Source organism: Hermetia illucens, chromosome 5 (assembly GCF_905115235.1).
Source record: "Hermetia illucens chromosome 5, iHerIll2.2.curated.20191125, whole genome shotgun sequence".
Lineage (NCBI taxonomy): Eukaryota > Metazoa > Arthropoda > Insecta > Diptera > Stratiomyidae > Hermetia > Hermetia illucens.
Window position 1 is genome coordinate 10,516,445 of NC_051853.1, and position 136,755 is coordinate 10,653,199.

Genomic DNA, 136,755 nt, shown 5'->3' on the forward strand with positions numbered 1-136,755 from the left:
AATGTCTAGACATCTTTGCACCTGGCAGATGGGGACACTTACGATGAACTCGTAAACGTTATGGGTATACCCGAAATTAAAACAAAAGCAGCAATCATATTTTTTAATTAGCTTAATTAATTTTTTTGCTTGTATCTGAAGCTTTTACGGTCGTAACTACGAATATACTACTCAATGATAGTTGATGAACCAATGATTGCGCTTTTTGCGTACAGAGGTTGAAAACTTTTGAACATGAATTCGGTTTCAGATTATGGTATCATAATTTGGTTGTGCAAAAGTAGATTTTGCAGCTTCAAACATTATTCCATCACTTTCCATGTGTTCCCACAAATATCTTTTATTACTAGTCCTACATAAACATATGATAGCAAACTTCAAACATTATTTCTACAAGAACTTAATTGCGTCGACCCCACTTTAGTTTTCTCACCTAAGTGGAATGCTTGCGATGACGCGGGAGGGTTGGCTTGACAAATTTCTTTTATTTCTGTCTTTTTCAGTTCAGTCAATTCGTCATATAATTATATTTGGTTTGTGTTTAAGCACCCTATTTACTACAAAAGTGGCGAGCAACGTATGATCAGATATTGGATACATTAACAAAGAATCTGAGGAAGATACCAATTTCAATACCAAGTTTCGTATTGGGTTATCAATTAAAGAAGACAATAGTCTGTGAAAGCGTTTTCTGGTAAGACTCTTCGAACCATTGGCTGACACCTCTTCCTTAGAAGCAAGTGTTCCTTTGCCCCACTCTGATTCTACCCTTTTAATAGTGGACCAGAGGAAGTTTGTTATTTGTGTGCTTCTTCTCTGCAATAGTTGCTTTCGGGGAGAATCATTAGGCTTTAATCACACAGCGGGTCCTTGAATCGAACCGTCGAATTCTGGTCCAGCTCACCCAAGTGACAGCGTTGAGTTGGAGGAATTGTCAATTTAAGTTCAGTTCAAGGATCTCCTGGCAATACAACAGCCACCAAACAATCACTACTGGGAAGTAGAGTATGTTGCATTGGGTAACTGGAAGTAGAACCCGTCGAAGCAAGCAACGTCCCCCGAGATACATTCCAACCGCTCAACATAGTATTGGGCCGTTCCAAGAATTTGCGAAATTTTCTGACAGTCGGATTTGATGGCAAACTAAATTCAATGTCTGGAAATAAGGCCGTTCGAACACGGTAAAGGAAATGGGGCTGCTCAGGATAGTCTGGATGGAGGGGCTCCGTCATAGTCAACGTCCACGTCACGGTGTGACAGTGTAATGGTGGTCCATCCCTTACTTCTGTTGGAAATAGAAAGTTAGATGGGAATGATCCTTTACAGTACTTTTGTTAATTTTGACGGCTTCAGTATCCGAATCGATTGTGCGTCCTGCATGCCATCGTTTGAATATAGCCTAATATTTCGCATCCAAATTTGCAAATTTTGATGTTTCTTTTTTTCTATGAAGTTTTCTTGGCAACTAGGACAGATCATCGGTGTTGACTGCCTTGATTGGGCACCTTCACTATGCAGAAGGAAGAGAAACAAGGAACAAGTGCATGCTGTGCTAAGACTAGCGCATTCAGTAGGCATACTGTCGGAAACGATAAGTGTGAATATGAGGTTGATTCATGATTCATGATGGACCACAGAATGGGGAAGTTCACTGACGAATGCAGGTGACTAATGTTGGTCAGGTTGATAATTACCGCAAAGGAGAGTCTGATTTTGTTATGAACCTAATTTATGTTAGCCTTTCACTAGTACCTGATGTGTTCTGGAAGATTAGTGAACACTGTACTGAAGCATAAGCCAAGCTGTTTGGAATCTGCACGTCCAAGAATGAGCATATTGTTAGATCGGTTTGGTAAAGCAATTAACGAGCAAAAAATTTATGGATGTGTGTTTGGACTAGGGCATTATAGCATACACCCACGCACATTCTCAAGGAGAGCCTACTATATCGCGGAATGCTTTGCGGCGGCATATGACACCTTGATGCCGAACTGTCATATTTCTAGAGTAGAAGGCTTAACTGCTGGTGCAACAGTATACTCTTTGATCTTTGGTTGGCGTGTCATCAGGCCAGACGCATGAGGAGCATGAGGAACTGGCTACAGAGTCGTAATGGGGAGATTCAACGGTCCACGGTCCCGCAAATTACACATCTCGATCTCTTTCTGGGAATTGTTCGAGGTTTATTTGGTCAAGAGGGCAGACGCAAAGAAAGTCTCCAGAGACCTGCAGATGATTTTGCAATAGCTTCAGTAATGGCGAAGGAAGTAGGTTGGAAGACAACAAAGCACCGAGTCTCGATGGTATACCAAACGCAATCCTTAAACTGGCTGTTAAATCTAGGCCGGATATACATATATGCAGAGTTGTTTTAAGTATGTCTGGTGGACTGGATCTTTCCACAGGAATGGAAGCATTAAAGACTAGTGTTGTTGCCAAAAGCTGGCTCCTGGTGAACCAATCTCCTACAGACCTATATGTTTATTGGACACTATGGGGAGTTTGAGTGCTTTGATCTATCACATGTCATTAGAACCAAATTAACGTGTCTATACCGATGCTTGGGTCCGCACCGGATTTAAAAATAAAACACAAGCAAAGAAATTCGCGACGGTCTAACGATGAAAATCAGAACGCGAGCTAAAATTGGAAAATAAAAAAAAACTGCTTTAAGTCCCCGGACCCGAGAGGCGCGATGAAGAGGGAAGGTCCACGACGGAACACAACCCCTTTCGATCGCGGCAGGCAGTGGCCTCTGTCGCTTCGCTGGTTCTTGTGGTTTCTTTTGATATTGACAATGGGGCTAGAGTGTTCTGCTTTGAGGTAAGTTCCGCTTCAGTCGTGATGCTCTTGGGGTTTCCGCTCCGGCCACATTTCCGCTCGTTGTGGGGATCGGAGGATTCTTTGCTGGGGTCCTCGTAAATTCAACTTCAATTCGCAGTGCCATAGAATAACAACGGTGCAGGCGCCTCTAGCACCTCCGCACCCCCGTGGCGGTATTGGGGCCACCATTTTGGCGGCGTAACCTGGAGGCTTGATTCCGCCAATCGGAGGCGCAGTTCCCGCTCGTAGGCATTACTACGCATCACGTCAATCTGGACGAGGAGTCGATTGGGCTGGTCGCCGATGTTTTCGAAGAGTGCTCTTACTTAAAGTTAAAGGGCATTCTCATCAAGCTACTGTCGGTAAGCGAGTCTGACGGAGCTCACCTTAGATGGCAGGGAGCCAACTGCTTCGTGAGATGAAGCAGTTGGGTGAAGACAAGGTCGAAGTTCAGCTTCTGAAGTCGCAGTGGTTGCAGCGACTACCGGAGAGAACTCAAGCCATCTTGGTCTGTGCGTACTCCGATCTTTGGAAGTGTTAGCGAACACTGTTGATAAGATCCACGAGGTGTATACACGGCCCGTGGTCAGTGAAATGTCACGGGAGGTCACGTGCCGAATTGCCGATGTTCCGGCAGACGGTGACCACCCTCGCGGCTACCGTCTCTAAACTAGCGGCAACAACTTGGCGTTCGGGAGATAGATCCCAAACTCATTCGCGGTCCCTCAACCGAAATGGGCCATGGAGCAGTCGCATGTCGGTGACTTCAACCAATCCTGTAGTTTGCTGGTACTACCAGGTTGAAGTGCATCAGCCTGTGCACGTGCACAGCATAAAAAAAAATAAACTCGTTAGGAGCTCCGAGGACGGATACCCAGAATGCGCCATTACCTAATTATCACAAACGCAGACGTCTCAGTCCTCCCGGTATCGCGAAATCACAAATCGATCCCGCAACAACTCAAACTAGCGACGGTAATTTCCTTCACTATACACACTTTCGGTCACAGGAAAGTGGGCGTAAGTCTGGGATTTCGATGATTGTTTTGATGGCGTTTTGTTATAGCGGACATCAGCAGTCCCATATTAGGGGCAGACTTCATAGGGCACTTTGGATTGCCGGTAGACCTGCAGAACATCTCTTATAGACCCCAAAGCTTGGTTCAGGTCTTCAGGGAAACTTGCGACCTCCTTAACCTTCAACCGGCCTATGGAGGCCGTCTAGACATTTGAGTTAGCCAAAGGATAGCTGGCGGACTCTACATTCCTGGCCTTCCCTTAACGAGATGCACTCCAAGCCATATTCGTTGATGATTCAGATATCGCAGTACGTGCTGCCCTCCACCAAAACGTGAACCAAAATTGGCAGCCGCGTTGAGTTTCTTTTCCAAGCAATTGCCAAGAGCTCAACGAAACTACAGCACCTACGATCGTGAACCATTAGTCGCGTACATGGCAATCAAATACTTCTAATATTCCCTAGAAGGTAGGCCGTTCGTGGTGTTCACGGATCATAACCCTCTTACTTTCGCTTTTAAGCAACTTCCACACCTGAACTTCATAGGCCAGTTTACTTCCGACATCCGGCATGTGTCCGGCAAGGATAATGTAGACGCTTTGTCATACATTTGTGAGGTCAAAATCCCTGCCACGGTCGATTTTTCGACAATCGACGGACAGAAGGATAATGTGGTGCTTCAGGGTCTCAGGAACAACCCTTTGAGAGTTTCCCTTTTTTGGTTCAACCTCTGAAATACTCTGCGAGACCTCTGAAACCGGGGCGTAGGCCATAAATTCATTCAGGCCACTTTTCGCAAGGAAGTATTCCATACAGTACATGATCTTGCATATCCAGGCATTCGTAAAACGTATCGGCTGGTCACTAGCGAATGTTTTTGACCCTCAATGAATAAGGATGTTAATGAATGGGCCAGACAGTGCATCGCATGCCGGAAGAGTAAAGTTACCAAGCACCTACAGTAAGAGGCAGGCTCATTCCCTAGGTTTACAAAGCGTTTTCACACAATCCACATCGTGAGACTCCCTAGCGACCCTGTGCTCGCTGCTAAGTCAGTCCTTTCCACCGCTGGACTTTTGCGCTTGCTCCGGGATACCGTGGCCAAGCTAAAATTACCTCCGCCATCTCATCATTCTTACACGAAGGCTAACACCTGAAAAAACGTCTCGGTTCGCTTCCCAGAATCCTTTGCAACCACCGTATGAAGGCCCATATGAAGTGTTAAACAGAGGGGAGGACTTCTTTAGGCTCGACGTCCTCTTTCTTTCTTTTTCTTTTTCTTCAATCGTGATCGGTTTCGCCATTTGGCTCTATCGAATGCCGAATCTGGGTGCAATCTGGAAGCTTTTAAATCCCCATCTAGCGTATCAAGCCACCGTTGTTTAGGTCTGCCTTTTGGTCGTTTACCATCGACTTCGATGTTCAGACCAATCTTGGCTCTCTCGCAACTTTTCCACGATCGGTGCAATCCCATAACGATCGCGGATATCCTCATTCCGGATGTGATCTAAGCGTGTGACGCCACTAGTCCAACGTAGCATCTTCGTCTCCATTACCGCAAGACGCCGTTCATTGTCTTTTATGGTCGGCCAACACTCAGAACGATAGAGAGCGACTGGACGGACGACATTGCTGTAAATTCTAGATTTGAGACGTTCGTTGATAAGTCGATCACAAAGAACACCAGTTGTGGAACGCCACTTCATCCAGGTTGCGTTAATGCGTGAAGCAATTTGATAACGCAGTTCTCCGTTGGCTAATAGCATTAACCCGAAATATTTAAATCGCTTAGTTCTGGACAGGTCACTTTCACTGGCAGTGATTGTGTCTTCTTCATGTTGATCGGTCGTCAAAAATTCAGTTTTGTTTAGATTCAATCTGAGACCGTGTTTCATGAGGCGATCATTCCATTTTTGAACAAGTTGTTCGAGATCATTTTTGCTATTAGATGCTAGGAAATCATCTGCATAAAGCAGTGTGTAGGGCGCTGGACGTTGTATATCCCGTGGAAGTCACTAAGTTTGCGATCGAACGTATATTAAGTTGAGGGTATTCAGCTTTGAGATATGACAGAATATCCGTTGGGCCTGTTTCCTGGTGGAAGCCTCGAATGATTAAGGACTGTGTCCTTAATGAGGGAGTGGTGCTTCTTGTTGCGTTCAGGTGTAGCTCTTTAAGAAAAATGAATGGCGAAGTAACTGGTCCTCGACGAACTGCACGAATATGAGGGTCCCATCTGTCCTCGTGTTTTAATGGTGTCTTTTGACCCCTTTTTCCCGGTGATGCAAGGGATCTTTTTCTTTTAGCTTTTCGGAACAGCAGGTAAGTTCGATTTGGACTGGTAAGGGGATGTCTGCGGAGCACTTACATGCTTAGCACTAACCTGCTTCTAAGTTGTCTTTCTGCGAACTGGTACAAAGTTGAAGGGGTCCTTATTTGATGTTTCATCCCCTAACTAATTCCAGGGACATATCTTCAGTTGCTGCTTTTTTAACGTCAATGTTGGATGGTGCTGGTTGCTGCTGTTGTTCTGGTTGCTGATGTTCTTCATGTTGGTGGTACTGGTGATGCGGTTGAATCCTCTCATCTCTGACGACTTGCAACTCCTCCTGAAGTTGAAGGATGAGCGCCTGCTGGTACTCAAGCTGGCGCGCTGTCTAATTTGGCTTAGGAGGTCCGAGTTTCCTCCAACTGTTCTGCGGGGCCCGAAATCCTTTCCTCCCCCGATGACTCCAGTAGGGACTTATTTTCTGTCCATTGGAGGACATGCTGTCCTCCACCTTCTCAAATTCTCTAAGTCAGACCAAGGGAAGGGTTCTTGACATGATATTGTCCTCCATATGAATGAAATGAAACAAATTCGCTTCGTCAAATTCTAGTTTGTATTTTTTTACGCTCACATTTGACACAAATTTGCTACATACACTACATCTTAATCAGGGTTAAACCTTAATACAAAGTCTATTCATACATATAACAATATTACAACAGCATTTCATATAAAAATACTCTCATACAAAACAGGCAAAAACTGAGTAAAACGTTAAACTGTGTCTTGTATAATATAAAGTAAATACTAAAGTCCGGAGCATCCCCCGTCAAAAACAGATGCCCCGCCTCAATCAGTTGGGAGTTATCAAATATTCTCTAGTCAATACAATGATAGTTATGTCAATAGTTGTCACAAAATAAAAGTAATGTACACATTTGTAAATCTAAAAATACTTTTTCGTCAGAGTCTCTACTTGATAATGCGTCCTACCCTAGAAGGAATTGCAGTACTTCTGCAAGCACGTCGATATCGGGTGCATCCTGTTTCAGTTCTCCCGGAATCGTGGGTATTGACTCGTAGCAAGGACACGATTTTGAATTCAATTGAAGTTTAAAGTCACTTTGAAATGTGATCCCGAAGCAACTGAAACAGGATACCCACCCTCGGTTACAATAATTATGAGGTCATTTTAACTACATACAAGGAAGGCAGCCGAGCGGGCTGTGAACCACGGTCCGCACCAGCGTTTTGTTAATGTTTCATTATCTAATTCAGTAAAAGTCCTACCAGTACATGAAACAGTGTTGAAACTTCTTTTTTTAATTTGTCTTTTGCTTTTGTATAGTTTCTTATCACACATTTAAGTATTTTTGGTGGTTTATGTCCTAAATCTAAGAGAATTACGCGACGTCCACCTGCTTCTTTGCCTTTAAGTACTTCCATAGATATTCAATGGACCATGCAATGGCACATATGTAGATACACACGCTCTGCGCGTGAATGCAGATGGGATAACTTCCTGTCCAATCACGGATGGCACCTGGAAAGATAAAAGAAGGATTAAAATAGGACATTTTGGAAAATTGACTGTATAGTGTGGAAAGCATTAAGAGACTCATTGTGGCCAGGCAATCTCCAGGGGTCAAAAGAAGAAGGCGATGAGGGACAACAAGGAACAACATGCAGCAACCCTCTGCCAAAAACCAAAAAAAAGGCGGAGACGAATGGTGGAGCACCAAAGAAGGAAGAAGAAGGAAAAGGTGGGGAGACAAGGGATTATAGACCAGAATAGAAGGAATGATCTTTGCGGAAGTCCTCAGCGAGGATCAAGCCCGAAGACAGCGGAGCAGAATTGTCTTCTATTCGGAAAACGAAGGGCGATGGAGTCCTTGCCGAATTGGGTCTTAAAATAACAAACGAAGGTGAGTTCTGTGAAGCGGCCAAAGGGCTACTGGGAGAGAACGCTCTGGTTTCTAGCCAAGAATCCACGTGTTCACCGCAAATCCGAGATCTTCTCTGCCTCACAGAAAAGACTCACGTAAAAGAGGACATCAAGCGCGAACTTCGGCAGGTAATCAGTCCCTGGATTGGTATCACCCCGCGAATTCTCGAAGCTGAAAACTTGCTGTCGTGGAAGTTGCCGAGGGATAACCCAGCAAACTTTTTAAAAGCAGAAAAATCAGAATTAATTGTGTAATATGTAGGAATTCAGTCCGCCTCCACCAAATGTAACAAATGCTTAGATTATGAGCATTCGTCTGCAATCTAACGGGGACTTGACAAGAGGGCAACATGCCATAGATGCGGCCAGGTAGGTCATAAAGCGAGAGTTGTTAACATGATCCGCATCTGACAGATCAATATGCCAATGAACGCTCACGAATTGCTAGCACAGGTCGCTGTGGAGATAAAAGCTGATGTAGGGCTCATCAGTGAAGAGAGATGCTTCAGATGCCTCGATTTTGGCTATTTTGCGGCGGCATGCACTAGCCAGTATGATAGGTCGAGGAGTTGCAGGAAGTGTGGGGAAGAGGGCCACCTCATCAAAGATTGCACTGGAGATCCACGGTGTATGCTATGTAGTGGGAAAGAGGGCGTGGACGACCGGCGTGTTGCGGGAAGCAGCAGATGTCCGGTATATAGGAGGGAGCTGAACCGCACAGGCAAATGAGATTGATACAAATCAATCTCAATCACTGTGAGGCAGCTCAGGACCTGTTCTCGCAAACCATTCGAGAGTCGAATGTCGATGTCGCGGTTATTTGCGAGCCGTACAGAAACCACGGCGGTGCGACTTGGGCGGTGGATGAGTCTGGTAACGCCGCAATCTGGGCGTGCGGAAGACAGTCCATTCAGGAAGTTATGGCCCCTCCGGCAGCCGGTTTTATAAGATCGAAGGTCAACGGTGTCCATATTTACAGCTGCTTCGCTCCTCCTAGTGCAACCTTAGCACAATATGAGGAGATGTTAGACAGTCTGGTGTTGGACACTAGAGACCGCAGCCCTAAAATCATTGCGTGGGCCCTGGAGTGGGGAAGCCGATCGACGAACACCAGAGGTCAAATTCTGTTGGAGTCATTTGCGGAGCTGGACATCGTGCTGGCCAACGTTGGATGCGTGCCCACCTTTCGAGGAAGAGGGTCGAGTTCGATCGTTGACCTGACATTTGTTAGCACTTCACTGGTGAGGGAGATGGCTTGGCAAGTGAGTGAGCACTACACCCACAGTGACCATCAGGCCATCTTCCTCCGCATTGGGAACCGGGGAACCAGTCAACGACGCCCTGGAGGTGGAAAGGCTAAAGCGGTTGGCTGGTCTATCGGAGCTTTCGACGAGGAAACATTCCTGGCGACATTGGAGGGAACCCATGATCCGGATGGAACAGCGGTGGAAAGGGTCACACAGCTGTCTCAGCGTGTAACCGAAGCATGCGACGCTATGATGCCACGACGACGTTTGCACCACGGCAAGAGGCCAAATTACTGGTGGAACACGGAGATCGCTGCCTTGAGATCCTCTTGTCTCCGAGTGAGGAGACTTTCCCACAGGACAAGGGGAAGGCCGGAGCACCAGGAGCGTGAGGAGGAATACAGGGACCTGCGAAGCAACCTTAAGAAGGCCATTCGGAGAAGCAAGCGGGAATGCTACCAGAAGCTCTGCATGGAGGCTAATACGAATCCGTGGGGTACAGCCTACCAAGTTGTAATGAAGAAGATCCGCGGGCGAAAATCACCTCAGGTGACATGCCCACGGCTCTTGTTGCAAATAATTACAACTCTTTTCCCGCAGCAGGAGCAGGACGAAAGAGAACTCCAACTGGCAGCTCAGCAGGACGTCTGCTCGATCCCTGATGTTACCGAAGAGGAACTTTGGGAAATCTGCAGACGTATTGGGGACAGCAAGCCTCCGGGATTGGACGGAATTCCGAACAGGGCTTTGAAGGTGGCGGTCGAGGCCAGACCAAGGTGGTTCGCAAGCACATTCGAATCGTGCATGGCGGAAGGAGTGTTTCCCGCCCAGTGGAAGAGGCAGAAGCTGGTGTTGCTACCGAAGCCCCGAAAACCACCCGGCGTGCCCTCTTCATATCGCCCTATTTGTCTCTTAGACACCATGGGGAAGATGTTGGAGAGGGTGATTACAACAGGCTGCTCCCGTTCATCGAGCTTGCGGGTGGTCTTTCGGAGCGGCAATCTGGGTTTCGGCGAGCCTGTTCTACGGTCGATGTAGTAGCAAAGGTCGTGGAATTGGCTCGAAATGCAATGGCCATGGGCAAATGCTGTGCTCTGGTGACGCTGGACGTCAAAAATGCTTTTAACTTAGCCAATTGGGCCTGGATTAAGGGCGCTTTGGCCAAAGTGGGTGTTCCTAGCTACTTGGCTCGGCTCATCGAGAGTTAATTTTCGGGCAGACTCCTCTGGTACGAGACGGACGACGGGCCGAAGGAGTACATTGTGACAGCAGGTGTACTTCAAGGTTCTGTATTGGGACCGCTGCTGTGGAACATAATGTACGACGGGGTGCTTGGCCTTCGCGTGCCGGAGGAGACAACGCTGATTGGTTTTGCGGACGACCTGGCGGTAGTCGCAATTGCAAAGCATCCCGAGGACGTGGAGCTTTATGCAAATGAAGCCATTCATACCATCAGGTCATGGTTACGAATGGCCAAGCTGGACCTAGCGGACAAAAAGACGGAGGCGGTCCTCATTACCAACCGTAGGAAGAACAACACGGTTACCATCCAGGTTGGTAATCGTGAGGTCGTCTCAAAATCGGTTGTCAAATACCTGGGGGTGATGATCGATGCCAAGCTGAGTTTCAAGGGACACTTGGATTATGCGCGAGAGAAGGCAGCAAATGCCAGCTCATCCCTTGCAAGGATGATGCCTAACGTGGGAGGGCCGAAGTATAGTCGCAGGCTACTCATCGCGGGAGTGGTGAGGTCGATCCTGCTATACGCGGCCCCTGTCTGGGCGGGAGCGTTGAACCACGCTGTCAACCGGAGGAAGATAAGTTCGGCATACCGGCCAATTGCGCTAAGGGTGTGCAGCGCATTTAGGACGGCGTTGACGGAGGCAGTGTGTATCATCGCAGGAATGATCCCTATAGATCTTCTAGCGGGCGAGGCACACTGGCTCTATGAAAAACGGAAGGCAAATCCAGTCGAGGTGAATGCGGATTTCCGAAAAGCCATCAGGAGAGAGTTGTGTGACAAGTGGCAACAACGATGGGATAACTCCGACAAGGGCAGGTGGACCCATACATTGATCCCGTGTATCGAGAAATGGGTCAACCGAAAGCACGGAGAATTGAATTACCACCTGACACAGTTCCTTACGGGACACGGTGGCTATAGGAAGTACTTGCATCGCTTCGAGTTGGACGAGTCTCCCAACTGTCCTGAATGCGGTGCTACACTCGAGGACCCGGAGGCACGTTATGTTCCATTGTCCCAGATTTGTGCAGCAGAAAAGGAGGTTGAACAGCATCTTAGGGGCGGACATCGAGCCCTCCAACCTGGTGGAAGAGATGCTAAAGTCGGAGGAAAACTGGATGCCGGTAAATGAGGCAGTAGCCGTGGTGCAGACAAAACTTCTGGAGTTGGATCGGGCTCGGAAGGCGGCGAGACGTGACATGGACGAGATGGTATAGCGAACCAGAGCCTCCCCCGCGAAGTAATACTTCACGGTGGTCCCGCGGGGAGGGGCGGAAGAGTGGGGGTGGTTTTAGTGAGTGCGAATCCCACACACTGCTGCAACCTGGCGCAGCAGCGTTTTTCTAAGATTTCCACCTCCATCCATAAAAAAAAAAAAATCAGTGAATAGTGACGAAACAATCACCCAGCTTCATGGCACCCTGATTTATCTGGGGACTGAGGGATTATCTGAAAAACCGCTGCCTGCTCTATGAAACGCTAGAAGTTCAGAGGAGGATGGTGGTTACGTCGGGAGTAGGGCAGGGATTCATCCTAAGGCTGGGCCTCTGGAGCGCTTCATGTGATGTTCTGCTAAATCTCAACATTTCAGAAAAGTCGCGCCTGGTCGGTTATGTAGATGATGTTGCGGAATTTGTTTCTGGACACACAGTCGCCAAGCAGACTTGGCATATTGATTGGAGCTCCCACGCCTTCTAATGAGTCCAGCGCAGTCTATCCTGTTCTATGACGCAAAGGTATGGGCTGATGTGAAAGTGCAATTTCGTCTCTTTGGTCTTACGTGAGTACCTGTCGAGTTGACTTAACCACATGGTCCTCTTTGGATACAGATTGATTTTGTGACTACAATGAGGGCCTGAGAGCACAACAATACCAGTATATCCTGAGTGCGTGGTTCAGTTTATTCATACCAGTGGATGCAAAACCTACCTAAATCTCTATTGAACTATAAAGTACGGTACCCGTGTTGAAACGCAACACCACGTCAAGGGTCGAGGGCCTCTGTTCGCTTGAACGTATCCATAATCCCCATGAAATACCCACTAGAAGGTCAATCGCTATAACTGAACTAAACGCAAATGAGATAGGAACTCTGCCGGGACATGTGAATCCGCGGTCCATCCCGCTTCCCATGGTACCAGTATACCTCTGGTAAGATTTCGTGACCTATTGCTACTTCAAAATGATTCCCCGTGCAGACTCGGGTCTGATCGCCCTAATTAAATCTTTGGAGCATTCGCTAACTGCATCACGGCCAGTACAGCGTACCGCGATGACACCCGCGAATGTTCTCCTCGGCCACTTAATTTTGGTCCCAGCGATAGGGTTGCTGCCCCGCCTTCCTCGTCACCATCAACACTGGAAGTAAAAACATGGGGAATTTTGAGGGAGGCTTCTGCCTATCGTATTGTCTCTGAACCGGTGATAGTAATGGCGGGAATGATTCTCGCTCCCCTTCTTGCTTAGGAGCGTAGAGCTATATACAACTTCAAGGGAGGTGCTTGTTGAAAAGAAAATAGAGCTCGACCGGTAAAGGGGACGTACGGCGGGAGTTTCTTCAACTGATCGTTTTCATTCTGCTCTCCCTTCCCGTTGATAAAAGAAATTCCCTAACTTAAAGGCTCATCAAGGCGGGTGAGCTTGATGGCTAGCCTCAAGTAAGGGGACAAACGGGTCTAGGCTAGCTCTCTGACGACAGGGAGGTGATTAGTTGGTAGTCCGAAGGCGTACCGTTGTAGGAATCGAACACACGCATTAACACACGCAGAACCGTAAAGAATCATTAAAAGACGGGGCTCCCGAGCACGGGATTTGGGACAATCAGCCAGCTAATTAGAAACATTTCGTTTGCAGTTATTTCGGTGGTGCTCAGGTATTTCGATGTTGGCTTCACAGCAGTGAAACCAACTGAGACAACGACGAACACAAACATCCATGACGACTGCGGTTCGAAGTTAGTGTAACGAGATTGACTGGTTTGCGCATTGTCCCTATCATGGGTTGAGCTTATTCGAGCGAGCCTATGTCGACTGGTGCTGTGGCGTCCATCATCCATATCTGACCAGGTGTGATTCTTTGTGAATTTTAAGTCGGTGCAAACCATCATATGACACGTTTCAGAGATTCCGATCAAGCATAGAACTTTGAACCCCATCTCATATGAACTCAATTTTCTGAGGAGAATCACTCGTCGATAGTAACGGCTGCGTGTTTTAGCTCATCTGACCGTTTGCACTCTCCCTCAATCGTATTAATTTCATATTACCCCGCTCTCAAACCGTAATGTTTTTGCGGTAGGTCTTCCACAGTATGAATGATGTATTTGCTGGTTGAGCGTTTCAAACATTTTTTCAGTCGCCTCCAACACGCTTAAAGGATGGCACGTTGATGGCAACTAAGTATCACCTTTACCTTTCTCCATCACAGCAGCTTTTATTGAACATGGTGTTCAATGAGCTGCGAGTATTTGGGTGATCAAGAGGAGGCGGCGGTCAAAGGGTGATATAGGTCCCAGGGCGAAACGTGGATTGGTACCCACGATGAAGCATAAAACCTGGAAGCGCCTGCTAAACCAACACCAACAGCTCTACTACCAAACTCTATCTCCAGCTCCACGTGGTGGCAGCTGGGAGTTCTTTCTTAATGAGAAGCTGCAAACGGAGAAGGTTGAAGGCGAGTCTCCCGCGCCTAAACATGGGAAAAAAATGCACCAACTGGTCCTCCAGGTTGAGGGTTGGATAGGACTGACAACCCCACATGGAAAAACAAAGTTACGAAGCCATGGGCTGAGCCTCGGACAGGCTGAATTTTACAACGACGAACCCGGCAACGACAACGGAATAACGATTTGCGCATTTCCTTTGCGCTGATGCAACAGCATTGCAAGAGATGCGCTGGACTGGTTTCCTGAAGAAGAGCCGCTTCGCCATATATTTTAGTGGCCATCCAGCAAACCATCTGCTCGGTGTAGATTCCTTAGTCAGCCAAAAAATTAAACCTACTGTTATCGGCTTTGAAAATATAAGCGAAAGGCTATGTACTCTGGGTTTGCGAGGCAAATTTAGAAATATAAGCCACATAAACGTTCACACCCCTACAGAGGAGACTGCAGAGTCGGAGAAGGATACCTTCTACGAGGCAGTTGAGTGGACCCTTGAAGCTTGTCTCTAGTGTGATATCAAATTCATACTTGAAGATTTCAACAGTCAAGTAGGGACGGAGCCCGTATTCAATCGATACGTCGGCTCCCATAGCTTACATAGGGATACCAATGACAACGCACTGCGGATTATTCAGTTAACAGTATCGCACGAAATGGTTGTTGGAAGTACCTGGTTTGCGCGGAAAGCGGTCCACAAACATACGTGAGCATCTCCAGACGGGACCACTTTCAATCAGATTGACCACGTGCTGGTCGAATGCCGCCACCTCTCAGCCTTGATGAACGTAAGAACATACCGGGGGCCAATATAGACTCGGGTCTTGTTGGCATAGTGCTTTGAACTTGAATTACGATGCCAACTACAATCCTCTCTGACAATCAGGTGAGAATGAGTACCGAAGCCATTCACAACACAGCCCCCACAGCGTAGAGACTATCGCGAACTCTGTCGAGCGGAGAAGCGACTTGACAAGCGGAAAAAGGGAACCTGGGAGAACCAACAAGTCTGTGAACTAGAAAAGTACAGGGAGCAACCGCACCAGGCGTGGAAGTTTTACCAATAAGTCAGCAGAATGAAGCCTTGTACACTTCCATGCTCATCCTGCCGAGACAAAGAGGGAAATCTGACGACGTGCAGCAATTATAGAGGTATCACGTTGCTGAGTACCAGCTATAAGATATTCTCAGTTATCTTGCTAGGCCAGATAGCCCCATACGCTCAGAACATCATTGACCCGTACCAAAGAGGCTTCACTGTTAAACACTTTAAAGTCACCTATGACAGCATAGGCAGGGTAAAATTGTACACGGCCATGCGAGAATTCGATATCTCAACGAAATTGATAAGACTCACTGGGCCGACCCTGCCCAATGTACGGGGTCAGATAAAAGCTGCAGGATCACTCTCGAGACCATTCAACATTAACAAAGGTCTAAGACAAGGGCATGCCTTATCATGGCCTTGGAGAAAGTGATTCGCGAAGCAGACGTAAATGCAAGAGGCACCATCCTCTTCAAGTCCACCCAACTACTGGCCTATGTTGCCAATATTGACATCATGGGAAGAACAACTTGAAAGTACAGTCCACCTCCATTCAGATCGAGCAGATGGCGCGAGAACTCGGGCTGCACATTAATGAGGGCAAGACGAGTACATGATGGCAACGTCAGCGCCAAAACCGAAAGAACGAACAATATCGAATCGCACTGGTCAAACGAACGCAATGAAGATAGGAGACGACGACTTTGAGACCGTTGAAAATCTTTCCTATCTAGGGTCGAAAATCATAACCGCCAGACAGAAAAACCGGGTTGCCTGGAGTTCCTTATTAAGGCAGCCTTGGTCCGGATACCGATTGTGGCGCCGTTGATGATGAAGAGGAGATTTGATTGGTCCTATGACTAGTTCCTTCCACCCAGCAATATATTTTACGGATCTGAGGATCACATTGTCCTTGCACTAAAGCATACTTAAGATAATTGGTTTTATCCTGATCGCCACCTCTAAGTCTCGCTTTACACGTAAAAAGCCTTTATTTGAGACTGCAGGGTGATGAAACATTGAGTCAAAATCGCCGTATCCTGCAGATGGTCTACCAGAAGAGCCATAAGGAGGGGGAACCAGGCAATAGGAAAGATCCTGCAGGATTCCGGGCCTTGAGAAACCTTGGGGCAATGGGGACTTCCCTCCTTTCTGCCTCCGTCTCGGCGGGCCTGTCCACTGGTCCTTATTTTCTCTTCATCGAGAAGTTGCTTTGCTGTCTTTTGAGGATGGTGGTTATGAACAATTTTTACCCTTTGGATTCCCAAAGTGTGACTCCTACCTAATGACTAGTCACATGTTTCTAGCATTGTCTAATTACTTCCTCTAGTTCCGTTTTGTCCACACGGCAGTCCAGGTCCATTATTTCAAGGTTGAACGTCGTTTCCAAGCAAGAATCGTAGATTTCGACTGCAGTCTACTCCAGCATCTTTTGGCGTCATGCTGGGTGGTCATGGTAGCCCTTCGCGTTAGTTCACTACTGGGATAGCTTATAGCTGTCGAGAGCCACTAACTGAGAGATGCGAGTCGACTTGGTTTAAAAATTAGTAAGTAACCTTATCAACCAGCAACTTTATCTCGGTACATGACGCCATGGACAATTGGTTGAGTGAGAGGTCTGAAGAGGAAGCGCAATAGTTACTGAGGACTTAGGCTCAAGTGGCAGAAACTTTGAAGAATTCAAGGGAACACTTATACAAACAGCAAATTATCCCGGGTGGTTCACATAAAATCTTAAAAAGGAGGAGTTTTCAAATTTCACTAGGAATTGTAAACGACAAATAAGCTCCAATAAGCCATCCCATTCTGCTATTGTCATTGGAAGCACTCAAAGATTGCAATGATTAACCGCTCCTAGTAGCTGCCAGCCAATAATTCCGCTGTCATTTATCTCTAGCTAAGGACAGCTGTTCCCTTCAGCACTAGCTGATGTCGGTCACCAACACAAATGGTGATCATAAAAGCAAATTTAGGTAAGGACGCCAGACAGCTTTTAAGGATATCGAATTGGTAGACCTCGGCGCAAAACCGGGATGTCTGGAATTCCTTATAAAGGCAGGCCTAGACCGGATATCGGTTGTTGCGCCATTGATAATGATGATGATGAAGGAACAGAAAAACAACTTACCGATTAGCGGTCCAAATGCAGAGACAAAAATTGCCTTTCCAATAAGGTGCCAGCCAAAAGCTGATGGCAGCTGTTCCAGTGAACAGTACTCTGAAACAGTCAACGTAAAATTACTGAGCGCCGATCCCCTGAAGAATCCACAAATCGATAGCCAAACCATCAACATCGTCCAATCAGTCTGCTCAGCCATAACTGTAACGGATACAAATATAAGTAAAATTTCAAACCAATAAATCTTTCTTAACTCACTTGATCGTGTGATACCCACGAAAACAATTGACACCAAGAAAACACTCCTCTTCTTCACATTCAAACGGTCGAAAATCGGTGGGAAAACAATACGAGCCGCAATATCGGTAATGGCTGTTACTGACAAACAGAAAGCGACATCGAGTTTACTATAACCCAAGTTAGCGAAGAAGAAGGGTGTGACCATTTTGAAGTTCATCTCTGCCACGTAGAAAATTGACAGCCCAAACAAAAGATTCAAAAAGGACAAGTCCTTGAGTAGTCCAATGTCCATCAGATCTGCAAAGCGTTTCCAAAAGCTAGGCTTTGCCGGTGGATCCTCCGGTGGTGCTGGAGTTCCTATGATGCTTTCAGTTCGACCAAAAACTGGTTTCAATTTGGCGAAAGAGTCTCGGTGAAAGGTAGACATTCCAAGGTGAGTGTTAACCCGCCGAATCGCCTGATCGTGTCTTTCCAATTCTTCATCTCCGACATTCATGTGAATGTGAACTGTGCTTCCGGTGAAATCCAAATGCGAAAGATTCGACATGACTGACATTTTTCGTTGTCTGATTTTAGCATTCAGTTCTGTGTTGGACAACGCTTCTAATTCAGGCACTCCTAACAGTCCATTGTTTGACATAATTCTAGGGAACGTTGGTCGTTTGGGCATACCATTCTTTGCGCCATTCAAGGTGCTCATTGCCGCTTCGGAGAAATTCTTCCTGATTTGATTATCCTTATTGAACAGTAGAGTGTTCATTTCAGGCAAGGAATCCTCGTCGTCCTCCTTTATAGTTTTCATTTCAGGCACGGATATAAGTTCAACATCAACTTGCTCTTCCTTCATATGCCATTTAGCTGGTTGCAGCAGTACCGAACCCAAAGCGGCATGCAGCGCAACACCAGCCAGGATCAGAACAGCACCACGAAATCCATATTCTTCCAAGAATATTCGCACTAATTGGGGCATGATCAACATTCCTATGCCTGTACCAGCCATTGAAAGCCCAACGGCCTGTCCACGTTTATTTTTGAAGTAATGATTCAATGCTACGAAAGCTGCTGACGTGGCAAGACCAACACCGATTCCTGGAATGAGAAAAATTTGGTGAGATTTTTTTTGATATTGAACCAAAGGGAAAATTTGGCGAAAAATCAATTTATTGTGTATTTATATGTAAGGAGGGGAATGAGCTTCATATTAAGGACACAAATAGGGTTAACCTTTTAGTCGAACAATGAGACGTGCCGGCTTAGTGGAATTGGGAGATTTCCGCTTCTTCCTCCAAGATCCAGAACTTGCTATAATTTGCGGAGAAGGGCGCATCAATTCTAACCTCTGAGAGGACCGAGCTGCGTTGTCAGCAATAGCGTGCAGGGACCCAGACCGGTGCATCCACTGTAAAGCGTATTGGGGCGATCCAGTTTGGTCCCTTAGGTCGCCTTGTTGTGCCCATTTTATCCGCATTCAGGAGGTTCAAAGAAGAAAAACGTTCTGGATGATGCTGATGCTTTACCTCACGCCATTCATGGGACATCTGCTCATTAACTTGGCCGTATCTACCAGAAGAGCATCTTACCGAGCAAGGTTTGATCAAGGACACCTCCAGAGTGATTGGAATCTTTTGTATCCGATCTATTACGTGTTCCTCTTACAACGGCGCGAGTCTATGCTTTTGGTAGCTCTGGCCACGTTTGGTTCAACTTTTCTAAGACTCAGGATCTCAGGCAAGCTTCATCTCTCTTCGTTTGATTTTGCGTTAGCTGCAGAGAAGTCCGGCTGAGTTGATAAGAGTAGGTATCCAAGTACCTCTGTTCACTCATCGTAGACACGCTTCTTTGTTTTCAATAGATACCACTTTCATCCTGAAGGTGAATGCTGTAATTCTCCCAAGGATATCTACGGTGACACTGACAGTACGGGTAGTCGGATCTTAGTGACTTCATTAACAAAAACTTCAACTGCTGGATCTAGCCCTCGGAATCCTTGCAGGTATCGACATTTTCACAGCAGGAAACATGACTAACTTTTATACAGGCCACTTGGTTTAGCTGACGTTTCTACGTGCGATTTATTTGATGCATCTATCGTAGTTTGGCCAATCAACACATCTGGCTGCAAAACAGCGTCCCGCCGGCTATCGCTGGAATCTTCGTTGACATGCATTTTCACACTAGGATGGCAGTAATATCTTTCAGATCTTGTTATTGTGGTCTCAATCCTGGACGACTTCAGGATTACTCCAAGGCCCCGAAATGTGCCTACTTTCCAACCCAGATTTCTGAAACACAAGAAATTCGTACGAGCCATACGTTTCTCTCCTGGGTAGGCCCTTGTCTAGTACGTTTCATACTACTGTCCTACAGAAGTTCCGAATCGGTCCCCTAAACAATATACAGTGGAATAGACATACGGTCCCGCTTCGGCTGCTGCATGTCCTTCTCTGTTTTAGATAGTTCCGAGTTGCATTATCCGCTGGCAGTAAGAAAATGTCCTGGCAAATGTAAACAGCAGCAGGCGACGTAGATAAGTTGCGGTGTTGGCCACAACTTCATTTTCAATTGCAGAAATGAAACTCCAATGAATCCCTGGTGACGCAGGGAATTTGGGACGTATCGTATCCATTCTCTAAACCCGCCATGGACTAAAATGTCAGTGTGGGAACTCGGTAGCTCGTCTGTCAAAACTTGAACAGCATTTTTGACATGCCCCTGACCAAATTATGAGTACTTAGTGAAGTCTACACTTTTCGATCTCGATTGCATCGCCGTGTACGTGACAGTTTGGGACCGGATTTTTATCCAACCTTTCTGAGTCGTTGGTTTTAATGGAAACACATCTACCTTGACGATCCACAACGTGCGTTCAGCAATTTCCTTGACGAACGTTTTATCCAGACTTTGGTTTGGGGGCGAAACTCCCAGTTCTTACCTCGCCTTGAAATTGACATTATGTAAGTTCAGCTGAGAAGCCCATTGGTTGTACTAGCCATAGCCCATCAGTCGTGGAGTTTTTCGAACTCAGTGTGTAGTGGCAAGACCCAATTTGGCGTACCTCTCCCTGCCCAAAAGGACTTTTCGATGGTGCTAGGACGTCACCATCACCAGTGTAGTCGGACTAAGCTTAACTCATTCGAGGAGAAGGCTTCAATTGTCGTGATGATGACGGCTACTATTCACCCCACACCCTACATAGTTGTAACATACAGAGTTGTCGACAAGGTCAGAACCTCCTTCACCGATCACTTCAGCGTTTTTCGGATGCCATGGCTTTTATTCAGCACTAGACACCTTATTGTCGTCGTACTTGGCAGGCTAATTTTCACGGCTCGAGAGTTGAATTAGGATATCTACCTGTGGAGAGTAAGGTTAGTGTCTTTTGACAGAAATCTAAGTTTATTTTCCAGCATTTTGAAACACTGCTAAGATTGTTTTGTTCCTGACATTACCAAATTATTATTATTCTGTTGAAGGAAAGTCGCACCGCGTCCTTAAAGTACTATTGTGCCCTGTTGCTGGTTAAAGTGTACCTATTAATCATAGTATCTCAAGCAAGCCTGTAACCGTCAGGAACTTTAGTATATTCCCTACTTCCAGATCTTTCAATTTTGCATCTGGTATTAAGTGTTATCCCAGGTGCCTCGACCTACTTTGCGCAAGTGCTGGACACTGTCCCTGGACGTCATCGCACTTCGCACAAAACCTGCAGGCAGTGTCCGTAGATATCCCTAGCTTCCTAGGTGATAGTTTAGCGGACAGTGACCACTATGCTGCCCACTATGATTGGTAGGTTTTTTTGGTGCGGTTTAAGCAATCCTTTGTACGCATGGGTTCGTGTCCCCCAGTAAGCACCCTAGACTGCTCCATTCCTGGTAGGCCCGCTCAGTATAGTTCCCTCAACCGTTCTTCTTCATTTCTTAATGTCATAGCCATGGAACCGTTTCCGATTCTACAGAAGAGTTCTAGCCCGTGTAAAGGCGTCCCTGCACCCTTCTTGGCTACTTCGTCCACTGCCTCGTTGCCTTTCTACCCAGCATGGCCTGGAACCCAGAGTATCCACACCTTTGTGGAACGAGCCGATCGTATTCAATCTCTCAAGGCCTTCCCATACCAGTTTAGACTTCACCTGGTTGCACCTAAATACCTTGATCGCTGCTTGGCTGTCGGTGAGAATAGCGCTCTTCTGCCCCCTGTATTCCTTTGGAGATTAAAGGAGACACATCTGTCTATGGCGAATATTTCCGCCTGGAAGATGCTAGTATACCTACCCATTGGCTCGGAGTACATTTTCCTTGGACCAATGACACCGGCACGCGCTCCCTCTGCTGTGAGGGATCCGTAATTGTACCAAGCAATCAGTTGCTGGTTTAAGCCGTATGTCCCAACCACGCTCTCCTAATTTCCTTATTACTCCAACGTGTTTCAAACTTTTTATCAAAGTGAAACTTCGTTGTCATCTTATCCCATGGTATCAGTAACTGGGGATACCGCCTAGAAAAAATATCAATCTTCCTTCGGTTTAGGCAGCTCCTCGCCTCACTGATACTCCCGACCATCCTGAATATTGCCTTCCTTGCCTGCATCTGTAGGTGCAGATGGAGAGGGGTTAATCTCAGAAGGACCTCCAGGGATGCCGTTGACCAACGATGTTAGGAAAATTGGTCTGAAAAATTTAGGGTGAAAGGGATCCTTGTTACCCACTTTCGGAATAAAGACCACTTTTGCCTGTCTCCATGCCTTTGTTATATATCTCAGTGCTATGCTCCCTCTTACTACTCTCAGAAGAGACTCTAAGATGATTCCTAGCCCTCTCTGGATTTTCAATTTTCACTTGAACTACTGGAATTTTACCCGGATCAAGTTCATAACCGAGGAAAATCACAAACTATACCTAGACAAGCCGAACCTCAAAGACAAAGACTAAGAAGATCTTTCATCTAAATTCTCAACTTTCATCTAAATTCTCTGCCCTTATACAACGAATGTCTCCTCGTGGTTATAGAGATGAAGAGATTGCGGGAGGGGGGGGGGGGGGGGTGGGAGCACCATAACTAACGCAAAGATGCTTATGGCAAATTGGAAAGGAAGCATAAGCTTCACTAAACTCGGAGCATGATCTACGATAGTCTATGAAATGAAGATAGCCAAACTGCGTCTTTTTCGAATGTTGAGTTTTGGTTTTTGTGGTTGAATCACTCTAAAATCGCGAGTATCCTTGTTACTAGAAATGGATTACGAAGGTGAGCTGTTCTGTCGTCTTTCTAGTCTTCCCAAACGACACTAGAACGAGCCTTGGCACAACCATGGGGTATACTCTTCATAAGTTCGCTTCTCTTCACGCTCCCCTCCTCGAGCTTACGATTAAGTTTTGTTAAGGGTTGGGCTTCCGAATCTGGTAGTCTAGTCCAACTCTGCGTTGAATTAAATTGATATTATATACTTTGGATCAGCTAATCGCGATGGTCTGCAGGGTCTCTGCAAACTTGAATGAAACCGCATCCATAGTGCAGTAATCTAGTTCGATGAGTGTTAGAGAAAATGTTACACGTTATTGGAATCCAATGGGCTTGGCCCTTTAAATATGACCCCGTTATAGGATATACTTTCCATTGACCCGCGGCTTGAACGTACACCAGCTGTGCAAAATTTTACGTTCCTGTCCAATTTCATTGGTGCTCTGAGGTGGCGGGGAGGAAGACGGGGCGGCAACCCTGTCGGCTGAACCAAAACCAAGTGGTCGAGGAGAACCTCCACGTGGTGGCACCGGGAACCGCTGTATCGCATTGGCTTGCCGGCCGTGATGCAGTAGGCGAATGCTCCAAGGCCTAGCAAGGGCGATCAGACCCGAGTCTGCACGGGGACTCATCTGAAGTGGCTTCGGTCACGAAACCTTACCAGGGGTATATTGGTACCATGGGAACCGGGGTAGCCCCTGGACTCTTATACTTCGGGAGAATTCTTGCGTTCAGCTCGGTTGTTTGCGGTTGGCCCCTTAGTGTGAGCTTCATGGGAGCTGTTGGTGATGCTCAAGCGAGAAGAGTCCTTCGGGACTCGGCGTGGTGTTGCGTTTCAACACGGGTGCCGTACTCCTTAGTTCGGTAGAGATTTAGGTAGGGCTTGCATCCACCAGTATGAATGTTAAGCCATGTAATTGCATAGACTGGTACCGTTGTTGCTTGTCACAGCGGGGCTCTGATTGTGGTCCCAAAATCAATCCGTGTCTTAAGAAGACCATAGGATTAAGTCTCCACGACAGGTACCTACGTTAAAACCCCAAGGACTTAACTGTCCAATTTCATTGATACACGCAGTCTCAGATCGTATCAGCTTTGCCTCTGACAAGCGCGGGGTGATCCCAGTACCAATTTCCTCAAAGAAGAAATTATCCCTCTGAGGCACTGCAAACCTGTGGAAGGGCACCGCTAACCTCAGATCTCAAGCATAGTTTTTTGTATCAATAGTTGCGATGAGTGCCACATGTCTGAATTTCTCTTTGTAGGCGATGAAGACTAGTTCATTCTGGAGCCATGACGCTGTCAGCTGTGCCTTGAATATTGGTTCATGATCGTCCAGTTTTGGCAAAGCTATCCCAGAGACCTCAGTTCCAAGACCAGATCTACCAACCAGGAAACCAAGGAGACTAGGAAAGGGCACAAACAGAGCAAAGTAGCTATCACGCAACTATGGTTCTCGCCTGGATCTTCTTCGCATTCGCAGTGGGGTACCTGATGGAGATGTACCAGTCTTTGTTGGGTTATCAAAGGTCTACTTCTCCTCAATTGCTCATTTTCCTTTTCTGAAAGATGGAGAATGAGCTGATATTCACTTGAGGCACTGCATCCCTAGAGTCTTGATAAATATCTAGTAATCGCGCTGTCTTCCATCTAAACGTGTTGCAACCTTTCCCTTTATCAGCACTAACTCTCCCTCAGCCAACTATCTTCCGTGATTTATCTATCTATATCGCTTTTTGGAGATAGTTCAAAGTAGTGTTCCTCAAACGTTGTCAAAAAATGCCTTTGTATCTCCTCGAATTGAAGCCATTCCTTATTCGTCGGAAGATATTCATGTAGTCCTTCGGCCAAAGAAGCGAGTAAAGGCTGTTCTATGAAGTGAGCTGAAAGTTTTGGCTGTTATAGGCTAAAGGGTATAGTAACTGGCGGTTCACTTTTGCCTCCCACGTGCAGCTGAAGCTTTCACACCAAGAGCTGCCTGAAAACGGCTTGCCCTTGGAGCGTTTAAAAAAAGCATTTGTTAACTTGATCAGGAAAACAGGAGTGGACCTGCAGCTAGAAAAGGATGAGAGAAATGCGGAAAATATTTGTCCTAGAAGAATGAAAGATCGCAGTTGAGGCATTCTCTCTGGGACCTTTCAATCAAACAAATAAAGGTAGGTTCTTATATCGGTGAGTTAAGAAAAGGAACTGGGGGGAGGGGGGGTGGATAGCTTAGTGGTTAGAGCACAAGGCTATCATACGGAAGGTCACGGTTTAAATCTCACTGGTGGCAGTGTATCCTGATTTAAGGTCCGATACCAGTCGACTCAGCTGTGAATAAGTACCTGAGTCAAATCAGGGTAATAATCTCGGGCTAACGCTAGAAAAAATACTTACCATTAAGTACACTATAAGTTGCCAGTATGTGAGCCATACTAGCGGCAGGTGAGGTTAGCGCCAAGCCAATTGAACACAGTATTGAACCGGCTACTGCAACTTTCCTGTAGGAGAACTCCTTTAATAATGGTCCCACGAAAAGTCCCGAAAAGTTCATTGAGACGTCCATTGCACTCATGATAATTGCAGCACCTGTGGTCCCGACTTCTAGTGAATTGAGCAAATCTCCAAACAAAAGACCAAATGAAGGTTCTATCGATCGTGTCGCCAGCTGCAAAGAGAGAACAACAGAAAAGAAAATGAGTCACAAATTCCATTATCCATCCAGACGGATACACACAAAATATCCTTGGAAGAGAAGTATCACGCCATCAACATCATTTCAATAGAATCGAATCATGGGGATATTTTCCTCAATGCGTATTATTCTGTGAGTAATAATCCATTTTCCTGAACACTTCACTATAATTTCGTCCTTCGCCCACATGATTCGAATTCGATTGGAATGGTTTGTATCAAATTGTAAGGACTAATATCAGCATGACATCAATGGACCTATTTTCAAGACCGGAGTCAACAAAGCGTGGCCCATGTGTATGGTCTGCAGGCTCATTAAAGGCTTTGTTCCAATTCCACGGAATGGATTCCGAGAATATTTGTTCATTTAGGTAATCGAAACAAGAAGGTAATAAACATGGGAGCGTTACATTGGCTTTCTGGCGCTAGGTTACATGGGAGCCATCAATTATACATTTCACCAGACACTGAATGCCAAAGCAAGAAATCACGTGTAGTTCCCACTCTATATTCCTAACTATTTCAGGACTAATTTACCAATGTTTCATAGGTCCTATGGGGATTTAAATTATTTGTTTTCTTAATCACATATATTTTGACTATGCCTAAACATACTCATTCCTTTGACATCATGTATCTAAAGATACACAAGTACATACGTCAAATGAGCGACAATATCATCACAAATTAATCATTTCGTTTTTCAAATTTGAAAATCAAATAGTAAACAATTCTCAAGGTCCTTTTCGACATGAATGGCTAGATTCATTTTACGTTCCGGTCATATACTTGGCGACGGGTTCAGCCGGGACCATGGGCGAAGATTTCGGCACATGCCGGTACTCCGAGGGTACGGCTAGGGGTCGATCAACAGAAGCCAACTATCAACAAGCTTCCTTCAGAAAACCAAAGCTTGAGGATGCCCTAAATAAGAATAATTTCCTGAAGGACTTAATCATCATCATCATCAACGGCGCAACAACCGGTATCTGGCCTTAATAAGGAACACCAGACATCCCGGTTTTGCGCCGAGGTCCACCAATTCAATATCCCTAAAAGCTGTCTGGCGTCCTGGCCTACGTCATCGCTCCATCTTAGGCATGGTCTGCCTCGTCTTCTTTTTCTACCATAGATATTGTCCTTATAGACTTTCCGGGTGGGATCATCCTCATCCATATGGATTAAGTGACCCGCCCACCGTAACCTATTGAGCCGGATTTTATCCACAACCGGACGGTCATAGTATCGCTCATAGATTTCGTCATTGTGTAGGCTACGGAATCGTCCATCCTCATGTAGGGGGTCAAAAATTCTTCGGAGGATTCTTCTCTCGAACGCGGCCAAGAGTTCGCAATTTTTCTTGCTAAGAACCCAAATTTCCGAGGAATACATGAGGACTGGCAAGATCATAGTCTTGTAAAGTAAGAGCTTTGACCCTATGGTGAGACGTTTTGAGCGGAACAGTTTTTGTAAGCTGAAATAGGCTGTGTTGGCTGACAACAACCGTGCGCGGATTTCATCATCGTAGCTAGTAGAAGGACTTAATCCGAAACCTAAAGTCGACGATTGCTTCGCCAGAGGCGACAATTAAAACAACTTACTGTAGACGTAGCCTCAAGGAAACCGATTACTTCATATTTATGCTGCAGAAATGGACACCATGCGCCACAACTGCAGCCAAACCTGGCAGTAAGCAGTCGACCCTAGTGCCCTCCAGACATCGCCAACCGCAGGTATCTCGGATGAAACAGTTGGGCATAAAAACTCCTTCTATTGTTATTGTTGAGCTTGTGTAGAATTTCAAGTACTTCCTGGTAAAGAAATTAGGAGGTTCAATTGCATTGCTAAAAAGAACCTATTCCGTGGGAGAAAAACGTTAAAACCTTCTTTACATCAAAGTTGAAGCAAGAGGGCCGTAATGTGAACCTGTGGCTAGTCACCTTTGAGACAGAGAACCTAACCCCAGTGATGGCGATAGACCGCACTTTGAGCAGATTATGAATAAGCAGATATTACAGTGCAAAAATTGCCAGCGGGTCGGTCTCGCGGCACCAAGCCGCTATACGGGCCAAGTCAGTCTCCTAAGACACCAAACGAAGACCCTAAATTTGTCAATCTTGGGGCAAGCAACTGCCCTAAAATGCCGGCAAAATGATGACGAGGTGGATCGACTAAAAGTGGACCTCTTCTCCCCGGAAAACCCCGATCCCAATCACTAGACCATAGTTTTTTTGCAGTCGGCTACCATTGTTTTTCGTCGAAGCATTACGCTCTGGCAATTCAAGCCCTCCAGTGCCACATGAACTTCCTAACCAAATCATACCAAATTTCCAGCAGTTCGTTCAACAATTTCGGCAGTTTATTATGGTGCTCAATACGATACTCAACCTTATGACATCCAACCATGGATGTGAGGGTCATTGGATTGAACATCAACTCTTTCTCTCTGAGTGCGTAGGCCCAAACTCGAATTGTTTTTAAGCGAACACAAGCCACACATAGTGCTCTTGTGAGAAACCAAATCCCAACCTTTTCCGCACAGACAGACATCATCCTAACCAAACTGTCTCATTCCTTGGCGGAGATACTGCAATACTGATCTCCGACAAATTCCTGGCAAAACAACTCGTACTCCCCACCAAGGCCCTTAAATCCCTAGAGGTTACCACCGCCTCCATCGAAACCACCTTAGGTTACGTATACGCCGTATGCCTTTGTTGTACCAACCAATTCTTTGATCTGAACAAAATAAGCACTATCAAATCCTTTCCACGGACCAACCGCATCCAACTGGCAAATCTTGGTCTCTGAGTCTTGGGGGCAATTTCGTTCACAAGCGGGGTCGGCTCGACGTGATCGGTTTCGCCATTTGGTTCTATCGAATGCCTGATCTGGGTGCAATCTCAAAGCTTTTAAATCCCCATCAAGCGTATCAAGCCACCGTTGTTTAGGCCTGCCTTTTGGTCGTTTACCATCGACTTCGATGTTCAGACCAATCTTGGCAAGTGAATTCTCGTTAGCACGAATTGCGTGACCATACCATCCAAGACGCCTCTCTCGCAACTTTTCCACGATCGGTGCAACCCCATAACTTTTCGCGGATATCCTCATTTCGGATGTGATCAAAACTAGTCCAACGTAACATTTTCGTCTCCATTACCGCAAGACGTCGTTCATTGTCTTTTATAGTCGGCCAACACTCAGAACCAAAGAGAGCGACAGGACGGATGACATTGCGGTAAATTTTAGGTTTCAGACGTTCGTTGATACGTCGATCACAAAGAAAACCAGTTGTGGAACGCCAATTCATCCAGGTTGCGTTAATGCGTGAAGCAATTTCATAACGCAGTTCTCCATTGGTTGATAGCGTTGACCCGAGGTATTTAAATCGCTTAGTTTTGGGCAGATCACTGCCGCTGACAGTGATTGTGCCTGTTTCATGGGGATCGGCCGTCAAAAATTCAGTTTTCTTTAGATTCAATGTGAGACCGTGTTGCATGAGGCGATCATTCAATTTTTGGACAAGTTGGTCGAGATCATTTTTGCTATCAGATGCTAGGAAAACGTCATCTGCATAAAGCAGTGTGTAGGGCGCTGGACGTTGGATATCCCGTGTGATGGTGTCCATAACAAGAACAAAGAGGAGTGGTGAGACGGCGCTAACAATCAGCATTAATTTAATTCCGGTATCAGTAACCGTGATGCACACATGTTCGATATCCACGATCGAGCTATTCGCTCACCGCTCCCAATTTTAGTATTACCATCTGCGGACTCATAAACCAACTCTAGAAGCCATGACTGCCCCAGCTTCAGAGCCAGAAAGGCTCTAACGATGCAATTGATAGTATGGTTTGTCAATATACTGAGGCAATTCAGGAAGTATGTGATGAATTCGTGCCAGCACGCTCCCTCAATTTTCATAATGGACAAAGTGCTGCAAGATATTCGCTACAAGAACACCTCTGCAGTACTCCTTCCTAAAGAACGACATCGATGATCTTGATACCTCAATCTGTAAAAGGATTTTGACTCTGTATACTAACCACCAGGATGAAGCCTTATACACCTCAATGTTCATCCTGCCGAGACAAAGAGGCAAATCTGATTTCCGACAGAATGGGCATATTGGAGCGATGGGTTGAGTACTTTGATGAACTACTGAACAACCAGAACATCGGCAAGTTGGAGGTCCCGCCAACGGAAGACGACGAACAAATGCTGTCACCACCAAGCATACAAGAAACATATCGTGCAATCCACCGGGTTAAAAACCATAAGTCGCCAGGAGCCGTTGGATTTATAGGCGAAGTGGACAAATATGGAGGCGACCAACTACACCAAGTGGTTCATCAACTAATGCTCAAGGTGTGGGACAGCGAATCAATGCCTGACGACTGGTAACGAGGCATTATCTGTCCCATACCCAAAGAGGGATGCCACACAGTGCAGCAATTATAGAGGTATCACGTTGCTGAGTACCATCTATAAGATATTCCCCGCTATCTTGCTAGGCCGGATAGCTTCATCCGTTCAGAACATCATTGGCCCATACCAAAGAGGCTTCACTCCAGGCAAATCAGCAGCAGATCAAATTTTATATCTGCGACAAGCGATGGAAGAACTGTTGGAATATGGACAACAGTTGCACCATCTGTTCATCGGCTTTCAAGCCGCCTAAGATAGCATAGCCAGGATAAAACTGTACACGGCCATGGGATCATATATCAGAAGCACACATAGTGTCAATGTTTCTCCTTAAAGTCGAAACAATAGAGACGGAAGATCTCATGGGACTCCTCATTGACCAGAATGAGCATCTCCATACGCGGTTGTCGAGAGTTCTCAGAAACAAGGTGGAGGGCAAGGGTACACTTTTCACGATCGGGATGGATGACCAATCTCTGCAGGCAAACAAACGTCGAAGTTGCCATATCAGCTATGAATTTGGCAACATACCTGCGCTCATAGACGGGAAAAAGCTGAGGAAAGACACTTCGGAGGAGACATCGGGTGGAAATCCTACCGAGTGCCCGAAGGAATCTTCGGGGCCATAGAGGCTGAAAGAATGAATCAAGCAAGGAAGAAAACCTGCTGCCCAGTGACGAGGGGAAGCTGGATAACCTAGACCTAGATTTTCTAGAGCTTATGGTGGGCAGCGACGTGCTAGAAAGCATCATACTGGAGGGGAAGGATGGTACTCCGACATTGGAGAAGAGCTCCAAACAATAACGGAGCCAATACGCTACGCTAATATAGCACAGGTTAATCTTTTTATCTCACAAAAATTTGTATCGGCAGTAATTGCAAGAACAATTTCCAGAGATGACATTGGAATAGTGCTCGCTCAGGAGCCCTGGGTGTACTGGGGGCTTATTCGTTGTGTGCACTTAAGCAACGCATTTACGATGCACCTCCTTATCAAGGGCATCAGTCGATACGTCCGCACCATAGAACAGAACCGACTGCCTTGCTCCCATAAGGAGACATCTCCTAGTTGATATAGGGCCCCCGACATTCGCCATTAGCTTTGTTTTGCTCGAAGAAGCTCATCTTCGAGTCGAGCAGTAAATCAAGCTATTTAACCGCTGGTTTTGACTCTATAGTCAACTCGCCGATCGATATGGGATGCAGGGTCGGGATTCTCCTGCTGATCAAGGTGACTACTTCGGTTTTTTCCAGCGCAAAGCTAAAACCGTGAGCAGTCATCCATCTGCTTACCCGTCGCATTAATATGCAAGTTCAACAGTGCGTCCTGCAACAAGTTCTGCAATATCGTCTGCATAACCGACCAGGCGCGACTCTTCGAGCAAGAGCGTAAGATCTTGGACTGCACATTAATTAACGTCTTGCCTTCATTACACAAGTACATGGTGGCAACGTCAGCATCAGAGACAGAAGCTCGAAACGTCTCACCATAGGGCCAAAGCTCTTACTGTGCAAGACAATGATCTTGCCAGTCCTCATGTATTCCTCGTAGGCTTGGTCGCATTCGAGAGAAGAATACATGAGGATGGACGATTCCGTAGCCTATATAACGCCGAAATCTATGAGCAACACCACCACCTGTGGATAAAATCCGTCTCAACAGGTTGCGGTGGGAAAGTATATAAGGGCAACATCTATGGTAGAAAAAGAAGACGAGGCATACCTGAGATGGGGCGAAGGCGTAGGTCAGGGCGCCAGACAGCTTTTATGGATGAAGAATTGGTGGACCTCGGCGCAAAACCGGAATGTCTGGAGCTGCTTTTTAAGGCAGGCCTAGATCGGATACCGATTATTGCGCCGTTGATGATGATCACCTATCAACTCCCGCCTTATATTTTTAGTAAGACCGAAGTCAATCAGGTCCTGGATTTTTTCCTAATCTGCTGGACAATAAGTGAGCCGTCCAGAAGCGACGATGTCAAGTCTAGTGTCTCGGGCTAGGTCGTTCCACAACTGTCTTCGATTGGTAGTTATCAGTCTGTATCCCCAATGAGTGTGATTAGCATTAAAATCTCCAGCGGCAAGAAATTTGTTCCACAGGTTCTTCTTCTTCTTCGAATGTCTGAGAAGTCAGGTTAAACTTTGAAGGACAACAGATAATACTTAATGCGAAATCTGATAAGTATTCTGGTTCCGCCATGGGCTTTCCCTTCCGAATGCATAGAAGTAACGCCCATTTGAAATTTGGGTTTTTGAGCGTATAGGCAATATGGCGGCTTTGTAGAGCAACCAGGAAGTGCCGTATTTCCAGTTTATTCTGGTTAACGTCGTTTGCATTCCAGCGAGATATTTTGAGCTGATTCATTTGTTTTTGAGAAGGACCTAAGGATCGGGTCATTTCTTGCATCATAATTTCCATCGAGACCATAAACTGGTTCATCGTTTGAGTCAGTGTAAGGAGAAGCCCTGGCAGATTTTGGATTGAGATGTTTGTATTTTCTTGGTTTTGGGGTGGGGATTTCAAAACGCTAACAAAGCTCACGCCTTGCTGAGCTATGTTTTTAAAGTCTTCAATCGCAGATGTGTTGGCGGGAGTGGTAATTGATGATTAAAATTAGGGGTGAAACTCAAAGTATTTGAAGCAATGCATTAGTATATGTTCGCTCCTTTGTGAAGAATAAGGCACTCACTCAGTCCTTTCTCTGTAATTGTTTTAATTTCTCATTTCATTTTTGCTCTAGTCTATTGAAGATGTGATAACCTTTAATCTTGTGTAAGAATATGCCTACAACAACCGGACAAGCACAATGATGAGCATAAACATCCAGAGCACAACGAGAGACTAACGCTCAATCGACTTGGTTATCGTCAATCGAGCTTCAAAGAAACCTATGCACTTTCTTCGCAGTTACTAAATGATATTTTTAGCCCTAAAATTAGGGTTTCGATGCTTTTTTGAAGTCATTACATTAGGTCATCAAAGATGGAAAACGTTTTAAAAATTCTAAATATAGAATCTAATATTCAATCTTGCTGATCAAATAGCTTTAAAATATCTAAATATGCCAAATTGCTCCTTTTATTCACTGGTCCATCACGTGAAAATTCGAAACGATAGTGGAAATGTTTGATGCCTATATTATCGACCCGATCACATAAATTTTATGATGAGACCATTAAATTTCAAAAAAATCTTTGACATGATGCCGATGCCAGCAATTTTGAAATAAAAGATTTTATGATTAAATACATTTTCTCTGAATTAGACTGAACTTGGACCACATGTGAATTACGTTGAAAGTAGTTCGCCTATTTTCGAGCATGGTTTAATTGTTATTCTGAGAATCTCTCGGTGAGTCTGTCAGTTATCAACTTTCTGAGGAATTGAACATGCCAATCTAATCAGTCAATTAAATGTAGGAGTAATAACAAAAATTAATTTGACGCATCAAAAGATCCAAAGCAAAGATTTAGCTCTGAATCTTTGATCGTTCCACAGCTCTTGGTTGGAAAGGGGGAGGATCGGGTAAGGCAAACGAATTATTGTAGAAATGTCTGGCAGATGGGAAACCCATTTGCCTTCACCGAATATTGATTTTAAAATCAAATAAATAAAATGTCTTCTCCAATAAATATAAATATCGTGAGGCCTTTGCATGGTTTTCTAATTTCATCCTTTGAATAAACAGCCAGTCGGAGACAGGCAGTCGAACTCTTGAATTATCAACATTTCAACGTTTGTTATGAAACTTGAAGAAGGTTCCGGGAGAAGTGAAGGATGTTTCATTGCAACCAGAAATAGTATTGGAATAAAAAAATAAAATGGATAAAAATAGAATAACCGTTTTTTTTGTCAACCCCCATCGATTACTCGATGGCTGCTCATGGCTTGGAAGTCGTCTCAGATAAGGGTATCCTAAATTGGAATCTTCAATTCAAAAGCTAACGATTTGGTTGCTCCGAATAGCCTTGAACCCGACGTCCCGTGAGGTAGAACTGAAGTTCACTCATGGCTCCGCCAAGTGAATGCTATCAAACAATACCTCGGTTGTGATATCAGATCAGTCAATCATAGTCTGTTTGTCAAAGATTAAAATTGTTCGTTTTTTATTTGAAGATTCCTCAAGGCTCTGTTCTCCACCTCACTTTTCTCTGCTGATTTCTCGGATCGAAACCCATTCTCTCATCCAATCCAATCAGAATCCTGCAATATGCCAACCAGAAGAGACATAATAGGCGGCGAAACTCATCTGAATTCATATTTAGATGAGCTCTGCCAATACTTGACCATAAGTTATCTGGTTTCCAAACCGCATAAATGCCAGATTTTTATTCTTCAAGGAAAAATGAAGTTAATCAGGCCACTGATCACTTTCGGTTCGATTTTTTAGACTGACCAATCCTCTTCTTAAAGAAGACGAGGCAGACCCTGCCTAAGATGGAGCGATGGCGTGGGTCAGGACGCCAGACAGCTGTTAGGGATATCGAATTGGTGGACCTCGGCGCGAAACCGGGATGTCTGGGGTTCCTTATTAAGGTAGGCCTAGACCGGATACCGGTTGTTGCGCCGTTGATGATGATGATGAATCCTCTTATCAAACTAGTTTCTCTGCGAAATCTCTTAAGGCCCACGCATCGATGGCAATGAATTACACCCCACTCTCTTAATTGCCAAACGTTTGGACAGTGAAAAGTGAAACTGTGACCTATTTTAATTTTAATAGTAATAGTGCGATTTTCACCAAACTAGGTAGGATCATGCTTTATGTATTGGCCTCCATTGTTCCATGGACTACATTGCTACATTTAGGAAGAACTTAAGGGGGGGGGGGGGGGGGGGGGTGGTAACAGTCAATTGCTAAAAATTACATTAATTTAGTATTAATCACTTTATTTGAACAGATATCGGTATGAACCATATTTCGGCACTAGCACTATATAGTGGAAGTTTTTTGGTTTTTTTCAGGTTATTCGGTTAGGTAGTTTCTGAGAATTGATCCGTGAAAGAAATGGTCACTATCCCCACCTTTGCAATGATAAATGTCAAATGTCAATAAATGTAACTAACACCTTTCATTGAATACCCCACATGATTATATTTGATGAAAAAATCCCCTTTGGCATATATGGTCCCCCCCTTAAATTTGACGTAGAATGACGTAACTCGCTGTATGCCTGAGTGTTCACAATTACCACCTTTCCACCAAATTGACAATCGCTATAACCGTTTCCGAGAAGAATACATGTGACAGACAGACAGTAAACCGATTTTAAAAAGGTTTTGCTTTTCATAAAACCTTAAAGATGGACTGATAACTAAGTCCAGAGAGGAATACATAGAACGTGCATAGGCTTTATTCAAGCCCTTATGATGTGAGCCCAATGTGATACCTACAACCCCTGTAACCCTCCAGGCACTTCCCATACCCAACAGGTTCGCAGGCTCCTCTGTTGGCTTGCTAAAAACCAATCAATAGATTTCCCTTCCCCTCTGCATCATTTCTGGTATACTCCTAACCTGTGGGAAAGACCCTTATCCTTATACAGAAAAGTCACAATCATACTTTTCCTAAGAGTTTGGGTCGTATTTTGCTCCTCCCTTTTGTTTTAAAATCTTTGACATATATGTCAACGAGTGGTTTTTCGCTCACTTTGGTCACACTTTATCCAAAGCGCAACCCGACTTCAACAATTTCATGACCAAATGCCTGATTCTCCTCAGGATGGATTTCTCTGAGGTCTTTGGCTTTATAAATCGAACATTGCTTTTGTCCACACTAGCTTCGTTGTACAATCCCCTGCCACTCGTTACATGTCTGGCCTTTTTCTTTTGGTGTACAAGGATACACTCTGGTTTTCTACTATTTTTTTTCTTTATCAATGACACCCCCTCTCTTCTCACTGGCCTTTGTTTGTTTTATGCCGATGACCGTAAGCTCTTGAACAAAAGGAACAGATTGGGAATAGTGCACCTTTATTCGCTAAAATATTTGTTAAAGATCCCAATTCATGTATTTATAGAGCAAGAAGAAAATCTCCCCCAAGTTTGTTTCAAACTTCCATTTTAGGTTTTCTCTCTGTATCTTTCCCAATAGACTACGTCTATACAGTCGAACTTAGACACTCTCGATCATTGGTGCTCTATTAATGAGTTGGCATTGAATAAAGAGAAATGTCATTCGATATACAACTCCTTAAATCCTCAGGCATTCCATTTTTCTCCTCTCTTCTCCAAGCTTCTAGTTGTCTTCGAAAGGGTGGGGCAGGTCTGAGTTAGTCATAGCCGAATTATCGGATCATCTCAATATGGTAACCGGTCTGAGAGATAGCTTTCACCTCGATTTCCACTCCTTGCTTTTCCGGGATGAGTCACATCCTCTAGACGAAGCAGCTAAAACAGCTGGCACCTGCCCTTCTAGCTTCACCTGTTTGAATCACCTGGAAACCGACTTTATAGTGTTTCCTGACGTCGCACAAATCATCTTCTCTAGTCGGATGCTCTGAGAGCTCCACAATTTTTTGCACCCCTTTATGGAAATCCCTGAAGGTACTTATTTTTCACCACGGGATTAGTTTCCTCAAGTCTAAATCTCAAAACTCACAAAACTACCTCTAGGTAAACCTTTTGATAATATTTAGTATCACCCCAGAACTCTATGTGCAAACAGCATATGGGGATATTGCCCTAATAAATTTTCTGCTATAGTGCAACGGGCGAGGATGTCCGCCAAGAAGAGAAACCTCTCGCTAGGGGAAACATTTGGCTGGTTGAAGACTCCACTCGACGAGTGAATAATATGTCTTATGTGAGAAACCTGTGTCGAGGTATCTACGCTGATGGGCTGAAATTCTTGTTGTGCAACAGTTGCCGGAGAGTTGCTTTGGAAAGATTTATGGTGGACAAAAGCGTCTATCGCAGCTTGAGCGACCACTTTTTGATTTTACACCTGGTAAGGTGTTGGGGCTAAGCAGGGCCGTAGAGAGAAAATCCGGGCACGGAGTGAAAATTATGCGGAAAAATGGGGCGCTTGGTGAAAATGATATGGGTTTAGAGCGACAAGTAATCGAGCCCCCTTAATATTCTTTTTTTTTCATAGAAATTTCTACTCTGGACCCTTGATAACCTCCCCCCTGAGCTTGGGGAGAAACACCCTTTTGCACCCACTCTTCTTTAGGCCTGGTTTTAAATCTTCACCTTTGAACTGATCCGGTCATTAATTTTTGAATATGCATCAAACGGCGCACGCGTAGGTCTTATGCAATGCTTGTCTACACTGCGCGTATAGCACTTATCATTGACTCGGGCACAATTCCTCTTTGGTGGTTCAAGGTCATTTAATTCTCCACTCTTAAGTTCTTAAATTCTACTCATTTCTCTTTCAGTTTTTAGGTTGTTATTTTACAAAAACGTAGAGATACTCCTCAGAAGCTCCCTCCGCCCAAAAGGGGTGTAAATTTTTCTCACCGAATGTAGCCATGTGGGATATGAAATAAAAGGTCTCGATTAGCACTTTTCGAAGCCGGTATTAGCTTTGACATTGATTGCAAAAAAGAGGAGTGCGGGAAGTCAAAGAGGGTCAATTATTTTAAAGATCCGTTTTCAGTAACTATCCAACCGAAAAATTGAAAAAAAATCATGGTAGTCCGTGTACATGGTATCTAGGCCCCAGAATAGTCCCAGTTACCATACCTCCCTAAATAAAACTAACTATAGCATATTATTATATTTTAAAAAATTTACTCCGAAACCCCCTTAAGTTTATCCTAACAGCAAAATTTTTCAGCAAAATACACTTATATATAATAAGAAGCAATAGAGTATAGTTGGAGTTATTCTACTGTGCTAAATCCTACCTGATCTCTCTTGGTGACAGGCCCCGCGACAGGTCGACCAAGAAAATGCATACAATGTCGTTACAAACATGATGATGAGATTGAGTCACAAGCCTCGGAGAAATGCTAGGCCGTCCACCTCAGTCGACGCGGCAGGACGGGCCCCGGTCCTGTCGAGAAATGGGCAAGGGTTCTTGACGCATGGACGGCGTCAGGACGTAAGCAAGTTAGTCCGCACACAACGAACAAAACAAATACGTGTCTGCACGCTAAATGTTGGTACCCTAACTGGAAAGACCGAGGAACTCCCAAGAGCCCTTTGGAAAAGGCGCATTGATATCTGCGCTCTGCAAGAAACCCGATGGTCTGGTTCGAAAAGCTGCGACATTGAACGCGAACGCGGTAAAAATGGCTACTAACTTCTCTATTTTGGTAACCCGCACACTCAATATGGTGTTGGCATTGCCATCTCAGAGGGTTTCCGTGATGCCATTAAAGAAGTCGAACGATTTGATGATCGGTTGATGAAGCTCACCATTATATCAGCTGATCGCACTATTGACTTCTTCACCGCGTATGCACCACAGAGAAGGTCGACCTGATGCCGAAAAAGATGCCTTCTGGCAACTTCAACTCTACCACAAATTTCTCGACGATAAAACGCCTGCTAATTGGCAAATTTATAAGAATGCCAACCGGGAAGCAAAGAAAGCGGTCGCTGTCACCCGAGCGAACCATTTCAAAAATCTTTACGATAAACTGGACACTCGGGATGGCGAGAGAGATCTGTATCGACTTCCTAAAAGCCGTAATGAACGCACACAGGATATCGAACACTTCTGTTGTGATAATGACAAGAACGATACTTTGCGTACCAACCGTCGAGCCGCAAACGGATAGATGGCGAGAATACTTCGAGCAGATTTCAACTGAAGGATTTGCTCATCCTCCACTTCCACAATCATTGCCGACATTTGGAGCAGTTCCACCAGTCAGCGCAACTGAAGTCGAGGAGGCAATAAAACAAATGAAATCGGGGAAAGCAACAGGACCTGACGACATCGCATTTGAGCTCTGGAAAGCGAAGAGCTGGGACCCAACACTGTGGCTCAGTGAATTCTTTAACCGGGTTATTCAAGAAGGAAGAACACCATCTGACTGGCAAGAAAGTACCACTGTTTCAATATGGAAAAAGAAAGGTAGCCCAGCAGAATGTTCAAATTACCGTCCGATCCGGTTACTTTCCCATACCATGAAGATTTTTGAACGCATTCTTAACAACCGTATTCGCGAAATCATTGAAATAACCGTGAATCAAGCCGGATTTGTCAAGAACTGCAGAACTACTGACGCAATACACGTTGCGCGGTTACTCATGGAGAAAAACCGTGAGAAACATCGCCCTCTTTACATTGCCTTTCTGGATCTAGAGAAAGCGTTTGACCGTGTACCACACGAACTCATCGACTGCTTTACGACAACACTTCGTGCCAGAAGAACTCATGCGCTGGGTTCAATTGCTCTACCACCATCCGAAAAGTAAAGTTCGAAGTATGGCGGGTGTATCAAAACCGCTTCGTGTCTCTGTTGGTGTTCATCAAGGAAGTGCCCTCTCACCACTCCTCTTTGTTTTTGTCATGGACACCGTCACACGGGATATCCAACGTCCAGCGCCCTACACACTGCTTTATACAGATGATGTTTTCCTAGCATCGGATAGCAAAAATGATCTCGAGCAACTTGTTCAAAAATGGAATGATCGCCTCATGAAACACGGTCTCAGATTGAATTTAAACAAAACTGAATTTTTGACGACCGATCCCCATGAAACAGGTACAATCACTGTCAGCGGCAGTGATCTGCCCAGAACTGAGCGATTTAAATACCCCGGGTCAATGCTATCAGCCAATGGAGAACTGCGTTATAAAATTGCTTCACGCATTAACGCAACCTGGATGAAGTGGCGTTCCACAACTGGTGTCCTTTGTGATCGACGTATCAACGAACGTCTCAAATCTAAAATTTACCGCAATGTCGTCTGTCCAGTTGCTTTCTATGGTTCTGAGTGTTGGCCAACTATAAAAGACAATGAACGGCGTCTTGCGGTAATGGAGACGAAAATGCTACGTTGGACTAGTGTCGTCACACGTTTAGATCACATCCGAAATGAATATCCGCGATCGTTATGGAGTTGCACTGATCGTGGAAAAGTTGCGAGAGAGGCGTCTTCGATAGTATGGTCACGCAATTCGTGCAAACGAGAATTCACTTGCCAATATTGGTCTGAACATGGAAGTCGATGGTAAACGACCAAAAGGCAGACCTAAACAACGGTGGCTCGATATGCTGGATGGGGATTTGAAAGCCTCGAGATTACAGATCAGGCATTCGATAGAGCCAAATGGCGAAGCCGATCACGACGAGCCGACCCCGCTTGTGAACGGGACAAAGGCTGAAGAAAAAGAAGAAGTGTAGTTATATCGTTTCAGGAAAGACTTAGTGGAGGCACCGCATCAAACATTTCAAGTATCTACGGATTTTCGTCAATTTACTCCAACTCCTCCAGGACTTCTCGCGAAGCTTACTTATTGCTGGAATGGTGTACACAATTTCTCAGTTTTTCTAATCGGGTTGGGTATCGAGTGATAATCCAAGCCATATCGTAATATATTTTTCAAGATAATCAGCAACCCAAACTCAGATTTATCATACTTTTTATACGACTTGCATGCCACGAGTATTAGCCCCTAATTCCGCCATCAAGTCTTTTGCACAATCAGGTACGATTTCCCACGTTATCTAATACCTATCAAGGTGTTATCATTTGAGTTACCAATCCATTAATTATCTGTCCCATCCATAGAGCGTGATTCTGACCCTGAAAAGTGGCTACTCAATCACACCGTAAGCATGCAGTCAACAGCTCCTGAAAGGCAATTTCCATGATCCCCGATCGCTAATGACATGGATCGTAATAATCCATCATTCAAGATACATTAATTGCGTGAGTGGTTAACATAAACATGTTTACCTATTATCCATGTTTACCTATCATTATATCAGCATTTTAATTATTTTTAATAATATTGACAAGATTGAAGCCGTTATTTGCTTTTTAAGTGGCATATCTGTGACGTTCACAAAAATTTAGATATTTTTCAATTGAACACGGTGTTATGACGTTTTTATCGACTGGGGTAGAATCAGCAACTATTTTATCACTTTGCCGTTTATTTCGCCATAAGCGAGTGATAATCATATCAGGTGACACGCATGTATAAGTGGCCTATCAAAGAGGACTATTGATTACGATAACGAATTGCTTACACTTAATTGCTTGCGCTAATCATAATCACTTGATGGAGAGAAGAATTTTTGAGTCGCTCAGAGTGACCCTCTTGCCTTGCCGCCCGTAGGTTGTATTAACAAGGTCGATTTAAAAATGGGGAACACTTCTCTCTGAGTAGAGTAAATCCTGCAGGCACAAAATTGCAAATGATAGGAAAAATGGTGGGTCCTTGGTGGTAATACGTGCTGCTTCCATTGCAGGAAGTCCTTTTCTGGAATGATTTTTAACTCTTCCAGTGAATTTTTAGTGACATCAAAATTGCCAAACCTTTCTCCTTTAATGAATCTTTTCATTTTTGAGAACAAAAGGAAATCTGCTGGGGTCAGATTTGTTGAGTACGAAGGCTAGCTTTCATCCAAAAATCGCGAAGAAGGAGCGAAGAATTCACAGGGGCTTGACAAGGTGCAGTACCCACTCTCCGCATGCCCACGATTCTTCGATCCTAGAGCCTTCAAGGAAGCTCTAACCACAATAAGGTTGGAGGCGTATCTTTCCCATTGAATAGTATCCATGCTTAAAACCAGAGCTGTTAGCAGAGGGACGCCTCAAGGTGGCGCCATCTCCTCAGTGCTCTGGATGAAATTCTACGAATACTGGAGAGGAGCGGGTGTAATGACGCATGCCGATGACGCAGTAACATTGGTATCGGGGATGTTTCGCACTGGTTTACTTATAGACTGCAAGAAGGCAGATTCGGCAATCAAACGAAAATGGTACTGATGCTATCCTCATCAAGACTTGTATCTTTACAAGAATTTAACTTCCCGCGAAATGGGGTCTTCGACCAAAGATGGTTTTCGGGATGTACACAGCCGTGGTGCGTCCAATCCTAACGTACGGTTCTATTGTGCAGTGGGAAAAGCTGAGCAAAAAGCACCATAGAACCAAGGTTTATAGTATTCAAAGAACCGTATGTGAAAGTGCAATTGGAGCTTTGCAGTCTTACCCGGCAAATTCTTCAATGTGTTCGTACATCTCCTCCTCCTGGACTTACAGTACTGAGAGCGGATGTCTAACAGCGAAGACCCACAGCCATAGTAACATCCTGGACGAAGTACCTCGGGAACTCTGCACATTCCCAACGAATTACGCCATACGCAAGGCGGTCTTCAAGGAGAACTTTGTTGTGAGCTTTCCAATCAGGGCATTCCAACCGGTAACGCGGAAACATAGAGGAAAATCGGTGGACTGATGGACAGGCCAGGTGGAGTCAATCACGCCTACATCCCACCGTTGCCGTTTGGACGAAATATGCTTCAGCTCCCTCCTGCACATCATGAGGAGTTTGAACTGGACCCGTTTACGCGAGCAATTAGTCAAGCGGTTGTGTGCCAGCCAGAAAAAGAAAATGAGACAGCTCGTGGAGAGGACCCATATGGGTGACGATAAACCCTCTCGATTCCAGAGCCACTGCCATTTGCTCTTCAACCGATTATGGCACCGATTAATGGTCAGCCAATATAAATTGCAACTGACATAGCTGATAAGATCTACGCCACACTTCCGTCAAGTGATGCGGAAACAACATCAAATATAACAAAATCCTAGCAGAGGAAACCAGGTTATAGCAGCTATTCCAAGAATTATTAAGTGAACTTGCAGAACTGAATGCTACACGCGGTCAAACAGGAGCCCCCTGCCCCGCCATTTTTGGACTTAAACGTCGTCGCGCTCATCCCCGATTGTCCGAAAGTCTTCTTCCCCAAGATATGTGCTAGTATCACTGGAGATTTCATGCCGAAGCCTCCAAATGTATGAAACCGTGTAGCTAGGTTTCTAGTAAATGCCATCGGGAGCCGATAAAGGTGACAATGTCTTCACGTCGTCTGTTTATGTTCGACAAAAATACGAGAACACGATTCCCGATAGATACAGTTGCCAATCGATATATGGGTTTATCGGCGCTCAAAATTCTAAGCATCTAAAGGGGCCATATAAAATGGATCGAGTTCTCCGCTACTAGCAACCCCGGCCTTCGGCGGGATTTCCCTTCGAAATCTATTAAAGCTGACGTTTCTAAACCCATATTTGCAGTAGATTTCTTAGCACATTACGGTCTGCTTTCATACCTTCAGAATGGTTGTTTTCGCGATTCAACAATTCACCTTACCTACCAAGGAAATTTGATTGAATGTATAATTCCGACCATCAGGGCTATTATTGGAGGAGCTCCTTATCATGATATCCTACAGAAGTTTCTGGAAATAACTCGCTAAGATGAAACTAAAACAAGTCGGATTACCGGAAGTTGGACGTTTCAGGTATAAAGGTTTTGTGTTCATCTTGTGTGAGAAATACCCTATTCCTGTTTTCCTATTTGCGTATACCTTCCAATTCCTTGATATACACATGTATTTCCAAGCTCCAACTCCGCCGTTCATATGAGTTCATTTTATATGATGATGACGTCATACATGTCTTAAGGTGCAAAAAATTTACGTGAAATACATAATTTTGATCCTCTATAAATTTGTTAATAACAGTTGGATTTTTGTCAAACTTTCCAGAATTATACTTCTTTTACACTTCTAACATGAATTTAAGGCGGCTTTCGGGTAAATTTTTAAAATATGATAATATACTATTATTAACTTTATTTAAGCAGATATGGTAATGGGATGTATTTTGAGGCCTAGATTTCGGATGGTTGCACCATTGTGATTTTCTTCAGATTTTTCGGTTGGATAGGTTCTGAGAACAAGACCTGTTTTACTTTTTAGGGCCGTTATTTTGAGCCCCCACTCCCCTATGTTTCCCCGTATCAAAAATATTACTAGTTTTGAAAAGTACTAATTGGTCCCTTTCATTTGATACCCTACATGGCCATATTCTGTGAAAAAAATGTTGCGCCCCCCTTTCGCATGCATGCGAACTCTCAAACTGAACACTCACTTGCAGGGATTCACAGGCCACACGTTCGTGAATAACTCGGTTGTGATAGACAGACAGACAGGCATAGGACTACGTTGACATCTTCTGCTTTCTAGGGTAGTTAGCGCCGTGCTACTTTATGCAACTCCAGTTTGGGAAACTGTTCTGGATAACAAAGTAAACTGCAGAAAATTGGGAATGGCGTATCGGCTAAGTGCATTCCGGGTATGAAGCGGGTATGCGTATCGGACATCTGGAGAAGCAGCATATGTATTATATTATCATAGCAGGGATGCCCCCCATAGACATCTTGGCGAATGAAGGTCGGCGACTCTACGACAAAACGTATGCAGTTGGGGGGAGTCTAGCGAATTTCGACGGCAGCTGGCACGGTGGGAATTTATTGAAGAGTGGCAAAAGAGATAGGACGAGTAATAAACTTGTCGTTAGACATACCGCATCACTCCGTAGATTCGGAGTTGGTTTGAACTAAGCCATAGGGAATTAATCTACGAGTTAACGCAATTCTTAAGTGGAGATGGAGGTCGTGCTTATTTACATCGATTGGCTTAACACCCGAAAATATTGTGGAGTTCATGCTGGAGTCCGTTGGAGCTTGGAACCAGGTTGTAAAGGAACTGCAAGCTATTCACCGGCAGCTTAGGAAGGAAGAACTACTACGAAAACAAGAAAGGGGGGGAACCATAATGAGCGCCAGTGAAAACTGAAACAGTCCCGTGAAGCAATACTTTATAGGTGGTCCGTGGGGTAAGGAATGAGAAGGAGCTGGTAGTGAAAAAAAGTCTTACATAACTGCATGGCAGAAGTCAGCAGTAGGTTTTGAACCTTTTCACCTTCCAACGACGAAAAAAAAGACAGGCAGGCAGGCGGACAGACAGACGGAAAATCAATACCCGGACTTCCGCCATTAAGTACCCAGTTCGGCATATCTAAGGTTTAGCTCAAACGCTTTATAGTAAAAGTGTCTTTTGAACAGTAGACTTCGTAAGAGCATTTAACCAGATCCCGGCCGCTGACGAAGACATACCAAAGGCTGCCATAATAATAGAGCGCAAACATTACAACGATTCATCGACGAGGCCTTGAGAGGTTTAGACTTCTGTTATATCCATGCCATTGATGGCATTCATCTTTACGTAAAGAGCACACAATCACTTAAGAACTCTTTTCCAAAGATTGAAACAATATGGAGTAGTGGTGAATTCAAACAAATGCGTCTTTGGTCAGCACGAGGTCATTTTGTTTGGATACCTGGGCTCAAACGAGGGGACACGTCGCACGTGAAAGCCAAACCGATGCAGTCATACTCGCAACCAATCAACGTGAAGCAGCCCAGAGCATTCTTGGGTATGTTGAATTTTTACAGAAGGTTCACACCCAAAGCAACAGCAGTACAGGCACCTTTGGCCATTTTCTGCTAGCTATCTAACTTTGCGATTGGAGCAGTCCTTCAATAATAGGTTAGCTGTAGCCGGCAGCCAACGGTTTTCTTTTCAAGAAAGCTTGGTCCAGCCAGCATCATATGGTTGAGGCAAGGGAGTTTATCATCTTTACGGATCACAAGCACCTTATCTTGGCCTTCCATAAAAAGCATGAGTGCTCACCACGTCAATTTCGTCATTTAGATTACATCAGGCAGTTTGCCATGGATATCCAATACGTATCCCGTTCGCGATAATGTTGTCGCATGTATTACCGCGCATTGAGGAGTTACAATCAATTATCGATTAGACAAAGCTTGCAGCATCTCAGTTCACGGACGAAGAGCTCAAAATGCTACAACAAGGAAACACAGAGCTTCGACTAAAGCAATTCCAGGTTCCGGGGGTCAGTTGCAAGCTATGGTGTGATGTGTCTACTGGTACCGTCCCACCTTATATCACTCACCCATTCCGAAAAACTGTTTTCAACAGCTTACACTACTTATCCCACCCAGTAACAAACGCCACCGTTAAACGGACACTTGGTTGCCATAATTGTCAGTGATCAAAAGTAACTTGTCAGGAGACTGCACCAGTCGGGACCTTTACGCCACTAGATTCGAGCACGCTCATCTGGATTTTATTGTTATGCCTTATTATGAAGAGTGACGTTACTGCCTGACCATGATAAACCGTTTCTCAGGGTGACCGGTAGTAGCACCAATCCCCGATCAAGAAGCTATTACAGTTGCGTGAGTGTTCCTTGACACATAGATTTCCAGGTTTGGCTTACCACTTCGGATCACCACAGACAACGGAAGACAGTTTGAATTGAGGTTTTTTCAAAAACTCAGCAACCTGACCCGTGTAACCCACATCAGAACTATAGCATATATCCGGCAGTTAATGACTTGGTCGGGCGTTTTCATGGTAAACTCAAAGTAGCAATACGATGTCACAATGACATTACCGGTCGTACTATAAGACATTCGCACAGTTTGGATGAAAGACCTCGGCGCAACTGCAGTAGAAATGGTGTATGGTCCCAATGGCAATGGAAATCAATGGATGACAACAAAAGGATCTTCATACTCAAAGACCTGGCGACAACAAGTCAAGTTTGCATCTGTAACGCTGGTGAGCCCATATCAGGTGATCAGTAGGACGGATAAGTTCAAGGCACTAAACCACAGGTAGATACTGCTATGATATGTACGGATAAGCTACCCTAATACATTCACCAGTCCGAGACCATCGAGTGTGGATACTGCCATTGAGTGTGGATATAGCCTATTAGATGTACTGTACCTTGGTTGACTCTCTACAAAGCTGTTGTTACCCAGAAAAGCGGACAAAAGCTACTGCAAATGGTGTGTTCGCGACTCTTTTTTCCACACATTTACAACTTTTTTTTTCATAAAAGGAGGAACCTCAGCAACTGGTTCTACAGCAAGGGTTCTCGACCCTGGGATTATTGAGGAGGAACTGTCAGAAATCTGGGGATATATTGACCAGGTTTGTGAGCACATTTGAATCATGCATGAGAGGGTCTTGCCACTGAAGTCCCAAAAGTCACCCGGCGCCCCCCCTTAATACCGCCCTATTTGTCCTTTAGATACTATAGGGAAGATGGTGGAGAGGGACTTCTCCACTTTTCGTTCCGGAATAATTTGTCCTGCAGTCTCGTTGATGTAAATACAAAAGTTTTCATCTAGTATAGTCTTGGTCGTAATGTGAAACGAATTTAAGAGATCAATTTTGCTGCTCTCGAATCGAATACTTTTCCTTATTCCATTTTTACGATTAATTGATTGGGCACGTGTATTTCCACTTTCAATAAGAAAATACTATTTCTGTGCACATTAGCAGCAATTGTAGTGTTTTAGCTACCAATTTTCGAATAAAAAAGGTGAGCACGACTATAGCATGCCGATTTCAATCAATCTATTTTCGTATCTTCTACTCAGTTCTCCAGCTCTGGGTATTTATTAGCACTTGTCTACTACGAAACAACAGACTTTCATGAAGTGTGATACAAAATGTTGACTTAATTGAGCGATCCCGATTATGAAACTGGACTACAATTATTCACCCCATTGAAGCTCGCTTCTCTTATCTGAACAAACCGCGAGATAGCAACGAAAACCAATTACGTGCAAGCCTGCGTTATTTAAAGAAAAAAGCAACTATAACGACCTAAAAGCGACTTTATCGCTACGTGTCACATTACGTCAGGTGAAATATGAAATGATGTTTTTACGACAAACGCGGTTTATTTTCATAAACAAAAAGAACTCCCTGTTTGCAGTCAACAGGTTGAATGGAGGCGTCCATTCTCGGAAAATATAGGGCTGGAGACAGGCAACACTTTGGAACAGCCAGAATGGAAATTGTGGGCTACCATAAATTTCATGGCGTAATGGCTTCTAATCACTCAAGGGGGAAATATTGAATTTTCGTAGTAACACGTGTTTGCGGTAATTCGTCGATTTTAAGTTATTGCCAAGTTGCCTGTAGTGCAGAATAAAAACCGTCAGGTGACACATTGATTTATTGCTGAGGCTCCGTAACTTGATGGGCATGTGTATTTTCTCATGGAGCACTTATCGCTGGAGGTAATCGATAAGAAAAGCGTACTTGCAGGTGACCTTGCAGCGTGACCTGGTGGTAAGAGTTGTTCCAGTTTACAATTGCATTAAATTAGCAACTATTGTAGGTCGAAGGGAAAGAGTTTTGTAGAACGGATGCCTCCATCGAAGAGTAGAACTTATTGGCTGATGGACATATGTTGACCTAGTAGCACCCCAACCCCGCTGAAAGATGTTTATTCAAATTCCCAGAAAAACTTTTAATATTTGGAAAGCATGCTGTATACGGGCCGCTAATCGATGGTGGGATGGTCCATTTGGAATCTTGGTATAAACGACATTGGCGAACGATATGGGGGGGGGGATCATGGAAAATTTTTAAGGGAGGCCTCTTCGATGATATGGTTTTCCTGAGTTTTCCTGCCAATCGATGGGAAACAAATAAAAGATGATATCATAGATTGTGGTTTGAGAGCCTCTTGACTCCAACCGAATCAAGCCTATAACCGAAAAAAGGCAAATTAGATTTCGACTAGGCAACGCCACTATTGAACGGGACAAAGGCTAAACAAGGAAAAGATTTCTAGACTGCAATGGTAGTACTAACAAACGATGTGGTCAAAGTTGAACTCGATCTGGATTATTACCTTCATTTGACTGTGGCCCTTATTTACACCTGAGGCGATTGGTGTCTGGTATCCAGCCTACAAGTCCTTTGTACCTTAGCCGTTAAGCTACCAGGAGATATGGATCCATGGATATATCACAAAGCCATTTCTTTATCATAATATTCATAATACCTTTGTAGGTCTCCACTGAATATCTATGCAAAAATTCAGCCAAGCAGAAGTCAGTTTATTTTTGACGAAAATTTGACAGGTTTGACAGTCCGTCATGCTTCAGTCCTCCAAAAGGCCTTCTGACTGTTCGGCGGTCGCTTCACCGACAACAGTCCAACCATTTCCAGGTAAAAATTTTCAAGCAAGGAGTCGTGTCAATCTTTATGTAGCTATCTTAGATTATTAGCTAGACCGATATTCCCCGGGGGTGTCAATACAGCCCATTCACCACTGGTGGACTACAAGAGAATAGACCTGATCCGTAAGACAGGCCAAAGGAGGAAAGACTACTCAAGAGCTGCGGGCGCGAAATATCTCGATGGATGTCAAAAATGGAATGATGAATGGATGGACCTTATCACATACCAGAGAAATTCTCCAAAGACCGCTGAAGAGGAGCAAAGGAAAAAACACGGGAGGCCCAGCCCATCGAGAGAAAAACAGCGTAGATTTGCCTGAAATGGAGCAAGGAACAAGAAGCGTTGAAATAAATAATAACGTAAATGTAAACAACAACAACGTAAGTTGGATACCGACTGCAGCTAATCTATTGTAGCAAAGTCGAGATGAGCTACGATGAAAACATCAGCGCGAAAGAAAAAGGACGAACTATGATAAGAGACCCTTCTCATCCAGTCGAAACTTGGGAGATCTTTCCCGGCAGTAGCAATATTCTAAGCAAAAAATCGGTGGTTTGCACCTTAAAACCAATGCGTACTCTCGAAGTAAGGAAGTTAGACTGTCTCCCGAATAAAGCGGTAGTGGAGGAAGTAACAAAAAGAGATTATCTAGACAAGTTACATCTGTCAGCTCCAGTCAACAAACATTTTTAAAAGGATCGTGGTACCGGGTGGTACCGGATCTTCAAAGAAGGGTTGAACTATGATCAACTTCCTGCTAGCGAGCATGGGTTAGGAGTGCAATCGCTCACAATCTGATGGTGCAGGTGGTGTAAGAAAGAAGAGCTAGGAGTTCACCATCATGGTATGTCGATATATCTGGCACTACTGCCAGCTGAGTGACGGATGCGGTCAACTTGCGAGCGCGGGGCTATAGCCAAAGAGATAGCTTCGATTGAGTTGGTTGTGCTGAAGTGATTTTTTTCTGTGACATAAGGAGTTATTTAAAGGGTTGATCTGAGAAGGACAGGGTATAATGAGTGTTATATCGGGGGCGACTTAGGGATCTATTCTTGATCCGGACCTTTGGAATGGCTCATATGATAGTGTCTTACGACTCGAGATGCTTGATGAATCGTACCTGGTCAGATTTGTGGATGATGCTGCGACACTGGTCGCCGCAAGTATGTTCGAAATAACTTAGCGCGCACTGCGAATTGTGATGCGACGATTCAGTAGATGGATAACTGAACGTGGACTCTTTCTAGTTCTGGAGTAAACTGTGCTTGTCCTAACGAAAGGGAGGGTTCCTAGAGTTCTCCCTATTCAGGTTTTGTGTCATTGTGGTCTTGCTGAAACCGGTGGTGGAATACCCTGACATCATGATTGACATGAAGATGAACTTCTTTGAGTAGATTCAAAACACCACGGACAAGGCTAGAATGTTCGTGCTTTGCCGGCTCATGGCCAATGTCGGCCTTTCCTTTGAGTTTAATCCCTCCTTCCTAGTAGTGGTGATAGTAGGAGTTGTTGCAATTGCTTTTCATGGTGCAGAGCGGAAGTCTATTCATCTAGAAGAAGAAGAGGAAAATAAGGAAATCGTCGTTTGCGAAGAAAGAACCTGCTCCTTTAGCGCATGGCGGTGGGAACAAACGATCGAGGGGTAGACGAACTACGCATCTTACCAAAGACGCGCGACATTCATTCAGTCAAAAGCACGGTGAGGTTGACTACCTAAACCAGCTGCTCAGCAAACACGGACCCCATAATTGAGGCCATGCTGCAGAGCGAGGATGTGTGGCACAGTGTGATACGTTTCACGTAAATAATTCTTAAGGCAGAAAGAGGGAAATGGATAGAAGGGACGGAAACGAGGCTCCCTGGACCAAGGAATGCGTGCTCTTACACTGGCATGAGGTAATGAATCAAACGGTTCCGAATCAGTGTTCTAGACGCAACAGGGAGGTGTTTTCGTTGATAGCCTGTTTGAGCCAGGAGTCCGGCACTTGGTGTACTTAGTGCCCAAGAAAACCAAAAAAACTTCCCAAATGTCAATACAGTTGATCCTATGGATCTTATGGGTCTGTTGTCGTCTGTGTCGCATTGAGGACTTTTTCTTCAGTAGACGTCGATAAGTGAAGCCAGGTAACTCGATTATTATTCCATTTTAGGCCAACATGGCTATCAATTGGATGCGATGAATTACTTGATTCAACGGAAGCTAAATTGGCGATTCGGTAGATTTTCAACCATGGCAAACTCCAGCTTGACTAACAATATTCATTCCCCTTTGAGTTGGAGATTAAAAATTTACTTAGAGTATTTTCTCTCTGATTTTTCGAATGTGGATACGCTCCTCGAAAACGATATCGAGTGTCGGTAGAATGCTCGCTTTCTCCAACTTTAATAAGGTTCCAGCGCTACAGGCTGGACATGTGGCTTATTAGATGGTGGCATTTTTTGGGGAGCGTTGCTCTTCTTCGTACAGAAATGTGCTATTCTACTGCAATTATCCTTTTGAAAATAAACGTTAGTTTAGTACCGAAAGGATACGATTAATACCCACGCAACTACAAGGCGCGCCCTCTTAACTAGGAGCCGTTTTCGGAAAGGGTACTGACAGCAAAGGTCTCGTACAGAACAAGGAACGTTTCAATAAGACTACTACGCAGCAACGGAGATTTTCGATACAGAGGATAAGAAGGCTGTTAGCTGAGCGGCTAAGTGCAGTCCAAGAAAGGCACCCTAAGTCCATTGCGAGCATGGAGGGGTGATCTGAATGGCAAGGTGGGATCCAATCTGAATGGCAAGGTCGTGGCCGCAGTGATAACGATGAGAGGTTTGTGGATGTCTTCAACCAAGCACGGGGCCTGCCGTAATGTTAGTTGGGTTCCAACTGGTCGACAGTGTATGATCAACTGGATTGACATTGACATTGAGAAAAGGAGTAGATTCAGGGGCTGTGTTCTAGGTGCACGTAACAAGTTTTTTCTCTCTTGGAGGAATTATTAGTTTACATAGCGTTAACGGACCTCAGAACTGTTCATCGCAGTTCAACAGTTTCTGTAGACCTGTTACATCCAAGTTATTTGAAAATTTTGGGAAATTTAGTTAGCAAAGAGCACCCGTCTTCAACACGGCTGATTTTGAAGGTTTTGTGTGAAACGAAACCCTACTAAAATCGGTTTACTGTCTCTCTATCTGTCAAACGCATTTTACTCGGAGACGGTCATGGCGATTAACACCAAATTTGGAAAAAAGGCGGGAACATATGAATGCTCACGTATACAGTGAGTTACATCATTCTACGTCGAATTTAAGAAGGCGTTCCCCTACATGCAAAAAGGGGTGTACATTTTTTTCACGCAGGGTTAAGGAACTCAGTGTCTGGGGGAGCATTAAACAGTACAACAACAATGGGAAGAGGGTGAATTTGGCATACCAGTCAATCGCACTGGGGGTATGCAGCCCTTATTGCAGAGCAACAGGTGAGGTAGTCTGTGTCACTGTGGGAATATTCCTCTTGGATTGTCTAGCGGATAAAGCACAGTCCCTCAACCAGAGAAGGCGTATCCGTCCGAGGTGGCTGCGGACTTCCGAAAAATCCCTCGAAATGAACTGCACTGAAGATGACTGCACTGATGGGATAATTCCAGAGATGATCGCTGGACATATGGATAACGTCGTTTTTTACCGGACATGACGATTATAGGAAATATTGCATCACTTCAGACTGGACAAGTCTCCCAAGAGTCCCGAATTGGGGCTACACCCGAGCACATTATGTTTCAATGTTCGACATTTTTGGATGGAAGAAGGAGATTGAGCGAAGCAATCAATTTAGTTATCCGTCTCCATTATCTCGTGGTTCTTGAAAGAGGAAGGAAAGTGAAACGCTGCAAATGGAATAATATCTGCTATAGAAGGGAAGCTCGGAAAATTAGATGGAGTCCTGAAAGCGCGACGGACGGATGACTTGATCATGCTAGTTTAGACCACAATCTTTTCTGCGAAGTAATACTGCATGGTAGTCCCGCGGGAATATGGGTGGAGAGGTGGTATTAGTTTTAGTAGGTTTATGTCTTTTCCTAAACTGACCCCCTTTAATTCTCTCCTCCATCGAAACTTCGATTAGTACTTTCCCAAGCCGATCTTAGTTTTGATATTTGTTGGGAAGGTGTGGATTGCGGGGGACGAAAGTGACCCTTCATTTAGTAAGTCCATTCTCAGAAACTATTCAATTGATATATCTGAAAAAATCAGTACGTGGAAAGTGTTACTGGAAAGCTCCAATACAGACCTGCGCCGTGTCGTCTAATATAATAAATCAAGAATTTTGCCTATGGAAAAGTTGAATTTTTCAACTCCATCCTTTGAAGATTATGGCACCTAAAAATGGGCACTATGAGGTGGGTTTGGAAAATCAAACTTACCTCGACAACGAAATACTCTCCCCTGAGTTGTCACAATATTTAAGGGGATAATTTTTTAACGAGGATGGAGAAAGTTGACCTTTAAGGGAGGTATTTAGGATTTAAAATTAAATTCGAAATTATGAGATTAAAATGAGCTTTTTAAGCAGAGTTAGCGTTCCACTTCTTTGGCGAAGTTAGAAAAGAATCTTCCTCCTTATTCTTTGGAGGTCAGGTTGAAAATTTCAACTTTACCGTGATAATATGAAAGCACCCCATTTTCAGGCGATATTATTTTTTAAGGGGGATAACCTCACATAGGCTGAAAATTTTACTTCACCTAACTGCCTTCTTCACAATTGAAGAAATTCAGTAAAAAAGTTTAAAGATACAACAAGTCAGTTGTTTGTAAATCTCTATGTATAGTACAGCAAATAGAAGGTTCGGTCTTACTGATATTCCCCGAAACGTGATGTGTAGGGAACCTGCAAAACTCTAACTAACTCATATCATGTTCAGGAGAACTACACACCTGTTTGTACCGGTTATGAAGAACACTGAAGACATGTGTACAAAAGAACAAGAACATTTTGCCTAAAATCAGTAACCACTACCTGTGAAGTGCACGCAGGTGATGTCTTTTGGAATTTTCCATTCCACATAAATACTTCATGATCTTCAATTTTACGTTTTTTGTCTGAATTGATGGAAGATATCTTCTGCAGACCTTGCACCGTATTCACTATCAGATTCCCAATTCAATCAATCATCCACAGTGCGTACTATGATTCACTTTTATCAAAAAGATACTTTGTTGCGATTAGGTAACCAAGAAACAATAGTATCTGGTGATCGGCAGACGACGCTTACGTAAATTAAGTGGAAGCGGCATTAAGTGTTGTTTAATTTGAAATGTGTAAGCAAAAAACTCACCAAATACAATTCAATAGGAGCGTATTGCTGGTGACATTGTTCACGTACTCGGTCATACCTATTTGGTTTGTGCATTGGCCATTGTACATGTCAGGCTTAACGATGCATGATGTAGGTCTAAACTTGGACTTTGGAGTCTTTAGTTGTATTCCAAATCTGGCCTTAGTTGCCAAACTTGTTGGAGACTTGATATGAGATAAGAGTGTCAACATAGAGGGATGGGTGAGTCGGCATGTTGGAAGTACTCTTTGTCTTCGAAATTCTCGTTGTCTGGAGCAGCTTTACATCCGAAAGACGCGCTTATCTCATAGAGAATTTGTTGAAGCCCTGATAACTTGTAACCTATTATATTTATCTACGCAGTACTTTGAATGAATCCACGTTATTACCTCCAGGTTAGTCGCTTTTCAAGTTTTTAAACGCTGAGAATTCACGAATACCTAATAGTGAAGCACATTTTTTGGACAATGGGTGTATTTCCCTGTTAACCGCATACATGATGAGGTGTGGCCGTTAATGGTTTTTATAGGGGATATTTGCTTTGTCCAGTGAATCGACATGCAAACAGTATAATATTATTCAAATTATTTATAATTCCTGAAAATAATCGAATCCAACTATACCATTTAGATGATAAAAACGTGTCCCCGCATTACTAATCAACGGTCATACCAAATGCTGGTTTATCCAGTATCCACGGCCTGGCTTTAACTAGAGCTGGGCAATCGCAAATGGAGTGCCTGAGGGCGTCTCCCTCTTCTCCGTAGCTTTCCCAATTCAAATTGTAGCTTATCCCAAGTTTGGTGGCGTAGTATACTATAGGCCAGTGCCCTATGTAGATGACCCTAGAGTTCTCGAGCATAGAGACCCAATATTATAGAGGGACCAAATCCTTCTTCACTTGACGCCAAATAGTGCGAAGACATTCCACCCTTTCCAGTGGCCAGTGAGACACAGACTGCGCCTACTGAGGACTGCCAAGTGAGGAGCACCACATGGCCAGTACGTCAGCCCGCTCTTTTTTCAGAGACGGATGACCTTTGAGCGTATTGCACAGACTGTTCAGCGCATTTCTGCACTGCCCCTCTAGCCCGGAGGATATCGTCACTGACTACAAGGCCTTAATAACTGCTTGGCTGTCGGTCAGAACGGCTATGTTACGTTTGGGGCTCATATCATATCCAAGGATCGACAGGCTTCCAGTAACGCCAGTACTTTCGCTTGGAATACACTGGAAAGCACTGCACGCTACAGCGTATTTAATCTGGAAATCTAGAAAGAGTACATTGAGAGCATCTGCCGGGCAGGACTGCTGACTCCCAATAGCACCTGCACATGCAATTCTTTGAATCCTATTAAGTTTCGTTCTATTGTACGTTTTGCTCATCCTAACTATACGTTAGAATGGGACGTATCACGGCTGTGTACATCTGGATAACAATCCTCGGCTGGAGACCCTATGTCCTGAAAAAGTCCTCTTGCAGGCACAGAAGACTATACATGCCTTTTTAAACCTCAGTTCCATGTTCAATCCCCAGTCAGCTTCGTATCTATGATTATACCAAGATACTTTACATTGGAGGAAAGAACCAATCCGCGCATTTGAGCAGCGGGGGTGGAATTTGGGTACCCTTATGTTGGTGACACCCTTTTCTCAACGCTCCTTCCATGATGTCACTTAGAAGGTAGAAAAACATCCCTGACACCAAATCGTCAGTATACGCCACCACTTTCACTCTGCTCCTATCCAATGCGCGTAGAATTTCGTTCATCAGTATCAAACATAGCATCGTAGAGATGGTATCACCCTCTGGCGTACCACTGTTTACAGGTTTATTCAAGTGGCTGGATATTATTCAGTTCGTAAGACAGCCCTCCAATCCTATACTAGTAACGGATTATTGATGGCATTAGTACTAACGTTGCAGGCAGGCAGCTGGAGTATGTTTGTACTGTAGTAACCGGTCACCTGTACTTATTCCTTCGTGGGGAACGGTTTCTGTGGATGGGGGGATGGCGGAGGGGAAAGGGGGGGGGTGGATAGCTCCAGTCTGAATGGTTGTACACCACCGCAGTGTCTCAGGGGGTAGGTGAGGAAAGTGCAAGAACTTTGCAATCTTGCAGATTACTCATTGAGGAAGCTATCCCCACACCTGGCATGCAAATCCACTTAATGAGAAGAAGGAGAAACTTGAGGCCCGGTAGGGATAACCGGCGGGAGTCGTCTGACTTGGTGACTGGCGGCATCAACAGTGCCATGTCGCATTGCAGGCAACAGTTTCAGTACTCGCCGAAGCACTCCTCTGCACTGTCCAGTTGAGGTTTCCGCTGTGGTTCAGGACGAATTCCGAAAAGCGGGTGTAGAATTCTCGGAAATGGATCCTTTGCATAGACTAGGTATTCTCAGGCTCTATGCACCTCCACCAACTCCGGGAATTCACTTATGCATTGTTGTGCAGTCTGGCTGTCAGATTACACGGTCAGAAGATTCGCTTTCGTGTTATTGGTTTGGATGACCCAAGAGATCCACCATGGAAAATTCGTCTGGAACGTCGGCGGGACTCATTTAGGCAGGGCATTGCTAAGTTGATTCAGATCAGCACTGGCAATGCCAGCAGACGGGTGAAAAAAAAATTGTGGATGGTTTACATAAACTATGCCATCTCCAGTGAGGCACCCGTAGTTGAAATTCTGGACACACTAAAGCAGAAACTTCCTGTCATATGCAGTCGGTTACGACAGAATGACGAAAGTCACTCCAGATGTGTCCGGAATGCAACATACGCGAGGAACCAGCGGAGTTTTTGCAGATCTCTCAACGAATCCCAACAGAGCGTCCAGGCATTGCAGTTTTTGGTAATTGAAGCGAAAGAATACTGGGGTGGCCTTTGGGGGTTACCCGCCCAGCATGCTGAGTGGATCACCGCCGAAGGCACCCGGCATGCCAATACGCCTGGCATAAATTTTGCGGATGTTAGCGAAGAGGAAGTTCGGCGAGCCATAAACAGTTCGAACAACTCGAGGGGCCCAGATTTGGATCGGGTGCAGAATTTCTGATATAAGAAATTTACTAGCGTACACAGTCGGTTGGCACGCAGTATAAATAAGGGGAGGGGATTGCCTACCTTATCCTTCAGAACGACACGGTGAAGGACCCCGCAGACACAAGACCGATTACTTGCTTACCAACCCTCTAAAAATTCATTACGTCCATCATTAGTGGAAGGGTCAATGCGCACCTCGAGACAAACAACATTCTGTCCGAGGAGCAGAAGGGCCGCCGAGTTGGTTCAAGTAGTTGCAAAGAGCAATTCATTATCGATTCGGTAGTTGTCGGACAAGCAACTAGAGGCCAAAGAAACCTCTTTAGTTGCTATATCGAATGTACCAAGGCCTTTGATAGCGTTCCGCATACATGGCTAATCCTACATCTATACATTGATTGATCCGAAACTAATAAAGTTTTTGGCGACAATCATGGAAGAGTGTCATACCACCTTATCAGTGCGTACATTTGAGGGCGGTAATACCTCAGAGCCCATCCGTATACGGAGGGACTATTGGTTTTTTCCTCCTTAATAAGGAAGAGCTGGAGCAGTGAATTATCAGCAAACGTAAACGAGTCGAAGATTCTTCTCTCGAACGTGGCCAAGAGTTCACAATTTTTCTTGCCAAGAACCCAAGTCACTTGTGCACTTTTGACAAATGGCGCCCAATGTGGGCGGAAGGAGGGTAAGGACCCTAAAAGAAGTCCATATGGGCTGGCAGTCCTTTCAGAACTTTGTCTTGTCTTTGGATGTCTTTCCGTCACTTACTGAACTAAATTCTTCCACTTGTAAGAAGGATAACCCACTTTATTTATACACTTTTTGAATTTTGACAAACGGCGCCCAATGTGGGATCCAAAAAGCAACTCCATTTCTAAGCTTTCTTTTAGATTGTTAAAAAAAGCAACATTTAGAGCTTCACATTCATGCGAACTAATGTTCCTTTCCGAATCAACTCCTGTAAATGTTTCCCTCTAAATGACGCCCAATGTGGGACATCTGGGGGAAGGAACGAAAACATACCAAATTGTTAACGTCAATTTATTCTAGGGATGGAGAGGAGGTGATGCTACGAAGAGAACCGGGATTGGAAAGGGGTGATGATGAGCATAGGTTGGGGAGAGGATGGTGATAGAGATAGGATGAGGAGGGGTGATGATAAGGATAGGATAGAGGTGTGATCCATTGTGACGTGCTGATAAGGCATCTAAATTTTAAATGCAAAGATATCACCCGCAAGATTAATAAGTTGCTCGAGCTCCCAGCCCCCAAAAGAAGAAGGAGAGTTTTACTAGTCAAGGTACTAACCGCAGTCTTTGGAGTTAACGAGGAGGTTTACAATAACATCAAGGACCTCCGCCAAGGATAACTTACCATGTTGCATTCGATGACCCATCAGAGCGTTTTGATGAACACGCGGGTAGAATAACCCACCCATAAATTGAACATGATCATAGAACCAGTGAACAAAATGAACACCTGGTTTGCCAAAACGGATGCGGGCAATCTGAATATGCAGATTGTATCCACGTACGTGACCGTCGTGGACTACTTCGATGAGTTAGACACGAAATATAGTCGAATCGTGTTCGCATTCTACGCCACGGTAATTTATTTGGTCTCGTAGACAGAGAAGAAGCACTGGCAACGGCGATCACGGATGTCCTGACCAAGACTCGCCCGTTGTATGAAATCCAGAACATTCCACAAGAACGAATGTCTTTACAAAAGGACAAAGAACAAATTCGAGTGTTCGGGTATTTCTGCATCATAGGCAAACACGAATACGATCTGCTACAAGTAACAGTTGTCCCTCGGTCCATAGGAGGGGGACGGTATCTGGTGCCTCAATTTAGCGTCAGCACACTCGCAGTCAACTTCAATCAAGGCAACTACTTCGAACTTGGCCAGTCCTCGCTTCCATCATGTCTTTGGCAGGACAAAATCTTCCAAAAGTAACAAAAAAACATGGATGACATGCCAAACTGTGCGCTGGATGCAATCTACGATCGCCCAAATAAACCAAATTGCTACTTCCAGGAGGTCATGATAAATGACACGTTTTGGAAGGAGTTAATGGCGGCGAACTGTTGGTTGTATGTCACAAGCGGGCCTACAATATATTCCATAACTTGCAACGGGCAGAGGTACGAGGTGGCTCTGAACGACGTACTATCCACGCGAACGACATGGTCCTCCGATCAACAGTGTCGGAAACAAGAAGGGTAGTGGAAACCTTGACCAGAATAATTCACTTCACATAACTTCACGTTGCCGAGAAAGACAAAGTTTATTTTCGCATTGAATTTGCTACTAATATTGGTGGTGGTTCTTGCTTCGGGAGCAAATTTTAGTACCTACTAGGATCAAGGAGCTACAGAAGAACAGTTTGAGACTAGATCGGTCAAGAATTCAGGCGAGTTCTCCAAGGCTCTTCAATTGGTTGGGGAAATCGATGAAGACGAAGCGTTAGTGTCTTTCGACGTGAAGGCTTTTTTCCAATTACCACGGGCAAAGAAGCGACCGCTTTAGTAGAGGACTGGCTTGTGAGGTTCCACGATGGAGGGGTAAGGTAAGCCAAAACATGTATGGAGGAAAACTACTTCCCTTTTAGGGGTGAGTATAATACTCAAAGCTAAAAGGAGTCCCAATGGAGAACACCCTTTCCCCGTTCATCAGCGAAATATTCATGGCCAATCTGGAAACAAAGTAAACTTTGGCTGACTGAATATTAAGATTTTGGAGGAGGTATGTGGACAATGTCATCAAAAAAAAAACGCTCGACTTCTTCAGTAAACTGCACCCTAATATCGAGTTCACCCTGGAGATGGAAAAGGAAGGTCAATTACCTTTCTTGGATGTGCTGTTGAAGAGTAAACAAAAGAAAGGAGACGAGTTATCCCCAGCACTTCGAACCACGCTTATCAGCACAGAGTCGCCTCTTTCAACTACATGATTCAGCGGATGCTAACACTTCATCTTTCCTTGGAGTGAAAGATGAAAGGAAGGAAGCATATTTTTGAGATCACCAGACTGAATTCCGAGCATACCATCAGCAGCTTGATTAGTAAACTGCAGAGCCTTGGAATTCAACGAAATTTCAATTTCGTTGAAAACTGGGAAGACATGGTTTGGATGTCGTCTTCAACAGCAAGAATAACAAACTCAAAACCTTTCTGGGATCGACCAAAGATCCAATCGATCAAATGGCCAAATTCGGGTTCCAGGAGGAACGCGATACCAAGGAGAGTAAAGGAGAGGAGAAGGATTTTGTCTACAGTTTATTGTGGTTGATTAGCTAGTACCCCATATAATCGGCTGAAGAAGACACGGAAGGTGTCCATCCATAGACTTCGAACCAAAGGCCCGGGAGTTGTGGTGCCACTGAATATCTGCAGGGGACGAAGAAATTGGAAGGTTTCTCCTGGCTCATGGACCAAACTTACAAGCTCCTTGCGTACCTCTACTAAGAGGCGGTCTTGCCAACAAAAGCCCTCAATGTACTCCGTATCTCTCTTCATTCAACCATTATATGAAATACATTATACCGTTTAGGGTTATCAGGTTTTGGAAATCAGGATGCTCGACTGTCAGACCCTGTGGACCTAGCCCTGGTAATATCTTTTTATCTTTTCTTTTGATGCTGCCCATAATCAATATATTTTGAATCTCCAAGAGTTTGGGCACTTCGGTCACCGTCTCTCTCCTCGGGTTTCATTGACGTAGAATTTTAGAGGGGATGAGCGGACTACCCTTAGCAGTCTAAATTTGGGCCCTCCTACAACAAAATCCATAGCAGACACATGTGAACGCGTACAGGATTATAAAGGCTAATAGAGGACTGTGGTGCCAGGCTCAGGATACCACATCACATCGTCCAAAGTCGTGGGGAAAAGGGGGGTACGGGATCGTAAAGACCAATAGAAGACTGTGCTGCCAGGCTCGGGGTACCACACCATAATATGAACAGCAAAAGTTGTGGGGATAAGGCGAGACTCTCATATGATTGCCTAGCTCCTGCTAAAGTCAGGCAGCGTATTCTTAGGAGTAAGGGGAACGAAATATGCAAGCTGTATTCGATCCCAACAATTGCTTGGAAGGAAGAGAATTTTTTTCCAAATATAGTCATGAGTTGTAAATTGTCAGAACTACACGAGCATTACAAATACATAGGAATGAGCAAATATCAGCTACACCTCATTGCGGATTATATCCAACTTGAAAGCTTTTAGTGCTCTTCCTGACAGAGTCCATTTTCAGTCTCTATTCATTTTTCAACCCACGCTAAAAGCCACGAGTGTGTCAGTTTTACACTCATCACTATTTACCACGGTGCCAGGAGTCCATTTGGCGACAGTCTCCGTTTCTGCATGGAAATTGTTGAATACAAAACACATGAACACTTCAAAAGGATGACGCGATGAGGCAGGATAATTACATTCTCTATATTGTTCCCATAGAATTCATCTGCCTTCCCTATTACCTGCCTGTCGTAACGCTGAGGCTAATGGCGAGCTAGCGACGTCCCTGCTATCATTGGACAACTGAAAGCAAGCTATTAATAAAAACAGGAAGGAAAGGTTTTTTTTTTGCAGAGATTGGAAGGAAGCATACCAGAAACAAATTTCCTGTCGGAGAAATATGCATTGAAATATCGAAAAAAATGCGGAGGGAGGGGGTAGGCGTTAAATGCCTTCACGGTTGGGTATAAATTTGCTTTCACGAGATTCATCGCTCAGCCTCGAAACAGTTGGGTGAAGGACATGACACCGATATTTTTCAGAGAAAGTGCTTTTGGTTGCGTCATGATTAGGTTGTGAGAATACTGGAAAATAGAGATAAAGTCCTGAGAGTAAATGTGATACTGCCGAGAGAAATTTATTACTTTTTTAGGCCGGCTATAAACATTTCAAATTAAAACCCATTATATTGAACATGGACTTTTATTTACGATGGTGAATTTAGTCCTTTTGATCCAACAAAACTACAGTAGTTGGGGTTTTTGTCCAACTTAAAATTGTTTCATAATTTTAGTGTTTTAGCAATCTTGAGCTCTATAAAACTTTGAGCAAGACAATCAGGAAAATGGGTTTACTGTTGATTTTTTTAAGGTATAAATAGGTCTAGAATTGAGACATGTCTCTACCTGCCACAATGCGGTTGCAACCTCCTAAGACGTCAGAAAGGCTTCACCAAGAACTTGCCTCCAAGGCTTCTTAATCGATTTGATCTCTGTTCCCCAGATCTCTTCAGTATGGAGGCTCCCGGGCGGAATAATCATCCAACTTGTACCGTCGCTTACTGTCATTTCTGCAGCATGCTTACATGACTACAATATGGGTTTTGGAAGATCTTTTTCCATTTGCTTCTTTGCTCCATGGAAGTTTATTCAACTGTCACTGTAGATCTCCTTAGGTGAACTGAAGTGGCAGCGAGGAAGACGTGCCAGCAACCTTGTTAGCTAAACTGAAACCAAATGGCCAAGGAAAACCTCCACTAAATGGCACCGGGAAACTTTGTACTCACTTTGGCTTGTTGGCCGTGACGAGTCTGCACGGACACTCATCGGAGGTGGTTCCGGCCACAAAACCTTAGCAGGGGTATACTGGTACCACTGGAACCGGAATAGCCCTCTGAATTTACATGTTCCAAGTGGATTCCTGGTTCATGTATTTTCAGTCCGGTTATAGCAGTTGGTGGGAGTTTCAAAGGGGTTGTAGTTACGTCCAAGCAGCGGACAAAGAGTCCTACAGGCATCAAACGTGGAGTTACGTTTCAACTCGGGTGCCGTACTCCAAACTTCGGTAGAGATTCAGGTAGGTCGTGCTTCCACCAGTATGAATAAACTGAGCCATGTACTCATTACAGACTGGTACCGTTGTTGCTTGTCTCAATGAGGTTCTGATTGTGTCTTGAGGAGACCGTGGGAGGTACTCACTCAAAACTACTAAGGACCTAACCGTACATCTCATCAAACTGGGAGAATCAGGTCAATGGACAGTCGCTTACGAGCTCAAGGTGAACAGCTTTTCTTGCCGTGCAGATGAAGTTCATAGCTTTTAAGAGCTGTTGCTGCTCTTACTGTAGAACGGTCCAGCATAGTCTGCGCTGTACTTTCGAGACAATTGGAAGATTTGCCAACATGAAAAATCGGATTACGCTTGAACGATTTTATACCTCAATTATCCAAAACTCAGTTCATATGTTGTTAAGGTTCCTTGTTTGCCTTCGTCAAATGTTTGCCTGTGAACCCTGTCAATTATCAGGCTCGTTATATGGTGATCTTAAGGAAGGGGTATTTTATGTTTTCCATCCTCTTCCAGATTCGAATTTAGTAATCTTCCTCTGACTCTCCGAGAATAGAGAGATGAGTCGACTGATTTTCTTTTGAGGAACAGGAAACCTGCAGTTTTTTGCGAAACGTAGACAGTAAACTGGAGAAAGGCTTTAGATCCTTAATGGTGTCGTCATCAGAAATGTCCAAGGTACTCTGTTTCACCAAGTTATTTGGAAGCTGCTTCCTACGTTTTTTTAATAAAAAAAGTGTCTAGCACCGGCCAAGCGGGACCAACGCTGTGGGCGGATTTACGTTGAAGTATAATTCCTACCCTTGTCGTGTTTTGCGAATTATAAAGGGGAGCGTATAACATCTGCGAGCCGCTTCGGTTATGCTGCTCCCCGTCTTCGTCCCTCTTTTACTTCATCCTATGTTTCCGAGTGTTATTCGACTATAAAAGGCAATGAACCGTGACTCGCGGCAATGCTCAGTTGGATTAGTGGCGTAACTCGCCATGATCACCTTTGATATCCGCGACCGATATGGGGTAGCACCAATCGTGGAAAAATTGCGAGCAAGGGGTCTTCAATGATATGGATATGCAATTCGCGCGAAGGAAAACTCACTTGCCAAGATTGGTCTGATCATTGAAACCTATGGAAAATGACCAAAGGGCCGGCCGAAACAACAATGGGTTGATACGCTGGATGGTGGGTTGACGCTCTCTTAACTCGATCCATATCTGGTTTTTTAACGAGCGAAATGACGCAAACGCCTCTGAACGGGACAAAGGTTCAAAAAGAAGAAGATCAGAGGAACTCCATTGTTTGCTACCCATTTCCTGAGTTTGAACCTTCCTTTACTCATTAAGTTGACTATTTGTGTTTGTAGCACCAAAGTTTCTGCACTAGTGTCTGCTCCAGTCAACATATCGTCGACATAAAAGTCATGTTTCAGCAGTTCCTTTGCGATAGTTATGGTTTTCCCTCCATCAATGGCCAGTTGTGGCATTCTACAAATTGACAGACCCGTTTCTGATGCTGTCCCTTATGTATCTGCGTTCAGTTGGAATTCCTCCTTATAGAAAACACGTTGAAAGCCCCAATGATTTTCGGCAATATTTACTTGCCAAAACCTTTTTCCATGTCCGCTATGAACAGAGAACGATCTACCTCCAGCGGAGAATTTGCCGTAAGTCAGGTCGAATCTTCGGTCTTGATCGCAAGAGATCACTCAGACGTATGTAATCCGGAGTCAGTCCTTGATGAACCGTCAAACATTATTCGTATTTTGGTAGCAGTGGTATCTTCGTTAGGCAGGGCGTAATGTGGGAAGTATGTGCTCTTTGCTGAGCTTCTTCTTGATTTGGAAAAGTAGAGCTAAAGCTTTGACTGCCCTGACCTTTCTGAAAGTTTTGTTGAAAATAAAATTTATTAAAATCGGTTCAGCGTCTGTCTGCCTGCCACATGCACTTTCCTCAGAATTGTCATTGTCACGAAATTTGGTAGAAAGTTTGGAACTGTGAGCCCCCACGTGCGGTGAATTATATTGCTGCACGTTGAACTTGAGAGGAGTCCCCATACACGTAAAAGATGGGTGCAATTTTTTTTTCACCGAATATAGCCATGTGGGGTATCAAATGAATGGTCTTGATAAGTACTTTTTTGGGCAGATATTAGTTATGATATTGGTTGCAAAGGGGAAGAGTGAGAGGTCCGAAAGGGGTCAATAACTGTAAAGGTCTATTTTTATTATAGAAACTACGAAAAATCTGAAACAAATGATGGTGGTCCATTATTATTCTTTCAAGGGGAGTTGCACCGCGTCCTTAAAGAACTATTGTGCCGCTCTCACTTCTGATAGTACATCTCAAGCAAGCCTTTGGCCGTTACGAATTTTAGTATATTCCCTACTTTCAAATCTTTGAACTTTGTATCTGGTATACAGAATTTTCCCAAGTGCTTCGATCTACTTTGCCAAAGTACGGGACACTGTCCCAGAGCGTGTATAGAGACTTCAACACAATCCGCACAGAACATGCAGTCAGTGTCCGCAGATATCCCTAACTTCTTCAGGTGATAGTTTAGTCCGCAATAACCAGAGAAAATTCCCACTATGATTTGGAGGTTCCTCTAGGTGAGGGTTGAACAGTATAGATCAGTATAGTTCCCTCAGCCGTTCCTGTTCATTTCTTAATGTCATAGTCATGAACCAGTTTCCGATTCCACAGAAGGGTTCTGACCCGTGTAAAAGACGTCCGTCTTCCCTTCTTGGCCAATTCGTTACCTGCTTCATTGCCTTCCAACATAATATGGCCTGGAACCCAGAGTATCCAGATCTTATTGAGCGAGCTGAGCGTATTCAGTCTCTTAAGTCATACTAGTTTAGAGTTTACCTGGTTGAACCTAATGGTGGTCCATGCACAATGGTATCCAGGCTCCGAAATACCCTTCGTTAGGATATCTGCTAAAGTAAAGTTAATGGCATTTACTACGAACTCCACTTAAGTTTCCCCTAGAATAGTAAAACACATCCTAGAACCTTAAATTGTAGTAACATGAATTATAATAGAAGGTGTCATACTGGAGAGTTTGGTGTCAGGTGATAAAATGTCAGTACCACATCGTATTGAATATCGGATGTATTCAATGCATATACACTGCGAGCTATGTATAAATGGGATCATGGTATACCTTGTGTCCGGATGGCTCAAGTGGTTAGAGCGCTGGGCTGTCGTAGCGGAAGGTCGCGGTTCAAATCTCGCTGGGGGCAGAGGAATTTGTTATCGTGATTGGATGTCGGACACCAGTCGACTCAGCTGTGAATGAGTACCTGAGTCAAATCAGGGTAATAATCTCGGGCGAGCGCAATGCTGACCACATTGCCTCCCACAGTGTACTGTGGTGTACCGTTACGGTCTTGAATGAAGTGCTCTAACACACTTCAAGACCCTGATCCAATATGGATTGTTGCGCCAACGATTATTATTATTATTATTATATGGTATACCTTAAGAATCTTACATAAGAAATCAACAAAACCTTTCATGTCTGAAGTGCCGAGCTTCCGGTTTTCGAGTAGTTCCACATTCGGCAAAGATATTTGAGCGACGTATCGTCCATCAGCATTCCTTGGCTGTGTTGACCGAAAACTTCATTTGGTAATCTATCTCCAACTCCAATAACTACACACTGTAAGCACTCTCTCTGTCAAATTTGATACCTTGCCAAAAATTATCGAACCTAACTCAGGTTTTTGCAGGTTTATGTAGCGGCTTGAGTTTTGATTAGGCCGTGCGAAATTATGCTGGTGGTGGTGGTGGTCAGCTCCCAGAAATGAGCCGATTGGATCAGGTACATTAAAATTTGAGTCCGCTAGAACCATATTTTTGTGTGGTTTCATGTCGATAGCCGTGAAAGATGCCAGAACGAACGAGTTGAGATTTTTCAATACCAGAGCTTGCACGAATAAGTTGATACCTCGGGTTTCGGGAGGTTTATTGTAGGGCAGACCATATTTTGTGCCTTGGCAGGTTCCCTTTCTCCTACACCTCGTATGCTCACACGAACTCACTATTTCGGTAGTCTAAGTTTTTGAACTGCGTGCTGCGTTATTTAGGAGATGTGCGAGCCTGCATTTGGAAGAGACCCAAGGCTTTTGACATATTAACTATCGCTGTAGGAAGTAATTTGCCTGCAAGCCTTGACAGTTCACTGCTTTCTCTCGAAGCGAAGGCGTCCTTGAGTGCAAAGTTATTCGTTTCAGTGTTCTTTGTTTCTGGCTCCTAGTTTAGATGAACGAGGAAGTGGTGCCTCTTTTCGCTATATATTCGGAATACACATATGCAGGTGTATCTTGAAGTTATGGTGGAGGCAGTTTAACCAAATGTGTAAGGCGTGGTCTTTACTAGATAAGGTGCAATGCCACATTGGTGTTGTGCACAAGGCATTCCTTTTGGGTAATGAAGACGGACTTCTTGGAGTTCTGCCTTTGATCCCTTTTATGCTCTCCAGAATTTGGTGACGATTCTCCGAAAATTGATAGTAAAGCACTGTTCGAGGGGTTGACAGGCGTTTTTTTCGAATATTCGCAAGGTTTCTGCATTAACTTCCTTCTTTGCTCTTACAGTGAACCATACTTTTTCAATAAGGATGACAAGAAAAAAGTGCTGGAACCGCAGAACAATTGAAGCATTTCTGGAAGAAGTTGAGACATACCAGATGGGTACTGTCAAGAAAGTCTAGTAGTAATAGTAGAAGAAGCACTTGAGAAAATCTATTGCCTTCTCAGTAGTCACAGGCGGGAAGCCTAAACATAGTGAATGATATACTTCTCAAAAGCCTTATGTTAGCGAGATTCGAGCAATTACTAGAACGCATTCTAACAAATGTGTCAATAGCATGCAAGCTACCCTCGATGATAATTTATTACCCAAACAATCTCCCATGCCTGCGTGCACCAGCCAATAATATTTGGGCTAAATTGAATGTTGTTTCATTAATTGATGGAAACCATTTCCACTGGTTGGAACTCATTCTCTCCACATTGATGCTGTGCAGCTACATGAAAAGGCTATTTCTGGCCATTAGGAATGAGTGGCCCCGCAATATCACGAAGAGATCATGAAAATCTTCAAGTGCGGCAATGTCCCGCGCCGCCATAATAACTAATTAACTTTTTGATGGCGATGCAGTCATAAAAATTGGGAAACTAAGTTATTTTTAACCTGGGGTTGGACACTGTCTACATTTTCACGGGAAATAGTGAAATTATTGCGCTCACTAAACTAGTCGATAATTATTACTGAATTCCATGCCGCTGGATACTTTCAATCTATTGAAGTTTTCCGAAATATTTTGTGGAAAATGCCCAACAACCACCGCGAACTTATCGGTAATGAAATGAGGGCGGTCGTTGACTCTCCAGCCATGTTTGGTTTCCAGATGAGGGGGTACTTACATTGGGTGCGATGGTAAATTAATTCTGAACTCATTATTTTTTAATAGTTTTCCATTTTAATGAGCTGTGAATGAATGTAATTACGGCAAGTTGTTATGTAGGGAATTACTCTATTTTAACAAAAGAAAGCTTTCCCAAATGAAAATCATTATGGGGTCCAGTTCTGAAGAAAATGGTTAATTTCTAGAAAGAAAAGTGGGTGACGGTGAAAAGTACATGGAGGGGAAACAACCCGTTGAGAACTCCTTAAAAGTGACGACTCCTTAAAGTGTGTTTTTGTTTAATACCATAGAAAAGTTTTATTGTTTAGCCCTACCCTGTGAAGGGCAGGGGATGGAGAGGGTATGTCCTTACAGAAAAAAGAGGAAGCTTCCCCATTTTAATCCTGTATGGATGGCGGTGAACATCCTCCCTTTAAGGAGCCATGGCGTCTTAAAGTTGGGTTATTTTCATATAAAAATGTTATGGATCGATTCTATACCTTATCCCCGCAGGGGTAAAAGCGAGAATGAAGGGAGAAGCGTGGGGTCCTCTCTCTCAAATCCCGTTAAAAAATCTTGGCGGCGGCTGAAAACTGATGTTGCACCATGATAAAGTTGACCCCTTCTGGAGAGGGAGAGGGTAAAAAGGGTATGTATAGGGTACAAAATCAAACCCTAACAAACATGGGACCAGTTTCAAAAAGTAATAATTGAGCCCTTTCATTTGATACCCCACATGGCCACATTCAGTAAAAAAAAATCTGACCCCCGTTTCGTATGTAAGTGGAGCCTCCTTTAAATTCAACACAAAATGGCGCCACTTGCCAGATGTAAGGGGATTCACTGACCACACGTTCTCACCAGATTTCCTGAAAATCTGTCTAGCCGTGTCTGAATGAATCGGATGTGACAGACAGACAAACAGATCAGAGAAGAGATCTGCATTACCTTGAAACAACAATTCAAGCTGGAGGAATTCGGAGAGGAATCCATCGTCATCCTAAGAAAAGCTTATGGCGGTACTCAAACGACCACAATTCGACTGCCCGTGGAGGTAGCGCAGAATTTGCTGGCCGTGTGTTAGGTCTGGATTGGATAGATTGTTTGCTGTCTAAGGGAAGATATCTTTCTAAAGAGGTGCTTCAAATGCCGCCACTTCGCGAAGGAATGCATCAGTGGCATCGATCAGTCCTATTGATGTCGAAGGTGTGGGAAGAAAGGACATATCACCAACGAGTGAAATAGGGACCCCAATTGCATTTTGTGCGAAGGATTGGAGGGGCGGGATAACCGGCATATTGCCGGAAATGGCAAATGTCTGGAATTTAGGAAAGCGTTAACTGCAATAAAAAAAGAAGATTATTACAAATAACCCCCAATCATTGCAGCGTCGCACCAGATTTGCTTGCGCAGACCACTTACGAATCTGCGATGGAGATTGCCATCATAAGTGAACCGTACAGAAACCTTGGCGTGCGGTCATCAAGCCATACAATAGAGTATGGATCAGACGGATAATGGCTTTGTGTGGGAAAAAATAAGCAGTATATTCCTATACAGTTGCCACGCCCAAACGAGCCTCACACTGTTTGAATTTGGCGACTTGTTAGACGATCTTGTTCTCAATGCAAGAGGATGAAGTCCAAAGGTTATAGCCGATGACTTTAATGCGTGGACCATCGAGTGGGGCAGCAAAGAGACTAATGCATGGGGGCATAGTGAAGGTGGTATTAACACTAATTGGAAAGGAGACTTCGTTTGATTGGAGATCTGACGTTTGTCAGCCATGTGCTTTCACGTAATATGTCCTGGCAAATTAGCGAGACTTCATGTACAGCGACTACTGGCCAATCTCCTTCTGGATTTTGGCTGGAAATGCAATTCACGGAAGAGGTTGAACCAGCAAATATTGCGTGGTGGTGACCCTGGACATGAGGAATGCATTCAACAGCCACGATGGTGGGTTGCGCCAACGACATAGCACTGGTTCTGATCGCAAAGCATTTCAAAGAGTACTGAACGGGCACTCGGGGAGGAAAATACGGAAGCGGTTCTCATCACTAGGCGCCGCAAGAGGAATTACGCCTGTATTAGAATTGGGAACCCATCAAATTCTTGGGAGCGATGATAGACGAGAAATTGATACTTGCGAAAAAGCATCTACCAGGAGCATGGGGAAAAGGACTTATAGGTTGATCCTTTCCATCGAAGAGTGGCTGGAGAGAAAGCATGGGGGGATCAATTTTAATCTCACCCAATATCTCATCTGCCATAGAGGATATCGTCAATAGGTTTAAATTGGATTGTCCAAATTGCGACGGGGTCTTAGAGGACCCGTATCGTTCCAATGTCCAAGGTTCGTGGAAAAAAAGGAGGAACTTAGAGGAAACTCTAAGTGAAGTCCTGTCACCGGCAAATTTTGCCCGGAGAATGGCAGCTTGCCGGGAGGAGTGGGGTAGTACAGCCAAAGCCTTCAATTTGACAATTCTACGCACAAACGGCGACTTCTGGTTTAGTGGAGAAGGATGCTTTCTACGAGAAATTAAACACGGGTTGGGGAAGCTTCCTAAAGGTGGTGGTGTGATCGTGATGGATGATCTGAATGACAAGGTAGGATCAGATATGTAATGGGGAATCATGGTCTTGGCGACCTGTGAGGTTCGTGGATTTCCGCTACTTCCACCGCCTCGTCACTGGTGGCATATTGTTCGAAACCAACTGATTAACATGCCGTGAGAGCAATTAGATTGACCACTTCCCATTTAGTATCTGATTTTGAGTTGTCTTCTGGATGTACGTAACAAGAAAGGTGCAGACATCACCCTCGAAAGGGATCACCATCTGATGATCGCTTACATTCGCTTATGTGTTGCGTCTGCCACTCCTCCTGACCTCCTGACCTCCTAAGTTCAACATCGACCGCGTGTATGATCCAACTGTCGCTCTTTAGTGGGAGAGTTATCTTGCTGATTGAACGGCAAATCTACTGAGTGACTCACCTAGGAATATCGATGAGCACTGGGCCGCGCTCAAAAGTGCTCTTCTCTCGGGTGCTGCACAGATCGTCGGCCACGTCCCGAAGGGAAAGGGATCGATAAACGGAAGGGGTTGAAGGCTACACTGACGGCTGCGCGTGATGCCGGGCGTAATGCGCTCGAACTTCGATATCGAGAAGTTCAGTGTAGTGTACCACATCACAGGAGGAAATTTCCTATTGCGCTGGTCAGGAAAGCGGAAGATGCCGTAGATTCCAATGATTTCAGAACTGTATACAGCATCACAAAAGAGTTTGCATGTGGCAAATCTTTCGATGGTCCTGTGAAGGAAGTCAATGGTCGACTACTCACCCACGATGACAAACAACTGAAGGGGTAGAAAGAACATTTCACCACGGTTCTTATCCGATGGTCCTGTGAAAGAGGTCTACGCTCGACTTCTCACCCTCACCATGGTTCTTAATCGTATTACCTCCGGTGAGGTTCCTCCTCTTGAGGATGGCTAGTCACCGTAACATGCGGATGCGGATTGTTCTTCCAAGCGTCTACAATGATGACATCTGTTTGCTTTCTTAGCAATCATCATAGTCATGCACCTTGGCTAAATGGCTTTGGATTTGGTAAGAATAGTAGAATTCGATTGAAGATAAACACCAACGAAACCAATGTTCTCAGTCTGACGGGTCATCGCGCTCTCCCTATCTACATTAAAGGCGGCGATCAATTTGTATATCTAGGAAGCATGGTTTCTGCCGGCAGCGGCTCCTAACTGGATGTTGTTCGACGCATTAAAACCACTAGATCTGCCTTAGAATCTGAAAATTCATTTGTCTCAACAATGAGATTGTTCTATACTAGTATTTTTCCTGTGTTACTATAAGGAATTAGCACCTGGAGAGTGAACTCCACCGTTACTCAAAAGCTCCAAGCTTTCATTCATATCTGTCTCCGTGGTATCATCGCAGAACGTTGGCGTGACACCATCTCAAGCTAACAACTTGGACGGCGTATAGGGCTGGCACCCTGCAATGTGATAAGCGACAGAAGTGGCAGTGCATAGGTCACACATTAAGGAGGGGCGACAATTGAATTGCGGGCTTTGCCATGCAGTGCAATCCACTCTCGCAAGTAACACTGTAATATTAAAAAGAAAAGTTTCCAGTTTAACTATAGATTTGATTTAAGGATAGCAGACCAATGTTTCGGACACTACATGTGTCTGCTATCCTTAAATAAAATCTATAGCTAAATTGGAAACTTTTCCTTTTAACAGTGTTATTTGAAAAGAAATATAGTAAACCAAGGAACTATCTTTATAAAACTTATCACACTCCGAAGATGGGGGACGAGTGGGTCATTCCAATGTCGTGGGGGAGCTGAAGGGCATTTAAGGTAACCGCGAGCGATGCGCGTAGGTGTGGTTGATGCGCTATACCTAACCAAGGGGTAAAGGGCAACCATATATGGCTTTTGAGAATTGGTCACTTTGTAGTCCCAGCGGTAATCTGAGCCGAAAGAACTGAACTCAGCACAACAGCCATAAACTTCAATGAATGGCTTGCGTATCATCAGGGCCATGAGGACATGCCCAGCGGCAGCCCTAGAAGTCCTTCTGGAATTAAGTCCTCTTCATCTTCACATACAGATTCAGAATAGCCGGGTGTAAGAATGAGGCCGGGGACTGCTTAAATCGAAGGAAAGTTCGTGTTCTTTTTTGGCGGTACCTCGAATTATTGATACCAAGGAACAACGTAACAACGGGGTTTCATTTCGATAAGAAGTTTGAAACGCGTTGGAGGGACTGATCTACCGCTTAAACCAGCAATTGATTATCTGGTATACTGGCGGATCCCTCACAATAGGGGGAGTACGCGTCGGGGTCATTAGTCCAAAGAAAACGTATTTCAGGCGGAAATATACGCCATAGACCACCATACCTGTTTAAATATCCAAAGAGGCTATAGGGGTCAAAATATTGCCATTCTGACCGAATGCCAAGCGGCAATCAAAGCACTTAAGTCCAACCAGGTGCACTCCAAGTGGGAATTTCTTGAGAGGGTAACCACAATCGGTTCACAAACTAAGGTCTGGACACTCTGGGTTCAAGGCTATATCGGGTTAGAAAGCAATGAGGTAGTGGGCAACCTGCCCAGCAAGGGAGCAGCCACGCTTCTACACGGACCGGAACCCTTCTGTCGAATCGGAAATGGGCTCATGGCTACATTGAAAAATTAAGAGGAAAGCCTGAGGGATCTTTGGTCGGCGAATCTACTAGGAATATAGCAGTCTAGATTGCTCATGGGAGAATACAAACCCCAAAGAACTTTTTATACCTCAAGAAGAGTTGCCTTCACTTCTTAGTGGAAATACTCACTGGTCACTGTTGACTAAACTGGGGAAGCTGGGAATATCTATGAACACTATAATCATTACGTGCGATATTTCTAGTAAAAAGGCTTCTAGAATTTAAAACTCAATCCCGTCTCCGTTGCAAGTAGTAATTTTTTATTTGGCATACATCCCATGTTCCCTTGGTATACTCCCACCACTGAAGAAAGGAACAAGATGTTCCCGAAATATCGAAAGCTGATTAAAGAACTACTACTAGCAACGGAGACAGTGTTGAGTTTTACTTTTTACGAATACTATCTGAAGGTTCTATGTGGAGACTAGCGAAACCTCCATACATGATCTAGGTCTACCGACGCTTGCGCAAAGTAGGTTAAGGCACTTGGGAGAATACTTAGTACTAGATACCAATTGAAAATACTTGGAAGTAGGGGATATATTAAAATTCCTGTCGGATATAAGCTAGCTTCGTGGGTTTGGTTTCATCACATATTAGGGTGGAAAAAGATTCATATATTGGCCCGACGTAGGGGAACGGTTTTCTCTCCTCTGTTTGGGTTCTGGGTGCCCTGGTATAAGACACAGGGGTCTTTCGCAAGCATTTGTGAACGGCTTAATGGGATTAATAATCGGCAATTTGGCGCACACCGAATATGACCATCGCATTTTTGTAAATAGTTCACAGTTAATGCCTGGATAACGGACTCCCGGCAAACGCTAGAAAGGTTATGTCCACCAGGAACGTTTGGTGGGGCAGCTCAACTTCTTCTTACCTTATCGGGGGTGAAAATCCAGCTGATACAAACAGTCAAGCACTTAGTACTCCAAGATAACGTGGAAGGATCACATCCAGCAACAATATCAAAAATCCTTAGATTGCTCCAGTGCTGTACGACTGTAATAAGCAAGTCCTGGGAACTTTAAACCTAACGGGTTAATTGGATGTAAACATACATAATAAAGCCCATTTTGATATACGCATTCATTTCCCGGTGGACAAGACACAACTTTGGTAACAGCAGGGAACTGATGATGCAGATTTAAAGGCTCTATTGCCTAAGTATTACTCGAACAATGGGTACTAGACTGGCGGTAGCACTCGAACCTATCTGAAAAATTGCCCCCCATCGCAGACTCAGGTGTCTTTTGGAAAAATCGGATCATGATACTGGCCCGACCTGTTGAAAAATTGACGACAGTATTTCAGCAGAAGAATGTTGGGACACTACCACCACGGAAAGAATTGGGGTGGTGATCTCGGATATATGTATCCAATCTGAGGAAAAAGGAAGAGGATGCCACACTTTATATGCAACTCCTTGGAGTCCTCGGACCTAAGACGAAGATACCACGGAAAGGTTTCCTTCAACAAGGAATCTGCGCACTGTCTACCTCTGGTAGAAGTGCTTGGATTTGTATAACCTTGCGTACGTCGTAGACGGAAGGCCATTGAATAGGTGATTTTATGGATGGACCCAAGCAAGAACCTAAGTGCTTGGAGATGTGGCTTCTCCCACCAGAATAGACTAACTGAATATATGATAAAGAAGTCATTGTTATTTGCATGCCCCTGGCCTCCTTACCAACGCAATGGTGGAATTCCTTTCGTCACCGCGTATATTATGCTGCACTTCTCGTTCTTTTTCACGATAAGGGAGCTCAAGCGCATCGCACTCGCCTCCGTTGGCAGCCAACAAACCAGCTAGCAGCTCCTTAGTGAACCAGATCTTGTGTCGTCGTCCTTGGGGACTTGATCTTCTCCAAGTGTTCCCTTTTTAAGGTTTTGTGTAAACACAAATTATTTTTACAGCAAGTGTCAAAACTAGGAACGTATTAACCGAGATCTTTCATTTGATACCCGGTGTGACTACATTTTTTATTAAAAAAATGTACACTCCCTTTTGCATGTATGGGGACTCCCTTGAGCTCAGTATAGAAAGATGTAACTTACTGTATGCGCGAGCGCTCACTCCTCTTATTTTCCCAACCAATGTCGTGTCAATCAGTTTAACCGTTTCTGGAAAAAGTCTGTGTGATAGACAGATAGACAGACAGATAATGAACCGATTGTAATAAGGTTTTACACAACCTAAATAAGGCCTAGTGCCTAGTGGCAACGTGGACATCATAACCTTGTTAATGATGGGGTTGTAGTTTCTTTTTGGGGGGCCTTAATTTTTTAAGGGGGGGGGGGGGGTGATCAGCATTTTTTTAATAGGATTAAGGAGTGGAACTTTACTCCTCCATATACCCGCCCTATCCCTTTTCGCGCCGGAGGTACAGTTGAAAATTGAAACTATACCACATAAAAAGTCTCCACTATAATTTTTAAGGTTTTGTGTAAAACAAAACCTTATTAAAATCGATTCAATCTCTGTCTGCCTGTCTGTCACACGCACTTTTTTCCAAAACGGCTACACCGATCCAAACGAAATTTGGTGGATAGATGGGAACTATGAAATCCCACGTATACAACGAGTGGCATAAATTTAGGTGGAGTTTAAAGGGGGCTCCCCATACATCCAAAGGGGGGATTCACAAAATTTTTTTTCACCGGATATAGTCGTGCAGGGTATTAAATGAAAGGTCTCGATTAGTACTTTCCGCTTTGACATTAATTGCAAAGTGCGTGAGTAAGGAGTCGAAATGTACGCACTTAAAGTGAGATAGGACTCATTTTCGGAAACTACTCAACCTAAAAATCCGAAAAAAATCAGGGTGATGCACTTGGATGAAATCTAGGCCTCAAAATATGTCCCATTATGATATCTGATGAAATGAACTTACTAATAGTATATTACTAACTTTTAGAAATTTACTGAAAAACCCGCTTTAAGTTCATCCTAGGACTTTCGAAGGCATAGAGGATAATATTTCCTATACCCGTGCTAAATTTCATGGAAATCTGGCCATTAACGTCAAAGTTATAGCAGTTGAAACTTAGCACTTTCGCGCGAATTAACTGCTTCCAAAGCCATGCAAATAAGATGCTGACGTCATAATTAACGGAAATAGTTGACATTCGCGTGAAATACCAAATTTGGTAGAAAGGTGGGAACTGTGAACACTCACGCATATAGTGAGTTACATCCTTTTACGTCGAATTTAGGGGGGTCTCCATACATGCAAAAGGGGGGTGCAAATTTTTTTTCATCAAATATAGTCGTGTGGGGTATCAAATTAAAGGTCTCGGTTAGTATTTTCAGAAGCCGGTCTTAGTTTTGACATTTGGTAAAAAGGTACGGAGTGCGGGGGGTTGAAAGTGATCATTTTTTTTAACGAATCCATTCTGAGAAACTACCCAGCCGAAGAATCTGAAAAAAATCAGGGGGCTGCCAATATATGGTGCCTAGGCTCCGAAATACCCTACATACCGATACCTGTTCAAATGAAGTTAATAATAGTACATTACTATAATTTTTAGTAATTGACAGGAAAACTCCCCTTAAGTTCGCCCTAGAATCACAGCTATGTAGGCTACAGTATACAACATCATCCTGCCAAATTTGGTGGAAATCACACTATTACTAACAAAGTTATATAGGTCGAAACTGTCGCTCTTCTGCAAATGCAAGACCATGAATGTCAATATCACTTAAAAGTGGATATTTTCACATAATATATATGCATATTTTACGTGCTACATGCTAATGGGACAAATGCACACTCAAATCTCTTTATAAAAGAAATACACAAAACCTTTCATACCAGAAGCGTCTAGCTTGTTTATATTTGGTATCGGTTAAATTCTTTGCATTTGCTAATAATATTAAACTCAGAGTGTGAAGTGTATGAGGTTAACTATGATCAATACAGGCCTTTCGATCAAACGATTTATTTAAATTTTTCTAGAAAATAGAGGGCAATGGCATTTTTAGCTATGTGACAAGGAGCTGTCGTGCACTCGTCGTTCCTCACATCTTTTTTTTTTTCTTCAGTCTTCAGTTTACAAGCGGGGTCGGCTCGTTGTCATCGGTATCGTCATTTTATTTTATCAAATGACGAAATCTATGAGCGATACCATGACGTCCGGTTGTGGATAAAATCCGGCTCAATAGGTTACGGTGGGCGGGTCACTAAATCCGTATGGATGAGGATGATCCCACCCCGGAAAGTCTATAAAGGCAATATATATGGTAGAAAAAGAAGACGAGGCAGACCATGCCTAAGATGGAGCAATGACGTAGGCCAGGACGCCAGACAGCTTTTAGGGATATCGAATTGGTGGACCTCGGCGCAAAACCGGGATGTCTGGAGTTCCTTATTAAGGCAGGCCTAGACCGGATACCGGTTGTTGCGCCGTTGATGATGATGATGATGAAATGCCTGATTAGGAAGTAATCGCGAGACCTTTAAATCCCCATCCAGTGTATCAAACCACCATTGTTTTGGCCGGCTTTTTGGTTGCTTATCATTGACTTCGATGTTCTGACCAATACTGGTTATTGAATTCTTGTTAGCGTGAATTACGTGATCACACCATCGAAAACGCCACTCTCGCAGTTTTTCCACGATCGGTGCGAGCCCACATCGATCGCGGATATTTTCATTTCAGACGTGATCAAAACATATCACGCCACCAGTGCAATGCAACATTTTCGTCCCCATTACCGCAAGACGCCGTTCATTGTCCTTTATCGTCGGCCAACATTCAGAACTATAGAGAGCGGTAGACGGGCGACATTGCAGTAAATTTTAGATTTGGGACGTGCGCTGTACGTCGATCACAAAGAACACCAGTTGGGGAATGCCACTTCATCCAGGTTGCGTTAATGCGTGAAACAATTTCATTACGCAGTTTCTCCATTGACTGATAGCATTGACTCGAGTTTTTTAAATCGCTGAGTTCTGGCAATGGCAGTAACCTGCTCAGAAAAGCTATTTCAATACCTCGGGTTAATGCTATAAGCCAATGGAGAAGTACGTTATGCTCCTTACATAGGGAAACAAAAAACCTTTTATACCTGAAGCGACAAGCTTCCGGTTTCCCGACTTGTTTAAGGTTGGTGACGATCACTAGTTTTCATCGAGGTTGAAGAGTGGTGCCTCCACCTTCCCCCTCTGTCACATCCTTAGCATGTTCAGGGTTGGTGATAAAAATCTAACCATTCCCACGTATACGATAATTGTCTTTTTCTGCATCTTTGGATTTACATTTGCAGGTACATATCTTCTAGACCCCAACCAATCCATTATGCGTTAGTTGCTAACAAATGTTTACAGATTTTACTTTTGGAATCTGCTAAATAAGATACCAGGTCTTCAATAAGTTGACGACATCTGCGAAAAATTAGCACCCATTTGTTTATTTGTAATTCCAGACACCGACGGAAAGTATCTCAAACAACTGAATAAATGAACGCTTTCTGCACAGTGTTTAGCGATGAATGGAATTCGGAAAGACTTGATTCGGCAAATGATTAATTTCCACGGAACGGCCGAGTAAACAAAAAAAAAGTTCCTCTGGAAAATTCTTCCCAGCAAGTTGTAGTAGAACAACTAAAGGCGATGTGAGGCATATGTGCAAACTCGTAAATATTTCGCTTTAGATACAATCCATGCTTGCAATTAATGACACGTAGGAACATTCAGATTCAGAATGTTGTTTATATTTTACTATTTTATTATGCTTTTCACATAAGTGTCTCCATAATATCGAGAATGTGTTATGTAAGCGTCGACATTCTCTAGGTATACCGAACTGTGCGCCTTGAGTATCTTATGTGGTGGAGCAGAACACAATTAGTAACCCCGCGCTAATTAAATTTCAATGACCTCATCACGGCCTTTCTCGAACGTTCAAAGAGCAACCATGCTCCCCGTGTCAAACGACCTTTATTCAGGATGATCTCACTGCAGCCACTATGAAAATGACTTGGCTAATGACGCTATTATCTCTTATCAGTCGCATGCCGATGCCATGATTGGAGCCATCAGCCATGCATACAAATGTATATTGCTCCATAAAACAGAATTGACAAGTTGTAAATGAAAACACATATCAGAACCAGAAAGTTATGATGATTATCCAGAATTGCTCCTTTGGCTTAAATTATCTCATAGATTGCGCAAATATACTCGTACTTACGTATCTATGATTCCAATCACGTGTCAACTAAAGGTTATCAGAATTTCGCTAATTTGGGGCTGTTTTGTATAATTTATCATGCGAATAATGGATGAAATATGATGTGACAGACGGAATAGACGATAATACAATACTTTTGTATTGTTTCAGTAATTAAGTAATTCAAGGTGCTCAAGGTGAATTGTGCAATATTCATGCAAAACAGCAAATTACATTTACTTGAGCAGAGTCTGAAAACTACGAGTTTGAATCGAATCTTTCCTTTTCCTTTGGCAAAAAACGCATTTTATTTATCCAAAACCTCCTCCTAGCCCTAAAAACCGCCAAGGAAGCCCAGCGTATTAACGACGTTCCCCAGGATGAGGTAGCTCTGGAGTTATTCATGCCATCTGATGATAATGACTTCGAAAAACAATAAATACCTACGGAGGTCAGTGAGCTCGACGAAATACGAGCTAAGTATGATGATGTCCAGCAGAAAAATGAAAATCTACGTACTCAAATCGAGCTGCAGACGAAGACGATCAATGAAATTAGGGACACAGTGAAATCCCTGCAATCTATGCAGGCGACAGTTTTTCCAGCTATGAGCGTGGAACAGCATGCTGCTTTCCTTACCAACCCAGCAGAAGTACTAGCTGACTATCCTCTAGTGTGCGAGCCACGTCAAGCAGTGACTTCGTCGGCTCGTCCAACGCGAGAGGTACCTGCAAGTGAGCGAAAGCCAAAGAACTCCAAGCAGAAAAGATGTGCTTTGAGGTCATCGAAGAGGATCAACAAGAAAACCCTTTCAACTTTGTCTGTCGGCGGAAAAAGCCCAAAAAGCAACACGTGAGTGCTAAAAGTGTCAGTGCCTCTTCTGCTAGTGTCTTAAACCGCAAAAAAGGAGAAAATTCATCCAATTATGTCATACAATATTAATGTCCCGCAGGTACTGAAAACACTAAAGGGCAAAAGCCTAAAGGTGACCCTAAAACCCTCATTTTTGCTTAGCCCACAGGGGACTAGGACAAAATTTTTTCGCTAATTAAAGAGCAAGGGCTTAGTGCCACTACAAGAACCCCTCCATCCCTAAGAAGTCAGTCCATAATGATCCGCGATCTCCACAGGGAAACTGACTCTAAAGAAATGATGGCCGAACTAACTTCAGAGTACTCACTTCTGAAAGTTCGCTCGGTTGCAAATTTTGTCACCAAATAATATAAGGCCCTCCACAGGGAGAATCCTTCGCTTCCTATCAAATCTCAATCTGCTCTTTTTTTAGCCAACTTTGAGCCCTCCCAAGAACTAAGTGAAGTTTTCAAAGTGAAGTATATCCTTCATCAAAAGATTATCTTCGAAAAGATCAAACTAGTGGAGAAAGTGCAGTGTTACAATTGTAAAAACTTCGGGCATATCGCCCAAAATTGCTCCTATCGTAGATGCGTAAAAAGCCATCCGCGTGGGGAATGCTCAAGACCTATGACGGAAGTTCCGCACTGCTGTAAGTGCGTCCAAACTGGGCACCCTGCAAACTATCGTGGATGTCCAGCTTATAAAGAGAGGGTAGCCAGACGGGAAGCTGCCAAAACCAAGAAGCAACAAGCAAGCAGTGACCCATCTTTCACAGAGTTTGACCAGCCCAGGCGTGTCATACGCGCCAGGTACTAAGAAATTTCTTCCTAAAGCAGCGAATCAAGCAACCAAACAAGAGTTTCTGAGAATTGGTTAAAGCATTGGTTTCTGTGCGAAGCAACGAGCAGCGTGAATTCAACCCCGCGTCCTTGATTTCACACGCCCAACGTCCAACTGCCCAATTGTTAATCGCCACTCTGAAAGCAGACTTCTACTGCATTTCGGAGACTCACTTTAAAAGCAGGCATAATGTAAACTTCATCGGATATAATATTATTCGAAGCGATAATAATTCAGGCACTGCACTCCTAATCCGAAAAGATTATGTTTTTGAGGAGATCGCCATCAAGAACCTATAAACTTCTCCCGCTGTGGCGTCAATAGTTAAAACTACCGATGGTAGACGGACCCTGGTAGTCTCTGAGCCATAACTTGCAAGTCTTGGGCAATCTCCAGTTAAAGTCAAAATACCTTCCCCTCGAAGGCGATTTCAACTCGAGGCACACCTTCTGGGGCGACAAGGCAGTCAATACCAATGGAAAACCTCTGCTAAAATGGATACACGACGTTTTTTCGCTCACCAATATAGAGATGGTTTTGCCAGATAGACCGACAAGACCCCCCCGACAAGACCCAGTGTCTGACGAAACTAAAATAAAGTTTTCAGGTGAAATCGCGTAAAACGTTCCTCGTCTTCCCAACTGCAAAAGCGAGTCCTAACGATTATTTGAGCCTTCGCTCATACAGACTAGGACAAATTAAAGTTAAACTTAGCGCCTAATCGCCTAATCTCAAGCGGATTTCTCGCAAATAGGGGAAAAAAAGTCAATGTAGAATACAAAGCATTGCTTTCCCGGATTAATTGCCTGAATACGATTATTCGGCAAATGGAAATTAGCAGACATAAAATCCGAGCCTAATGTGTTTCAGAATATAAACAGGTTGACAGCTAAACACAAGTCCCCCCCCCTAAGTCGTTCTTACTAAGAACATGGAACCTATGTGCAGTGACGTTAGAAAAGCGCAAGTTCTTGCGGATCATTTGAGGCTTAGCTGAATACCTATTCCCCTCGCAACGATCCGGCCTTAACTACGACTGTTGAAACGACAATTAGAAAATTCCTGTCCAAACATTCCAATAAGTTAGTAACTTTCTCGGCTACGAACATCGCAGTGAAACCGGAGTCACGACATTTTCAGAGTCACAACCTAAACGATAAAAAATCAGCCAGACCTGACAAGATTATCAATTTCGCCATTAAAAATTTACCTATCGTCTCCTTAAAATGCATTAATAGTGGCTATTTTCCATCCATCCATCCGAAAGTAGGAAACCTCCTCCGAGCCAAACAATTTCAGACCCATTTCCCTGCTTTCCAACCTAGGAGAACTTTTTGAGAGAGCCTTAAGACCGGCTTCGAAAAGTACTAACCGAGACCTTTCATTTGATACCCCACATGACTACGAGTATATTTAGTGACAAAAAATGTACACCCTCCTTTTGCATGTATGGAAACCACCGTCCCCCCGCTTCCCCCCCCCCCCCGTAAATTCAACGTAAAAGGATGCAATACCGCGCGTGAGCGTTCACAGTTCCTACCTTTCTACCCAATTTGGTGTCAATCGCTATAACTGTCTCTGGGAAAAATGCGTGTGACGGACAAACAGACAGACGAACAGACAGACAGTAAACCGATTTTAATAAGGTTTTGTTTTACACAAAACCTTAAAAAGACACAGTCATTCAGATTTATCACCATCATGTTTTTCACTTCCTTAAACAGCACAACAACAATAGCAGATTATTCATCAATCTGATGACTAAGATCATATAAGCTCGTTCCATATATATTCGCCAAAGACAACGAAACACCGCTGACTCAGTGCTTACAGTACCCTTAAGAGGAACATTTTTGTGAGGTTATCAATGGTAGGAAACCGGAAGTTGGACCCTGAGCAAAAGAGGGCTGTTTCATTCCATAGAAATATTTTTTATTTATCATAGCATAAGCCTTCGATCTATCCCATCTAAACCCATCAGTGGGCCAGGGTTCAATACTGATTAAGTGCAAGGACCTAGAGATGTGATCACCACAAAAGCGAATATCTGCGTGGCCTTAAAGACGCAACTCGGGCTAGATTCTGGACTCCAATATAATAACGCTACGTAATGCATATGTCGCTGGAGTCGATGCCGACGGGAAATGCAGAAGAAAAGGTGACGCAGGTTCTTGAAAGGATACAGAAAGCCTGTGACGCCTCCATACCTCAAGAAACTAATTGAAGAAATTGAAGAACCTCGCAGCAATTGCCTTAAAGCCAGGAAACACAACCAACGTACATAGTAGAAAGCGTCCGGAGTCTGAACTGCAAGTAGTCATCTCTAAAAGTAAAACTCAACATTACAAACGATCACCACTGGTCGCTAACCCTCACTTGTTCCAGGATATCATTATTATTCTCTTCCCACAAATATTAAATGAATCAAACCTACCCACTGGCCAGTAAGATCCCGATAAAATTCCCGAGGTAACCACTGAAGAAGTCCTGGAAACCGAGAAAAAAATTGTCGAAAATAAAGCCCAAGGCTCAGACGGCATTACGAATACAGCTCTGGTAGTGGCCTCAAAACAGTTCCAAGGGGGTTCGCAGAAATAGTTACGACATGCCTGAAAGAGGGGATTTTCCCGGGGAATTGTAGAATACAGAAGCTTGTGCTAATCCCGAAACCAAATAAACCTTTGGGTGATCCTTCGTCTTATAGATAGGTCGTTAAACGGCATCGGCAAACTTTTCAAATGGGTGATCTTCAATAGGCCTGCACCAATGACCAAAAACGAGGGTGGTTTCTCAGACACGCAGGTCGGATCTCGAAAGGCAATCAGCACGGGGACGAAAATTGCTGAGGAAGCAATGGCACTCAATAAATCTTGCGAGGTAGTTACTGTAAAGCATGCCTTCAGTACTGTAAAATTCTCCGGGAGAGGCAATTATGTTACGATTCGGACGATGGACCATTGTGGTTTTATTTGGATTTACTGCAAGTCCATGCCTGAGACCCCAACTGTTAATCAATTCAACGGCATGTTGTAAATGTCTACACACCATTCTGAGATCTCGACTAACAGCCAGTACAGCCACGTCAACCGCATAAACTTCAACGTGTATTGGCAAAATTGACAGTTCGCATAGTAGTGAGTTGATCAGCATACTCCACGGAAGTGGCGATAGCACACCTCGTTGAGGGCACCCTTTCGTCGCTTCTGTTGTTAAGCAGCGATCAACACCCTCTTACACCACCACCTATAATTCACTCTGACAATCAGGTGAGAGTGAATATTGAAGCTATTCACAAAGCAGTATATAAGGGGGATATGGATGCCGCAATAACCATAGCTAACAGGTGTTCTGCAGATAAAGCATTAACAAATGATCTTCACAACTACTTGAAGAATGTTATCATTGATACGGCCACAAACATACTTGGTCCTAGCCACAAGAAAAGTCAGAACGGCTGGTTAGACGATGCATGTAAGCTAACAACAGAACGGAAGACTGCTGCATACCGAGTAATGTTGCATTCTCAAAGGACGCGGACACGCGCGGAGGCTTATCATGAACTCCGTCGACCGGAGAAGCAACTTCACAGACGGAAAAAGGAAGCCGTCAGAATGGGCATATTGGAGCGATGGGTTGAGTACTTTGATGAACTATTGAACAACCAGAATATCAGCGAGTTGGAGGTCCCGCCAACTGACGGACACATAGTGCAGGTTGCGGTGGGCGGGTCACCTAATCAGTATGGATGAGGATGATCCAGGCCGGAAAGTCTATAATTACAATATCTATGGTAGAAAAAGAAGACAAGGAGGACCTTGCCTGAGATGGAGCGCCAACTGAAGACGACGGACAAATACATATCCGTGCAATTCATCGGCTTAAAAATCATAAGTCACCTGGAGCTGACGGAATTACAGCTGAGTTAGTTAAATATGGAGGCGACCAGTTACGCCAAGTGGTTCTTCAACTTGTGCTCAACTTGTGTGGGGCAGCGAATCAATGCCTCACGAATGGCAACGAGGCATTATCTGTCTCATACATAAAAAGGGAGATATCACACAGTGCAGTAATTATGGACGTTTAACGTCAGCACGTCACTATAACGTCACTCAGCAGAGTGCCATCTACAAGATATTCTCGGCTATCTTGCTAGGCCGGATAGTCCTATACGCCCAGAACATCATTCGCCCATACCGAAAAGGCTTCAATTCAGGCAAGTCTGCAAAGGATCAGATTTTCTCTCTGCGGCAAGCTATAGAAAAATTGCAGAAATATGGACATCAGTTGCATCATCTTTTCATCGACTTTAAGGCCGCCTATGATAGCATAGCCACGGTAAAACTGTACTAGGCCATGAGAGAATTCGGTATCCCGACGAAAATAATAAGACTGACTAAGCTGACCCTCGCTAATGTGCGAGGCCAGATAAAAGCAGCAGGACTACTATCGAGACCATTCAGCATCAAGAACGGTCTAAGACAAAGGGATGATGCCCTATCATGTGTCCTCTTCAACCTGGGCCTGGAGAAAGTGATCCATGATGCTGAGGTAAATGCAAGAGGTGCGATCCTCTTTAAGTCCACCCAACTACTGGCCAATGCTGACGATATTGACATTATGGAACCAACAACTCGAGATGTACAGTTTAGCTTCATTCAAATCAAGCAGGCGGCACGAGATCTCGGGTTGGGCAAGACGAAATATAGGCTAGCAACGTCAGAACCAAAAATCAACCAACCAACAGGATCAAATCGAACTGGTCAAACGAGAAGAATAAAGATAAGAGACTACGACGATGAAATCTGTCCATAGTTGTTGGCTGCCAACATAGCTTTCAGCTTACGAAAACTGTTCCGCTGGAAACGTTTCACCATAGGGTTAAAGCTCTTACTGTACAGGACAATGATCTTGACAGTCCTTATGTATTCCTCGGGGACCTGGGTTCTTAGCAAGAAAAATTACGAATTTTTGACCACGTTCAAGAAAAGAATCCTTCGAAGAATTTTTGGCCCCCTACATGAGGATGGACGATTCCGTACCCTAGATAACGACGAAATCTGTGCGCGATACTATGACCGTCAAGTTGTGGATAAAATCCGTCTCAATAGGTTACAGTGGGCGGGTCACTTAATCCGTATGGATGAGGATGATCTAGCCCGGAAAGTCTATAAGGGCAATATCTATGGTAAAAAAAGAGGACGAGGACGACCTTGCCTGAGATGGAGCGATGGCGTAAGTCAGGACGCCTGACAGCTTTTAGGGATATCAAATTGGTGGACCTCGGCACAAAACCGGGATGTCTGGAGTTTCTCATTAGTTGTTGCGCCGTTGATGATGATGATGATCTCTCCTTTTACTATATCATATGAAACCCCTTAAAAGGGTTCGATGATTTTAATTCATCCAATCTATCTCGTGTTTATTTCATGTTCATAGTAATTGTGAGTATTAGGGACAGTCATTAAAGTTTATCACCGTCATGTTTTTCACTTCCTTAAACAGCAGGAAAACAATAGCAGATTATTCATCAATCCGATGACTAAGATCATAAAGTATCTGGCATCGAAATTTATATAACGGAAAGATATCGCAGCTGATGATTTAGGGGTAATAAACTAAATTATTCAGAAAGTCAATAACAAGGAAAATTGAGCTAGAATGTTCGGATGTGATCATTTCAGTAATTTCAGGAAAAGCTAAAGTAAAGATACGAAGGACAATTTCTTATTTTCGAGCGCTAAATTCGCCAAGCGCATTTTCTCCATTTCTCCTGTTTCAGTCCATAACTAAAGTTCAATTCTTTTTAAATTATCTTTTATGGTATTATCAGTTCTTTTTGAATGGAAAATGGGAAATATTATAGTAGAAAGTTGAAATTTTTAGCATTTGGTAGCGGAAATTTCTAGAAAGGAAAGCAATCTAACAAGGTTAGTTAGTTATCACTTCACGATTCTGCATTACCATTTGAAGTCAGTGGATTTCCAACATGAAGACGTACTCAACGAAATACTATTGTGAGCATTCGCTTGACACTATCCTTTATCTAAGTTAGAGATTGAAAGGGTCGTCAAAAACATAAGAGTAAGTTCGACATGGGAAATGCTCCTTATAGGCTCAAGTTGCGTTTCAATCTTAACTGCAAGCAATCAGCCAAGAGACCGAAGACTAAATTTTCCTTATGCAGAGGAGTGTCATCAAATTTACGTAACTTATGTACGCGTGTATAATCGTTTCAGCATTTGTGATGCCGAAGCTAACGTAAAGGACATGCAGTTTGCTTAATTATCCAGAAAATTCCAAAGACAACAACAAAAAGAATATTGCAAAACACCTAAAGATGGCTCTATGTATATACGGCAGGGAGAATTACACCACTGACTGCAGTGTAAACTGGACTATAAAGTGGAACATTTTTTTGTACATTTTTTAAATTTTGTTTATTATAAAAGTCTTCGATTTGGTGACCCATCTAAATAGTAACTATGCTCAAAAACGCTTAACTTCAGTGATTAGTCCATTACTAGTTTTTCTTCCAATATTTCATACCCCGGTGAACTCAAAACAAATGTATGGAATGGATTTCTAAAAATTAGAAAATGGCAACTAGTTTCCCATATAAGTACTAATTATTCCCAATAGCGTTTAACAATATTATTCAAGCCATTTCTTCCCAAAATTAAAAAGGCACGTGAGAAACAAGGCGATATCTTTGTTAATACCGTTAAGATACACACACGTATCGTATATTATGATTGGTACGTGTGTTAAGATACACACACGTATCGTATATTATGATTTGTACTACTGCAAAAAGGTAGACTTCCTACAAAAAATTTGCCAAATCCGGTAATGTGGCGTTGTTAATTTTGAATATATACCTAGATATATTTCAGAATTAGCAGATAGGAGCCTATTCATTGACATTGGCATGGCATTCCTGGTAGCATTTGAAGGAGTAAGTCTAAACCTCTGGGACTGAAAAGAATACTCAGAATATAAAAGACAAAATCAAGGAAGAAAACGAGACGACACTTATGGTACAAGGGCTTCAATTACTAGCTCAGGAAGCCATTGGGAATACGATACCTCACCTATATCCCTCGATTTCAGAGTCTCAGTGGAGGATCATATGGTCACCGGTAGATTTAGTACTCCAGGTAGTCTGACTGGAGGTTGACGATTAACAATATTTAGGAGTAGCTGCGAAATATGGGGATGAGGAGAGTTTACAGGGAGGTTAGGAGAACCTACCTCTTTAGTAAGAACAGTTGCCTTTTAAGTTATTGAGGACTATACTTACAGTCACCACCAGGCAATCTGTGTGCAAATCAAAGGTCAATCGCGCTCGGAAAAAGGCTCTTGAAGAGTGCGGTGGTGGGTCGCGTGGTGGTTGATGATCTGTTTGCCGAAATTATCCGACGAGTAAAAGTAGCATGCGATGCTTTTATTCCCAGAAGGCGGCTGCTCCCCAATATTCAACCCAACAACTGATGGAACAACGAAATTGCGACTTGGTGAACCGCATGTTCCCGGGCAAGCAGGCTTTACCTAAAGTTTAGGGTAGCCCAGTAGCGGCGATTGATAGAAGACACATATACAACGACGGGCCGCTTAAAAGAGGCCTTTTGGAGGAGTAAAAACAACTGCTCCAAAGAGCTAGGCAACCATGCCGATATAAATCTTTCAGGTGGAGCCTACAGGGAGGTAATACGAAGATTACTTCAGGTGATCGGCCCGCGCCTCCTGAAGGAGATTGTTTCCGCCTTGTTTCGTCACCACGAGAACAGTGGAAGACAAACTGTGGTCTAGCTCAACGAGTGCATAATACCTTCAGTAATCGGGGAGGAGCTGCAGGAAATATATGGTAGGACTGGTTTCTTCCTAGCCTTAAAGCAGGAATATTCCCCACCCAGAGGAAAGAAAAAATTGGTGTTGCTTTCCAAACTCAATAAGCCGCCTGGTATTCCAGTAGTATATCGCGCGGTCTACCTGATGGATACAATGGGGAAGATGACGTCGAGAATCATTTATAATAGATTGTTACACACCGTCGCAAGCAGAAGGAGTATGGGGGTTCGCTGCTGTGGAATGTCATGTATATTGGAGTGGCTGTTTTTCCCATCCCTGAAGATGCTACGATTGTCAGCTTTGCGGATGATCTTACAACGCAGATGGGATGTCTGAATGCACAGGCTCATTCACAACATTAGAAGAAGAACTAGCTGATGGTTTCCTCCGCAATCCTAAAATGAAAGGACGAGCTGCTGAGGGAGGTAAGAAGTGAAAAGCAGGAAGAAGTGGAAATACGTTTGGTGTGGGACCCTTTACTGCAGAACATGTAAAAGAGGGTTTTCATTTCTGTTCCGGTTGTGGTTGTCGTCATGAAACAAAGACGATTAGTCCATCAGTGTCGTAAAATACTTGACCAAGCGAAACAAAAGACGAAAGTAATCTTGATCATCAGCAGCAGGAAAAATATATCATACCATCAACTGAAAGTTGGTTAATAAGGACCCAATAGTAATAATAGACACGAGACTCAACTTCAAGGGAAACCTGAATTATACCTCTATAGAGATGGATATCATTAACCTATTGCTTACAAGGATTATGTCCAGCAGATGCAGCCCCAGATTACTCATGGGCGTAGTGTCTTACCAATCTTTTATATGTCGCGGCCAGGGAAGAAGCATTAACGTACAAAAATAATGGGAAGAGAATGCTATGCAGCGCCCTTATGAGAAACTTAGACGGGGAAGACTGTGTCATCGCAGTAATAGTCGAATGATCTTCTTGATAGCGAGCAGTGTTCTTTTCTCAAGAACAGGGAATGAATTTATATGATTCATCAACTGTTCAACTCATTGTTATAATGAATTTTTGGGTCTAATTTCTCTACTGCTGAAACATCTAAAACTTCTTTGAAAATTTTCTTAGACCAAAACAGCGATTACCCTTCAGTAGTTTGGGTATCAAGATGAGAGGTGACCTTTATTGCCTGTCCAACGAAGTATTTTTCTGGATGCCAGTGGCCGCTTCAAATCACATTGGAGACAGAGGGATCTTCATTTTAGACTCCAGGTTGAATATAGGTGGACTTTGTTGTGAATGAGCACCTAAGTCCCACTGGTAGCGTTCCACCAATAATAGTCACGCGGCCGTTCAGGTCTACTTAGTTTTTTGGCAGTCTAATGACATCTCAACAAGTAGAGAAAAGAAAATTCAGATGACAAGTAAGAAATAGGGGGAGGGCGGGGGGGCTACAGACTAAATCCTGCTTTCCAGAACCCTCTCATTCACTATTACCAAAAAGATCGAAAGAAAAGGAAGCGGATGACTTGGACGCTACTGGTCTAACGCCGGTATATGAAAATGAAGTCAAGCGACTAGGGCACCGTGAACTTCCGAAAGCTTCCAGTCTACGGCAGAGGAAGGCACTACGGAAGGAGGTGAAGCTCCTTGAGAGTGATGACATGCCGTGGCTGCATTACTAGGTGTAGTAATGTTCAGAGTAATCGGACCCAGGGAGCGGAATCTTCAGCGAAAGGGCGCATAAACTCTCTAATAACCCCAATGTGACCCACACTGGATGTAGTAAACTCTTCGGCCACCGGTAATGCGTCTAAGAAGGAAAAAAAATTGACAGCCTATTTCCTACCTTCGACCGGGACTAGAACCGTTTGTCCTTGGATGACCAAATCGGGAAGGGAAAATTCAACGAAGTTAGTCTTTCCCATAGGAATACGAATAGAGAACAGGGCGTATGTACTAGCTGCAGCCTAATTTCTGACTGCTGGCGTGGTAGTTTCCTCTAAGGATGGCAATATGTCAGACGACCCTCCGGAAAAGCCTGTGGAAAAAATGTTCGAACCTGGAAAGCCAAGGTTCAATGATAAAGGTTTTGGCAACTGACTCCTTCATTTGAAATGCACCGACGAGGCCGTGTTAAAGTGGCTTCCGCAAGCAATCTCGGCTTGGAGTTCTGGCGGTCGCCTCAAGTTTACCAAGTTGAATATCAAGCTCTGCAGAACGGAACATGTTGGATTTTGGATACCGGCCTTCGAATGAAGGTATCATTCATATATAGAGTGAACAAAATTCAGGCTTCCATTTCGGACATTGAAGGGTAAATTTCATGAATCCTAGGAAGGACAAATCCATAAATGTGGAGAGTTTCAGTTTGATTTGGCTTGGGGAGTTTGAAATTCACTCATATCAGGAAACTGTAGAGCATTATTTTTATTTTGAGAGCAGAAGAAGAACAATGGTGATCTCTGACTCAAAACAGATCAAATTGCAGCATCTTTGGGGCGCTTCTCTCAAATGTGCAGAGGATAGTGGATACCGTAGCGGAGCTCCTGTTATGAGGGAAATCTAGACACATCGACCAATGGCTCTGTCAAGCAATTCACCTATTTATCTTCCTTCTGAATCTTTCGTATGGTTTTTAGGCGGTATGGAATAGATTTTTGAACCGCTGAAACCACTTTTGCCACAAATGATCTGTTCGAGCACGATCACCATATGCTTTCACAAGTAGTCGATGCGATTCCGACGTACTTCTCTTCAAGAAAAAATAATGTAGCAACACTTTCCGCAAATGACATTTTACAGGCACAAAACTTGACATTTTCAACACGGTACAAACACACATGTTGATACGATATAGAAATAAGGTTAACTGCGTTAGATAGCTGACACATAGGCCTTTTGGATGCAGCTATTGCCACATGTAAGGTTCAAACCGGTTACAAAGTTATCTATCGGCAGTGCGAACATTCATTATGACACACCTAATAATTGACTTAATAGTCTGAACTTTTAAGATGTTAGATTTTATTAGAGACTGGTGTGCGGCACATGACGTCTCACTCTTAGACCATCGATATTTGGAATTCAGCCTGACTATTGTAAGGGAAATTATTGTAACACAAAAGCGGAATCCTATGAAAGCGTATTGGACAAAGTGCAATGGACTTCTTACTAATAGAGTCCAGCTCGCTAAGCTATTAAGGACTCACTTGGCGGAGAAAGATCAATTGAGAACTCTGAAGAGCTGGGGGTATAGAACACTTAAAGCAATTTCTAAGAAATATTTTCCGAGGATGTCTTGTTCCGGGCTACGTTCCTACCTCTTGGCTGAAGTTTTAGGTAGTGTTCATACTGAAGCCCGGAAAAATGACTATTCGGAACTTCAGAGAGATCCGCTTGACATCACTCTTGCTGAGATGATTGAAGGGAAAGGTTGAAATCAACATGCTTACCAGCGTAGAAAGTCCTGTGAGCAGGCTTCTTTCAAAGATAAAAGATGCAATTCTGAAAGGTAGGTATCATCATCATCATCAACGGCGCAACAACCGGTATCAGGTCTAGGCCTCTCTTAATAAGGAACTCCAGACATCCCGGTTTTGCGCCGAGGTCCGCCAATTCGATATCCCTAAAAGCTGTCTGGCGTCCTGACCTACGTCATCGCTCCATCTTAGGCAGGGTCTGCCTTGTTTGCCATACTTAATCCATACGGATTAAGTGACTCGCCCACCGTAACCTAATGAGTCGGATTTTATCCCCAATCGGACGGCCATGGTATCGCTCATAGATTTCGTCGCTATGCAAGCTACAGAATCGTCCATCCTCATGTAGGGGGCCAAAAATTCTTCGGTAGGTATGCTTTCCAAAAACTGTTGATCGACTCAAAGCAAAGTAAAGGTTTCGGTGGATTAAAATGAGTACCTGCCTTGTAGGCATAATTCCACGGTCCTCTTCGGACACAGATTGATTGAGAGACTAAAATCAGAGCCCCGTCATGGGGGAAGTGACTGGTCTTTATTTTCTAGAGATCATTGGTATAAACCTTCAACTCTCCGCAGAAGTGAAGATACTTCTTGGAACAAATATGTAAAGGTAAACATCAAAAGAACTCTTAAAACATATGGGCTATGCAGGCGGATCTTTACCAAATAAAAGAGTTTTCACTCTAAGCCGACCTTACTGCAAAGGACTGTATGTCTGAGTATTACTTGTGCCATGAGAACAACATCTGGCGTAGCTTCAGATGCATTACTCAATTTGCAGCCCTCAGATATACGAGTATATTCAAAACATTACAATGGAAGGAGCGCATAGTCTAATTCGTTATATCAATGGGGAAACAACGGAAGTAAGGATTCAGAGTATTGGCAGAGTTATTGGGAGAACTAAATCCAGTTTCTGTAATGCCTTCTGAATCTCCGATCCCCATACATCTGTTTGGTAAAAGATATGTAGAGAAAACTGGAACGAACTAGAAAAATGCATGGCACAATACACTGAGGTTTTCTGCACAGATGACTCTACCCTTCGAATAAAAACACAAAGGGGGCTCTTCTCCTGGTGCAATATGCTAGTCTTTTGGACTGAAGTGTAAGTTGCACTGAGGATATTGAATAGTCCCTTGATTATCTCAAAAATTCACTAAGAATGTAGAAACTGAAATTCTACTTCTAAATTCAATACGGTGGAACCACTCTGAGCACCTAGTGATTATGCTTTAGCAAAAAAGATTTCAATTTCCCCCGTTCCGGGGCGGAAACCAGCAATTAGAGTGCAAATAAGGCTGCTATCAAAAACTGGGAGTAGGCGTCCCATAAGGATAAGTGACAGAGCCTAAAGTCTGCTAAGCACACCAAAGGGTTCCTGTGAGAACAAAAAACAAATACGTTGCAAAGTGTATTCAGTCGGAAAGCAGCAAAACTTGCAGAAGTATTGCGGACATTTTATAATAATAATAATCTTTGCGCAACAATCCATATTGGATCCGGGCCTTGAAGTGTGTTAGAGCACTTCACTCAAAACCGTACCGGTACACTACAGTACACTGTAGGAGACAATGTGGTCAACATTGCGAGATTATTACCCTGATTTGACTCAGGTCCTCATTCACAGCTGAGTCGACTGGTATCCGACGTCAAATCACGGTACAAATCCCACTGCCACTTGTGAGATTTGAACCGCGACCTTCCGTATGACAGCCTTGCGCTCTAACCACTCAGCTATCCGACATTGTGGACTATTTGACTGGCCATAATTCACTCAAAGGGTGGTATAGGTCCCAGAGCGAAGCATGGATTGGTACACACGACGGAGCATAAAACCTGGAAAACGTCTGCTAAACCAACACCACAAGCTCTACTACCAAACTCTATCTCCACCTCCACGTGGTGATCGCTGGGAGTTTATTCTTCATGAAAAACAGCAGACGGGGAAGGATGAAGACGATTCTCCAATACCTAAAAATGGGACAAATTGTACCAATTGGTCCTCCAGGTTGGGGGTTGGGTAGGGCTGACAAATCTACACGGAAAATCGACGTTACGAAGCCACGGAAGGAGTCTCGGACAGGATGAACTTCACAACGACGAACCCGGCAACCACAACGGAATAACGGTTGGCACGTTTTCTCATGGTACGTGAGCTCTCTGCACATACAGAATACTGTTCAGCAGCTAGTCGATACCCTGTCTTAATATAAGGCTGATATAACAGCATATAAACGTTCACGCCCCTACAGAGGAGACTGCAGAGTCGGAGAAGGATACCTTCTACGAGGCAGTAGAATGAACCCTCGAAGCCTGTCCCAGATATGATATCAAAATCATACTTGGGGATTTTAACAGCCAAGTAGGGAAGGAGCCCGTATTCAGGCGATACGTTGGCTCCCATAGCTTACACGAAAAAACAAATGATAACGGACTGCGGACTATTCAATTAACAGGGTTATACGAAATGGTTGTTGGAAGTACTTGGTTTGCGCGGAAAGCGGTCCACAAACATACGTGGGCCTCTCCAGACGGGACTACTTTCAACCAAATCGACCACGTGTTGATCGAACGCCGCCATCTCTCAGCCTTGATGAATGTCAGAACATATGGGGGGCCAATATAGAGCCATATCACTATCTAGTTGGCAGAGTGCTCTGGGCTTGAAATACGACACCACCTACAATCCCCTCTGACAATCAGGTGAGAGTGAACACTGAAGCCATCCACAACACAACTCTCCGTAACACCTATAAAAGGGAAATGGATGCCGCAATAAGCGCACGCATGGGCACACGCAGGGATCATCACGAATTCCGTCGAGCGGAGAAGCAACTTCACAGAAGTAAAGAGAAAGCCTGGGAAAACTAACAGTTTTGCGAGCTCGAAAAGTACAGGGAGCAACTGCACTAGGCGCGGAAGTTTTACCAACAAGTCGACAGGATGAAGCCTTATTCACCTCGATGCTCATCCTACCGAGAGAAAGAGAAAAATCTGACTTCTGATAGAATGGGCATATTGGAGCGATGGGTTGAGTATTTTGATGACATGCTCAACAACCAAAATATCGATGAGTTGGAGGTCCCAGCATCTGAAGTCGATTGTCAAATGCTGCCACGACCAAGCATAAAAGAAACATCATTGGCCCATACTAAAAAGGCTTCACTCCAGGCAAATCACAAACAGATCAGATTTCCTCTCTGCGGCAAGCGATGGTAAAACTGTTGTAATGTGGACACCAGTTGCACCATCTATTCATCGACTTTAAAGCCGCCTATGATAGCATAGCTAGGGTAAAACTGTACACGGTCACGAGAGAATTCGGTATCCCGACGAAATTGATAAGGCTGACTAGGCTGACCCTGACCAATGTGCGAGGCCAGATAAAAGCAGCAGGACTACTCTCAGCATCAAAAACGGTCTAAGGCAAGGGGATGATGGCCTATCATGTGTCCTCTTCAACCTGGGCCTGGAGAAAGTGATTCGCGATGCAGATGTCAATTCAAGAGGCACCAACCTCTTCAAGTCCACCCAACTACTGGCCTACGCTGACGATATTGACATTAAGGGGAGAAAAACCCGAGGTGTACAATCTGGCGTGAGATTAATGAAGGTCGTTGAAAATTTTTCTTATCTAGGGTTGAAAATCACAACCAATAAGAGTTATGAGGATGAAATCCGTGTACGGTTGTTGGTAGCCAACAGAGCCTATTTCAGCTTTGCTCGAAACTTCTCATCAGAGGGTCAGAGTTATTACTCTAGAAGACTATGATCTTCCCAGTCCTTATGTATTTTTAGGAGATTTGGGTTTGCCTTTTGGCGGCGTTCGAGAGAAGAATTTTGGCCCCCTACATGAGGATGGGTGATTCCGTAGCCTAATAACGACCAAATCTATGAGCGATACCATGACCGTCAAGTTGTGGATAAAATCTTGCTCAACAGGTTGCGGTGGGTGGGTCACCTAATCCGTATGGATGAGGATGATCCAACCCGAAGAGTTTATAAGGGTAATATCTATGGTAAAAAAAGAAGGCAAGGCAGACCTTGCCTGAGATGTAGCGATGGCGTAGGTCAGGACGCCTGACAGCTTTTAGGGATATTGAACTTGTGGACCTTGGCGCAAAACTAGGGTGTCTGGAGTTCCTTACTAAGGCAGGTCTAGACAGGATACTGGTTGTATCCGGTAATGAAAATCCTGCAGAACATAAGCGAATCTGTTCTGTTGGACGAGGCGAGTTGAGTACAATGAGCGACTACGGTCTCAGTACTCAAAGATTATATCCGCAATATAGCTGATGAAGCACGCTGGGGAACATAAAAAGATAATGCTGTCAAACGTCGAGTCCTCAGAATTCTCAGGCGCCTACACAAAAACAGAGTGGAAGGTAAACCACCACCTGAGTAACCCTGAAATAGATGGAAGGACTCAGTGGATAACGCAAGCTGCTACACGCTTCTGGATTCCCGAAACTGTAGGAAGTGGTGACTTGACCGAAATTAGTCCAGACAAGGACTTCGGGAGGCTAAGGACCGACATCGGACTACTGCGCCATAGAAGAAAAGAAGGACAGACGATAAGAAGTGAGATAACCACGGAGAATGGTAGTATATCCATGGCACAAGTAAGATTCGAACCCGGGGTATAAGATCGGGAGGCAAAAGATAGCTCTTTCACAGAAGTTTATTTCGTCGAATAGATACTAAGCTCACAACATAATTGAAGTATCTGATTGGCTAAAATCAGATAATGCAGCCCAGTTGCCGCAAGGAGTAACAGCATACATACAGATTACATTGCTCATGCGAGATTCCGAAATGTATCTACGTGACGGCTTTAGATATTTGCAATAAATCTCTTTTTTATGAAACCATGCATCTATAATTTCACCTACGTAGTTTCCGGATCGTTTGAATTCAGTTTTGTGGATAAAAGTTTTTCGGTGTACGACCGTTTTAGCTTGTTCTCGAAGCGCTTTCCACCCATCCGCACTACCGCGCATCTGAACCGTAACGAATATGCAGAAATGGTACGTAAAAAGCAATCCATCTGTTTAAAGCATTTCTCAGATAGCTAAGGGGTGTGCCAGCATTATAAATTGTAATTATTATTTAAATCTTTAAAACCTGAAAGTGGATATAGTCCTCGCGTTGACTTTGAAAGGGAAATTCTGCTCAATGGGGGTTAATATGATATTTTCGAGCGGTTTTGAATTTCAAATTATGAATATCTAATCTAATCAGTTTTCATGGAATCAATCTGATATGTTCATTATATCTGAATAAAATTCAATGGAAAATGTTCAAATCTGAGATGTAGGATTTGGCGGTGTTCGAGGTCAAACCGATTCTTCCAGTTCATCGGAAAGCCGCAAACGATTATCACCATGGAGAGCTTGCCGACGCCGGCTTGAATTACAGAATAAAATTTCCATTTTATTATCACCAGCTCTCGATAAACGCCTGAATCGGAAACTGTTGTTTAATATATCTGAGCTGCCAGCGTTCTGGTTCCGGAGGGAGGACAGACAACGGACAGGCCGACATGCAAATCGATAGAGCGGAGTAAGTGGATACCAAGTCGCTGATTCGCGTAATTGATTCAAAGGAAAGGAAACAATGGGAGTGGGTGGGAGCAGGGTGGGTGGGTGGCGGAATTTATTCAAATCTTCAAGGTGAGCTCGTGTGCCGGGTGGCGGGGGGTGGTGAGGAAAAACATGACCTTTGTACTTACATTGACCAGGCTGACCCCGAAAGTGGCTACCCAGCCCCAACCGCCGTCCGGGGCGACTTTCCTTGTTGTTTTCATCATTTCCTCGCTCAGGAACAGCCACAAACGAGGCGCACTTCAGCTACTTAGCGAATACTTGGAAAACTCTAATTAAATTAATTTGCACTGCACAGAACTAAACAATAAACTATGAAAGCACAAACATATCACAGAAGGACGCTTGGATCTGCCGACAGAGGCTAAGCGAAATCCAGTCTCATCTTTCAGCGGAAACCGCCTGCGATTTTCCCGTTTCCGGTTTGGTGGTCACTTTCACTTGCATTGAGGGTGCGAGGTCATATGCAGCGCGTCGCGAGCTCCGCGGAAGTTACTCGGGCAGGCGTGAGCCGGGGGAGGCCGGTGGACTGTGGTGCTTCCAAGGCTGTCGGACGGGCAGGTGAGAACGGTTGTGTAAGCACTCCGCGAACCCCGTGTAATGTAGAAATCTGAACCGCGAATTGCGAAAGCCGAAATGAGAGCGGAGGCCGCAGACCGGGGACTAGTGCAACAGAAACCAGAAGAATCGAGGCTGCAGTGGGCTCCGCGATGACCGACAGCAGCCACGCCAAGCAACAAAGAAATGTTCAATGACTCAAGTCGCTCGCCACATACCCGTAGCCGCGTCTTATCAGGCCAGTCGTCGTCATAGAACTTCATGTATCGTCTCAACATCACACATGGGATTCGCCCCCGTCAGCGCGAATTCCCTTCACCCCTCGTACGTGCAAAGCATTGATATGAAACCTCCAGTTCCACGTCACTTCTCCAGACGATAGACTAGTCTACGGGCTTGTGTTACCGCCCCGGAAAATACTGAATCGCAATATCGTGAAAATTTCAATTGTTAGTGGGTGGAATGAGTGTTTGTTTATTGTTTATTGTATCTGGACAAATAGATACAGATACAGAAATGTCAAGCGATGACGGCTTTACGGTTTCTTACCAGAGCAGAGGCAAATCGTCAGACGCGGCCTCACCTCTGCCCTGGGAGCAGCGTGACCGCAGCGGCTCGCAGATGATGTGAAGTTTGGATGCAAGCCTTAAGCGAGAGGTCCGTGGACCAGGAAAGAGGGAGTAAGTTGCTCCCCATTTGGTCCGGTCCAGCATTAAATTGATGCGGGCTTAGGACCCCATCATTCTCAAAATAGATACAGATGGTTGCAGCGACTTTTATGCGCTTTTGATTGAAAACAGAAGAACGATTTTCGATCTGGATCTATCTTTAGATACGGCCATGATGCATGGAAAGAATTCCTTGAGAACCAGTTTTTCTTTGTGAAGAACTACATCCTGGGTTCGAATGTTTCATTTATGTTTCCTTCGGTGAGCAAAGCGCAGCTAATGTTATAAGAAAATGTAGATATTGTATTGAATTTGAAGAAATTCAACATTTTATAGTGTGTAATTACCTTGAATTTCGCCGTATATTACACATTATTGAATGCATTCGAGCCAATTGATCGTAACAGAGGGGAATGATCTGCCGCATCCGTCAACGCTACTGCGTATGTTGCTGTCAACTTGAACTCTAGAAATTCAAGATCAGGTTTAGCATACCGCCTGATCGGGAGACGGCTGATGGGCAGAGAGCAAAGGAACGAGAGAGAATGTGAGTTTTTCGCAATGGGGTAACATCGAACGGGAAGTCAGTGCTTTGTGTTTTTTCGCAGATTTTCCTTTTCAAACGAAAAGAATTTATCTAAAAACATTGTGACTTGTGGGATTTCCCGTAGTTAATTGTTTCGTGCAGTTTTCTCTGAATTTTGATGGATTTTATAATCTGAAAAAGTTAGCAACCGGGCGTGATGAAAGTACAAAATTTTGTCTTAGCCAAGTGGAAAATTTGAATCACAGAAAGGTCACTTGCAGTGTTGAGTTTCTTTCCAGCCTGAATTTCGCTCGAAATTGTGTGACACCGAGTGCAGGCACTTGGGAAGTTACTCATAGTTTGGGAAGAGCTTTGCGTTCGGCGTAGGAGACAGCGTTCTGGTCTTTGGAAGTGTGGAGAGGAGATTAAAGATCGTGGTTGCCGATCGAAAGGTGGTTGGTTTGGCATTTTGGATACCTCCATGCTACTTGGGTCAATGCGGTGTATATTTTCGAGTGAATAATATAACCCCATTTGTAAATAACGTCATCAGCGAGTCGATCCATTTCCATGAAAAGGAAAAGCGCTAGTCTAAATCGGGTTGACGTTAATTTCACCAAGTCTAAGTTTTTTTCTTGTGTGAATCAGCAAATGTAATAAATTAGCCAATTGGATTGACGGAGCCAAATTTAGGGCTTTTCCATTTATCGGAGTCGATTGCCCGAAATAGAGCCAACTCGGGAGTTCACCGTTGAGGGAACGGGAAGCGGCAATGGACTTGAGGAGTGTTGGCTTGACTTTATTATATTGGCTTTTTTATTTTTTTTTTTTTTTTGTAAAACAAAACCTTATTAAAATCGGTTCAATGTCTGTCTGTCTGTCTGTCGGTCACGGGCACTTTTCTCAGAAATGGCTATACCGATTGACACGAAATTTGGTGAGAAGGTGGGACCTGTAGACCCCCAGACATGCAGTGAGTGATACCCTCCTACGTTGAGATTTAGGGGGAGATCCCCATACATGTAAAAGGGGGGTGTAAAACTGTTTTCACTAAATGTAGTCATGTGGGGTATTAAATTAAAGGTCTCGATTAGTACTTTTCGAAGCCGGTCTTAGTTTTGAGATTTATTAAAAAGGCAGGGAATGCGAGGGGTGCAAAGTAATGATTTCTTTAACGGAGCCATTCTCAGAAACTACCCAACCGAAAAATCTGGTATGGTACCCAGGCCTCGAAATACTCTCCATATCGATATCTGTTGAATTAAGTTAATAATAGTATATTACCGTATTTTTGGGAAAATTGAGTAAACCCCCCCCCCTTAAGTTTATGTCAGAGTTATAAAAGTTGGTATTAGTATAAAATATCATATGAAGCATATTATCTCCAAGTTTGATCGAAATCATATTATTACTAACAAAGTTACAGTAGCTCAAAGTTCTCTTTACCGTGTAAATTTACAACCCGAAGTATTAAATCTGATATGCTAAATGCATATTCTTAACGGGCTACGTACAAATGGGATAGTTCTACACTCAAATATACTCACACAAGAAGCAAACAAAACCTTTCATACCTGAAGCGCCCAGTTTCCTGTTTCCCGACTTATTTGAATTCTTTCTTTAAAAATGAGTTTGTTTCTCGATCTTGTATTTTTTGTTTTTTGAATTGATTCTTTCCTTTGAATATATCCCGTGCAATAATTTGAGGATTCCTTTTCTCTATCTTCCTCCTTAGTCCCTGCAAAACTCTCATCATCATCGTCATCATCAACGGCGCAACAACCGGTATCCGGTCTAGGCCCGCCTTAGGGAGGAACTCCAGACACCCCGGTTTTGGGCCGAGGTCCACCAATTCGATCCCTAAAAGCTGTTTAGCGTCTTGACCTACGCCAACGCTCCATCTCTGACAGGATTCCTTGTCCTACCATAGATATTGCCCTTACAAACTTTTCTGGTTGGATCACCCTCATCCACACTGATTAAGTGACCCGTCCATTGCAACCTGCTGAGCCGGATTTTTGATCTGGGTCTATCTTTAGATTTTATCCACAACCAGACGGTCGTGGTATCACTCAACCCAGGTCTCCGAAGAATATATAAGGACTGGCAAGATCATAGTCTTGTACAGTAACAGCTTCGACCCTATGATGAGGCGTTTTGAGCGGAACAGTTTTTGTCAGTTGAAATAAGTTCTGTAGGCAGCCAACAACCGCGCGCAGATTTCATCGTCTTAGCTGTTATCGGTTGTGATTATCGACTCTAGATAGGAGAAATTTTCATCGATCTGCACTGCTAAAAAATGGGAATGAGGTTCGAAAAATTTTGGAAAATGATAATTTAGTAAGTAACGACGCATGTTTTGATAAGTGGAGTAGTGCCTTCATATTGATTATGGCAGAACCTACGTTTTAGATGGTGTGCTGCAACCTCTAGCTGAAAAGTATTCACGAGTTATTGTCCCAATGAATATAAGGACTTATGTTATTGTCCGCAAGGTATTTCATTTGTAGTAGGAAGATGCAGGGACAATTGATGAGAAGAGGAGATACGGACCTTTTGCCCAGAGGACAGATCGCATTAGAGGAATTGGCGTAGATAAGGACTGTGTGGTTACGGGTGCATTTGAAAAGTAAACTAATTAAAAGTGATTTGAATTAGGAGGTTTGTTAGCCGAAATTTTACGTAAAAAATTTGCCTTTGAAGATATTGTCCTTTTTATTGGCTAAAAGTATTTGGTAATCTTTACGAATATCTATTTTGGGGACCAACCGTCTCCTTCTTCAGTGTTTTTATCTTCTAAAAACTCTCCATACAATTTGGTTTTTTTAGAGTTATTACTGTAATTATGATATCTGAATTATGCTTCTATTTTTCTCCTAGTCCTTTCTAAAAGTTCCACCAAGGTGAAAACATTTTTTTCGGGCTGAATTTTTCAGAGGTGGAGGCTCTCGTGGGAGTCTAGTTTTCTAACGTCGCTCACTTCCGTCAAGATATTGGCGTTGTCCAAAGACAAATGGTGTCCCTGTTCTCTTATATGTCTGGCAATCGAGGGAAACCCGTGTGGGCTATTCCAATTTTTAGCGGATTCGGCTCCCTTTATGTGTTCTAACACCCTGGTGTGGACTGTTTGCCTTGCATAAATCTTGTCGAAATCTGTGCAGGAAATCATGTAAATACTGCTATTTTCAATACACCCTTTTTTGTTCTTAACTGATTGTAACCGGGTCCTAAGTAAGTATCGTCTGTTGGTCGAGGTGCCGCGGAATCCATGTTTATGTGGCCGCCTTTCGATGTTTTACGTTTGACCCGAGAAGGTTAATGTTATCTATTGCCTCGGTTCTGTATTCGCCTCCTGGAGGAGTGTTGGAAGTTGCTGTCTACTTACCAGCAGACAAGGGAAACGCAGTGATCATCATAGTCAAAGGAGCATACGACGACTTAGTATGCAAAAAGTTAAGAGAAGATAAGTTTCACATCATCAGGATGGACGCTCTGCCCGATTCCGTTAAAAGGGTGGAAAAGGCTCTGGCTGAATGCAAACCCATTACTAAGAAAGCAGCTGAACTGAGAATGTTTATCTCCGTCTGGAGTCAAATGCCTATCCAAAAAATACGTTTCGATTCTCGGGTCCCCATACATATGTTGGGTAGAAGCTATGAAATTAGCCTGAAGCATAAAGAGAACTGGGAAGACCCAGTGGAATGTGTGTCAGGATATACGAAAGTCTTTTATACCGATAGCTAAAAAACAACACGGTTCTGGAGCTAGGGTCTACCTCTAGAATAAAAACAAGAAGTAGGCTTTTCTTTGGGACATTATGCAACGAGTTTTCAAGCCGGAGTTTATGCGATCCTAAGGACGCAAACTGGGCGATTGACGAGCGATTGAAGGGCAGGCGTATCACAATCCGCAGTGATATCCAGGCTGCATTGAGGCCGTTGAGTAGTCTTTGATCACTTCGAAAATCGTTCAGGAATGCAGAAATCGTTTGAATTTTATCTCCAGATTCAATATGGTGGAACCACTTTGGGCACCTTGTCACAGTGGCGTAGCAAAAGAGGGTTCAATCTCCCCCATGGGCCGGAACCAGGAATTGAGAGTACCAGTAGCATTAGCTAAGGCTGTCTTCTGAAACTGGGAGCAAGCTTCTTACAATGACAGGTGCGTGAGCCTAAATACTGCTAGATACACCAAACTTTTTTACCACCAAGTTTATCCTGTGGAAAAAGAGGAGGACTTGCAGGAGTATTGTGGGCATTCCGACAGGCCATAATTCATTAGCTGGGCATAAGTTCAGAATAGGAATTATTCAAGATGATACGTGTTCCTCCTGTAATGAGGAAGCGAAATTCAGGGAGCATTTGCCCCGCCTATGGACCCATCAGGTATAAGATCTTTGGTGTTGATGTTCTCTAGTTGCGACGGATAGCATCACATCCACTAACGGAAATCCTGCGATACGTTAATGAATCCGGAATATTCCTTTAGATGGGGGTGGCGAGTACAATGGGTCAACACGACCTGAGTTCCCCAAGGCAATAACGTCGCCCCCACCACACACACACAACCCACTCGCATCGTACGCGCTCGATCAGCAGACGATACCTACTTAGGACCCGGTTACAATTAGTCAAGGACAAAAATAGTGTACTGGAAAAAGTGGCATTTATAAGATTTCCTGCTCAGACTGCGACAAGGTTTATGTAGGGCAAACAAAACGGCTAGTTCACATCTCGGAAATTCCGCAGGAAATTCAACCCTGGGGTGAAGGGGTAGGTAGGTAGGTAGGTATCAGTGGCCGCTCTGAGGAGCCCAATTAGCGCTTTGGTGCGCCGTTTTGATGCCACAAACTCGTAAGACCGTGACTATTATTATGGGAGCAGGGAAGCAGAGTCCAGCCGGCTCGGATCTTCAGAGCCAGTCCGTAGCATTCACGAAGAAAAGCAGCTCTCCGACCCTGCAGGTAGAAATCTCTCTGAGGTCCCCAAAGCCTGACTCTAGTCAGAGCTGGGCAATCGCAGAGAAAGTGCATGAGGGTTTCCCTTCCTTCTCCGCAGCTTCGGCAATGCGAGTTGTAGGGTATTCCGAGCCTAGCGGCATGGTCCCCTATGGGCCAGTGCCCCATGCAGATCGCCGTAATCTTGAATGCATTTGCACGCGTCTGGCACAGGAGCTCTCGTGATCGGGCTATATTATAAGGGGGCCAAATTCTCCTTGGCACAGCTTGTAAGCCTTCGGGTGAAAATTATCCGAAAAAATCGAGCACGAGGTAAAAATTGTACGAGCTTCCTATTATCTTTTGTCTTATTGAAATTTTTATCTAGATTCCCGAGAAAACAACCCGGGGAATCCCCCTTTTCACTCCCTCCCGCCAAGCCTGTGTATAACATGCATATCAGCACTTTCTCCGCCTTATTTTTATCTGAATGTTGAAAGTAATGAATGGCACCCCTGTATCAACCATAAACAGTCGTTTTAACCACATTGTGACGCCAGAAGGGAAAACTCGATAGCTAGTTGCAATTTCATGTGCGCTAGCGCAGTAATAGTGGGTGGCAAAATGTACAGAACGCCCAGTAGCCTATGGAGATGAGTAATATGTAATTTGTGTCGAGCCTCATTAGTGTGAATTGTTGATTTTCGGTACATTTGAAGAAAAGATATTTCTTGGTGATAAGTTGCATTTCAGGATATTGCCAAGCTACAAGAAACAACTCTAAAATAATGGATTAAATTCTATAGAATAATTGTTTATGTAATTCTGAGGAAAGTTTGTTTAATTAAAGTCAGGAGTAAACTGGAAAAAGGTGAGAGACTAGCGCATGACCTTGGGGAGTGGGAAGCATTCATATCTGACCGAGGTGTTCGATACAGGCTTCCACTTACTGTAGCATCCATAAAAACCTCAATAAGAATGCACATCAGCTGGTCTCTCCGAGAAGACCCAGCTGATTGGCGTCAGCCGTATAAACTGGAAAGTATAACTCCAGCAACAAAAACCCAGACCACGCGGTGAGGTCATGATACATCTGAATCTGAGCTTGATGTCTGTCCGGATCTCAGGTAAGTGCATGCAGGTAACAGAAAGCAGTCCTCAGGTGACGTCGCCTCGTTATGGGGCTTTGTTTACTTGCCGAGTACTTTGTTGAATAGAGTCTATGACCCAAGTACGTGTGGGCAAGTCTGCGGGGAAGGCAGGCGAACCCATAATGTTGCTCTTTGTCAGCGAAGTCAGTGCATGCAAGCATCGGGCCAGGTATTTTCAGGTGCATTATGAAGGCAAAATGCACATCTGACCTGAATGCAAGTCTCCTAGCGAGCGACGTCTAGTTCTGTGTTGGTTCTAAAAATATAATGCAATTATTCATTGAATGGGAACCGAGTGGGTGCACATGTGTACATACATAGTCGAGTACACAGAACAGAACAAAGGTCGGGCAGTCAAGCCCAACAAGTGTTTTCACAGAGCGGAATGCCTTGCAATTATACAGTAATTGTAGCAAACCAACTCCGTCAGTTGACGGGGATTAGACTGCACATTCCGCAGTATCAATTATATTACGATGAACTTTCTGTTGTCTTACGTAATCCTTGCTGTGCACATATGAGTCGCTTACTCATCAAACTTAAGTATATTATGTATGTGGTATCGATTTCTCCTCTAATTTCCTTGAATCCGAGCTCCTTTGCATAGTACAACTGTTTATTGTTTTGCCCGTCTATCTATGTGTCCCAGATACGCCAGTCAATCGGATTTTTCCCACTAAACCCACCCTCACCATGGAACGTTAGCATAACTTACTATGGTGGCCTCTTTCAGTACCGGGAGTTAAGGACATTGTTGCCTATGATGTTACTCAATGGTGGAACACTAGCGGAGACAATATTTTTTCTTATTCTGTTATGTCGTATCAGCGTTTGTTTTTCGTAGGATAACTGCGAAATACCTAGGAATATCAGTCTTCGCTAGGGAGCCGCTGTCGCCAAGTTTTCCCCGAAATATCGATAGATGTCAAATAAAAACCATTGGTGCTGCGTTTCAATCCCCTTAAAGTGTAATTACTGAACTACGCTAAATCCTGCCAGATGTTTCCTGAGGACATCTGCAGAAAATTTGATGATATCGAACCTAAACGCGGTATAAGTGGCTATAAGCTTCTGTGCATGGGTAGCCCGTCCCCTCATCTACTACTTCAGAAAGCACTGCCGATTTTTGGCGCAATTCCACCTGTTAGCACCCGCAGAAATGAAAGGAGCAACTAACATACAGGAATGAACCGGGGAAAGCAAAAGGACATGACGCTGAGATGGGGAAAATGAAAAGTTGAGACCAAAGACTCTGGCTCAGTGAGTTTCCCAATTTCTAATACTGAAATTACGAGGGTTGTTTCAAAAATAAGGCTTCCGAACGTGAGATTTGGCGAAATCTGGCAACACTGTCTTGCTCGCCGGTTCCCACACCATTGATCCCAACAACAGTCGCCCGTCTGCAACGGCCAGTACCGGCCTGACAGCCGTCTGTAGTGGAGCCAGTCCGTCCGATTTTTGCACGCAAAACAGTTACCACCGACAGAAATTCGTTGGTCTATGGGGAAACGTGTATAAGCATTCAATATCTCCGCAATTGGTGTAGGGAGTTCGCTAACGGCTGCATGGACACCCACGGTGAACAACAGATGTCTCGCAACAAACGAAGGACTTAATCGAGGAATTTGGCTGGGAAGTCTTTGTTCATTCCACTTACAGTTCTGACATTGCCTCCAGCGATTTCCATTTGTTTCCGAAGTTGAACGAAGTTGACGGTCAACGGGTTGAGACGGGCAACGACGGCGTTTTTCTAAATAGAAAACTCTTTGTGCCTGGAAAACATGTGGGAACCTTAGTTTTGAAACAACCCTCGTACCTCCTAATTTGGGTAATCGATTATGTACTCTAATTGCATCTAGCGGCAATACCTAGTACCAGTGGAACAAGTGTACTGGGTCAAAGTTCCCTACTAGGATCTGAAAACTAAAGTTGGAAATATGGTAGGTGTACCAAAACCACTTCGTCTGTATCTCGGGGTCCATCAAGGAAGCGGCATCTTGTTACTTTTCTTCGCTTCCGTTGTGGACACTGTCATGCAAGACATCCAAGGTTCAGCTTCCTACATAGTGCTTTACGTAGATAATTTCGGGCATTCATGAAGACAGAAGACAGAAGACAGAAGACAGAAGACAGAAGACAGAAGACAGAAGACAGAAGACAGAAGACAGAAGACAGAAGACAGAAGACAGAAGACAGAAGACAGAAGACAGAAGACAGAAGACAGAAGACAGAAGACAGAAGGCAGAAGACAGAAGACAGAAGACAGAAGACAGAAGACAGAAGACAGAAGACAGAAGACAGAAGACAGAAGACAGAAGACAGAAGACAGAAGACAGAAGACAGAAGACAGAAGACAGAAGACAGAAGACAGAAGACAGAAGACAGAAGACAGAAGACAGAAGACAGAAGACAGAAGACAGAAGACAGAAGACAGAAGACAGAAGACAGAAGACAGAAGACAGAAGACAGAAGACAGAAGACAGAAGACAGAAGACAGAAGACAGAAGACAGAAGACAGAAGACAGAAGACAGAAGACAGAAGACAGAAGACAGAAGACAGAAGACAGAAGACAGAAGACAGAAGACAGAAGACAGAAGACAGAAGACAGAAGACAGAAGACAGAAGACAGAAGACAGAAGACAGAAGACAGAAGACAGAAGACAGAAGACAGAAGACAGAAGACAGAAGACAGAAGACAGAAGACAGAAGACAGAAGACAGAAGACAGAAGACAGAAGACAGAAGACAGAAGACAGAAGACAGAAGACAGAAGACAGAAGACAGAAGACAGAAGACAGAAGACAGAAGACAGAAGACAGAAGACAGAAGACAGAAGACAGAAGACAGAAGACAGAAGACAGAAGACAGAAGACAGAAGACAGAAGACAGAAGACGGAAGACAGAAGACAGAAGACAGAAGACAGAAGACAGAAGACAGAAGACAGAAGACAGAAGACAGAAGACAGAAGACAGAAGACAGAAGACAGAAGACAGAAGACAGAAGACAGAAGACAGAAGACAGAAGACAGAAGACAGAAGACAGAAGACAGAAGACAGAAGACAGAAGACAGAAGACAGAAGACAGAAGACAGAAGACAGAAGACAGAAGACAGAAGACAGAAGACAGAACGTTTAACCAGTGTCGTTTGACGTTGTAGCTTCTTTGGCTTTCGGTGCTAATGTTGCCTCCACGGACTTCGGTTTGCTTTCATTAATGTAGAACTCAACATCTTGAGCAATCGCGCCTGCTCGATCTAGATGAATATCGTCAGCATAGGCCAGTAGTTTGATAGACTTGAATAGGATAGTACCTCTCGCACTTACATCAGCATCGAGAATCACTTTTTCCCTGGTCAGGTTAAATGGGAGGCATGCCCTAGGGCATTCCCTTCCCTTAGGCCCTTATTGATGTTGAATAGTTTCGAGAGTGGTCTTGCTATTTTTATCTGGTCTCGCCCATTGCTCAGCGTCTGCCTAGTCATATTCGTTTTGAGAATGATGGGGTCCTAAGTCCGCATCAACTTAATGCAGGACCTGCCTAGTCAGTCTCATCAATTTAGTCGGTGTGATGGCTATGCTATGAAAAGCGGCACTGAAGTCGATGAAAAGACGGTGCATCTATTGGTTACATTCCATTAGTTTTTCTATCGGTTGTTGCAGAAAACCTGAGCTTTTGCTGATTTGCTTAGAGTGAAACCTCTTTGGTATGGGCGGAAGGTATGGTGCGTTAAGGGGACCTCCAACTCACCGATATATTGGTTCTTGACCAGCCCATCAAAGTACTCAACCCATTCCTCCAATATGGGCATAGATCGAAAATCAGATTTTCCTTTTTGTTTCGGTAGAATGAGCATCGAAGTGTATAAGCCTTTTTGGCAGAAGTATTACCAAAAAGGCTTATACAGTAGTGTGGTTTCCACATGTTCACAGACCTGTTGGTTCTCTCACGCTTTTTTCTATCTGTGGAATCGCATCTTCACTCGACGGAGTTCGTGATAGGTTTCTGCAGTGCCCGTGTTCTTTGAGAGCGTTGCTCGGTATTCATTCCAGAAATAAAACCAAACATGGAGGAACAGAAGGACAATAAATCTGCACTGCAGGGCTTCGGAAACCCAGTACCGGCGGCTTTCGGGAGTGGGCAAGCGGGTTCCCGGTCGTCGATATAAAATGACCGCAGTGCCTCAATGGTGAGAACCTTGGCTACAGTGATACATAATGTTGCAAGCGTACGGGAGGGACATTAACTGGCTCCATCGACGGACCCGTTCGGAAGGCTCTCGATCCTTCGATGATCCTCCTCCCACCCCCAAAAGGCACAAATCCCTGCGATCACTACCCCCAATGGGAAGTGTGTGCCGGTATCTTCAATGAGGAGGAATCCTTGGTGTCGAATCAACCGTACGACGGTTTAGGTATGCCTTCACTGCATTGCGTGAAAAGATCATGGAGCTGTGTCCATGTATAATGGAGCGCAGAAGGCCCAGGACGAAAGAGGGGAAAGCCATCGAAGGTAAAAGTGAATCACGAAAGGAGAGAAACCGCAAGCAAAAGCGAAAAGGACTCAACTTCCAAAGGGGCGGAGCAGCGGTGACCTCGGGAAAAGGGAGCGGATCTCTAAAGGCGGATACGGAAGCCTGAAAAAAGTGGCATCCCGAAAAAGAAACGACCAGAAAAAGATAAGGCCGGAGGTGATTATCATTTCCAAACGAGGTGAAGGGCCATTTGCTGACATTCTAAGGAGAGTGAAGGCAGATTCGGGTTTTCTGAATACGCTAGCCGTCGCGGACAAAATCCATGAGGTCCACGTACGACACATAGTTGGTGAGGTATTCTACCACAAGTTAGGCCAGTTAGCTCAGGTGCAGCAGATGATGGCAGCATTACCAGCCACCGTCTCTGAGTTGGCAGAGCCCGTCGCTGCTTTGCATTCGAGGAATAGGACTAGATCATAGTCTAGATTCCCCTCCCAAAATGGCTAATCGATTAGTAGGCGGTCGGGACTTTCGGCAAATATCGGGACATGCTGATACTGCCCTAGGTTCGCTGCAAAGACTACAAAGTGTAGCGGCCACTGCAATTTCGCACCAAATAAATCAGACTTGCTGGGAGTTCCCGCGACTGCTACCCGAAAAGCAGCACCACATCGCCTCAGAATCTACGACCCCTTGAGCCGGCGGAATTACCTGGCCGATGCAGGCGCTGAAGTCTGGGTTCTTCCTGTATTCCGGCATAACAATTTATTACCACAATCATTGAAACTCGCGGCATCAAATTTTTCGTCGGTCCGCACGTATGGCTACAGGCAAGTAGACTTTAATTTAGGATTTCGACGAATGTTTTCTTGGCGCTTCATAATAGCGTATACTCATTTTAGGCGCGGATTTTTTGTGCCACCATGGTTTGCTAGTGGATATCCATAATAGGAGGATCCACAAATTTCCTTAAGTCAATAGGAAAAATCTCATCCCGCTCACCCAGCTCTCTTTCCATCGTTTTTTAAGACGTTGGCGATGCGCGTATTTCTTTAAACATATCGAACCATCAGGAACAACGAGCGTAGCTCCTCTGAGCCCGTTAAGCATGATGTTCAGCATCACATAAATACTACTGGCTCCCCATTTTTCTCTAAGGTGCGTCCATCACCATCGCAGAAGCTCGCAGTTTCGCAGGAAGCATTCGAAGAACGTCTTAAGCAGGGTATTTCCACACCTTCAGAAAGTTTTTAGTCTTCGCTACTTGACATGGTCCCAAACCCACCATGCGGTGACTACAGACGTTTAAATCTTCTTTTTCTTCACCCTTTTACCCGTTCATAAGCGGGGTCGCTTTTCGTGGTCGGTTCCGCCATTTAGCTCTATCGAATGCCTGATCTGGGTGCAATCTCGAGGCTTTTAAATCCCCATCCAGCGTATCAAGCCACCGTTGTTTAGGTCTGCCTTTTGGTCATTTACCATTGACTTTGATGTTCAACCAATCTTGGCAAGTGAATTCTCGTTAGCACGAATTGCGTGACCATACCATCGAAGACGCCTCTCTTGCAATTTTTCCACGATCGGTGCAACCCCAGAACGATCGCGGATATCCTCATTTCGGATGTGACCAAAACGTGTCACGCCCTTAGTTCAACGCAACATCTTCGTCTCCATTACCGCAAGACGCCATTCATTGTCTTTTATACTCGGTCAACACTCAGAGTCATAGAGACCGGCAGGACGGACGACATTGCGGTAAATTTTAGATTTGAAACAAACGCTCGTTGATTCGTCGATCACAAAGAACAGTCAAAGTGCAAGTGATTTCGAGTTTAACTTTTCCAAAAACCGTTAAGAATCTCAGAAAATCCTTGGGCATATTAAACTTCTATCGTCGTTTCTTGCCTAAGACTGCTCACCATCAATCGATACTTGACGCCTTCTTGTCTGGACCGAAAACCAAAGATTCCCGTCTGATTGTGTTGTTCTCAAAAGCTGTCCTGGCGTTTGAGATCACTAAGCAACAGCTAGTGGATGCTACACTTTTGGCTTTCCTTCAGCAAGATACACCCCTAGCCGTATTTGTCGATGCCTCAGATATTGCCGTAGGTGCTGCTCTTGACTAAAAAATGACTCAAATCTGGCAGCCGTTGAGCTTCTTTTTCAAACAGCTCAATCTCGCTCAATGCGCACCTCGCATTTAAATACTTCCGGTATTCTCCTGAAGGCGAAGATTACTGCGGTCTGCACGGGGCACTGGCCCATAGGGGACCATGCTGCTAGGCTCGGCATACTCTATATCTCGCATTGCCGAAGCTGCGAAGAAGGAAGGGAAACCCTCATGTACTTTCTCTGCGACTGCCCAGCTCTGGCTAGAGTCAGGCTGCGGAGTCGGGGTAAACCATTCTTTGGGGACCTCAGAGAGATGTCTAGCTGCAGGGTCGGAGAGCTGCTTTCCTTTGTGAATGCTACGGGCTGACTCTGAAGATCCGAGCTGGCTCTACTCCGCCTCTCTGCTCCCATAACAACAGTCACGGTCTCAGGAGTTTGTGGCATCAAAACGATGCACAAAGCCCTAATTGAGCTCCGCGGAGCGGCCACTGATACCTACCTACCAACAATCCTGAAGGCAGGCCGTTCACATTATTTACGGACTATAAGCCACTCACTTTTGCTTCGAAGCAAAAGCCCGACAAAACGTCTCCTCGCCGAGTTCGGCACTTGAGCTTTATCAGCAGTTCATTTTCGACGTTCAACACGTGTCTGGAAAAGATGATGTGGTTCCTGACGGTTTGTCACGTGTGGCAGAGGTCAAGATCCCCGTTACCGGCAATTTGCCGGCAATCGTCGAGGCGCAGAAGGACGACGCAGGTCTTCAGAGCTTGAGAATCGATTCCAAATACACATTCAGGGAGTTTCCTATCTTTAGCAGACAAGGGACCAAGGTCATATATTGCGGCCGACAATTTCTGAAAGGAAGTATGTCACGCCGTTCATGATCTGGCTCCCCAGGCATCTGGGCAACAAATCGGTTAGTCAACGCAAAGTATTTCTGACCGTCCATGAACAAGGACATTAATTCTTAGGCCAGATTGTGCATCGCATGCTAGAAGTGCAAAACAAGAAAACATTTGAGGAAAGAGGTAGGAGTGTCCTCTCGGTCCACGAGGCGTTTCCACACAATCCACCTCGACATCATTGGCTCTTTGCTAGACTTACACGGTTTCAGGTACTGCCTCACTGTCATCGAAAGGTTCACGCGGAGGCCTAAGGCGATACTTCTGAAAGACATTACTGTACAATCTTGTATAGAGGCCCTGTGCCGAGAATGGATTCCACGTTTTGGTGTGTCAGCAAGTATAATCACCGACTAGGGAATGCAGTTTGAGTCCTCCCTTTTCTCAGAATTGCGCAAACTTCTCGGCTTTAAACGCCAACGGACAACCGCTTACCACCCGTAGTCCAATGGCATGCCCGAAAGGTGGCACAGGACGCTGAAGGCTACTATAATGGCCCAAGACAACCCATTTTGGTCGCAGTTCCTGCCACTCGTTTTTCTTGACCTCCGAGCAGCCAATTGCGAAGAGTTTGCTGCAAGTCCCGCAGGGAGAACCTGAGACTCCCCAGCAACCCTTTTCTCGACTTCAGGTCGGGACTCAACCCTAATGGGCGGTTGCATCTGCTCAAGGATGCAATGCCAAAACTGAAGCCGCTACCATCTGCCAATCATGCAAAAACCTTGACTGACGTGGTCATAGTTCTCGAATTCTGTAGGCACGACCTTGGCTCGACTAAAGCCCTTCGTCCAGCTAGAAAACCAGGGCAAGGGGGGGGGGGGTTTCTACGGCTTCAGAAGAATGTTATGGATGGTGACGAACAGTGGAAATCGTAGCTAGGCGGTTCTGGGATTCCCTATTTTCACAAAATATTTTCTTACCTCCAGGTGCCTCCTCTTAATTTAGTTTTATCCTTGAGTTGTATGGAAAGAAGACAATCCGCTTATACTTAACTGACGGGAATTCCCCTTATTGCGCGAGTGACTATTGCTGGAAATATATTTTCATGTCCCCCAGCAACGCACCAATGCAAATGGTATTTTACTTTGACACCTGCCGATAAAGAATAACTAATGATTTGTTTGCAAATACCCTCTAACATGTTCGCCGCAACTTTACGTGAAATATATCATTATCACGTTGCTAACTGCTGCGGCAAATTATAAACGAATTGATTGGGTAATCTTACATAAAAGCTGTTGTTACACTTTCTTCGACCGAAGTCACGTGAGGAATTATTCAAGTATGTCTGGGATTGATAGAGTAATTGCTGGGGAGTGGAACTCAGAGGTAGGTGGACTCACATGTACATATATGAGTGCTTAAGCTATGCATTGTGCAATCAATTATCGTAGAAGCACTTGATTACGTCCGTCAATTGTGGCTGCAATTAAGCTGTTATAATTACATGCCAGGAACATGATTAAAGTCGGCGGTTATAACAAGTGATGCCAATAAACTGAAGAGTTCCAATTATGGAATCGTATCAGAGAGTGCTCGATATTATGAGTTACATGTAATATACGATGTGGGTTTCGAACACAATGTGGATCGGGTTATATCTGAATATGGACATACATATATCTGAAGAAATCTTGGACAGATTGAACAATTTTTCAGATCCTAAATACAGTTCTCCCAACACTTTCATTGTATGTTATCAAATCAATCATTGCTTCTACAGAAATGTATCTTCCGCCTGTTATCTCCGTGGCTTTGTTACTCTACGTACACAACTTGGATGTTTTCATGTTCATTGTTGTTTGAAGTGCTCATTATCAGTAACTGCATGTCTATCTGGGTCGAAACGCGGTTATTGATGCTACACGACGATCAATAAACTTATTTTAATCGAATGGATGTTATCAGTGAAGTATTTGAAAAGCTATCGCAGACTTGCAACAGAATTGTTTGTACATAAAAGGAAACGACATTCTATTGTTGCGGTCTATGCAGTGGAATCTCTTATCCTGACACGTTAACAACTGAGTCGATCCAAGTTCAGTGATAAGAGGAGTCCAAATTTCACCCTAGAGGTGTTAGCCAAGCTTAATTATTATGAGAACAGCCGTTGCTGTTGTTACCCTTTCAATGAACATGAACGTCCTGGCGGTTTAATGTGAGTACCGGCCATGTGGGTATAATCCCACGGTCCTGTTACTGGGAGACAGCACTCCCCATTGGCTTGACTGGAATCAGCCCAGTGCGGAGAATCCCAACGAAATCTTTTCACCAGTCACATACCGCTCTGCGTAGAACATAGTACCTTAGACATTACAAAACACCACTAACATAAAACAGGAGGAAGCCCATCTCAAATCCAAAGTCCACGATGGGGAGGGAGTCCGAACGTAGAACATGCAAGAAAGGAGACTCCATTCACACCTCATGAGACGATTCAATATTTATATACGATACAGGGAGCAGCGTCTCTGAGGTACCCAAGTAAGTATTTCTGACCCACTAGGTAGTAGCCCCGAGAAAGTTGCTCGGTGAAGAGTGAACTGATAACGACCGGTACATGTAGTGAATCACTGACAGCCCCCGGAGCCGGCGATAATTTTTTGCCGGCGTCGATGTCGGTGTATGAGTCTAGCTCTGCCAAGGTGGTAGCTGTGACCTGTTTCAGGAGCCAACCCCTTCGGGGCCCTAGTCGGGTAGTGTGTATTGAACCGGTATTAATAGTCCTCGTTCCTCTAAGCGAGTGCTGATCTGCCCTTGAATTCCGGGATTAGCTGAGCCTAGGTCAGCCCTCAGGGGATTTGGGGGAGGAGGCGGAGTTCGCTTGCGAGGGTGCACCCATTCCTGACTATTGCGGCTCGCTTCGTTGTACACGATGCATTGGTAAAAACTTCCATGGGGAATAAAAATAACATGAATGAGGAGACGAAAATGCGTCGCATGCCGCAGCGTCCAACAAAGGACGCAGCAAGGGCTAAAATAGCCGCGGAGACATCGGGATGTGTAAATAAAGAACAAAACTGGCAAAGTGAAGTACTCGGGATGGAGACGGCAACCTTGAAAGTACCACGCAGTGCTGGTGTTGCGGAGAGAAGCCTAGTGGAAACTGCTGAAATTGAGCAGATGGCTTCGAATAAAAACCGAGTGGAATCACAGTCTATTGTTTTTACAAAAGTTGAAGAGGAAAGCTGATCATGGAATGCGCTGCAGTTGTGAAGGGCATCAGCTCTGCGAGAACCTGGAGAAAAATGTCACCAAAGGAGGATCTGGTACTGCAGGTGAACATTGAGAGCAACAGAAGATATGCGGAAAGCAGAAGCAACCGCGCCCCCGTTGAGAATACCGCAAGCGCCAAACGAATCGTAGATAGCCAGTTGCACAGCGAACTGGGGAGAAAACGAAAGGAGGAAGCTGCATCTGAAGGAGACTCCACTCAAGTACTCCTCTTTTTTCTTTAGCCTTTGTCCTCCTTGTGATTAGTTGCACCACTTTATTTTTATAAAATGCCTGATTTGGATATAGTCGCGGGGTCTTCAAATCATCATTCAGCGTATCAGTTACTCTCCATGGCTCAAAAGAAAAAGGCGAAGAGGGGCAGGAGGCAATAAAATGCTGCGTTGTCAGAAAAAAACTCTGTCTAAAATTGAGGCGGACAGGAAGAGTTGAGCCCCAAAAAACGCGGGGAGAGAGGGAGGACTATACCGCCAGCTCTGCTTATTAAGCCGACGGAAGGCAAGACCTTTTCGGAAGTCCCCAGCAAAATCCGTTATAGGATCAAGTCCGAACATAGCGGAGCAAAAATGTCTTCCAATTGGAAAACGAATTGTGGTGTTGCTCTCGTCGAATTAGGCTCGAGAACAACTTGTTTAAGGTAAGTTTTGTGAAGCAGTCAAAGGGCTATTGGGAGAGGAAGCTTTGGTTTCTAGCCTAGAACCTATGGGCTCTCCGGAAATCTGAAATGTTGATTGCCCCACAGAAAAGAAAGTAGTAGAAGAGGCCATCAAGCGCAAATGTTCGTTGATACACGAGCCTATTTTATTCATTCATTCATTCATTATTGCCGTCCCTACGACAATTAAAACCAAGTTCATCAACTACCACATGTGCGGCCTCCATTACCTTGGTATATACCCCAATTCTCCGTTGACCCTTACCCTTCTTACCTTAGGAGAGATCCTAAGATGATTTTCCTCCTCTGCCCGTTGTTTGAGTTGTTGGGCAGAATGCTATTGCCTTCCCCAGTGGGGTCCGACCCCGGGAAATGACTTCTGAGAAGACTTGTATCTTGTCCTCCTCATTCTTGGTAAATGTCCCATCTTCCTTCTTCAGACATTCATTTCGGTTGGGTTTCTATTCTATCAGGGTACATCCTTTGAAGAATTATCTGTCTTAGCTGGTCAGCTGACCTCATATGTTTTAATCGCGACTCTGCTGAGGCCCCTGCCACTATTCCCAGCTCTATTTCGTTCCTAATGTTACCGCTCACCTGTCTGTGGCTTGTGTAGGAGTCCCAGTCTGTTTTCGTGGAATTCCTTATTATTATTTTTATTTTGCGGTTGCCCTCAATGTCGAATATGATTATTCTGTGATCCGACCTGGAAGTCTCATCCAACACCCCCTCCTTTTTGAGCAAGTCGCTCATTCGAGTGTTCCCTAGAGTTATGTCTAGTATTTCTTGCCTGGTGTTGGTCACAAATATTGGCATCTTCCCTACATTGAGTACTTACATCTTCGATTGAAGTTGCTACTTTCCCAGGTTTCATGGTTGGCGTTGGCGTCGCAAGAAGTGCTAGCGCCTTCCTCTGGCAGAATTTTGCTAGTCCAAAGAATGATACCGTTGGAAATCGGAAGTCCTCTCCTAATGCCGCAACTGCCTCTCGAGTTCTTCCCACTCCCAGTGACCCTTGGACATTCACGAGGTCTCCAGTTTGAAATTCTGAAAGAATACCGTATATATTTTAAGTTTCTTTTGAGAATAATGCAAATTCTTGGTTTATTCCAAGATTAATCCCAAAAATACATGTTTCCTCTTCGAAGACCTTGAATTTACCTCCGGTATACCCAGGGGACTATTCCAGTGCGTTTCTTGGAACTTGCCCTTGCAATTACTGTAGACGTAATTTTTACGTGGTGGGGGTTTATCTGGGCTATTTTAGTGCTGCCCATCGGTTTAGTTAGTGCTTGAAGTTTTCTCCAAAGCCAAAATATTATCCTTCTCTCCCGACATGGCACTTCCTTGCGTTGCGCTGTTCTAATTGAGCTTTAGAAGATGTAGGTCTAGCCAGTCCAGTTTCTCCTTTTCCGTGGGCAGAAGGTCCACTTCACTGCTCGGTCCTGCTTTTTCAGTCGCGATTCCTTCAGGGACGTCGGTTAGCTTTCAACCCGGTATGCCCTTCCTTGGTTTCTACCTGTGCATGTGCACAGGTGTGCTACCAAATCTATAGCTAAGGAGGAAGTTATGGCGTTTAATTGCCTCCTCGATCGTGAGGAGTTTGCCTTTGCATCTAAAAACTATCCATTACCGTGCGTGGAGAAATGTTTTGAGTGATAAGGAAGCGTAGAACCTTGAGAACCCTTGAGAGCTTCTTTCCACAGGGCAGGAAAATGATTACCTTCGAAGCTTCTCTTGAAAATAAGAAATAAGGGAAGTGAGATGAATTGACCGCCATTGGCTTCAAGTTCTTCAATAAGTCATTCGACAAGGAGAGGGGTAAGGAAAGGAATGATAGGCTATGCAAGCAGGCTGCATCCACTAGCTGGAGAGAAGGTTAATTGTTAGCTGAGAAGCCAGAGAATTTAATGAACGCAAACTGCGAATGTTGAACCGGATTGGTTTGAGGTTTCTGCGCTTCAGTGAGTGTTCAACGCTGGTCAGATATTCTTTTCTGGACTTACGTATTAAGGATTTGACCTAGGAACGCAGCGTTTTGAAAGAAGCAAAGTCAGTGTAGGAGCGCATGAATTTCTTCTTTTGCAGTGTGTTTTTGACGAGGTTTTTTTGTGGACTTCAGTGGTGAACCAGGCAGATTAGAAGCATAAGCACTTAGGAGAGGAGAGGGAGAAGATCAGATAAAGTGGTATAGAAGGTGTTGAGTACTTGGTCACACCTTATTGGAGAGAGGAGAGGAAACCGGTCGTTTGGCGCTAGGGCTAAGTTCAGATCTTCGAAATTTGTCTTACGATAGTTAAACTTGGTATGCTTGCGAGCGACAAGAGAGTGGAGTCGGGATATCTGAGCATCAAACTCGAGAACAGAATAATGGGCATTAGGTACAACGTTAGAGTGAGCATGAAGATATTGGGAAGAGAAACGCACAGGAAGGCTAGAGAGAACAAGATCAAGAGTGTCGTCTAAGTGGTTTCTGGAAATATTGAATTAGAGGGCGGCACAAGTGTACATTAAAATGAATAAAGGAAGGAGAGGGTGACTGGAGTTATTAGGGGGAGAGAGAAAGCCGGGATCAGCAGGCCAGGAGAGCACAGGGGATGAAAGGAAGTGAGGTAAACAAAACGATTAGGACTTCTGATAATCTGTCGAAGAAATCCTCGTGCAGAGAAAGCTGAGCTAGGGAAGGTATACACAGGATATGATTATGTGGCATATGTTTGGTGGAGTCCCTCGTACGGTGACAGAATCGAAGGAGGAGAAGGAAAAGATGATTTCGGAACTACCATTAGGGCACCTGCGCCTGCAGTCCTGCCAAGCGCAGCGCAGTCTCTTTCGCACCGAAAGACAGAGTAACCCTGTAGTAGTTCGGAATCTAAAATCCTGTCATCCAAGCAGGTTTCAGAAATTCAGATGACTTGATATTGGAATGCTAAGGCAGACAGCTTGAAACCCGACAGCTTTGTCCTTGGACCCCTTACATTTTGGCAAAACAGTCAAGAGTTGTGAAAATCATTTAAGTTCGGCAAGGCACGGGGTGGGCGGAGATTTTTTGGAGGCTTAGTCCTCGGATAAGGCTTGACGAAAACCCCTTGTGGATTGGGAACATCGTCGGACTGGTACGGTCTTTTTTAGGCGCACTGGAACAGTGCGTGGTAGACAAAGGCGGATAATTAGTCGGCTGCGGAGTAGATTTGATGGTGATTTTGACACTGGAAGTTGAATTGACGCTATTAATGCAGCAGTTGAATCGCATCAGATAGCGTGGTAGCAGGCAGCAGGCGTCACAACGATTGATAACGTCGGATGAGAATTTTGAACGAAAACACTGAATTACAGATGTACTCATTTGAATCCCATGAGTATAGACGTTAAGAAATCCGCCATGTCATAGATAGTCCCCCTGGAGCACGGTAAGGTCAGGCTTACTTACAGAGGCGACCAGGTATCAGAAAATCTCCAATCTGTCAAAACAATGCACATTTTCTAATATGGAAATTGGTACTAAAGAGGATATTGTTACTGGGGTTATTGGCGAAATAGAGGACGATCTTTCACAGAAATTGCAAAACCTCTATAAATTTATCTCATTGATCTCTCGCATGACGTTTAGCAGTTTCCATACTGTCTCATGGAACAAAACATATGGTGGCAACGTCAGCACCGAAGACGAGTCAACCAACACTGTTCCGCTCGAAACGTCTCACCATAGGGTCAAAGCTCTTACTGTACAAGACTATGATCTTGCCAGTCCTCATGTATTCCTCGGAAACTTGGGTTCTTAGCAAGAAAAATTGCGAACTCTTGGCCGCGTTCGAGAGAAGAATCCTCCGAAGAATTTTTGGCCCCTTACATGAGGATGGACGATTCCGTAGCCTACACAATGACGAAACCTATGAGCGATACCATGACCGTCCGGTTGTGGATAAAATCCGGCTCAATAGGTTACGGTGGGCGGGTCACTTAATCCGTATGGATGAGGATGTTCCCACCCGGAAAGTCTATAAGAGCAATATGTATGGTAGAAAAAGAAGACGAGGCAGACCCTGCCTAATATGGAGCGATGACGTAGGTCAGGACGCCAGACAGCTTTTAGGGATATCGAATTGGTGGACCTCGGCGCAAAACCGGGATGTCTGGAGTTCCTTATTAAGGCAGGCCTAGACCGGATACCGGTTGTTGCGCCGTTGATGATGATGATGATGAATCTTGTTGCTATATGTGGAAAACCGTATTCACGTACATCATCATAATTAACGGCGCAACAACCGCTAACAGGTCTAGGCCTGCTTTAGGAAGGATCTCCAGACACCACGGTCCATCAATTCGATATCCCTAAAAGCTGTGTGGCATCCTGACCTACGCCATCGCAGCATTTCTCGTCGTTTACGGGCATGCCCAGGGTTAACGGTGTTCCGCAAAAACATAGATCCATCTAATCCAGGTAGTGACCAGTGAGTATTTCCACTAGGATCCGGAGGTTCTTCTTGGTGAGGTTTAAGCAATCTTTCGGTCGTTTGGGTTGGTATACCCCCACGGGCATCCTGGACTGGTTCGTCCCTGGCAAGTACACTCAGTATAGTTCCCTCGGTCGTTGTTTGTCGTTTTAGTAGTAGCCATAAATAGTAGTAGTAGTAGTAGCCATAAATCCATTTCTGACTCCAGAGAATGGCTCTGGCCCGTGTAGTGACGTGACTGTTCTTTTCTTAGGCAACTCGTCCGCCGTTCAATTGCCTTCCAATCCAATGTTGCCTGTTCAGTCTGTTAAGGCATTCCCATATCAGTTTGGAATTTGCCTGGTAGGTGGTAGTGCCTTAATAATCACTTGACTGCCGACTAGAATAAAAACGACTGCCCCTTTAGTTGCTTTGGAGGTTGAAGGAGGCACATGGATCTGTGGCGTATATTTCTTTCTGCCTGGAATATGCTGGGATGCTTAATCATTGGTTCCGTGCGTTTTCGTTAGATCAATGACCCGGGCGCCTGTTCTCTCTGCCGCATGGGATCCGTCAGTGTACAAGGTAATTACTTCAGTATCTCAGTGCCACGTTCTCCCAGTTTTCCCTGTTTTCGAGGTGCATCCAAATTTTTTCCCTGCTATGCACCTGCAAGTCATCAAAGTTCTTGTAACTTTGCCACTTACATATTCAACATGCGTCTTCCAGAGTAGTTTTTGGTCTAGTGTGATTCCAAATTCTTTGACCTCTGTTACTCATTTCACCTCCATACCATGTAATCTAATGGTTCTCAGGTGAGTAAGCTTGCGCTTCCAAGTGAAGCCTTCTTTCATCAGTTACTAGTGATTGTAGTCCAGTTCGGATTCTGTCACATAGGGTAACCTCATATTTGCCTCTACAGAGTAAAAGAATATCATCAGCATAATGCTGACCTGTATTTTAGCGTTTGTTAGATCACCTAGGAGTTCATTAACTACCATTTTTGTCAGCCGCCATGTCCTTGTATATATCCCAGGGTTATGCTGCCCCTTACATGCTTAGGAAAGATCTTAAGATGATTTTTAGGCTTCTCTGGAGCGCTGAGAGAATGCAATCTATTCTGTTGTCCCACTGTCCATCTGGCTCTGGCAAGCAAACCTTTTTCGCAAGTTTGTAATTCTACTTCACCCCCCCCCCTTTTGCTCGTTGTTGGGTTGTCAAGCAGAATGTTATTGCCTGCCGCCATGGGGTATGACAGCGGTAAATGAATTCTGAGAAGCAGATGTACCCTTTCCTCCTCATTCTCGGTAAATGGCCCATCTTCCTTCTTCAGCCAGATAGAAGATGTTTCCTTTTCTTCGGCTATAGCTTTATATAGCCTGGATGCTTCTCTGGTTTGTTCTATCCTTTCATAGAATACCCGGAACCTATTTTTTGGAATAATTTAATCGTCGGAAACACTGGAAGAGCGGGAGACCCTGAAGTTGTCTCGTGTTTCTGGAATCGCGTTGCAATACGTAGTTTGTGTTCTTTTGTACCTTGGTTTGTTTTGCCCGGTTGAAGAGTTTCCGCACTTCATTTCTTATTCTGGCTAAGATCCTATTTCACCAGGGTACGTCCCTCGACAACTTGATTGCGTTAGCCTAACTGCTGACTTCATATGTTTGAAAGACGACTCTGTTGACGCTTTCCACCGTTGCTTCCAGCCCTATTTCGCTCCAAATGTCACCGCTCATCGCTTTAGATTATCCATGCTGTCACTTAGGTGTCTTGTGTAGGGGGGGGGGATTCCATATTATTCGACCTACTTTTCAGTTGTTGGTAATATTGAATCTGATTATTCTGTCATCCGACATCCGACATCCTCCAATTTTTGATCGAGGCGTTCATCTGAGTGTCCTCAAAAGTGATTGCTGGTCACGAATGTTGGTGTGTCCCCTACATTAAGTATATGTAAATTATTGCTAAGGATGAACTCCACAAGGTGCTCACTTCTTTTATTGATATCGCTGCTTCCCCAGATCTCATGGTGAGCGTTGGTATCGTAGCCGAGACAAAGTGGTAACGACTTCCACTCGCAGTACTTCGCAGTCTAACGGCTAATTCTGGTGGAATCCACGTCTCGTCTCCTGAGAAGTATCCTGATGCCACGACGGCCACCCGAATTCTTCCCCCGGCTTCCAGGCACTAGGACAGCCAAGAGATTTCCAGTTAAAACTCTGAAAGAATATGTATTTCAAGACCCTTTCGAGAATGATGCAAGTTCTCGGTTTTTCACACGAGGAATCCCAAATTACCCGCATGCTTTCTTCCTGTAGACTGCAAATGTGCCCTTGGTACACCCAGGGCACTATTCCATTGTTATCCTTGGAACTTGCCCTTACAATTACTGCAGATGCAAGTTTTGCGATTGTGGAGGTTTTCTGGGGCTATTTTAGTGCTGGCTATCGGCTGCGTTAGTACTTGGAGCTCTTCTTCAATGACGGAGTATTATCCTCCTCCTCCGACATGGTCCTTCTTTGCATTTCGCTGTTTGATTTGAGCCCTAGAAGGTCTAGGTCTAGGGCGTCCAGCTTCTCCTCTTCTTTAGGCAGCAGGTCCACTTCCTTGCTCGGTCCTCAATTATTTCCTGCTCCTTTCGGTAGTAAGGCCAGTCGAATGTTCTTTACCTGATTAGCATATCTAACGGTGGGTATCATGACTCCTACCTTCTCCCTGACCTCCCCAGGATTTCTCTTTCCTTGTGTTCGGGTTTGAGTTTCTTGGGAAGATTCCTCTCTTTCGGGCTAATTTCCGCTGTTCCTCGCTTTCTTGGCTATGGTGCAGAAGACCTAGGTCCTTCCTGAGCCTCTTTAAGGGCCTTTTCTGATTTCTGGCCTTCCTTCAGATAACGCAGATAGTATTTAGCACCTGAGCCACTTAAGTCCATATCTTACCTGGCGTCTGATATGCTGGTCCCTGCTTTTTGAAGGGGACCAGATATCAGAAGGTCTCGAATCTGCAGAGGTGTCCAGAGGAGTAGACCTTATCTGACCGCTTTTTTCCAATATCTTGTGAATCTCGTCTCTTCATCGGAGGTCATCACTACTGAACTTGAACAAAGTATGTTTTATCGCCATAAACTTCGCATTAGCGTTTCTATAATAAGTAAAGTCACGTACAGCTTTTTGAAATATTTGCTGACTAATTGTTAGTGACTGATAGGCGTCCATGCTAGCGTTCTAATTCCAATAATTACTTTCGCCTTATCTTTAATTCAAACAAATCAAATCACATCATGTGACTTTAAGATTTTAGAGGCTGGAATTGTGTGCAAAGGCTCTGATCGTCGTCTGTAGTCGGGTATAGATTGCAAATGTATCACTGGAGCAACTAAGTCACATGACTTGCCTCCCATATGTGTAATAGAAAATAAATAAATTATTCATTGTTCGATTTTAGTTTAGGAGCAGCTGAAACCAGTTTTGATTCAGCGCTAACAGTTCTGACCACGAGATGAAATGGTTAAAGATCGAATTGCATGGAAAACTGGAGATACTTGCGCAGATGCAGACTTTAGGACAATAGACGAGGAAGAGTGGCTTGGGTGTAACCAAACTGACTCCAGCAAAATACAGATCTGACAAGAGTTCTTCAGCTGAGCATTGAGGTCCACGGGATAAGGGAGCATTGGACTGGATCAGAGTCTATACGTAGAGAAGTCACATGCTATTACGTACTTCAAAGAACATTGATCGAGCTGTGGCACGCGGTCAAATGGTGATTCGCTTATCAAATGATTTAATATTTAATCGATTCAGATTGCGAGGCGATGGTCTTTTCAATTCAATCGAACCAATTGCTAGAGTAATGAGACATTGTTGATGGACTTGAATAGGAATTAAAGTTGCTCGTGGTCAGTGCTTTTATCAGTCTTGATCGCCAATTTACTATGAATTCTGATTATCTTTCTGTTGTTTTCACTTGGGAAATTATTATGTATTGTAGTTTTTATTTTTCAAGGTATTGCATATATAGTTTCAACGTTATGATTTTTGCCTGGAATAAGGCGTTTCTCTCGGATTGCTCGCTTTTATTAACACCTTGATTTTGGTTATTGTTCCCATATTGTGCCATGCGCAAATCTTAGATTGTCGCGGTATGCGAAAATTATGTAATATCGAATCGTCCTTGATTGGTTGTAGAGTTTGGACTATAGCGCGAAGAGCGATGTACACCGTATGGATTTGAAGTGAATGATAATCCACGATAACAGAATATCCATCTTTCACGAAAAGTCCATGAAAAGTCACTGAATCTATTGATTAATTCTGTATTAAGCTAAACTGGCGATAATAGGATTAAAGGAGGGTGTTTATGATGAGCCTAAACTCCTAAACTGCTGTTAACATAGTATGTTGGTCCCAAGCACAGGTAAAGAAGGAGGGTTTGAGGCAACGTACTTTGTACTATCTTGGGACCAGGGAAAGAGAAACAAAGGACAGTTGGAGTTATTCCACTATCCACTATTCTGATCCCCCTTGATGACAGGTTCCGCGACAGGCCGACTGAGAAAATGTATCCAATGTCGTTAGAAACAAGATGGTCGGATCGAGAAACAAGCCTTGGAAAAATGCTAGGGCGTCCACCTCATTCGACGCAGCAGGACGGGTCCCGGTCCTGTCTAGAAATAGGCAAGGGTTCTTGATGCATGGACGGCGTCAGGACGTAAGTAAGTTAGTCTGATCAAAAGCAAAACAAATACGTGGCAAGAACCCTTCAGAAAGGCGCGCATTGACATCTGCGATTTGGAAGAAATCCGATGGTCTGGTGTATTGGTCTGTATTGTCTGCGACAATACATTCAATACGGTGTTTGCATTATCATCTCAGAGGGTTTCCGTGATGCCATTAAAGAAGTCGAACGATGTGATGATCGACTGATGAAGTTCAAAATTATATGAGCTGATTGTACTATTCACTTCTTGACTGCCTACCCACCACAGACAGGTCGACCTGATGCCGAGAAAGATGCCTTCTGACAAAAAAATGTCAGCCGAAGACGGCTTTACGGTTTCTTACCAGGGCAGAGGCAAATCGTCAGACGTTGCCTCACCTCTGCCCTGGGAGCAACGTGACCGAAGCGGCTTGCAGGTGTTTATATAATTTCACAACATGACTACGAATTATATTGAGCGCCGCCCATGTATCAATGTCGATATCGATTACGACGAGTCGACCCCGCTGGTGAACGGGACAAATCATCATCATTATCAACGGCGCAACAACCGGTATCCGGTCTAGGCCTGCCTTAATAAGGAACTCCAGACATCCTGGTTTTGCGTTGAGGTCCACCAATTTGATATGCCTAAAAGCTGTCTGGTGTCCTGACCAACGCCACCGCTCCATCTCAGGCAGGACCTGCCTCGCCTTCTTTTTCTAACATAGATATTGCCTTTATAGACTTTCCGGGCTGGATCATCCTCATCCATACGGGTTAAGTGACCCGCAAACCGTAACCTATTGAGCCGGATTTTATCCACAACCGGACGGTCATGGTATCACTCGGGACAAAGGCTGAAGAAAAAGAAGATTTATTATGAGCTTGGATGCGGTCAACCATGAAAGCAGAGTTACATCTGAAATTTAGGGAAGATGATCGTGCAGCTTTTTCCGCACCTACGTGTGGCTGTACAGAAGTGCCTGTTGATACGTTTGTACACCATTGCATTAGGTAGTTTGGCAGGCTTGCTAGCTTCTGTTTTCCACACGTCTTTATTCAAAAAAGGAAGCCTGGGAGAACCAACAAGTCTGTGAACTAGAAAATTACAACCGCACCAGGCGTGCAAGTTTTACCAACAAGTCAGCAGGATGAAGCCTGATACACCTCGATGCTCATTCTGCCGAGACAAAGAGGGAAACCTGATTTCCGACAGAATGGGCATATTGGAGCGATGGGTTGAGTACTTTGCCGAGCTACTGAACAACCAGAACATCGGCGAGTTGGAGGTCCCGCCAACTGAAGACGATGGAATTACAGCCGAATTGGTTAAATATGGAGACGTCCAGTTACACCAAATGGTTCATCAACTTGTGCTCAAGGTATGGGACAGCGAATCAATGCCTGACGATTGGCAACGAGGCATTATCTGTCTCATCCATAAAAAGGGAGATATCACAGAGTGCAGCAATTATAGAGGTATCACGTTGCTGAGTACCATCTATAAGATATTCTCGTCTATCTTGCTAGGCCGGATAGCCTTATATGCCCAGAACATCATTAGCCCATACCAAAGAGGCTTCACTCCAGGCAAATCAGCAACAGATCAGATTTTCTCTCTGCGGCAAGCGATGGAAAAACTGTTGGAATATGGATAACAGGTGCATCATCTATTCATTGACTTTAAAGCCGCCTATGATAGCATAGCCAGGGTAAAACTATACACGGCCATGAGAGAATACGGTATCCCGACGAAATTAATAAGTCTGACTAGGCTTACCCTGACCAATGTGCGAGGCCAGATAAAAGCAGCAGGATCACTCTCAAGACCATTCGACATCAACAACGGTCTACGACAAGGGCAAGACAAAATATATGGTGGCAACGTCAGCACCGAAGACGAATCAACCAACTACATCAAACCGCACTGGTCAAACACGAAGAAGAATAAGGATAGGAGAATACAACTTTGAGACCGTTGACAATTTCTCCTATCTAGGGTTGAAAATCACAACCGATAACAGCTACGATGATCCGCGCACGGTTGTTGTCAGCCAACAGAGCCTATTTCAGCTTACAAAGACTGTTCCGCTCGAAAAGTCTCACCATAGGGTCAAAGCTCTTACTGTACAAGGCTACGATCTTGCCAGTCCTTATGTATTCCTCGGAAACTTGGGTTCTTAGCAAGAAAAATTGCGAACTCGTGGCCGCGTTCGAGAGAAGAATCCTCCGAAGAATTTTTGGCCCCCTACATGAGGATAGACGATTCCGTAGCCTACACAATGACGAAATCTATGAACGATACCCTGACCGTCCGATTGTGGATAAAATCCGGCTCAATAGGTTACGGTGGGCGGGTCACTTAATCCGTATGGATGAGGATGATCCCACCCGGAAAGTCTATAAGTGCGAAATCTATGGTAGAAAAAGAAGACGAGGCAGACCCTGCATAAGATGGAGCGATGGCGTAGGTCAGGACGCCAGACAGCTTTTAGGGATATCGAATTGGTGGACCTCGGCGCAAAACCGGAATGTTTGGAGTTCCTTATTAAGGCAGGCCTAGACCGGATACCGGTTGTTGCGCCGTTGATGATGATAATGAATGGCGCTGCTTCATTAGTAGCTAAGTGTAGATTTAGAGCAGTGCTCATCAGCGCGCTTGTACACTACTGGATTAGGTAGTCTAGGAGGCCCTAGCTAGCTTCTGTCTCTTACACGTCAATACTCAACGAGAGCAAAGCGATAACCGACTGGTAGGGGCCTTCGGGGTCCAGGCGTGCTTAAGAAGCTGCCTGGTATGAAAGAACCAAACAACCAACCGCCTGCTTAAGTACGATTCTACCAAAGTGCCCGTTATTACGGACTGTTGAACCACTTTGCTGCTGGATACGGTTTTTGGCACTTCAGCCCTCCACGTGTTATCGTTGTAGCTCGATGTTTTACTCAGGATTTTCATTAGGACGTATGCCTTCAAGTTCAAATCGTCGAAGTTGTGATGTAATAAAACAACTTGAACCATGAACAAGTTGGGAAACCGGAGCTAGGCGCTTCAGGTATGAAAGGTTTTGTGTATTTCTTTTATAAAGAGATTTGACTGTACATTTGTCGTATTAGTACGTAGCACGTAATATAAGCAGATATTATGTGAGCATATCCACTTTCGCGTGATATTTACATTCAAAGTCGTAAATTTGCACAGAAACGGAAAATTAGACCTGCTATAACTTTGTTAGTAATAGCGTGATTTTCACCAAACTCGGCAAGATCACGGTCCATACTATAGCACGCATTGCTGCAAATTTTGTGATTCTACGATTAACTTAAGGGGGGGTTTCGCAGCCAATTACTAAAAATTATAGTAACATACTATTATTAACTTTGTTTGAGCAGGTATCGGTAAAGAGGGTATATCGGAGCCTAGGCACCATACAGTAGCAACGTCTTGATTTTTTTCAGATTTTCCGGTTGGCTAGTTTCTGAGAATGCGCTCGTTAAAGAATTGGCAACTTTCGATCCCCCGTACTTCCCGCTTTTTCAACAAATGTTAAAACTGTTACCGGCTTCGGAAAGTACTAACCGAGACCTTTAATTTGATACTCCGCATGATTACATATATTTGGTGAAAAAAAAATTTACACCCCCTTTTGCATGTATGGGGTTATGTCGGCCAGACTGAAAACATATGGTCAAAACGTTGTGCCCCTTGTGAGGGGTATTTTTGATATCAGCATGGTAAAGTCTGAAAAGTTTGGAATTGAAATTACTTTCGGCCGATTTAATGTCAAGGTTTTGGAAGAAGACGATATCCGCGTCAAAAAAACGCTTGACTTCTTCAACGGACTACATTCGACTACATGAAGTTTACCCTGGAGGTGGGGAAGGAATGTCAATTACCTTTCTTGGACCTACTGTCAAGGAGGAAGTAAAAGAAATTAGACTTGGAGATCTACAGGAACCCGATGACACCAAACGAGTTATCCCCAGCAGCTTGAACCACGCTCATCAGAACAGAAACGCCCCTCTCAATCACATTATTCATCGGATTCTCACCTTTGCCATTTTCTCGGAGGGTGTTATGAAAGAGACGAAGCACATTTTTGGAATCGCCAAAATGAATGGATATACAAACCATACCACTCACCAAGTTGACTCCGGATCAATAGCCCAGACGGAGAATAGCTTTGGAACTCAAAAACTTGAATAAATATGGTTTGGACGTCGTGCTCAACAGAGGGAACAGCACTTCAATCCCCGTCTGGGAACGACCAAGGATCCAATCGACCAAATGACCAAGACCAGGATATACATGCATCGGACAAACCACACAGTAAGTGAAAGCACGTCTGGAAGGCACCTGAAGGAAGCAGAATTGTCGGAAATAAAGGGTGCGACACTTTACAGATCGAAGGTAGAGTGTCGGACCCTTTCAAGTCATCCTAAATAACTACGGGGTTTCCAACGGAAGATTGGTGAAGCACGTAAGAGATGTAAGGAAGTTGGGCATGGCCGAAAATCTGGAAATTTATAGAACACCGAAGGATGAACTTCTCAAAAGGGGTCAAGGCAATAGTTGCCCCTATTTTAAGGATTTGGAGTGCATTCAGCAGCAAGAGGAAAGTCTTATTTTGAAATTGAAGAATTCTGATGGTTATCGCCCCTTAAAAAGTTACGGCTCCCCAAATCGTGGTTATTTGCATTTTTAATTTTGACGGAATAGTGATGGGTAACTTCGAGTGAAAGTTTTTAGCAAAAGAAAGATTTTTTATATGATAAAGTAATTCCTGTGTTTGACGTGTAAGAGAGGATTCGCTACAAGTACAATGTTATATTGTGGACAGCTTAAACTTGGCCTTGCTTCTTCTATAAATTTAATCTAGTGCGTGCCTCTGACAGCGAAAATATGACACACTCAAGGGTGTTTATGTAAAAGGATACAAAATTTGATCATTTGATTAAGTTTCCTACGGGAGATTTTACGTAACAAAACGAATCAAGTGGGAAACCAAAAAAGGCGATTAACGACAATATTTTAAGTGAAACTGTCGATGCAGACCCAACAAAGGCGTGGTGGGACATTATACAGAATATGGGAGTATCCATATTGCCATCCATGACAATAAGTAGATACTTGTGAAACGAACGAGGCACGAAAGCTTAGCTGGACGTCTCTAAGCTCAAGGCACCGTATGTAGTTCCTAGTTATTTGGACCCGAAAATGTACTCATGAAGAAGAGGATCGTCAATTTTAAGGTCTCCTACAGGACCTCACTGAACGCTTTGGGAGGTAGTACGTGCAGGGATGCATTCGGAAGAGCTACACTTCAACTAGTTGCCCCAAGCCTTTAAAAATAAACTGGGAGCAGTAAACGCTCTTTATATGATGAGACACAGATACAGGAAAAGTAGAAACTTGCTACCCCAATGGCGTCCCAGGCGACCTAGGAGACACCGAACCGCAGGGCAGTTGGTTTACCGTAGAAAAAGTGGCAAACAATGACGGGCATCCTCTGGAGAACCAGCAGCCATCTTTAAGGAAAGCAATGCCAAATCTAAAACAAACGATAGCGGCTAATGGACTAAGGCTATAAACAAAACGATGAAAAAGATCGCAATCGCGAATTATCCCATGAGCGATTGTATGCCCTAAGGGCAATCTGTCATATGAATAACAACAACTAGAAACGATCTCATGTTCCAGTTTTGCACTGCTTTGCAGGAATAAATAGTAAATAATTGAAGTAGCTGTAGAGGCTGCTCAGAAGTTCTGGGCCGTTAGAAAAGTTCGAATTGGGTTGGTTGTTCGTCGTTTAAGAGCAGAGTTTAAGCAAAGAATGTTGGATTCTCGCAACGGTACATCGTTGCACTACCAACTCCTCATTGCCAGAGAACTAGCCTGAAAGCGTTGGTTAAATTACTTCTGTCTCACCTTCCCATTCTCCCGCCTTAGGGAGCCTACTTTCATCAAAGGCGGGGGAGAGGAGCAAGGAAAGTAACTATTAGTCCAAGAAACCCCCTGCTATTCACTCCCACCCCGATTGAGTTCTGTCTCTATCTTTATCTATAGAGAAGAAAAAAGCGATCATAATGCTCGACTGGATTCCAGCTGTTAGCGTTCCTTGGCATTTTTTTGACAATGAGGAGAGCTCCTTTGTGTCAGCATAAAGCAAATCGCATTCCACCTTCTACAAGAATTGAAGGTGTAATCGGTGTCGTCCACAACTCGTTGCAGAACACAGTCAGGGGCATGATGCCTTCCTAATCTTGAGCAGGTAAGATTGAAAACCTCCTTGCCCCCTTAGAAGCTGAGTAAGGAAATAGTTCGTCCCACCATGCGCTGTCGAATTTCGGCCTTCTTCTTTGCGCTTGGTCATGGCTTTACGTTCCTTACTAAGAAAACCAACGGAATGTACTCCCTATTATCACTATCACGGTTTGTTTGAAGACAATGCGATAGGCAGGTATCTAGAAGTCCGTCCCTAGGATAGATCCCCGTGCTTTCCCCAACGGCATCTCCATCCTCTTCTGTCCCTCTAGCGTTCATAAAACAGGGAGCTGTTTCTCAGATAATCCCTCAATATCCGTAGGAGATGGCCCCACACATGGGGCATTTTTGACATCGAGCGTTATGGGGAGCACCACTCGGTTAGGTTGATAAATCGCATCCAGGGCTTGCATGACAGCATCCACCGTGGATCTCCTTGCTTGAAAACCGAATCCTTTTGGAGATAAGTTCCCGGCAGCACGTATCGCTTTTCCTTTCCATTTGCTAATTTCCTGCCCGGAGCAGTAGGTCTAGTAGAACACGAGTTTATATACCTCTGTTGGGGTACTATCGGGCTGGGATTCCTCCAACTCTTTTATGGAGAAAAGTGGGCAATCCTCGGTGCCTGTCCTGCTGTTGCTGTCAACCCGTACGGGAATAATGCCCATACAATACAGTCCATTTGTTCGACATTAAGTGAACAGAGGTTTCGTAGATCTCCGATTTTCTTGGTTACCACCAGTTTATAATGGAGTCTCCACAGACTATCATTTACGTCGTCGACAAGAAACCTTGACGATAATAAATAGTTCAAGGTTTCAAGATTGTTTGAGTCAGTCGAGTAGTATGAGCTATGCTTATTAACCTTAACCTAGGTAAGACCGATTGAGGGGAACAAGAGTTGGCTTCTAAGGAAACTGGAAAAAGTTATTGTCATCGTTGTGCCCATTCAATCAAAGGAGAATGTGTTTTTACTGTGCTAAAAATTATGTTGGGGTTACTCCCCAAGTAAAAGGAGAGAAAGACCTTTGGATGCGTGAACGATTCCTGCGGTAACTAGAAAAGAGGTGCTAAAATCGGTCAGAGAATAATGGCAAAGCTTCGATGCAAGCAAGGCAGGTAAAGTCTGGGTCTGTCAGCTTCATCACCAGGATCATGGATGCGGTAGAATTTGGTACTGTCGCCTGAATTTGGTAAACCTCTAGACAAGGCCTTCTGCAGACCTATGTGTGCTTAAGATACTGTGAAGGCAATTTGTATAGATTATAGATTGCTCCCAGGTGTTGAGGGTCTAGCAGAACAGCAGTAGGGTCAGTAGGATCCGTAAAGGCAGATCAACCATTGATATCATTAAATTGGTTATTGGCTTGGTCGATAATGCGATTCATAGAAAGTAACAGAAAAGTAGTAACCCTGGAGGTGCGAAATGAATTCAGTTGGATGAATTGGACCCTGACATGGAATTTGTTGGAGATGGTATTTCCAGCTGCTCTTAGCAGAAAGAAGGTTTTGGTATGACTTACTTAGCAGAAAGAAGGTTTTGGTATGACACCGATGACAGATCCACGTAATATGTTGCTTCCATGGGTATCTTACAGCGATCTTCCGTGGAATTTAGTATTGAGTTACTCTGATGGTAAGGTTGAAGCTGAATGTCGAAGTCCGCGTTATACAAATTGGTTGCTTATAGTTAAAATGGTGAGCTCTAACTTGCTTTAAATAGTGCCAGTTTGGGTCAGGGTACTACCTATTTTATAAAATGGAGACAAACTGAGAGTATTCCACAGGATACCAGCCTTAAAAGTATGCCCCACCTCCAGGAATCATGGCGATACATTTCCAGATGAAATTATGAGGTGTCCGCTCATAATTAAAAACTGTGGTTCTGCGATAAAGGAATGATGAACCTTACGTGCACAACGAAAAAAGCCGGAAGAGGATCCATAATTAAATGTCAACAGCAATAGGAACCCTCAAAAAGTGTCGGTATATACCTAAGTTGATATTTACCATCAAGGAGTGGTTGAAAAAGAAACACAGAAAGGATAATTATAATCTCACCAAGTTTTTCACCTGTCACGGAAGATATCGCTAGTACAAGTTGCTCCCATTTTCCGAGGTTTGCCAACGAAAGCTAAAGGAAATCTATCATAGTACCGATGTAGAATGAGATTCGAGAACTATGGCCACTATCACAGCGAATAGAAGAAAGAGGACCTGGGGTAGAGTTCCTTAGCCTGCTTCAATCAAATGCTTTTCTTTTTCTTTTCCCTTCAGCCAGTCTGGTGGGTCCCCCTGACATCGCTGCGGAGTGTCAACACAAAATATAAGAAGGCAGAACTATAATATATTGGTCAGAATATAAAAATAAACCATTGGAAATAACACCAACATGTGTACTAACACCTGGATACAGGATTTATCTTTTACTGAACCATAAAGATGTATCGTTTTTGTAAATTAAGTGCGAATCAATTTGATTAATTTTACACCACATATTATATAAAAGATTGAAGATTGAAATTCACTTGTGGCTTATATTATATTGTATCTTAAAAGATTGATATTTGCTTATGCTTTTAGTTATTGGTAAACCTCATGAATCTATAAATATCCAAGTGCGTAAAAAAGATATTGTGTATTATATTTGGGTGGGGATTTTAATGAAATTGAAGACAATTTTCGTGAATTTTAAGTTTCGGAGATTTTTTTCCAGATAACGTATGTATTCACAAATTTGCATATCAATAGGTAGAGGTATGACTGAATAATTATTAAAAATTATATCACAAAAATATGTCGGAATTTACAGAGAAGTGAATTGAATTGTAGAAGTTAAGCTTGGTGAGTTTAGTGAAATTTTTTCTTGTTAATTTTATTCTGAAGATTTTAATTTTAATGGAGTTATTCCCTCCCTCGGTTTGCGTTAACCAGATAAATTATTCGAAAATCTTTTGGGGGAGGGGGTAAGGTGAGTGGCCGCGTCCCGTTGCAGCTTTCTTACGAAGAAAAAGTACGAGAACTGTAACCGGATGTGTACTATAACTGAAGGAATTCCATCATTTCGATGTTGAGGGATGCAGAAGCTGCAGCAATTAGCAATGGATTCGCACCATGATGGAGCTTGTAGGTGGTCTTAGGCTTTTCAATGGTCCTGTAAGGGACGTTAACGGTAGGACGATGACTAGTTGAGGGGGTGGGAGGAGCACTTCAACAAGATTCTGAATCGTATAATATCCGGTGAAGTTTCATCTATTGTGGATAATTTGACAAGCCACTGTAACATCCGGATATGGATCAATTCCTCAAACGAAAGCCAAATTATCTTTAACATGAACATGCCCGTAAGGAGTAAAATTGCTGGTTTTAAAGATCTCCCCGCGGAACATTTGTGGAGAATTGGTGCTTCTACCCTGGCACTCCGAAACCTTTCCCAGCGAATAGAAAAGGGGAATTCCGAGCAAGGACACCTGCCGAAAATAACTTAAACCATCCTGGAACGTATCAAAGGACAATGGGCTTGATTGTCAAAGAACAAGCTGCTTT

At 44.1% G+C, this 136,755-nt stretch overlaps 1 protein-coding gene across 1 annotated transcript; it reads right to left on the reverse strand.

Moving 5' to 3' along the window:
• Positions 1 to 6,704: 6,704 nt before the first annotated feature.
• Positions 6,705 to 99,431, reverse strand: LOC119656713. Its single transcript, XM_038063232.1, has 5 exons — positions 98,728 to 99,431; positions 25,221 to 25,491; positions 17,626 to 18,696; positions 17,377 to 17,568; positions 6,705 to 7,653 (listed from the first exon to the last, which is right to left on the reverse strand). Exons 1-5 carry the CDS (start codon positions 98,803 to 98,805, stop codon positions 7,514 to 7,516), a joined length of 1,752 nt encoding a protein of 583 aa, XP_037919160.1. The 5' UTR covers positions 98,806 to 99,431; the 3' UTR covers positions 6,705 to 7,513.
• Between the last annotated feature and the right edge of the window lie 37,324 nt (positions 99,432 to 136,755).

What these genes read in the sequence shown, in the direction of transcription:
- LOC119656713 (XM_038063232.1), bottom strand. Translation starts at nt 98,805, where the DNA reads ATGATGAAAACAACAAGGAAAGTCGCCCCGGACGGCGGTTGGGGCTGG. An exon ending in AACTTATAGTGTACTTAATG is followed by an intron (nt 18,697 to 25,220) that starts GTAAGTATTTTT and finishes TTCTCATTCCAG; the next exon opens with GAATCGGTGTTGGTCTTGCC. An exon ending in TGCATTTGGACCGCTAATCG is followed by an intron (nt 7,654 to 17,376) that starts GTAAGTTGTTTT and finishes TTATCTTTCCAG; the next exon opens with GTGCCATCCGTGATTGGACA.